The sequence below is a fragment of the Hemitrygon akajei genome, chromosome 6 (assembly GCF_048418815.1).
Source record: "Hemitrygon akajei chromosome 6, sHemAka1.3, whole genome shotgun sequence".
Classification (NCBI taxonomy): Eukaryota; Metazoa; Chordata; class Chondrichthyes; order Myliobatiformes; family Dasyatidae; genus Hemitrygon; species Hemitrygon akajei.
The window spans coordinates 67,064,386-67,183,555 of record NC_133129.1 but is presented as its reverse complement, the minus strand read 5'-3'; the positions used below and the strand labels follow the sequence as shown (position 1 = coordinate 67,183,555).

The window sequence follows — 119,170 nt, the reverse complement described above, 5'->3', positions numbered from 1 at the left end:
GGGAGTTGAGGTTAGTACCTCCGTTCGAGGAGACGGATGTTGATAGTTATTTCTTGCTTTTTGAAAAGGTGGCAGTGAATCAGAAGTGGCCCAAAGAGCAGTGGGTGGCGTTGTTACAAAGTGTGTTAAAAGGGAAGGCACAACGGGCATATGCGGCGTTGTCCATGGAGGAGGGAGAAGCGGAGAATTACGCCAAAGTAAAGGAGGCCATTCCCCGGACTTACGAATTGGTACCTGAAGCATATAGACAAAAGTTCAGAAATTTAAAGAAAGGGTGGGATCAGACGTATACCGAGTTTGCCTATGAGAAGGGTGTGCTCTTGGATCGTTGGTGTACAGCAGAAACAGTGGAAGAGGATTTTTGACGTCTCAGGGAGTTAATTCTGATTGAGGAATTTAAAGGTTGTGTATCGGAGGATATCCGGATGTATTTGAATGAGAAGCCAAATAAGTCCATCTCCGAATTTGCTAGGTTCGCAGATGAATATGCCCTAACCCACAAGACAAAGTTTTCCTCGAATAAAAGTTACCAGGGAGACTGTGGGAATGATAGAGAAAGCCCGCCGGCTGAGGCAGAGGTCCCGCCGGGAGCTAGTGGTAAGATTGAGGAGGAGAGTCAAGACGGCAAGGGATTTCCGGGCTTGACCTGTTTTAATTGTGGAAAGGGGGGACATATTGCATCTAGGTGCTTTGCTCCGAGGAAGGAGACAGGAAAATGGAAAGCAGCAGTCCCTATAGGATATGCCGTGGTGATCAGTAAATCGACAAGAGAGCCCCGGGTAGACAGAGTACGAGAAGGGTCTGAGACATGTATGTCAAACGGAACCGTGTCTGTGAGAGAGGGAGACCCACCAGTTCCAGAGCGGATCTGGAGAGACACGGGAGCTGAACTGTCATTGATTAGCAGTAAGGTACTGGATTTTGGTTGCAAGACGGGAATGGTAGTTGTGAAAGGAATAAGAAAAGGGACAGAAACTGTGCCCTTGCATAGGATCATTATGAATTTTGAGCTGGTATCTGGACCAGTTGAAATGGGGGTGCGATCAGAATTCCCAAGAACTGACACGGACGTCCTTCTGGGTAATGATTTAGCCGGTGGTAAGGTTTGGTCAGCAATGAAGCTGACGAGACAGCCGGTGGAGGCCCCGCCCCTAGATTCCAAGATCTATCCCGCATGCGCGATCACTCGCAGCATGTCGAGAAAGGCAGCTGAGAGCGAGAGCAGTTTAAATCCGGCCAGTATCGATTTGGCCGAGATGTTTATACCGACCCTGTACCACGAGGGTTTAGAGGGTGGTAAAACGAAGAGTAGTAAAGTGAAAGGGAGTAAGGGAGAGGAGGTAGACCTGCCCTTAGTGAGGAGAAAATTTATAGAGGCACGAAATAAAGATGAGAAACAGATAAAGCTGTTATAAGGTCCAGGGTTGGACATGGATGATCTGTCTGGTTTGGCAGAACTGTTTGAAGAAGTTGAAAATTCTAAAGACGTTCCCGATAATGAAATGAGGGCAGTCCTAGATGAAAAGGATGTCATTACCTTGAAGAAGTCTGCTGGGTTGGCAGATGAGGTTGTTTCAGCCCGTGGGGTTGAGTTTACTCCGGAAGGGAGTTGCCCAGAGAGTAGCTGGGAGGATCAGGGGAATTTAGAATTTGAACAGGGTACGGGTATGGAAAGCCTGGAAGAGGCAAATGTCCCATTTGAGTGTGTCCGAGATGTGGATGCACGTGGTACTGAATCTAATACTGGAGCTCAGAAAAAGTCTGAGGTATTTGATTCAGTTGAAAAGGAATGCAGTCCTTGTGGGTCAGATGGACTTGGTTCAGTGAAGAAAGGGTTAACCTTGGTAATAGTGGGAAGTGAGAGTTCCCAGGTGTTTGTGCTCGAAGGTGTATTAAAAGTTAGTGAGGAGATTAACAGGTGGTGAGGTGAATATTATTATTGAAGGAAAAGGGAAAAGTGTAGTTTCCAAATTGAATGAAGAAAATTTAAAGTCTGGATTGATGTCAGATGCAGCAACCAGGCTACAGAGACAATGGCTTGGTACCGCGGTGCCTGTGAATCAATTACAGGTTGAGTTGGAAGGTAAAGGTGCCCCACACGCTATTGTTATTCCAGAGTGTGGTGTGAAACCGCAGAATTCGAAATGCTGTTTGAACAAAGAGGGATCGCTGGCATTGAGAACTTATAGCCTGAAGGGTCCCGAAGAGAAAACTAGCAACTTGCTTAAAATTAAAGAATTGTGTGGAAATTCGGAAAATGGTCTAAGTTTGGAACACATTGTTGATAAAATAACTCCTATGAAAGGAGCGGGCAAAAGCCTATTTCGCCAGGGTGCACAAGCTCACCACGTGGGAATTAACTGGAAAAGAGGCGAGGGTTAATGGGACGCCATTTTTAAATAGCAGAAGCCGGTTTTAAGGGATTTCGACAAAGCATGTGAATAATAAAGACAACCCCCATGGAAGATTGACTGTTAAGTTTGAAAGTAACATAAAGATTAGTATTTTGCATGAACTTTTGTAGTATACATGTAAGCTAAGGTCACAACTCTTTAATTTTTGTTTGCTGAAGGAAAGAAAATAAAAAAAAAAAGGTGGTTATTAAATTGGAGTCTGATGCTACAAGACTTTAATAAGGTACAAGATGTTAAGATATTAAAGGAAGTGACAATGTAATCGGTAACTGTTTAGATGCTGAATTGAATGTATAACTGTATTACTCTGTAGTGAAAAAAAAACTTTTGTATTGTGTTAGATTCTAAAATCCTGTAAGACTCTGTATTACTTCGTTTTTACCGATGGTAAAAACGCGTTGAAGAAAGGGGGTGTTACGACTGTGCCCCAACTCTGAGGGGCCGAAGGGCCCTCCTTTTTGAGAATCGCAAGATCGCTATTAATGCGGGTCTGGGACCCAGGAAATGAGAGAGAGACACACAGAATCCACAAGGGGTTGGGAATGTCCTGGCCCCTCAGCGATACAAAGCCACGGGAAATGGCCATTGTCTCTTGGAGACGGAATTGTGTATTGAGTACTGTACTATTTATTTGAAGCCCTCAGGGAATGACCAAAAGTGGGCTGGTTGAGGGGTGGCATCATTCCAACCTGATTGACATCTGAGACCCCAAGAGTAAGGATAAAAGAAGGTCTGGGGAACAACCCATTCAGACGCACCAGGAGAAACGCTAGAAATCCCGTGACAGCGTTTAATAGCGACAGCCGGTGGAGGGCCCACGTGTGTCCTTTCCCGTTGCCCGGGATTGAGGCCTTACCACGGAAGACGGCTTAGCTAAAGAAGAGATCACCACCGACGACATTTTGAAGGATCGACATCATAGAAAGGAAAACGGGCAAGTTCTAAAAATCTGTCTCTCTCTCCAACTAAAGGCTGCAGCCTGCATGAACTTGAGTGACTTTTATATTTCCATCGGACAATACATTATCCCCTAGACAATGATAGAGCTATTTCTTATTGATTATTATTATACCCGCGCTTTTAGATTTAGTATTGACGACGTACATTATCTGTATGTTTGCATTGATATTATTTTTGTGTATTTTTATCAATAAATACCGGAAAAATAGTACCATCAGACTTCAACGGACCTCTCTATCTTTGCTGGTAAGTGACCCAGTTACGGGGTACGTAACACTAGGTAGAAAACAATCAACTGTAACATCCCATAAAATCAGAGTCAATTTTAGCAAAATTCCAGCTATGAAGAGGGGAATAATCTGCAGGTCAAAGCATTCTGCTTTTACACATCCACGGTAAACAAAACAGCTCATTTTAAGAGCTGGAGATGCAAGAGATTGTTAGTGCTGGAATCTGGAGCAACAGCAAAAAAAAAACTGCTGGAGGAACGGATGTCCCAATGCAGGGTTTCAACTGAAATACTGACTGTTCCTTTTGCTCTACGGATGCTGCTTGACCTGCTGAACTCTTCTAGCAAATAACAAGCAGGATAGACTAAGGAGATACAGTTGATGTTGTGTACTTGGATTTTCAGAAGTCCTTTGACAAGGTGCCACACGTGAGGCTACATAGCATGCTATGAGTCCATGGTATTACAGGAAAAAGCAGTGGCTGATTGGCAGGAAGCAAAGGATGGGATTAAAGGGAGCCTTTTCTGGCTGGCTGCCAGTGGCTAGCCGTGATCCACAGGCGTTTGTGTTGGGACAGGTTCTTTTTATGTAATATGTCAATGATTTGCATGATGGAATTGATGGCTTTGTTGCAAAGTTTGCGGACAATACGAAGATAGGTGGAGTGGCAGGTAGTTTTGATGAAATAGGCTACAGAAGGACTTGGATTAGGAGAACGGGTGAAGAAGTGGCAGATGGAATAGAGTGTCGGGAAATGTATGGTCATTAACTTTGTTAGAAGAAATGAAAGGGTTGACTATTTTCTAACTGGAGAGAAAATACAAAAACCTGAGGCATAAAGGGATTTGGGAGTCCTTGTGTGGGACCCCTTAAAGGTTAATTTGTAGGTTAAGTCAGTGGTGAGGAAGGCAAATGCAATGCTAGCATTCATTTCAAGATGACTAGAATAAAAAAGCAAGGATGTAATGTTGAGACTTTATAAAGCACCTACATCTTTTGGATTTATATACTCCTCACTTGGAGCATTGTGAGCAGTTTTGGGCCCCTTTCTTAGAAAGGATGTGCTGAAACCGCAGAGGAGGTTCACAAAACTGATTCCAGGATTGAATGGCTTGTCGAATGAAAAACATCTGATGGCTCTGGGCCTGTATTCACTGGAATTCAGAAGAATGAAGGGTGACCTCATTGAAACCTATAGAATGATGAAAGGCTTTGATAGAGTGGATGTGGAAAGGATGTTTCCTATGGTGGGAGAGTCTAAGAGCAAAGACACAGCCTCAGGATAGAGGTTGTCAGTTTGGGATGGTAGTGAGGAGGAATTTCTTTATCCAGACAGTGCTGAATCTGTGGAATTCTTTGCCACAGGCAGCTGTGGAGACCGTCTTTATATTTAAGGCAGAGGTTGATAGATTCTTGATTGGTCAAGGTGTGAATGGATATGGGGGGAAGGCAGGAGATTGGGGCTGAGAGGAAACATGGATCAGCAGTCAGCAATCAGAAATGTGTGGGCGACGGAGTAGTGGGAGACAGAGTAGGAAGGCTTTGGCTCAACGGGGCTTCGGCGATAAAGGGTTGAGGTGAGGTAGGTTATCTGTTTAGAATACAGACAGGAAGTATGTGTGTGAGACTGGCTTTCTGTGCTCGGTGTCAGATGTGGGAGGTCCTGGAGACTCCCAGCCTCCCAGGTGGCCACATCTGCACCAGGTGCGTTGAGCTGCAGCTCCTTAGGGACCAGGTTAGGGAACTGGAGATGCAGCTCGATGATCTTCATCTGGTCAGGGAGAGTGAGGAGGTGATAGAGAGGAACTATAGGCAGGTAGTCACTCTGGGACCTGGGGAGACAGATAAGTGGGTAACAGTCCAGAGGGGGAAGGGCAAGAAGCAGGTGCTAGAGAGTACCCCAGTAGCTGTGCCCTTTAACAATAAGTACTCCTGTTTGAGTGCAGTGATCGGGGACTCTATAGTTAGGGGGTCAAACATTGAGATAAGGGAAAGGATGGTAGGATTCAAGAACTGTGGTGTACAAAGGCTGTTGTAAATCTAGTCAAGAAAAAAAGAGCTTATGAAAGGTTCAAAAAACTAGGTAATGATAGAAATCTAGTAGATTATAAGGCTAGCAGGAAGGAGCTTAAGAATTAAATTAGAGGAGCCACAAAGGGCCATGAGAAGGCCTAGATGGACAGGATTAACGAAAACCCCAAGGCATTCTACAAGTATGTGAAGAGCAAGAGGATAAGATGTGAGAGAATAGGACCAATCAAGTGTGACAGTGGAAAAGTGTGTATGGAACCGGAGGAGATGGCGGAGGTACCTAATGAATACTTTGCTTCAGTATTCAACACGGAAAAGGAGCTTGGCGATTGTAGGGATGACTTGCAGTGCACTGAAAAGCTTGAGTATGTAGATATTAAGGACGAGGATGTGCTGGAGCTTTTGAAAAGCATCAAGTTGGATAAGTCACTGGGACCAGACGGGATGTACCCCAGGCTACTATGGGAAGCGAGGGATGAGATTGCTGAGCCTCTGGCTATGATCTTTGCATCATCAATGAGGACGGGAGAGTTTCCAGAGGGATGGAGTGTTGCAGATGTTGTTCCCTTATTCAAGAAAGGGAGTAGAGATAGCCCAGGAAATTATTGACCAGAGAGTCTTACTTCAGTGGTTGGTAAGTTGATGGAGAAGATCCTGAGAGGCAGGATTTATGAACATTTGGAGAGGCATAATATGATTAGGAATAGACAGCATGGCTTTGTCAAAGACAGGTTGTGCCTTACGAGCCTGATTGAATATTTTGAGGATGTGACAACACATTGATGAGGGTAGAGCCGTAGATGTAGTGTATATGGATTTTAGTAGGGCATTTGATAAGATACCCCATGCAAGGCTTACTGAGAAAGTAAGGAGGCATGGGATTGCTTTGTGGATCCAGAACTTGCTTGCCCTCAGAAGGCAAAGAGTGGTTGTAGACGGGTCATATTCTGCATGGAGCTCAGTGACCAGTGGTGTGCCTCAGGGATCTGTTCTGAGACCCCTACTCTTTGTGATTTTTATAAATGACTTGATGAGGAAGTGGAAAGATAGGTTAGTAAATTTGCTAACACAAAGGTTGGGGGTGTTTTTGATAGTGTGGAGGGCTGTCAGAGGTTACAGCGGGACATTGATAGGATGCAATACTGGGCTGAGAAATGACAGATGAAGTTCAACCCAGATAAGTGTGAGGTGGTTCATTTTGGTGGGTCAAATATGATGGCACAATATAGCATTAATGGCAAGACTCAGCAGTGTGGAGGATCAGAAGGATCTTGGGGTCCAAGTGCACAGGACACTCAAAGCTGCTACGCAGGTTGACTCTGTGGTTAAGAAGGCAAATGGAGCATCGACCTTCATCAATCATGGGATTGAGTTTAAGAGCCGAGAGGTAATGTTACAGCTGTATAGGACCCTGGTCAGACCCCACTTGGAGTACTGTGCTCATTTCTGGTCACCTCACTACAGGAAGGATGTGGAAACCATAGAAAGGCTGCAGAGGAGATTTACAAGGATGTTGCCTGGATTGGCAGCATGCCTTATGAGAATAGGTTGAACGCACTTGGCCTTTTCTCCTTGGAGTGACGGAGGATGAGAGGTGACCTGATAGAGGTGTACAAGGTAATGAGAGACATTGATCGTTGATCATTGAGGCATGGATAGTCAGAGGCTTTTTCCCAGGGCTGAAGTGGCTCACACGAGAGGGCATAGTTTTAAGGTGCTTGGAAGCAGGTACAGAGGAGATGTCAGGGGTAAGTTTTTTTACGCAGAGAGTGGTGAGTGCATGAAATGGGCTGCTGGTAGCGGTGGTGAAGTCGGAAACGATAGGGTCTTTTAAGAGACTCCTGGGTGGATACATGGAGCTTAGAAAAATAGAGGGCTGTGGGTAAGCCTAGGTAGTCCTAAGGTAAGGACATGTTCGGCACAGCTTTGTGGGCTGAAGGGCCTGTAGTTTTCTATGTTTCTAATGATGAAATGGTGGAGCAGACTCGATGGGCCAAATAGCCTAATCTGCTCCTCTATCTTATGGTCTTATACACAGCTTACTGAAGAGCTGAATCAATCAATTTGAATAAAAAGTACTGAACTGCATCGTAGTGTACGAAAATATGGTGCTAACCAGAAAACTCAACACTACAATATAAACTAATACTGTAAGGGAAAGGGAATAGGCAGACTTTGTATATGACCCCTGTGGCTGTTCTCCTCGACAATAAGTATACTACTTTGAATACCATTGGGAGGGAGGAACCCACCAAGGGAAAGTCACAGCAAATAGGTCTTTGCAATGAGTCTGGTTCTGTGGTTCGAAAGGAAAGGAGAGAGCAGTGGTGATAGGGCAGGGGTTCTCAACCTTTTTTATGCCATGGGTCACAAGTTGGTAACTTGTGAGTTAGGGGAAGAGTCAGGAGTTTCTGGGGGTGTAAAAGAGACTCTGAGATGGTATGTTACCTCCCAGATCGAGGGTCAGGGATGACTTAGGGGGATGGGAAGCGGAGAGATAGTTGCTAAGAGGAAGGTTGAGCAGGCAGAAAAATCTGTTACAACAACATAGGCTGGAGAAGGGATGAGGTCCTGAAGAGAGCAATATAGGCAGGAAGGTGAAAAGCAGGACCTTGGGTGGTAATCTCTGGATTGTTGCCTGTGCCATGCACCAGTGAGACTAAGAATAGGAGGATTTGGCGGACAACACTGCGGCAAAGAAACTGGTGTAGGAAATCGGGTTTCAGATTTGTGGATCATTGGGATCTCTTCTGGGAAAGGTATAACCTGTTCAGAAGGGATAGGTTACACCTCAACTTGCGAGAGATTAATATCCTTGAGGGCAGGTTTGCTAAAGCAGTTGGGGAGGGTTTAAACTAGATTGGCAGGAGGGTGGGAACCAGAGAGGTAGTTCTGAGGATGGGCAGTTGGTGTAAAGGTAAATATAGGATGGAGAAAGACTGAGGAAGGATAGGCAGTGGAAAGGGCATAACTGCAGTCCATTGGATGGGTTCAAACATGTCTATTTTAAGGTGAGAAGTAATAGGAACAAGGGCAATGAACTTAGAGCAAGGTACAGTACATGGAACTGCAACGTTGTGACCATTGCAGAGACACGACTGTCACAAGGGCAGGTAATGGTTACTAGATGTTCTGGGATTTTGGTGTTTTAAAAGGGACAAGGGTTGGGTGGAGGAGTGGCATTGGTAATCAGGGATATTATCACTGCTGCAGAAAGGGAAGGCATCATACAGGAATTGTCTCTTGAGTCAGTCAGAAACAGGAAGGGAGCAATCACTCTATTGTGAGTATTCTATAGACCCCCTAATAGCAGCAGAATCACTAAAGTGCAGATCAGGAGGCAGATTTTGAAAACATGCAAAATTAACAGGGTTGTTGTCATGGGTGACTTCAACTTCCCTAATATCGATTATCAGCTTCTTAGTGCAAAGGGGATTGGACAGAATTTGTTAGGTGTGTCCAGAAAGGACTCCTGAAGCAGTATGAAGACAGGCAGACTATAGGAGAGGTCATACTGGATCTGGATCTAGGTAATGAACCTAGTCAGATATGACAGATTTCCTCTCGGTGGGTGAGCATTTCAGAGATAACTCCTTAACATTTATTATAGCCTTGAACAGGGATAGGAACATTATGGGAAAGTATTGGTGGAGGAGATTATGAAGCTATTAGGCAGGACCTTAGGAATGTAAATTGGGAGAAGATGTTCTCAGGGAAATGCACAACAGAAATGGGGGAACAATTGGGGAAGTCCAGAACGAGGGGTCACAGTTTAAGGATAAAGGGGAAGCCTTTTAGGACCGAGATGAGGAAAAACTTCTTCACACAGAGAGTGGTGAATCTGTGGAATTCTCTGCCACAGGAAACAGTTGAGGCCGGTTCATTGGCTATATTTAAGAGGAAGTTAGATATGGCCCTTGTGGCTAAAGGGATCGGGGGTATGGAGAGAAAGCAGGTACAGCGTTCTGAGTTGGATGATCAGCCATGATCATACTGAATGGCAGTGCAGGCTCGAAGGGCCGAATGGCCTACTCCTGCACCTATTTTCTATGTTTCTATGTTTAAAATTTTCATGGGGTTCTGAACAAGTTTGTCCCTTTAAGGCAGGGGAAGGATGATAGAGTGAAGGACCCATGGTTGACAAGTGATGTGGAACATCTAGTCAAGAGAAAGAAAGAAGCTTACTTAAGATTTAGAAAGCAAGGATCAGACAGGGTTCTTGAGAGTTACAAGGAGCTTAAGTATGTACTTAGGAGAGCCAAAGTTCTAGAAGGGGACCTTGGTGAGTAGGGTTAAGAAAAATCCCAAGTAATCCCAAGTACATATGTGAAGAACAGCTAGATGGCTAGAGTGAGGGTATGATATCAGAATAGGACAGGCTAATATGCTAGAACACATCGAAGTTAATATGGGAATTTGCTGGAACTTTTGGAAAACAAAAATTAGGATAGGTAAGTCCTGGGGCCAGTTGGGTGCGGCTCAGGTTACTACAGGAAGCGAAGGAAGAGAATGTTCTGCCTTTGGCAATGATCCTTGCATCCTTTCTGGCCATAGGAGTAGTTCCAGAGGATTGGGGAATGGCAAAGGTTATTCCTTTGTTCAAGAATGGCGGTGGGGTTAATCGTGGGAAATATCGATCAGTGAATAAGGAAACAATTAAGGAGGATTTTTAGAGAGAGGATTTATGACCATTTGGAGAAGCATAGTGCGATTAGGGATTGTCAGTATGGCTTTGTGAGTGGCAGGACATGCCTCACGAGTTTGATTGAATCCTTTGACAAAATGATAAAACAAATTGAAGGCCAACCAGTGGATGTGGTTTATGGATTTTAGTAAGGCATTCAACAAGCTTCCCCATAGTAGGCCCATTCAGAAAGTTGGGAGACATGGGATCCAGGAGAACTTGGCTGCAAGGATTCAGAATTAGCTTGTCCACAGAAGACAGAGGGTGATAGTAGATGGAGCATATGCTGCTTGGAGGTCGATGACCAGTGATGTTCCACAGAGACATGATCTGAGACATGGCTCTTTGTGATTTCCATAAATGACTTTGATGAGGAAGTGGAAGGGTGGGTTAATAAGTTTGTAGATGACGTGAAGGCTGGTGGTGTTGTAGATAGAGTAGAAGGTTATAAGTAGAGGGATGGGGGATTTTAGGGTTCACGTCCATAGATTCCTCAAAATCAACACACACGTTGATAGAGTGGTTAGCCTTCATTAGTTGCGGCAGGGAATTGCGTTTATGAGCTGTAATGTTGCAATTCTATAAAGCTCTGGTTAGACAGAGTATTGTGTTCAGTTTTGGTTGTCTCATTATAGGATGGATGTGGAAGCTTTAGAGAAAATGCAGGGGTGTTTTACCAGGATGCTGTCTGGATTAGAAGACACGTCTTATGAGAATACAGTAGATTGAGTGAACAAGGGGTTTTCTCTTTGGAGGAAGGGATGAGAGGTGACTTGATAGAAGTGTATAATATGATAAGAAGCATACATAGATTGGACAGCCAGAGACTTTTTCCAAGGGTGGAAGAGGCTAATATGAGGGGTTATAACTCGAAGGTGTTTGGAGTAAAGTATGGGAAGATGTCAGAGGTAGATTTTTTTTACACAGAGAATGGTAGGTGCATCGAATATGCTATCAGGGTTGGTAGTAGAGGCAGATACCTAAAGAACCTTTAAGAGACTTAGGCACATGGATGAATAAGAAATGGAGGTGCTATGTGGGATTGATCTTGAATAGGTTAAAGTGGGCACAGTGTCATGGGCCAAAGGGCCAGTACTGTGGTGTACTGTTCTATTTTTGTGATAATGTTTTTATAAATAAACTATATACCTGGATATCAGCTGCCTTTCATTAGTTGAGCATTGTGAAGGATGTACAGCCACACTCTCCACACCTTATATACCTGGTCAGCTTCTCTGGCTACACAGAAGACACAAGAGATATACATGCTGGAATCTGCAGCAAAAAACAATCTGCTAGAAGAATCCAGCAGGTTGAGCAGCACTGAGACGGTGGGAAGCTGCCACTGTTCTGGGTTACCCCGCATCAGATCTTTAAACTTTGACAATCCCCCCCACCCCACCCCTAAGATGCTGCTCAACTTGTTGGATTCATCCAGCAATTTGTTGCTCCAGCTGCCGTGGTACTGCACTCTCTAACTGTACTGCCTGGTCTCTGGTTAGACCTAAAAGGGTAAGGTTTGTCTTGCCCTGAATTCTGAATGCACCCTGGCTCAGCCCTCTACCCAAACACAGCAGACTTAACTATCACGTAAAATACATTCGCTTAACGAACCTTAATTATACGGAAAGGTTTTGTTTAATCAAATTCTTCGCTTACCTCGCCAACAAAGGGCGGAAAACACATTTCACTTATCGTAACATGAATCAACTGCCACTTAGCACACCACCAGACCACCTTGAGAAATTATGGTCACAAGTATAATGCTGTCGGGCAGTAAAGACACAGGTGGGGGAGGAGGGAGGCTCCATCTCTGATTGAGAAAGTGGCTGACTGTGGTGTATCACTAAACCGAAGCTCATCCAAAAACTATCCGGCGATCGCAAGTCATTGAACTGGATCTCCAATGAAAATACATTGGCGAGCGTGGTCAGTGAACCACCTTACCCCTACCACCCTCAGAGCATTGCTACTAAGACAGGCTAGAGACACACAAGAGATTGCAAACGTTGGAATCTGGATCAAACAACAAACAGCTGGAGGAGCTCAGTCTCTCGGCCAGTGAGGTGAAAGCATGCTTATGTTTCAGGTTGAGACCCTGCAGTGAATATGAATGATTTTTTTAATGCAAAAAAGAAATAAAAGACTCAATAGTAACTTTCCACTGGATGAATAGAGAGTAAATCATTTTATGGAAATGTGCAAGGGAAAGGAACTAATTGGATATCTGTACCAAGGAGCTACATGAGGCACAAAGAGCAGCAACCTCTTCATGCTGTGTCATTGGGCTTAACCTAAGCTCAACAGGACACGATTAAGCATTCATGTTCAAGTTTAATTGTCATTCAACCACATGAGTATCATGAAAACAGCCAACAAAAGAACGTTTAAACTAAATTTGCAGGGGGTGGGGATCCAGAATGTGAGAGAGGATAGCGAGAGGATGAATAAAGGACAGGTGGGGACTACACGGTTCCGGAATATTAAGTGTGTAATAGGGGAAGGTGGGGCGGAACAAGTGATAAGGAGGACTCGTGTACAGAGGGATGGTCTGACGGAACATGGAGTTAAATGTGTTGCAGAATAAGTAAATGTAGGAAGGACAACAAAATTCTAGGGGCGTATAGCCTGATGGGAGTTCGGGGAGCTGGGTTAAGCACAATAGGCAGCGATTCAAACAGAGAGAGAAGAAATGGGTTAAAAATTCTATATCTGAATGCACGAAATGTCAGGAATAAGGCGGATGAGCTTGAAGCCCAGGTGTGAATGGGTAACTATGATGTTGTTGGGATAACGGAGACATGGCTGCAGGGAGATCAGACCTGGGAAATGAATGTACAAGGGTATACGTGCTATTGTAGGGACAGAAATGTGGGCAGAGAGGGTGGGGTGGCCCTGTTGGTGAGGAATGAGATTCAGTCCTTTGCAAGGGGGGACATAGGGTCAGAAGAAGTAGAGTCTGTGTGGATAGAACTGAGGAACAGTAAGGGCAAAAGGACCCAAATGGGTGTTGTCTACAGGCCACCAAACAGTAGCATGGATATTGGGTGCAAGTTGAATAGGGAGTTAACATTGGCATGTGGCAAAGGTAATGTCGCAGTGGTTATGGGGGATTTCAACATGCAGGTGAACTGGGAGAATCAGGTTGGTGCTGGACCACAGGATAGGGAGTTTGTAGAGTGCCTACGGGATGCAGTCTTGGAACAGCTTGTACGAGAGCTGACCAGGGACAAGACTATTCTGGATTTAGTGTTATGTAATGAACAGGATTTGATAAGCGATCTCGCAGTAAAGGAGCCATTAGGAGGTAGTGATCACAATATGATAAGCTTTTATCGGCAATTTGAGAAGGATAAGGGCAGCTCAGAGGTGTCAGTGTTGCAGATGAACAGGGGAAACTATGGAGCCGTGAGGGAGGAGCTGGCCAAAGTTGACTGGACGGATAGCCTAGCAGAAAAGACAGTGGAACAGCAATGGCAGGTATTCTTGGGAATAATGCACAAGGTGCAAAATCAGTTCATCCCCCAGAGAAGGAAGGATTCAAAGGGGGGAAAGGGGCCTCAGTGGTTGACAAAGGAAATCAGAGATTGCATAGCATTAAAAAAAAAAGGAAATATGACAGAGCTAAGGTGAGTGGGAGGACAGATGATTGGTAAGTTTTTAAGGAACAACGGAACTTAACTAAAAAGACAATACGGGGAGAAAAAAATGAAGTACGAACGCAAGCTAGCCAGGAATATAAAGGAAGATAGCAAAAGCTTTTTTAGGTATGTGAAGAGAAAGAAGATAGTTAAGAACAATGTTGGGCCCTTGAAGAATGAATTGGGTGAAATTGTTATGGGAAACAGAGAAATGGCAGAAGAATTTAATGAGTACTTTAGATCTGTTTTCACTAAGGAAGACACAAGCAATCTCCTAGATGTATGGATGGGCCAAGGACATAGGGTAACAGAGGAAATGAAACAGATTGACATTCGGAAGGAAACGGTGATGAGAAGACTGATGGGACTGAAGGCTGACAAATCCCCAGGTCCAGATGGTCTGCACCCTAGGGTACTAAAGGAGGTGGCTCTGGAAATTGCGGATGCATTGGTAATCATTTTCCAATGTTCCTTAGATTCAGGATCAGTTCCTGAGGATTGGAGAATGGCTAATGTTATCCCACTTTTTAAGAAAGGAGGGAGGGAGAAAACAGAGAACTATCGACCTGTCAGCCTGACAACGGTGGAGGGAAAGATGCTAGAGTCCATTATTAAGGATGAAATAGTGGCATATCTAGATAGCAGTGATAGGATTGGGCTGAGCCAGCATGGATTTACCAAAGGGTAAATCATGCTTGACTAATCTGTTGGAGTTTTTCGCGGATGTAACCAGGAAGTTAGACGGGGGAGATCCAGTGGATGTAGTGTACCTCGATTTTCAGAAGGCATTTGATAAGGTCCCACATAGAAGATTGGTGGGTAAAATCAAAGCTCAGGGCATCGGGGGGAAGGCATTGACATGGATAGAAAACTGGTTGGCAGATAGAAAGCAAAGGGTAGCGGTGAATGGGTGTTTCTCGGAATGGCAGGTGGTGACTAGTGGGGTGCCACAGGGCTCGGTATTGCGACCACAGCTGTTTACCATTTACGTTAACGATTTGGATGAAGGCATAGAAAATAACATCAGCAAATTTGCTGATGATACTAAGCTGGGTGGCAGTGTGACATGTGATGAGGATGTTAGGAGAATTCAGGGTGACTTGGATAGGCTGGGTGAGTGGGCAGATACTTGGCAGATGGCGTTTAATGTGAATAAGTGTGAGGTTATCCACTTTGGAAGTAAGAACAGGAAGGCAGATTATTATCTGAACGGTGTAGAGTTGGGTAAGGGAGTAATACAAAGAGATCTCGGAGTCCTTGTTTATCAGTCACTGAAGGTGAATGAGCAAGTGCAGCAGGCAGTGAAGAAGGCTAATGGAATGTTGGCCTTTATTACAAAGGGAATTGAGTACAAGAGCAAGGAAATCCTTTTGCATTTGTACAGAGCCCTGGTGAGACCACACCTGGAGTATTGTGTATAGTTTTGGTCTCCAGGGTTAAGGAAGGACATCCTGGCTGTAGAGGAAGTGCAGCGTAGATTCACGAGGTTAATTCCTGGGATGTCTGGACTGTCTTACGCAGAGAGGTTAGAGAGACTGGGCTTGTACACGCTGGAATTAAGGAGATTGAGAGGGGATCTGATTGAAACATATAAGATTATTAAGGGATTGGACAAGATAGAAGCAGGAAATATGTTCCAGATGCTGGGAGAGTCCAGTACCAGAGGGCATGGTTTGAGAATAAGGAGTAGGTCATTTAGGACAGAGTTAAGGAAAAACTTCCTCTCCCAGAGAGTTGTGGGGGTCTGGAATGCACTGCCTCGGAAGGTAGTGGAGGCCAATTCTCTGGATGCTTTCAAGAAGGAGCTAGATAGGTATCTTATGGATAGGGGAATCAAGGGATATGGGGACAAGGCAGGAACCGGGTATTGATAAGGAATTGATCAGCCATGATCTCAAAATGGTAGTGCAGGCTCGAAGGGCCGAATGGTCTACTTCTGCACCTATTGTCTATTGTTATCTGGGGAAGGTGCAAAATACAGTACCAATAGTCACATACAGCACAAGCCATATATATCATTAAAATATTGGCTAAAAGATGACCTGAGCATACACTCTAGAGCTTTTAGCTGGAGCTGAGTTGGAACATGCCACATTGGCATAGCTCAGTGTTTTATCCAGATTAGGATGATTATCTTTATTCTGCTAATAAGGTTAAGTGTATTATGTTTAATTATTTAATGTAATAATTGGAGCACACCAGGTCTGGAATAAACTAATGGTGTGGCTGAGGTGTGTGCAGATCAGCTATGTTGAATGAGGTAATGGTTTTATATCTAAGCAGATCTTAGAGTTGAAGGTGCTGCTTTCAGACCCAGGGCTCTTTGAAAATCTCAAAGAAATATTCTAAAGTAGGAACTGGAAAATTCTCTCCTGTTTCCTGGTCGATATTTCAGCATGACTTAAAAAAACACATGCTGAATATGGGACCTTGATGTGCACAAATACCAAAAGTTGTGTAATATTTTCAAAATTATATGCCACAGATAGAAATTACTCAGTTCATTAAGTTTCTTCCACCATAATCTGATCCCACTTCTCCAGCAAACAAAATATTTTGTGATAAGCCCAGCCAACCTTAGACAAAACCCTTTGTTGCAGAAATAAGAATTTGTATACATAAGGACTTTTAACAGAGCAAAATGCCTCAGGTTGCTTCACAGGCACAATCCTCAAACAAAATTTGATGCAAGGAAACATAAGACACCAAAATCTTGATCAAAGATATGTTCTAATGAATTAGAGGTTGTGAGAAGGAAATCTTGGGGTAGGAATTAATCAGCATTAACAATTGTAAAGGTGAAAAGACAACATTTAATCATAAAATTTGTAGAAATGCAGGGGTTTTGCCAGGATGATCATGAATTTCTGGCATTAGCAACCTCAAATGTTTTCATTCCATTTGCTGCACTTCTCCTATGACCTCGCTCCTAGAACCACAGTAGGGAGACCTTCACCTTCAATCCATAATAGTTTTCATATTCAACTGATCACCATTTACTGTTTTTCACTGCAGTCTTTCCCTCCCAAATGGACTATTCCCTCTGCCATTCGAATTCATAATTCAGTCATTCAAAACCCCACCACTTTTCACAACCACTGCCCTTGTACTTCCTCCATTCTCAGCTTTCAAATAGGGTACAGTGTTCTTTCCAGATACAGCAGCATTTCAGCTTTCAGTTTAGTGCACTAAATTCTCAGCTGAAATTACAGACCCTCTGCCAGGGCTGGGGGAGGATGTTGGCAAACAACAATAGAATGAGTGGCTACTTTGTGGAAAAACCTACAACAGCCCGTCATTTTAATTTACTGCCCCTCTCTCAATTCACTCTCCTTGTCCTTTTTCTATACTATACTAACTTATAAACAGCACCTCATTTTCTAACTATGCTTCTTATAGTCTTTGCACTGTTACAAACCCCGTAACTGGGTCACTTACCAGCAAAGATAGAGAGGTCCGTTGAAGTCTGATGGTACTATCTTTAACAGTATTTATTGGTAAAAATACACAAAAATAATATCAATGCAAACATACAGATAATATACGTTGTCAATACTAACTCTAAAAGTGCAGGTATAATAATAATCAATAAGAAATAAGCTCTATCGTTGTCTGGGGATAATGTATTGTCCGATGGAAATATAAAAGTCACTCAGTTCATTCAGGCTGCAGCTTTTTGGTTGGAGAGAGATTTTTAGAACTTGCCGGCTTTTCCTTTTATGATTTCGATCCTTCCAGAGTTCCGTTGGTGTTGGTTTCTCCTTTAGCTAAAGCCGTTCTTCCGTGGTAAGGCCCCAATCCCGGCAAAGGGAAAGGACGCACGTGAGCCCCCCACTGTCTGTCGCTATTAAACGCTGTCATGGGATTTCTAGCGTCTCTCCTGGTGCGTCTGAAGGGGTTGTTCCCCAGACCCTCTTTTATCCTTACTCACGGGGTCTCAGATGTCAATCAGGTTGGGATGATGCAATCCCTCAACCAGCCCACTCTGGTCATTCCCTGAGGGCTTCAATGAATAGTACAGTACTCAATACACAATTCCGTCTCCAAGAGACAATGGCTGTTATCAATGGTTCCGCCTTTCTGGGGCCAGGTCACACATTCCAAAACCTGTGCATTCTGGACGTCTCTCTCTCTCATTTCCTGGGTCCCAGACCCGAATTAATAGCGATCTTGCGATTCTCGAAAAGGAGGGGGCTACTTTGTACCCTTTGGCCCCTCAGAGTTGTGGCACATTCGTAACAGCACCCAACAATTAAACAATTTAATTGAATCATTCTACCATTCCCACTCCAGTTCCCTAGTCTCATCTTTTGGCCCTTTTCTCAGTCCAATACTGTTCTATTTCCATTTTATTATTTAATCGTTGCATTCTACCACCCTACCCAAGAGCCTTCCCCTCCTCTCTTAGAGCTTGTTTCATTTTTATCTTGTTTCAGATCTGCCTTTCCCTTCAATTGACAACTTCTCTCCATGGATGAAGCCAGACTGATTGTCCAGTCAGCTGCTTGGTAAATAAAACCCCCAGCAAAAGGTGTAGTGCAGAGCTGCAATGCACTCTTCCTGCACCAGTAACTTCCAGAACATCTACTTTCCACAACCATCAGGTTCTTGAATTGAATTGCACAGTCTCAAGCCTGCTTCACGACAACCACCTCTTCTTTCACTGCAATGGACATGTCTTGGACTGTGTTTTTTGTACTAAGGTCTTGTTAGTAATCTATTTCTTCTCTCTCTCACTCTCTGCACTGATTTGTATAATTTATATTGTGTGATGTCTCTACCTACACAGTGTATCTGTGATGCTGCTACAAGTAAGTTTTAAACGACAATAAACTTGACCTGCAGGTGGCTTCACCTTGCACAGAGCTTTGCTATCTCTGATGAGGATGGCTATAGAGCCCTACACTTCTTGACAACCAGTGTCATGCAAAGTAGGTCCAACACTACTACAGCATATAATTTATAACTTCATCATTGACTTTCCCCCTTCAACGTTACATATGACATATTAAAGTGATTAGATAATTCACTTTTTCTAGTGCAAGTAGTAATCGTGAAAAGGGAGTGTTTGAGAAAAAGAAGCTGAAGGTAGAAGGAAGGAGTCTAAGGATAGGAACCAGACAGAAATACACCTTTCTAGTTCTGTCACTCATTACCACTTCACGTCTCAATCTGGCACAAATTTGTACATGAGCAGAGGTTTGAGGAGGACAGATTTGTAGTGAGGGGGATTACGGACGTCATCGGAGATTGAGTCGTCACTGAAAGAGCAGGTTGAGATGACCCGGCAATGGCATGTGACCCGTCTCCTTGGAGACGCCGGTTAAACCCTACAACAGGACTGAGGTGAACCCAGGGGAAACACATTTAGTGTCTCGCCCTTTGTATACTGCAGTACGTTGAGATATAAGAGGATGGTGACCAAACCAGCAGAGCGCACGCCCACGAAGGCGGGCACACCGCCGCCAGCCCCCGGAGCCCAGAAATTGACCCCCAGGCTGTCCAAGAACGTCAAGTCGATGGAAGTGAAGCCTGGGAGGGTGCTGAAGGAGATCACGTCGGTGGTGATTGACCTGGGCACGGGCTACTGTAAGGCGGGCTACGCCGGGCAGCCCCGACCCTCGGTGGTGCTCTCTTCGGTGGTGGGCAGACCGGTGCAGATGAGCGCAAAGACGGGCGATAACCGCCAGGAGAACTTTGTAGGCGAAGAGTTGACCACGTCAGTGCCCAAGCTGAAGGTAGTAAATCCCGTGAAGCGCGGTATCGTGGTGGACTGGGACGGGGTGGAGGCCATCTGGGCGTACATCTTCCACAAAGCTATGAAGATCCCGCCCGAGGATCACGCCGTAATGGTGGTCGACACTCCCCTCAGCCCCGCCACCAACAGGGAGAAGATGGCCGAGATCCTCTTCGAGACCTTCAGCATCCCGGCCATGCACGTCGCCTACCAGTCAGTCCTCTCCCTGTACTCCTATGGCCGTACCACCGGCCTGGTGGTGGAGTGCGGCCACGGTGTCACCCACGCGGTGCCCGTCCACGAAGGCTACAACATGCCGTATGAAACGCGTAGGGCTGAGTACGGCGGCGCCGACCTTAACGACTACCTGCTCAGACTGCTTAACGAGGCGGGCACCAGGTTCACCGAGAAGGAGTTGCACATTGTGGAGGACATCAAGAAGAAATGTTGCCGCACTGCCGTCAACTTCGAGGAGGAATTAAACCAGGAAGCCAACGAGAACGTACTGGAGTACGAGCTCCCAGACGGCCACGTTATCACCGTCGGCAAGGAGAGATCCCGGTGCCCTGAGGCCCTCTTCAACCCTTCGATAATGGGCTCCAAGGAGCCCGGCATTCACGCCCTGGCCATGCACAGCTTAGACATGTGCGACAGCAAACTCCAGTGCGACATGTACAGCAACATCTTCCTGTGCGGCGGCTCCACGATGTTCGAGGGCTTCGCCGACCGCCTGCAGAAGGAGATGAGCAAAATGGAGAAAGGCGTGAACCCCACCGTGCATCGCCACCCCGATAGGAAGTACTCGGTCTGGCTTGGAGGCTCCATTATGTCTTCCCTCAAGAGCTTCCAGCAGCTCTGGGTGCGCAAGAGAGAATATGAAGAGAGGGGTCCATTCGCCATTTACCGCAAATGCTTCTGAACCTATCTGCTGAAAACTTTACTGCATATTTAGTACTTGGCTAATATTCAAGCCCATTGTCTCATTTATCACGATTTCCACTGAATCTCAACGCTACTTGTTTTATTGTGTCTTAACATAATAAAAGTATTTCTCAGGATGTGTTTTGCCCGTTTAATGCCAGTCGGTCAAGAGGCATTCATTATACTGAAGACGCAAGTGATCTAGGAGCAACAAATAATCTGCTGGAATTTAGCGGGATGAGTAGCACCTATGGAGGAAAAGGAAACCCTGCATCACAGGCCGGTTCAGCAGATAATCTGTTGCTCTTTATTACACGGAATCATGTCCAGGTCTTTCCATATGGTGTAGCACTTGTCCTTCTTACAGGGGTAAGTGCCTGGAGGAAGATGAGTTTGGGGTGGGGTGGTGTCGAGTGGACAAGGGAGCAATCCGTGCGGAAAGCGGGGGGAGATGAGTTTAGTGGTAGGATACAGTTGATTTTATCTCAAGACGAGCGCTTAAGGCTCTCCAGATGGTGGAGGGGTGTATGGGGACTCAACATCCATACAGGGACTGAAAATGAGGCGATCAAGCCCAGGGAACTGAGAGTTTTTGAAGAGATCAAGAACAAGTGAAGTGTCAGGGATAAAGGTGGGAAGGGAGTGAACCAAGGGGTCAAAATGGAGTTGAGGTAAGCGCACCTGGCCCAGGTCAGTGAGGCTTACTGATCTTGGGAGAGTTGGGTTGGTGATGGTGCAGGAGACAATGGCCTGATGCTCCTTAGTGAGGTCCTTTTCGAGGGCTATGTAAGATGAGGTGTCTGAGAGTTGTCACTTGGCCTCAGTAAGTAGAGGCCAGTCTGCCAGACTACACAGCAAGCCCCTTGGTTGCCGTCTTGATGGAGAGGTTGGGATTAGTGCAGAGTGGAGGGCAGTGCATCCAGAGGTTATTAGGTTTGAATAGAAAACAGAAGTTCTTAATTAACCTACCCAATGCCTAATAATAGGGCAAATTTAGAACTGACATCTAGAAGACCTTCGCACAGAACCCTGCTATATAGAGTAATAATAAAAAAAAGGCTTAGTTCCAGAATTACCCCAAGGACTATTTCTATTCAAATTTTATTTAAAGATAATTTGATTAATAGAAATAGGATTTGGGGTAATTCTGGATCTAAGCAGATATTTTGTAAACTGCTACCATGCCACACTGGTATCAAAAATGTTAATGTCCAAAAATAGTAGATTAGTCTCAAGTTTGGCCTTTTCATTGAGGTTTTACACTAATTGAACCTGGAAAGAGCATTCATGAGCCACTTGTGTTGAACTATAATATCAATTAGAATCAATCACTGTGCTTCAATAAATAAAGTGCTAAAAAGAAAAGCAGTAAAAATTTTGAGTAAATATACATGCCATGTACAGAATGCTAAACATGTCAGAGAAAGCTTGGTGTTAATTTGTAGGTTTTGAACTTTCTGAAGTTTAATTATGCCCCATGTGATCTAGAGTAAACCATGCCCATATTGATTTCATATGCCAGTGATGCAATGTATTTAAATATCTGAAATATTAATTGCTCTGATATACAACCATGTAAAAAGGCATTAAACTTTATAAATATGGATACATTTTGCACCATTCTGTTGCACTGCTAAGATATATGGACCTTACTTTTTAAATACATAAAAATTATCTGAAGGATTTTCCTTGGGGTAGCTGGCTCTAGTTTTATAAATTGGAGAGCACTTGTGGCCTCCTAATATATACCCAACCAAAAGGCACATAAAACCTATGAAGGCAGAAGCAGCAGGTGGGATAAACTACTGAGAACATAACATGGTGGTACTGCAAAGATTCCAGAGTATGCAGCATCAGCATCAGACAGCAGTTAACATTTCAGTTTGCTGAAGCTTTGCGGTGTGTACTTTGTAGACAGTACACAGTGCGGTCATGGGGCGCTACTGATGAAGGGTCAAGGTACTGAAGAGGTGTCCGTTTTGTCCACGATATTGAACTTCTTGAGTTTTGGCGAGCCTGCACCAATCCAGCCAAATGGAAAATGCTGTAATACACTTCTGTCATGCCTTGAGATGGTAGAAAGTGTTTGGGGTATTATGAACATTTTGATGCGAAATAATGAATCTTAACCACATTTGTTAAAGCAGCAGTAGTTTATATGTTCTATTGCCAATACCTTTGCAATTTATTGTGTAGGTACTTTGCTTACTCAATTTTTTGCAACCAAACTAGCACCATACTATGTATAAACAGAATAAAATATAAATTGACAACTATCATACAGACTCATCAACTGACATCTGAATTTCTGCTGTAGACTTAAAAATTTTCAAAGCACCTATAAATAAAACCATATACTGTACAAGAGTTTTTCCCCCACTTGCAAGAAGTCTTGATCTTAATTCAGCTCTTACAGCCGACCTCACTGGTACCTCTCAGCTATTTTTGGTTTTGTCACTGATGGTTTTCCTATCACAGCAAGCATCGAACATCTAACATTTGTAGATTCTGCACTCATTTGGGGATCTGTTCCTGCTGCCCAAGTGCTTCTGTGATAAATGGCTTTTTCTTCACCCATTCTTATGTTGTACCACAATGATTTTGATAGCGATGGAACCATTTGTAAAAGAAAATAAAATACAGATTTTTATTTTACAAGGATATAACAGTCGACCAAGATTTTGAACTGATGGTTAATATTACTGTGATTATGATTGTCATAATGTCATGGTCATCTTTCGTATCTGCAGAAAGCATCCATATCCCTGTTGTGCATCCACCAATGTTAATCATTTTCACAAGCCAGTTATGTAATGCTGACTGAATCATACACAGACCAAAGATGGTGATATGGTTGACTGGAGTTAATTTATAGAATATTCAGCTTCCACTTCATGTTCTTACTGAGCTTGGGTGGGACAAAGATCTCTTCATCTGAAAAAATGAAATACATTTGATCAGGCAATACCAATTGATCTAAATTCAGGGTATGCTGATTACATTATGAATAAAACAGTATTAATCCAAAGACATCGCTTTCAATCTCATCTTGACTTGGAACAACAAACTTGTATCACTAAGAATGACCCTGAACTTCAAACTCAGATGCACCCCCAATATCTTTTAGGGAAGGAAATCTGTTCTAGCCGAGGTTCGGATGTGGTTCCATATACACTGGACTTGACTTTCTTTGCCTTGAGGAGGCAGCTAGCACATGTTAGTTGTTCAGAAAGTGGCTCATTCTCAATTCGTCAGCATTGTTAGGCATGGATAATAAATGTTGATTTTCTCAGCCAAGTTCCATTTACCATAGATGAAACATACCTGTACAATTCACAACTGAAACAATTGTTTTTGTAAACAAGTTCACAATTGTCCTCCCCAATAAAATGAACTGTTTCAAGTTTTTAAACCCACTTCAGTCAGTTGTGGTAACTTACTACATGTGGCCCTATTTTGATTAATTCCCTTAATTTTTGTACACTGATGGATGGTATGTTGATAGTTTACTGCAACTTATCAGAGTGGAGTTGTTTCATTGCTAAATTAACAATAGTAAAGGAGCCACCTTTAACTCTCAATAATTGTATCATTTTAACACTGCATTCCATTGCTAAATTAACAATAGCCAGGTTCATTAGCTCTGCCAACCTGCTTCTTCATTGTAGTTAGCACCCAGTACTTCAATAATAATAAACACTTTAGCTTTTGCAAGACAGAACATTTTCTATTCACATCTATATAAAACCACTTCCTAAATGCTCTGAAATTTAAATCTAGGTCGCACTTTGGTTTATTATTTTTTAGCTGTCTTATCTTCATCACCTGCCTTCTACATATTACTGAGTTTTCTGCTTGACTGAAAGCTCTAGACCTACTCTCCCACAGTAGAAGCGAGGGGGTGTACTTTGGCGAAGACAGCTGGGAAGTTTTCTCCCTTATCCTGGTCACTGCTTATCCATCAAAGACCCAGTTGGTATTTTAATGTAGAGCTCACTTGCATAAAATCAGCAACAGTTACTACATTTCAAAATTATGTAATTTATTGTAGAGTGGTTGGAGGTGTCCTGTATTTGTCATTCTTTTTCTTACAATAAAGCAATCTCAAAGTGTGTGCATCCTGACTTTAAGTAAAAATCACTGCTGTTTTAAAGGTTATGCTACTCATCTCTGAATGGCTGTACACGAAAATTTAACTGAGCTTTGCTCTAACAAGTAACCGTGTGCAAGGGAATACTTTGGATCTAGTGATCATAATTCCGTTAGTTCCTTCTCCATAATTATCTTTAAACTAATGAAATTGTGATCACTAAATCCAAACTATTCCCTTACACACGCTTCTTCAGGTTGAGATTCTGAATTGGACAGAGGCCAATGTTGATAGCCTCAGAAGAGATCTCGTAGGGGTGGATTGGGATAGGATACAAGGGATCCATTACAAGGATGCTGTCAGGACTTGTGAACCCAAGTTACAGTGAAAGGTGAATAGGACTTTATTACCTGAAGTGTGGGAGAATGAGGGTAGGCTTGATGGAGGTATATAAAATTAAGAGTATAGATAGGCTAAGTGTAAGCTGGCCTTTTATTTACTTATTTGTTTATTTAATATTTATTTATTCATTCATTCAGATACTGTGCAGAACAAGCCTTTCTGGTCCAGTGAGCCACACCACACAGCAATCCACCTATTTAATGCTAGCCTGATAACAGGAAGAGTTACATTTTTCCACTAAGGGTGAGTGGGCAGTCACAGAGACCAAGCAGAATAACAGATCTGCACATACTAGATGGCCTGAAGGGCCTGTTTCTGCACGGTACTTCTGACTACCATCGCTTGCACGACTGACCTTGGTGAGCTGTTGTTCCACTTCTTGGCCATTGGAGGGAGCTGGTAATACTATTCACAGTAGAATCTGGGCCAAGAACCTAAAATAAGCAGAAAAAAATTGATACAAGTGGCAAATATTAATACTTACTCAAACTTGAACTTCAATTTTCAATGTCCCAAATATACAAAATGCCACATCTGAATAAAATGAAATAACAGGTTTGAATATATTTTCTTTCTCTTTTCATTTTTGACAAGCAAGGAACACAGCAGCCTATTCATCTGCTTAACCCAATTCTGTCATTCATTTGGCTCATGATTGCTATCCTTTGACTAATCTGTGAAATCTGAGGATCTTTTAATCTTTGTAATCATCATCGGGGAATTCTCCAGCACTAGGTGGGAATAATCACTTGAGTGCCCTTCTGGATCAAAGAGCATAAGAGATCTTCCCTTAACTGACATATCTGCAGCTTCCCCTCCTTGTTGCACTTCAGTCTGACTTGGAAATCTACTGATATCCTTTTATCATAGCTGGGTTTGAATTCTGGATAGACCTGACCTAACTGTACCATGAAAGCAAAGCAAAGTGCTGAAAATGAAAACAGACCAGAAGCATTAACCCTTTCTTCTCTTTCAAAAGATACTAAGTATTCCCAGCATTTGCAGCTTTTTTCCAATTTCCAGTACTGTGGAAGGACTGTAGCAGTTCAAAGTGATTGCTCATCACCATTTTCTCATGGGCAGTGACTGCTGGCCTTGCCAGTGACATCCAAATCCTAAAAGATATTGGTTTAGTGAGATCTGTTGTTTATCCATAATTTAATTTCAAACGACAAGGAGTTAAACTAAAGAATTCCACTGAATTAGAACTTTGGTTGAGGAGATGATCTAATTTTGGTATTTCAGTTGATTGAAGATATCAGTGGAACGAATGGATAACACCAGGATTAACGTTCAAGCTATAGTCTACAAGTGATGCAGAAGCACTTCTTCACATAGAGGGCTATAGGAAATCCTGAACTATTCCCCAACAAGTCATGAGGCTGGGATCAAATGAAAGTTTCAAACCCAAGATTGAGAATTTTGTTTGAAATATGAAGAGTTAAAGAACCAACAGGCTGATATACAGATCCCATCATCTAATTTAATGCTGGAATAGCATTAAGGGGCTGTATTGACTCCTCTTTTTCTTAACGGATGTTAGAACATAGAATAGTACAGCGCATTACAAGCCCTTCGGCCCACAATGTTGTGCCGACCCTCAAACCCATATTTGTTTGTGACAGAAATTCAGTACTTCAATCTTAGTAGCACAGCTTCCTCTGGCTTTGCATTTTTTTAGATTTGTTCTATCTTTCTCATGATAACAAGGAAATTTAATGGTGCAGATAACTGATCCTTGCATCTAACCACATTTCATACCCGGTAATCTGCAGTGCATGGTGTCTGACAACTGCAAAACCAATGTGCTTTACAGTAAAGTTGCACAGAAGGATCATCAAAGCCCTTGTATGTCATTCAATTGCTTAATTTTAGCAACACCATTGCCATTTATGGCAGCATGTGTTCTACCTCCAAACTCTGGTGCAATCCAGGCAAAAAGCAAGATCCTGGATTTATTGTGATCATACAAGAGATCATGGGGGAGGGGGGAGGAGAGAAAATTCTCAAATTGTGTCCGAAAACAGACTTTGCTTTTCAAACGAACTGCTAGAAGAACTCAGTGGGCCATGCAGCATCTGTGGAGGCAAGAAGGTAGTTGAAAGTTTGTGCCAGATCCAGGGTCAACCTGAAGCGTTGCCTCCACATGTGCTGCTCCACCTAATGAATTGCTCCAGCAGTTTGCTTTTTCTGCTCCAAGTCCCAGCACTTACATTCTCCATGCCTTAATGCTTCTCCCAGGGTTTCAGGTGTAGCATGTGCTCAACTGAAATACTCCTAAACATATGATTTCAAATTGTGTGGCACTGACAGATCAACCAGAGGCAATTCTGTGTCTTGTCATTGTTCATTAGGATAAACAATAATTCTCGATCAGGCTTGGAGATACAATTAACTGAAAATGCAGAATGTCACTGACTGATGTGATCACACTTACTTAATTAAAAATAATGACAGAAAATGTTTGCAGGCCTGAAAGTAGCCGCCATGAATTCCCCGTCTGTAGTCAAGATGTGCTGTTCCCTTCACTGATTTTACAAAGCATGCAGGAAACAACCTGACCTTAGTTAAGTCATTATGGTTATTTGCTAAAGAAGAGTTGTTGACTTCTGGTACGTGAAATGGTATTTTATGTGAGATGGTAAATGGCAGATGTTACTCCTGATCATGAGTAAGAAGTGCATCATTGCATCATTTACTGGTATCATTATCGCTTCACCTACTGGACAGAGAGTGGATTTCTTCACATCAGAGTGCCAGATGTCTGCAATTGACTTTTCCATTAGCTGTAGGATGCCTTCAAGAACTTTTTGCAGCTCTGAAGCCTGATCATCAAAGCCAAAAAGGACCAAAACTTTCAATAAGCTGTGAACTTCACCTGGACAAAAAAACCCACAGAAAACAGACTTAATATTTAAGATTCATGTAAATAAATTTTAAAAAATCATAAGCAACAAAATAAGCTGAAAATAAGGAATTCAGACATGAATTAGCTAAGCTTCGAATATTAGATTTGTAAAAGTTAATGTTAAATTAAAAAATTGTTAAATACAAAAATCAGGAAACAACAGGATGAGCTCAGTTATTACTTGCTTTCGCCTTTGAACTAGATGCTACATTTCAAGTTCCATGTCAGAAAGCAGAATACAAGCCCAAAGCTGTTACTCTCTCTAATACAGTAACTGAGTGGAATTACACTGTCCAAGGTGCTAGCTTTCCATGGAAGTCAGTTGCCTCTCTGATACTAGTAAGCTATCCTATGGAACTTTATAGTGCCCTGCCAGCATCCATCTATCATCAAAATCATTAAATAACAAATGTTTATTTTAATACTGTATCTCAATACTGCTTTGCATGCTTGGAGAGCACAAATTGCCTGCCATGTTTTCTACATTACAGTAGTACATACATCCAAAGCATTTCATTGACGGTAAAGTTATGGAAGAAGCCAAAGAAAGCCAAATTTACACTTTGCCTCTTAAATTAATAATTCAAGTTGAGTTTGTAACAGGTGAGAGAACACTGTTTACCCCTTTAACCAATAAAGGGAAATTAACAACAAAGTTCCTCCAAGAGCACCACAACCTTGCTGTAGTTTGGAGGCTTGCGTGCCTCAGTGACCCAGAGAGCTGTGCTGGCTGGAGTCAGGGCTTTATATGCTTTGGCTCTTGGGAGGGTCATCCATAGTAAATAGGTCAAAGGCTAGAGGCCAGGCTAAGACTGGTTCAGGGGTTCAGCTCAGGGCTAACAACTCTGACTGGTTAAACAAAACAGTTATGGAAACAGCAATGAATAATCCTTCTGCATCTGTGTGCGACAGTATTCCCAAACCTCCACCCAGGACCTGTATGACTGATAGTAAACTGAGAGGAGCTACTGACATGACGAAGGAAGCACCAGAGGTGGAAGAGATTCAATTTTTCCCTAAACACATTGGGCAAAAGTAAGAAACAACAAAGCTAATAATCAAAGCTAAAAAATCCAAACCACCCCTTCCAGAGAATTCTAATCACTTTGTCCTAAAGCCTGAGAAACTCCCAAGCTGATAATAAATCCATTGTTGGATTGGGTGAGTGTTAAAGTGGGGGACTGAGGCTTTTCTTTCCTTTCTCCTTTTCTTATTACACAGTCAGAGCAGTGAGAATGCCAGATATGACAGTGAAAGGCTTCTCTTATGAGATGTGGAAAGGCAGGGAGACTTTCAAAATCCATGACAACTATATCTGCGAGAAGTGCATCCAGCTGCAACTTCTTACAAACCTGCAGCAATTTGGTTTGTAAGAACTCTGGATCATTTGGGAGGTTGAGGGGTTGACAGACAGGCAATACAGGGAGATAGCTACACCTAAGGTGCAAGACACACAGGTAACCGGGTGACTGTAAAGAGGGATGAAAAGGGGTTAGGCAGCCAATGCAGGGTACTCCTCTGGCCGTTTCCCTCAACAACAGATACACTGTTTTAGATACCACTGGCAGGATGACATAGCAGAGAAAAGTCACAGTGGTCAGGGCTCTGTGCTTCAGAAGGGAAGGAGGGGAAAAGAGGTGAGCTGTACTGATTGGAGATCCAATAGTTAGGGGAACAGACAGGAGGTTATGTGGACAAGAATGAGATTCCCAGATAGTACGTTGCCTCCAGGTGCCAGAGTCAGGGACAACTCGGATCAAGTCCATAGCATTGTGAAGTGGGACAGTGAGCAGCAGAGGCTGTAGTCCACATTGGTACAAATGGTATGTGTAGGAGATCCTGCGAAGTGAGTTCAAGGAGTTAGGTGCTAAGTTAAAGGACAGGACCTCCACAGCAGTGATCTGAGGATTGCAGCCACACTGCATGCTAGTGAGGCCACAAATAGGAAGATCATATAGTTTAACATGTGGCTACGGAAATGGTGCATGAGGGAGGGCTTCAAATTTTTGGATCATTGGGCTCTTTTCCATGGGAAAGTGGGATCTGGACAGGTGGAACGGTTTGCACATGAACTGGAGGGGGACTAATATCCTTGCGGGAAGGTTTGCTGGTGTCGCACTGGGCGGGGGAGGGTGTTGTGGGAGATTAGTTCCCCTGCAATTCAGGTCCCATATATCCAGGTGCTACCTTCCCTGGAGGGCAGCCCAATAATCAGCAAATTTGTGGATGACCACAAACCTGGGGAAGTAGTGGACAGTGAGGAAGAAGGAAGATTACCAAAGCTTGCAGATGGATCTATAACAGCTAGCAAATGGGCTGAAAAAAAGCATATGGAATTTAATGCAGACAAGTGTGAATTATTGTCCATTGGGAGGACAAACCAGGGTTAGACTTTACACAGTGAGTGGTAGGGCAATGAGAAGCACGGCAGAACAGAAGGATCTTGGAATACAGATCCATAATTCATTGAAAGTGGCATCATAATTAGATAGGGTCATAGAGAGCGCTTTTGGCAAATCGGCCTTCATAAATCAAAGCAGTTGGGATGTTGTAGAAGACTCTGGCAAGGTCTAATTTGAAGTGTTGTGTGGGTTCTGGTCACCTACCTGCAGGACCGGTGTTACAGTGGGGAGAGTGTGGGAGATTTGATAAAGGTATAAAAAATTATGAGGGGTATAGACAGGTTAAATGCAAGCAGGCTTTTTCCATTGAGGTTGGGCGAGACTAGAACTAGGTTAAGGGTGAAGGGTGATATTTTAAAGGGATATTAGGGGAAGTTACTCACTTAGAGGTTAGTGAGAGTGTGGAATGAGCTGCCAGTGGATGTAATTTCAATATTTAAAAGAAATTTAGATAGCTACATGAATCAAAGGGAGATGGATGGCTATGGTCTGGATGCAGGTCAATGGGACTTGACAGCATAACTTGGCATAGAGTAGATGGCCAAAGGGCCTGCTTTTGTGTTGTACTGAGAAGGCATTTGATAAGGTGCCTCTTCAAAGGATATTGTGAACATAAAGCTCACAGTGGCTGGTAACATAATGTCATTAAATGAAGACTGGCTGGCTGACGGTGGAAGGTAACATAATGGCATTAAAAAAAGATTGGCTGGGTGATGGAAACAGAGCATAGGCATTTCAGTCTTTTGCTGACTGGAATGTATTGACTGACAAATCACGTGGATCAGTGCTGGAGCCTGAACATGTTACAATTAACTGATTGATGATAGCATAGAATGTATTTGCTGATGGCTGGTTAACTTGTTTCTGTTGGAGGTTAGAAGAACCAGGCTCAAGTTGACTGAACCCTATAAGATCCTGAAATGTCTTGAGAGGGTGGCTCCTCTTCTGGGAGAGTCTATACAAAAGGTCCTGTTTACAACTAGGAAGTTTTAAACAGAGGAATTAGAATGCTCTTTTTATTGTCACAAGCACTGAAGTAAAAAGCTGGTCCTACATACTGTTCATACAGATCAAATCATTACACAATGCAATTGAGTTGGTACAAGGTAAAACAATAATAGAATGCAGAATAATGTGTAACAGCAGGCAGACAATAAGATGCACAACCATAACAAGGTAGAATGAGGTCAAGAGCCCTCTGTATCCTTCTAGGGAAACATTCAATAGTCTTATAACAGTAGGATAGAAGCTATCCTTGAGCCCTGTGGTATGTGCTTTCAGGCTTCTGCTTCTACCACCCAATGTGAGAGGGGAGAAGAATGTGGGGTCTTTGATTACATTGGCTGCTTTACTGAATCAGCAGGAAATATAGGCAGAGTCAATAGACAATAGGTGCAGGAGTAGACGATTCAGCCCTTCGAGCCTGCACCGCCATTTTGAGATCATGGCTGATCATCTACTATCAATACCCGGTTCCTGCCCTGTCCCCATATCCCTTGATTCCCCTATCCATAAGATACCTATCTAGCTCCTTCTTGAAAGCATCCAGAGAATTGGCCTCCACTGCCTTCTGAGGCAGTGCATTCCAGACCCCCACAACTCTCTGGGAGAAGTTTTTCCTTAGTCCATGGACGGAAGGCTGGTTTTTGAGATGTGTTAAGCTTTCTGAAGTTTCTTGCAGTCACAGGCAAAGCAGTTGCCATACCAAACCCTGCAGCATTTAAATAGGATGCTTTCTGTGGTGCATTGATAAAATTGCTAAGAATCAATGGGGACATGCAAATGTTTTAGTCTCCTGAGGAAAAAGAGGCATTAATGAGCTTTCCTGGCTGCTGTGTCTAGTTGGATCAGGACAGGCAACGTTCACCCCTACAAACATCAATATCTCAACCCTCTCAATTTCAGCACCATTACTGTAGACAGGAACATGTACATTGCTCCCCTTCCTGAAGTCAATGATCAGCTCTTTTGTTGTTTTGCTGACACTGATAGAAAGGTTGTTGCCATTTGCTTTTTGTACTCCAATTCATTGTTATTTGAGCTATGTTCCACTACAGTCATATCATCTGCAAAGTTGTGGGTGGAATTAGAGCAGAATCTGGCCACACAGTTAAGATTCAGCATTCAAGATTGTTTAATGTTACTTCTAGCACACCAGTGTAAAGGAGACTGAAATAATTGATACTCTGGACCCAATGCAACACATAACACACTAAGATAAAGAACACAATAATAAAAAATATTACAAAAAATATAAATACATAAGATAACTTATACACATGTGTAGATTGATTGTATATCTATAAAATGATGCTAGGCACAGGAGTGACTGTATATAAGGTGACTCTGACAGGAAATGAGGAGTGGTGGTTGGAGGCATGGAGGGGTGGATTAGTGGGTGGAGGAGTTGATCAGCCTGACGGCTTGAGGGGAGTAAATGTCTGAGTCTGGTGGTTCTGACATGGATGGTAAGTAGCCTCCTCTCTGTTGGGAGTGGGACAAACTGTCCATGAGCAGGGTGGTTGAGTAGTCATCACGGCACAGGGAGTAGAGGAGGGGGCTGAGCACCAGTGTTTGGAATAATCATGGCAGAGATGGTGCAGCATATCCTACTAGTTGCAGTCTGTTGGTCAGGAAGTTGTGGATCCATTTGCAGAAGGATGGGTTGATTCCCAGGTTTAGGAGTTCAGTGCTCAGAATTATAGTACTGAAGGCAGGATTGTAATATGTAAAAAAAAAATCAAATGCCTTTACTGTCCAGATGCTCCAGAGTTAAGCATAGGGCCATGGAGCTTGTGTCTACCTGTTTCAGTGGTAGGAAAATCGCAGTGGGTTGAGGGTGTCTCAGAGGCTGGAGTTAATGCACACCATGACCAGCCTTTTGAAGCACTTCATGATCGTGGATGTCAGAGCTACTGGATGGCAGTCATTAAGGCATTACCTTGTTTTTCTTAGGTACAGGGATGATGGGAACACAATTCTTTGGAACTTTCTTCCTTGAAAGTTGGTGTAGAAGTGTCTTTGAACATTAAGGCAAGGGTGCACATACAAAGGGATAAAAGATAACCATGGCTACACGGCAAAACAGGGTTGAGGTTATGCACTAGAAACCACTGCGCTCAGATCTGCTATCATCGAGGGAGCAAGTGGATTACTCCAGCTCCTAATTCCTATGTGTCATTAAAAGCCTTTGGTTTTCGAGAATATACACATTACTTTTGATTAAAATGTTCCATCAGTTTTAAGGAACAAGAAGAAACTACAGTCTTTTTTTTTTAAAAAACAAAAAATAAGTTAAGAGCTAGGAAATACCTGTCAGTTTGTCCACTGTACATATTATTTCTTTCAATGCTTCCAGCAGTGCTATGTCTTCCATAGCACTCCCCTCCTTCAAGCTGTGCTTCTTTCGTTCTGCTTTACGACGGTTTTTTGAACTCCGCCTACAAAATTCACAGGTTTAAAGTGGTTTTATAGTGACATAGATTATTATTGTGGAGTTAGTACTGGGTTAGAGATTCACAAGCTTAAATAAAGGCTTTAAGATAATGGCAAAACACCAACAGATATGCCCATGTGGCTTTCACTGTTGTCAGACCCTGAAGCTTTAGCACAACAGATTTTAGTAAACTGTCAAGTGGACACTATTCTACTGGGCGCGTTGACTTTAAAAGGAGTTTAGGCTAGACTGATCTACTTTCTCAAATGGATGTAAATAATACTGTGGCACTTTCCCAAGGAGGATTAGATTATGAGCCGCAGTACTCACATTTATCACTGACCTAACATCATTCAATAAACTATGTTTCTTGTTATGATCACACCACTGTTCGTGGGAGCAGTGCTCAAACTGGCTGTTATTATCGCTACAATAATGACAACGCTTCACAACACTGTCATTGGCCCTTGGAACATCCAGAGCTTGTGAAAAGTGCCAGTTAATTGCAAGTCTTTGGTTTTCTAAACCACATCCTTCAAATCATGCTCAATTACCAGACTATCTGACAGGTTTGCAAACTGCTGCTGATACACTTAATGGCTTGTATTACACATCTCAAGTCTGTGTACTAACCAAGCAAACCCCTTTTTCATTTTCACAGGCCTTTAAAAGCTGCAATTAAATTACCAAATGCAGCTATCTATAAACATTCCACTTAAAGCTATGTCAAACCCACCAGCTCAGTCATCACTATGCCGTGGTTAAGAATTTGATTAAATTTGTAATGCAGACATACAAGAACTGTTGATGTGGTATTGTTACTTCGCAGTCTTGAACTTCGAATGTGCGCTATCTTTAGTCACCAAAAAGACCCCAAATACAAGCAGATACTTGACAATACATCTTCTACAGAAGGCAACTGCAACTGAGAATTTACAATACAGGAAACATTTCGTTCAGCGTGCATGATTTTCTAAAAATTACTCAATGTCATTCAACAGAGACACAAGAAACCACCGATGTTGGAATCTGCAGCAACAAACAGGATGCTGGAGGAACTTACTGGGTCAGGCAGCATCAGTGGAGGGAAAAGGAGGGTTGATATTTCAGGTGTTCAACACACCTGGTGTAATTTCGTACTTCTTCCCCACATCCTTACCTCCACACCAAGGTGTCCATCATGGACTCCTGCCTCTGATCAGAATGTGACAAATTCAATTCCCACCTCCAAGAAGGCATTTTGAGATTCAGACTAACTCTTTCAGTGCAGTACTTGAAGAGTGCCATTCTTCAGAGGTACCTTCATACACAAGTGTCATTAGTTGAAGGGAGTGGGAGTTTTCTTCAGTGGCCAATGCTTATCCCCAAATACCAGATTACTGGTCATTACAGTTTATGGGATTATTGCTTGAAAAATGATCAATGCTTTTCCTTGAATCAATACTGCCTAATTTGACAGCCTTGAGGCTGCAAAGTAGTTTGAATGCCCAGTGAAATGCAAGGTCATAATCACGAGTCTCTGACAGATCACCACTTTGCAGATACCCAACATCTCTTTTCACTTAGTACGTTAGGCTACAGACAATGTGAGGTTTGTCACAAAACTAATTTGTTTTAAATTCCAGAACCCCAACTTGTGCAGTTTTAGCTGTGTACAGGTTGGGACAAACGGGTACAGGAATGGAATCTTATGGGAATGTTAACTAATAACTTACGCTGATATCCTGGAGTTACTGTGTGAATATTTGGAGCTCATTCCACCTGCTGACCACAAACTGCTTCTTTCTGAATACAGATCAGAATCTGGGCCATCAGCCATTTCCTCATCTAAGGAAATTTAAGAGAAATTTCTTTTACATCATTCTGCAACATCACTCTTGAAAATTACAAACCTGAGATGGATTGTGCAAATTTACCTAACAATCCTTCTTGTGCTTTCAGTTTCATTTCCCGTACAATTTTAAGGCGAGATTTATGACGAATAAATAATGTTTTTTGAGAATCAAGGAATGCCACCTGGTTGTTATAGGCTGGATTGAGAATAAAAAACAGAGTAACATTCATTATTTGTACTGTGAGGCTCCTTATTTCAATTAGATGCTATCTTACAACACAACTGGTACAGTTGGAATTTTGTTTTGGTTTTAACTGACAAAATGTGAAAAAGCATCCTTAATGCCTTGCTAGATTATATTCCTGTCACCCCACCATCTATGTAGTAACTTCAAACACTAGATGAAGATCCGAACTTCAGTCCAAGCACAAAAATCATAGTCTATTAAGCAGCCTTGTCTTCTTATATGTGTCTGACCCTTGTCTACCTACTGTTGGGTCCTCAAGACACTGGAGAAATACTGCATATGCTATCTCTGCAAGTCCTCCAAATTCACTGGAAGGTTAAGCAAACCAAAATCAGTATTCTCTCTCAAGATTTACGACTGCCAGGAACACTTGTGGCATTAAAATCTGCTTCCCCACAGACTGCAAGCTAGTCTCACTCCAATTCCCATGCATGTGCAAACAAAGCGCCTAGGAGTCCTGGGGCTGACTGAAATTTTAATTTAATAGCCAAAATAAATTACTTTTACTGAACACTAATAAAAACTGAAAATATAGCCCCCAAACCAAACCATAACATTAAAAGCAAAAAATACCTTAAATATAATCTTGATTTATCTTATAAATATAAATACATAAATTCAGCAACATCTTGGTCATCAACAGAGAGACGTGGTACCCGTGAGGAATGATATTTGAAAACGATAATGTTAGTCTGAACCAGAAAACATCACCAGTGAAACATTCAGCAAAGGATGGAAAATATATCACCTACCTTCCAATATGGAAGGTTTCAGGTTTGTTTCCAAAATATCACTCCTGTTGTACTTATAAATCTAGGAAAATTGGAGAAATTTGTTTTGTTATATATTTTAATGGTAGTGGTAGTATTTGTTGCTCAGTCAACATCATTAAAAACTTCATAACTTTGCTTTTTGTGGGAGTTTGCTGTGCATAGATTTATGGTCATTTCCTACAGTATAAAAGCACCTGCTCTTCAAAAAATACCTCATAGCCTTGGGATTTCCCAAGGCTGCAAAAGGCGTTATTTAAACATTAGTTTTTATATACAACACTGAAGCAAAAGTACAAAATTAGAGCAAAATATTTGCATACAGATGTTAACAATTAGAGACTGCATTCAGCTTGTAAAATTTGCAAAGACCATGGTTATTGAGGGGCTGTGAAATAATAAGTTTATTCCAGAAGAATTATAAAAGCTTTGGCTGACTAACCAAATAACAAACAAGGTGGAATGGGAATAGGGTGCAGCTATATTCCAACACATGGGGGTGATTCGGGGAACACAAAATGGGAACAACGTTTTATAAGTAATATATCCTTATTCTATAAGTTGATACAACAAATTAATCAAGGAATGTGTGAATGAATGAATAAATGAATGAATGAATGATCTTTATTGTCATTATACATAGATACAATGAAACTCTGTTTGGCTTCCTCTCAAAAATATAAATTTGTGAGCTCTACTTGAATGAATTGACATTATTTAAAAATAGTACCAGTCTTAATGACTCTTCCCAGGCACATCCTTCTAAAAATGATGTAATGGCTTCTTCACAGTCCTGCAGTGAGAAATATCATAAGTTCTCATGAATATCTAAATAGACACAAAGTTCTACAGGTTGCAATGAGCGTGTGAGGCCGTGGACATGGTCATCCTTTGGGAAAGAACAGTGAAAAGTTAGCGCAGATCAGAAATATTTTCTAAATGTGAGTTATTTATATTTTAAACAGCTACAAAAAAAACTTGTCTAAAACAAACAAATGAACTCTATGGTTTTCCTCATTCTCCATTCACTACTGACATGCCACTAGTTTAATAACCAATGTTTAAATAACTTTGGAAACCAACTGAGAAAACTCTTTAGGACAACACACACAAAATGCTGGTGGAACGCAGCAGGCCAGGTAGCATCTATAAGGAGAAGCACTGTCGACGTTTCGGGCCGAGACCCTTCGTCAGGACTCTTCAGGATCTGGATTTGACTCATTCCAAGGGTGAAAGTCAGCATGAAATCATTGAAGTAATTCTTCAACAATCAGAGGTAACAAACTGGGTCAGGTCACAGATCTGTCAGTGAGTGAGCATCTGGGGGACAGTGATCACCGCCCCCTGACCTTTAGCATTATCTTGGAAAAGGATAGAATCAGAGAGGACAGGAAAAGTTTTAATTGGGGAAGGGTAAATTATGAGGCTATGAGGCTAGAACTTGCGGGTGTGAATTGGGATGATGTTTTTGCAGGGAAATGTACTATGGACATGTGGTCAATGTTTAGGGATCTCTTGCAGGATGTTAGGGATAAATTTGTCCCGGTGAGGAAGATAAAGAATGGTAGGGTGAAGGAACTTTGGGTGACAAGTGAAATGGAAAATCTAGTCAGGTGGAAGAAGGCAGCATACATGAGGTTTAGGAAGCAAGGATCAGATGGGTCTATTGAGTAATATAGGGTAGCAAGAAAGGAGCTTAAGAACGGGCTGAGAAGAGCAAGAAAGGGGCATGAGGAGGCCTTGGCGAGTAGGGTAAAGGAAAACCCCAGGGCATTCTTCAATTATGTGAAGAACAAAAGGATGACAGGAATGAAGGTAGGACCGATTAGAGATAAAAGTGGGAAGATGTGCCTGGAGGCTGTGGAAGTGAGCAAGGTCCTCAATGAATACTTCTCTTCGGTATTCACCACTGAGAGGGAACTTGATGACGGTGAGGACAATATGAGTGAGGTTGATGTTCTGGAGCATGTTAATATTAAGGGAGAGGAGGTGTTAGAGTTGTTAAAATACATTAGGACGGATAAGTCCCCGGGGCCTAACGGAATATTCCCCAGGCTGCTCCACGAGGCAAGGGAAGAGATTGCTGAACCTCTGGCTAGGATCTTTATGCCCTCATTGTCCACGGGAATGGTACCTGAGGATTGGAGGGAGGCGAATGCTGTCCCCTTGTTCAAAAAAGGTAGTAGGGATAGTCCAGGAAATTATAGACCAGTGAGCCTTACGTCTGTGGTGGGAAAGCTGTTGGAAAAGATTCTTAGAGATAGGATCTATGGGCATTTAGAAAATCATGGTCTGATCAGGGACAGTCAGCATGGCTTTGTGAAGGGCAGATCGTGCCTAACAAGCCTGATAGAGTTCTTTGAGGAAGTGACCAGGCATATAGATGAGGGTAGTGCAGTGGATGTGATCTACATGGATTTTAGTAAGGCAATTGACAGGGTTCCACATGGTAGGCTTATTCAGAAAGTCAGAAGGCATGGGATCCAGGGAAGTTTGGCCAGGTGGATTCAGAATTGGCTTGCCTGCAGAAAGCAGAGGGTTGTGGTGGAGGGAGTACATTCAAATTGGAGAGTTGTGACTAGTGGTGTCCCACAAGGATCTGTTCTGGGACTTCTACTTTTTGTGATTTTTATTAACGACCTGGATGTGGGGGTAGAAGGGAAGGTTGGCAAGTTTGCAGATGACACAAAGGTTGGTGGTGTTGTAGATAGTGTAGAGGATTGTCGAAGATTGCAGAGAGACATTGATAGGATGCAGAAGTGGGCTGAGAAGTGGCAGATGGAGTTCAACCCGGAGAAGTGTGAGGTGGTACACTTTGGAAGGACAAACTCCAAGGCAGAGTACAAAGTAAATGGCAGGATACTTGGTAGTGTGCAGGAGCAGAGGGATCTGGGGGAACACGTCCACAGATCTCTGAAAGTTGCCTCACAGGTAGATAGGGTAGTTAAGAAAGCTTATGGGGTGTTAGCTTTCATAAGTCGAGGGATAGAGTTTAAGAGTCGCAATGTAATGATGCAGCTCTATAAAACTCTAGTTAGGCCACACTTGGAGTACTGTGTCCAGTTCTGGTAGCCTCACTATAGGAAGGATGTGGAAGCATTGGAAAGGGTACAGAGGAGATTTACCAGGATGCTGCCTGGTTTAGAGAGTAGGGATTATGATCAGAGATTAAGGGAGCTAGGGCTTTACTCTTTGGAGAGAAGGAGAATGAGAGGAGACATGATAGAGGTGTACAAGATATTAAGAGGAATAGACAGAGTGGACAGCCAGCGCCTCTTCCTCAGGGCACCACTGCTCAGTACAAGAGGACATGGCTTTAAGATAAGGGGAAGGAAGTTCAAGAGGGATATTAGAGGAAGGTTTTTCACTCAGAGAGTGGTTCGTGCGTGGAATGCACTGCCTGAGTCAGTGGTGGAGGCAGATACACTAGTGAAGTTTAAGAGACTACTGGACAGGTATATGGAGGAATTTAAGGTGGGGGGTTATATGGGAGGCAGGGTTTGAGGGTCGGCACAACATTGTGGGCCGAAGGGCCTGTAATGTGCTGTACTATTCTATGTTCTAAAGAGACAACCAGTTGGAATTGAATGGTCTTGAAGTACAGAATGAGCCCAGTTGCCTTACTGGGCCCTTAGCTGAGTTGCGCAGTTAGGCCTGCTCCTCTTGTTCTTTCTCCACATCCTCTTTCTGCAAGTGTTTGTCTAATTGTCTGGTAGTTACAAAAGTATCTACTTCTATCAAACTTTCAAAGGGACAGTGTAACTAACAACAATTTGCTGAAATGTTATCACTCACCACTGCAATATCTTGCTTCTTGTTCTTTTGCAACTTACTTTAAGTTTGAGGCCAAGTTTATCTCTGGTTATTGGAAACAGACATTTTTTTTATTTTACTGAGACACAGCACCGAATAGGCCCCTCCAGCTGTGCTGCCCAGCTGTTCCGATTTAATCCTAGCCTAATCAAGGGACAATTTACAAGGACCCAATCTAACCACTGGTGTACGTCTTTAGCCTGTAGGAGGAAACTGGAGCACCTGCGGGAGAAACCCACGCAGTCATCAGGGTAGCGGCTACAATTGAAGCTGGGTCGCTGGCACTGTAAAGCATTGTGCTCATCACTACCCCACCATACCGCCCAAAGTAGCCCATCAAAGCTCTTCATAATGTTATCATTCCTCTTCTCCAAGTAAAATAAATCTCACTGTACAAACAATGTCTTTCACCAGGTACCATTCAAGTAAATCACCTCTGTATCCTTTCTAAGGCCTGACAGGCTCCCTAGGGCGGTGCCTAGAAATGCCAACAATGTTTTAAAGCTGCGGTCTAATTGCTGTTCTATAAAGATGTTCTACTAAACTCCTAGCATAGTGGATGATCATCAGCTTTGTAAATGAAACCCAAAACACTATCTCTCTTTATTTTAGCTACTGTCCAAGCACGCTGGTGTGAGCAAGACAAACTTGCCCATGCCTCTGCCTGCTTTTGCTCTGTTACAGCAGAAAGCTGTGGTAAGAGTATTGCAAACACTGATCAGGAAAAGATCACAATAAGCTTCAGCAGTCAGCTGTGCTGGATTGCTCTTTCCTACATAGTCACAGTAATTAGTTCAGAGGCAAGTAGAAAAACACAAGAAGTCCCAGTCACAAATCCATGTCTACTACCAGTTTGAGCACAGCTTAAATGAGCATATGATTTCAGATGAAATCCTGGTCAGTTATGTGCCTGCATCGTAGACCATTCGTCAATCAAAAATTTCCAAAATATAAATAAAGCTAACCTGTCCTCCATCTCCCTTCTAAATTTAGGAGAACTTGACTGAGTCTGCACAATTTCAAAGAAATTTCACCCCTTACATTTTTCATTTTCAGTATTTTCACTTAATACATGTGGCATCACATAGGTTAGGCTTATTTTGGCCAGGTGTTTCTGTTTAGCTGTCTTTTACTTCCAATACAATTGATCATACACTGGCCAAAGAGCAGCAACTGATCACAGATCGTCAAGCAGCAATTCTCTCCTATTTAAGTACAGATTTTACAATCGTGCATCAATTTAGAAAATATCATTCCTAGAAATAGACAAGTAACTAACTCACCATGAGTAACATTTCAGGTGGATCTCTTGGGACAAGAATATAATTAAGCAAAATAATTTTAATTTATTTTGAAAATTAATATTAACACAATTACAATACAAAGTTCTGCTTGGCATCTTAATGTTATTTACTGCCATGTTATATCAGGTTAATCACAGACATGATTCAGATAACTTGCCAAAACATGGCTATTTTATGATAAACATACTATTAACTGTTTTAATCAAACTATATTAGCTTATCACTCTTAAAGTGAATTAAAGAATCCTTTCTCAAGCACATAAACTTTTAAAATATCTGCAATCTCTGGCTTTTGAAAAATTTTTATTACAGCAAAAAGTCAATTAAATTTGAGTAGAAATGAAAGCTAAAAATAGTGGCTCTTGAAACAAGCAGATGTGTGTTACAATGTTACATATACTGGGAAAATGCAATATATGTAAAATACAATTCAAATAATATCTAGTTATAAAAAAAGTGCAAAGCCTGCCTAATATAATGCAGAAGGTAAACTATTAAGCTTACTGAAAATGTCAATCAATTGCATACATGCAGAGGTGCACCTACCTCTCTCTGGTATCTGTGACCTCATACTTAAAGACTTACAATAACATACCGTAGGTTATAGCTTTCAAACCAAAACTCTTGCATAGTATGCCTGATCATTTTCTTTCCATATTTATTTGGGAAACATTACCTGGATAAAATGGGAATAATTGAACAGTATTTTCTAAATTGATGTACAATTATAAAATCTGTACTTCAGAATAGCTGAAGGATGTCCAATAGTAAGTTTAACATTTAAGTCATCAGTTCTGCAGTCGGGTAACATTTAAACAGACTGGGGGCTGCTGAAATTGACTACTATGCTTTGCACTTGCTTGAGAATCAGAGGTACATTTACCTGAGCATACTGTTCCAGGATTAAGGCTGCCTCAGAATATCTCCGCTGTTCCTTCAATCGCCCTGGAAAACACCAGATTTTTTCTCTCTAACTTTCGACTTTTCAGAGTGAGGAATGTCAGTAATATTTGATGAAACATTTCTCCACACTTTAAAGTAGCTGGTAGCAATTTTATTTAGTCAGTTGCAGAATAGAAGCCTCTCAGTGGAGAATAATGGGCTTCAATTCAGTCTCAGAACTGCACTGGTGTAACAGAGACACATTTCAACACAACAGCTAGTTCGGCAGCAAGGTGCAGACAAGCTTCTGTTGGAAGTGGCTGAAACTTAGGAACCAAGTCATTCAGGAGTGATGCCCAAAAGCAGATTCAGACTGAGAATAGTTTATGTCATATACACCAGAGTGCAATGAAATTCCTTGCCTGTATGATACAGAGTAAATAGTATACAGGATAAAAATAAGTACAGCAACAAGTGGCTGCATACCATCTGGAAATATGAAGCTCTCTCCCTAAACGTACCGCCAATGCTGCTGCTGGACTGCTGAAAATTTAATAAATTATGTTGTGTCAATCTTTGTTGGGCAAAACATACGAATGCAAGGTTAAACTAGTGGAACAGCTCAAAAGCAAACCTGTCTTATCAATATGATCTTCATGGAAGATTTTCCTGTCCTTACCTGCTAAGGTGCGTGCTATGTTAATCATTTTGTCATCAGTATAGTGGAGCTGAGCAGCCATGCAAAGGGCCTGCTGCCAATTGCAGCACTGCAGGAAAGCATTCAGTGCCTTTTCACATTCCCCAGATCGTGTGAAGATCAGCCCTGCCTGCTCAAAGTATTGCTTCTCGATGAGGTACTCGCCAAATGCAACATTAATGTCCTGAAATAAAAAGGTAACAAAAACCAGCATCAGGAATAACATTATGGATTACTGCCCGCTTACTAAAATTCATTTCCAATGTGTTCCTTACAATAAACAGCACAAAGCAAGCCAATTACTGTTGTCTTTAAACTTTAATAAGATTTTAACAAACACTTTCAAAATCTAAACAATTTATTTTCAATTTCTCTAGGTTAAACATTAGTGAATAGACCAAAAAATAACTAGGCTCTGCAGTACGTTTTAGCTATTTGTTTTGCCTGCTTAACCCCTACACTGCTTTCATTTGTGTTTTCTGTGTTATTGATGCATTTGATTATTAATTTTTTCAGAATGGTGTTTATGCTTCACACAATTCTCCTTTCTCTATCCACCTCAGTTCAGCCTTTTAGGATGTCTTTTCTATGTTTTTCCTCTCTCAATTCATTTTCTTTTTATAGCTATTTGTGTGGTGGCAAGCTCAGGACCACTGTGAATAAAGATGTTCCTCCTGATTTCTTCACTGCAATTATTAGTAACTGCTTTGCATTTATAGCTCTTTGGTTTGAATTTTCCTATTTGAGGGACTCACTCCTTCTGCATCAATCAGTTCAACAGGTTCAACTTGTTTTAATCTTCAGGTCCTATTCCTAAAAGAATAAAAGGCCTTGTTCAATCCAAACTGAGAGATAAAACATTCTTTGATATTTCTCGGACTGGTTTTGGAAGGCACGTTGTGAAAAAAGCATAATCTATTCCCTATGCTTAATTGGTATTTATTCTTATATTTGTTATCTGCACTCTCACCATTATCTACAAAATAAACCTTTTAGACACAATTAACATAAATTTAAAAAATGCTTTTCATGATAGAGCCACTGCTCATGTGCCATCTGTAAATCTGCTGATAGAATATCAGATGGTAACAGAGAGGCATGCAGGAGAGAGATAGATCAGGTGGTTGAGAGGTGTTGTAACAACCACCTTGCACTGATGTCAGTAAGACCAAGGAATTAATTGTGGACTTGAGGAAGGGGAGGTCACGCACGCACACACACACACACACACACACGAGGACCCTCAAGTTCCTGCTGTCAGCATATCTGAGGATCTATCCTGGCCCAACATATAGATGAAATTATGAAAAAAAGGCATGCCAGCAGCTAGATTTCTTTAGGAGACTGAGGAAATTTGGTATGATACCAAAGACTCTAGCAAATTTCTACAGATGTAACACGTCAGTACTCCAACTGGTTGAATCGCTGTCTGATATGGAGGTGCCAAAGCACATTATTGAAAATACTGCAGAGGGTTGTAAACTCGGCCAGCTCCATCATGGGCACTAGCCTCCCCATCATCAAGGACATCTTCAAATGGCGATGCATCAAGAAGGTGGCATCCGTCACAAAGGACCCTCGCCACCCAGGACATAGACTCTTCATATTACTACCATTAAGGAGGAGGTACAGGAGCTTGAAGGCATACTTAATATTTTAGGTAAAGTATCTTCCCCTCTACTGTCAAATTTCTAAACAGTCCATGAACCCATAAACACTGTCTCACTCTTCCGCACTATTTAGTTAAAAATATTTCTTATTGTAACTTATAGTAATTTTTAGGTATTACATTGCACTGCTGCCACAAAGAACAAATTTCATAACATTGGTCAGTGATAATAAACCAGATTCTAATTCTGAATTCTGATTTGGTTGATTAGTGCAAATAGGCACCAGCTTAAACATACCTTGTATTCTTGGCTGTTTGCCGGGAATAATTTTAAGGCATCACTGTACATCTTTTGGTCCTTTACCAAGTTTAGAAGCTCAGTGAAATGCTGACGACCTGAAAGAAACTGACATCAGACTGATGGTGCAATACAGTGCTACACCCACATCACATCAAAGCATACTTTGAGAATTAAAATGTAGTTACGTTACTGATGGTATCCCTTCCATATGTAATAATTCAAAGGCACAAGAAGTGTTCCCGTGAGGATGACAGATAAACAAATGCATCTCCCTTGCCAAATCCAACAGCACACAAGTTCCACCAACTTCAGCCCCCACTCATTCAAAGTAAACATACTTTTATCTAGAATTCCCAAATAAATGCACAGTATAGCGACAGTAATTGTTCTGCCATAAATTTACATTAAATGTATGTTATGGTATTAGGTTTTACTCATTGCTTCCACTTTCAGTCCTGTTAAAGTCCGGTCCAAAGGGAACCAGTAACCAAAACATTTCCCCTCTAAACGCTGTCATAACCCAGATCCAAATATTAAAATGGAGAGTGATAAACATGTAAATTTCAAGTCTGATTTCAGTATTCCAGATACTAAAAAAACTGTTGGTACTTGATTCAAATGAAAATAATCTCATATTACTCCCATCTCCATCAAACTGACCATTACACATAATAAAAAGCATTCTTTTTTACATCCTCAAAAGCAAGCATCTTTCATCTCCATATTGTCTGAATAAAACAGATTTTTATCTAACCACACAATGTCCCTGCTGGTAAACAACAGTTCTCCAGCCTAATCCTACCTTTTAGCAAAACAGTAGGTCCACAACCCTGCAGGTCACTGCTCTTTTTGTACACATTTAAGTATAGCTTGAATGTGCTCAGGGTTTCTACCTGTACAACATTTTCAAGGAATGAGCTCCACAATTGGGGTGAAAAAAGTGTTCCTTATCTTTTTACTAAACTTCTATGTTGTTTGCTTTTTCCCCCTCTTAAACCACTCTGCTATGGAAAATTTGTCTTTTCTGTTTACTTTACCTAGGCTGTTACATTTAAGTGAATAGTAGAATTGAGGTAATGTAGATGAGAATGTGGGATTGATGGAAGATCAGTGTAAATTATTTGATTTGAGGCTAAAGGGCCTGTTCTCGCTGTGACTATTTATGCACCTCAGTATCCACCTTGCCTCCTCTGTTCCAAAAAAAACATCAGTCAATTCAACTCTTCCTTGTAGCTACGATCTACAAATTAATCCACAATTACATCTTTTAAATAACATGGTGACCAACTTGTACACGTATTCAGTTTGTATGCAATATTAGCTTAACTTCTGTTGTCACATTCTGTACCTCAACTAATAAAGGAGAGTATTTAGTAGGCCTTTTCAACAGCATTATTAATAACATGCTTTAAAAAGCCCACTGAATACTAATTCCATTTTGGAATCCCTCCAATAGGTTTCTGTTCCCGTTAGAGCACCACAACAGATCTAAACATTCTACGTGATTGCCAGAAAACCAAAATACCCTATCCACCCCTTCAACTAGTTTGCAGCCATTGTTATGACACCATCTACACCATTAATTTCATCATCTAGATCCTTCCATTCCGATCTAGTCAACACTAACAGTCAGGGATCTATCCTTCTTTCCCTTCTATTTAGCATTTATATTCTCCTCAGGGACAGCACACAGAAACGGCAGATTTTCCATGTGCCCTGGCAAAACCTGGTTCTACCCCACTTTCATCTCTGCTGACTATCTCTGTCCACCACCTCTAATTTCCTGTACAAAAGTATGGCAAGAGCAGAAATCTTTTCCAACATATATTGAGAAAATAAAATGAATCTTCAGGGTTCACTGCACAAACTTTCTTTTCTAGTTGTTAAAACATCCTTCACACTAGGCACTGTCTGATGCTCAACCAGGCCATTTCTAAACATGACATCCTGGATGAAACCGAGCAGTGTCTGATCCCATATTTTCCCAACCAAAAGAACACTAATTTCCAGCTTGGTAGTGTTGCTCACTGTCCCCCCCCCCCCCCCAACCCCAATGCTCTCACTTCATCTCTTTTTACCTCCACACTTGACTACATCTTTGCTCAGTTGGCCAGCCTCCCCAACCTCCATAAACCTGAAATTATCCAAAACCCTTTAGGCTGCATCATAATGGACACCAATTCTACAAACAATGCCCCCGGGCTCACTGAACTACATACAGCACTGTTTGCCAATTCTAAAATTCTTATCCTTATTTCAAAGTTTAAGGTTCAAAGAAAATTTATTATCAAAAAACATACATGTCATCCTGAGATTCATTGTGTTTCTTGGATTTACTGTGTATGCTGGCAAGAAAACTAAAGATTGCAACCAACAGGACAGACAAACAACCAATGTGCAAAGGACAATAAACTTCAAATACAAAAGAGAAAAAAAAACAATAAATATTGAGGACATGAGACATAGATTCCTTGAAAGTGAGTCCATAGGTTGTGGGAAGAATTCGGTGATGGGTCGAATAAAGTTAGCTCCTCTGGTTCAAGAGCCTGATGGCTGAGGAGAATTTTTTCCTGAACCTGATGGTGTGGATACTGAGGCTTCTGTATTTTCTTCCAAAGTCAAAATAATTTCTCCATATCTGTGACCACCTGGCTCAAAAACCTGCCAAGGCCTGTGCTGCTCCCTCAGACTTCTTGCTCATCTCAAACTTAAATCACTCCATCACTTAAAACCTCCTCAACCATGAAGGACTGGAACTAGAGATCCACCACCCCCCCCCCCATGTCTCAGTCAATTTATAACTTATGATGCTCGTTAAAACTATGATTTCATGACACTCATTAAAACTTACTCTGACCATATCCTAATATCCTCTTGCATGGCTTGGAATAAACATACACAACTTTTTGGGACATTCCACCCATTAAAAGGGGACATTAAATGCAAATTACCATTACTGAACAATAAAGAACGTAGGTCAGTGCCGGTTATCAAGATAACTGCACACAATACATCAACTGGCCTGACAGTGATTCATAATATTGCAAACATGCAACCTTGTGCCTTATTGAAATTAAGAAAATGGTTACAATATTTTGGTGACCAAAAAGCAAGCTATGACTTGTTAAGAATGATTTTGTCTTAGCTCTTAAAGAGATCCAACATGTCAGAACTGGAAGAGTGCTGAGATCACATTTCCAAAGGAGGAACTATCAGTCTCTAAAAAAAGTTTTTAAAAATTCCCATGAAACAGAAAATCTGGAAGTTTTGTGAATCAGTCATCTCTTCCACCTACTTTACATGCATAAGCATGGACAGAAGCACAAATAATACATATTGATAAATTCCTTGCACACAAGCCTGTATAACATGCACCTTTTGTCCTTTGGATGTATAATTTCTGGAATGAATGGCCTTCCCCTCAAATCTCAAAGCACTCTGGAACCAAACTTACCACATTTACTTAGGTGCTTGACAGCTTTTTTGTAACGCTTCAAACATTTATCAATGGTATATCGCTGGTAATTAGCCTCCATTTTCTTTAATTTGTTTAAAAATGGTAGATATTCCTTTGGATCCTAAAACAATAAAGTAACAAGTGCACTATGATGAACTAAAACACGTAAAGTCAATTTCAAAATCCAATCCAATTTAATGTTAATGTAACATTTTTTTTTAAATCAGCCATCTTATAGCCCACTTTCTCCTAGTCACCTCATTTCTTTATTTCTCCTCTTGACTTTCCCCAAGCTGCCACATTCCTTTATCCATCCAACCACTCTCTTCATCGAGCCACTAGGTTCACTTATCCATTAATAATAATGCTGAATTTGCTACTGCCCAGTCTTCAGCAAAGTCAGGAAAATAAATGAGCCATTCCTTCAGTGGTACTCTCTCTTTGTTTTAACTTAAGGAATCAGCTGACATCAATGATTCTCCACTTTCAGGAAGCAGAGAAACAACCATGTCTGCAAAATTCCACTGAGGAACTGGGTCTTTATCAAAAACCATTCAACTACTTGACTCTAGTGAATCTTGTTATGGATATCAACCATTCTTCCCACTTCACAATAAAACCTCCAAATTACAAGTTTTCCAATTTTAGCTTTATTTAAAAATATTATTTAATTCAGTTTCATTGATCATGGTTGTACTTTGCTCTATAGCAACTGGCAAAGGATGATAAAGCTTACTTAAAAAATTAAATTCTGTACAAAAATGGGAGAAAACTGCAAACCTTTTGTGATTTTTCTGCTACCATCATCACCAGTTCGAAGTCATATGTACCCAGTGCATGATCGTACAGTTCATTAACATCTACTAGAAAGAGGAGATATTTCAGGGCTTCCTCAGTACTGACTGCCTCAGGGTCACTTGGAGGATTCACTGTAATTTATAAAAAATAAAAACAATGCTTACAGCAAGAACAAAAGAGCGTCTTCATTTTAATTTAACAGTGAATTCTCTTTTATGTATCCTGCTATTTGTCAAGAAACGCTGTGCACTTATTGAAGAATGATATGGCTTTTGTTCTGGTATTAATAGTAATAGCATGAGAGAACGTCCCCTGCAACAAAGAGAAAGTGGAATGTTTGCGATGTTATCGTAGCATCAACTGGCTACCAATATAATATGGAATTAACAAACCAACGGGACTGCAGGGAAAACATTTTTACCCAAAGAATAGTCATTATGTGAAACTCTGTAACACTGTTCAGCTGATTAACGGGTACATTTAGGGGAAAGTTGGATTAGTATAAGGGTTGAAGGAAGTGGGAAATTCTGACTGAGTATGAGGGGGAAGATCCTGCAACAGCAGACTATAAACAGCAGCATGACACATTCAAGTGGAATAGACAGCTCTAAACATCTGTTTTTATTGTGGAAATTAAGAATAACAAGTGTTATATTGTAATAATAACATTATTTTGTTACCAAATCAGAGACACTTTCTGCTAGGGTAACTTCCAGTTTTGGCTTATTATTTGGGAAGAACAAGTTATGTTATCAGCACAGGTTTGGAGGTTACAGTGTGTTTTCTGAATGAGGGAGAGTGCAATTGATTGATGAACTGGTTTAGTTTACTGACATTGACAGTATGCCCTTAACTAATTATGTAACTATCCTTCACTAACTACATTTCTCTGAATATATTTATCCAGATTTTACTCTAAGAATTCTTGTGCTGCAGCTCGGGTCATATTATACTCCTTCACACTTCAAAGGCAAGTTCTCTACAAAGTAACAAAAGTTGAGAAGAAAGAGAAAAGGCCCTTTAGAACACAGGAAGCAAGTCAGTCAGCCCCTTGACCCTATTTCTATGTGAAAAAACAATGGTCCTTCTGTTGTAATTGACATCTTCCAACACAGTGATATTATCAACATATATTACCCCTGAGCTCATGGACTTTCTGGAGAGCAGTTTCCAGTTCTGGAACACTCTTTCGTACATGGCAGGTCAGTATAGGCAAACAGTACCTGTACAAAATAATAGAAAGTGAAGTAAATTTAGATAGGAATTCTTTTTGAAGAAGAGGTGACTCTGAAATATGTAAGAACATGGAAATGTGGATAACCTGTGGAAATTCAAATGTATCAACTAATTAAGATTCCAATGTCTGCTGCAGCTCAACAGACAAATCTTAAAGAAAAACAGATGCTAAAATCTAATACAAAAACAGAAAATGGTGTAAATACTTAGCAGGTCAAGCAGCATCAAAACTGGCTGTGTTAATGGAGGGTTAGCTGTTTCTCTTTTTGAGAGTGCTGCCTGACCTGCTGAATATACCAATGGTTCATAGGTGGAAGTTTCCACTCAGGAGTAAGGTCATAGATTTACGAGACAAACACATACGTAGACTGTTGCTTCACCACTTTGTTGAAGACTCACTGCTGAGTATTCTAGAAAGCGGTGAGTCTTCAGTTAATCAAGGTTCACTCCCTGAATAACCCAGTTCTTATCCTGTGCATGCTACCTCCTTCAGAAATGCACATGATAGCAGCAAAGTTCTTCAATATGTCTAGGCCAAATCTAATCCCTCAATCAAAATAGTAAGAAAAAAGGAATTGGTTGGATTTTGTTGTACTCAGATTAACTGTTACATTACCATGGCACAAATACTTCAGGAATTTCATTCATCCCAAGTGCTTTATTTATTTATTGAGATACAGTGTGGAATAAGCCCATCTGGCCCTTCAAGCCATGCCGCCCAGCAATCTCCCAACTTAATCCTAGACTAATCATGGGACAATTTACAATGACCAATTCACCTATCAACCAGTAGACCTTTCAACAGTGGGAGGAGCATGTCCAGCGATTTGAAAAGATGCCACAAACTGCTTGCTTACTTGTGAGGGTTTATTCTCTCCATTGTAGTTCGCAATGCATCACAGATTGTGTCCACTTTACTCCCAATCTCAGGTGCAGAAGTAGATGAGTTTGAGACACATGGGTACATCGTTTTTGTGACATCCTCCTCTCTGGAAAAGAGCACATACATCAACAAACCATCAGATTTAAAGATAACCTGAGTTTAATTTAGATGTTGAAAAAAAGTTAATATTAGTTTACACTTAAACAATTTACAGTCAGGAACAAATAAAATCATTAAGAAAGAGATCTACTTGAAGTGTGTCCTTTTGTGAGATCAGGGAATGCTTGACATCTCAGGACACATTTTGTCCTAGGGAAAACGTGCTTTGGCTGGGCAGAGCAGTCAAGGTCGGAATATAAGGGGATAGGATCAGGGAGATAAAGAGTCACAGTATCACAGCACTACAGCTCAGACACAGCCCATTCGGTCAATCTAGTCCATGCCGAACTATTATTCTTTCTAGTCTCATCGACCTGCACTTGTACTATAGCTCTCCATACCCCTCCCATTCATGTAGCGAAACAAACTTCTCTTAAATGCTGAAATCAAACCCGCAGCTACCACTTCCGCTGGCAGTTCATTCCACACTCTCAGTATCATCTGAGTGAAGATCCCCTCATGTTCCGCTTAAAAATTTCACCTTTCACCCTTCACCCATGACCTCTAATTCTAGTCTCACCGAACCACAGTGGAAAAAGCCTGCTTGCGTTTACCTTGTTTATACCACTTATAATTTTATATACCTCTATCAAATCTCAACTCATTCTCCCATGCTCCAAAGAATAAAGTCCTAACCCACTCAACCTTTCCCTATAACTGAGGTCCTCAAGTCACAGCAACATCCTTATAAATTTCTGAGGAAAGAGAAGACATTAAAGGTGTTGGGTGGAGAGGCAGGGCTGGAGTACAATGCAATCAGTGGTCAACAAAAGCCCACGTTGTCAGACAAGTTTTACAAATACCTTTCATTAAGCTCTGCACATGTTCCAAGTCTGAAATTTAGGAGAGTAATACTTCTGACAACATTATTTGACTGCAGAGGTATTGTACATAATACCCAAGCATAAAATCTGTGTTGCTATTCCTCGAACTGTGAGAGGAGGGAGGGAAGAAATCTCAGTGAGCCTGTTCAGCAGCAAAGGGGAATTAGTGAAGACAACCATAAGTTAAATAAGGCAATGAACTATCTATTGTAGATTTTCAAAGGAGATCACAGTTTTCTCCACTGTTCTAGACCAATGCTTTTTCTGCAATATCACTAACAAAATTAATTTGATTGTTCACATTTCCAGAATCTTTTGTGTTTATCAAAATTCTTCTTTGTATGGATATTACATTGCCTACGTGATTATGTTTCAAATACACTGAAAGTTGTCAAATTTCAATACCAAGGAAGATTCTTTATTTGTTTTTACCACGAAAACCACTTACTTCAGTTCAGTCAGGAACAAGTTGATGTAACTTATGGAAGTGATCTGTTGCAAGAAGTTCTCCATATTTTCTAAAAAGACCTGAAATAAACAGATTTATTTGTAAAATTATACTTGGGCAACAAATAGATGAAATCCTAACCTAATTCTCAAACAATGTACACTATTTGCAACATTCCATCTTTAGCTTTATGTAAATCAGTTCTAGGTCAGACACTTAAACCAGACCTTGGATCAGTTGAATTTTTCTCAACTATGAACTGACATACAGTCACCTGGAATCCATTTTCACATCAAAATGGTTTATTGTGGCTGACAACACCAGGTCTTCAACCAATCACTGATCAACTGCAACAGTTATGTGAATAACATTGTCATCTTCACATTTATCTAAATGTTGGAAATGCTTGAAATACAAAATTTAAAAATGTTTAGAGTTCTTAGGTTTAGTAATAGAATAGTACAGCACAGTACAGGCCCTTCGGCCAACAATGTTGTGCCGACCCTTAAACCCTGCCTCCCATATAACGTCCCACCTTAATATTTGTAGAGAGAGAACACTGAAGTTAAGAGTTACAGAATATGGGATAGGATCAGGGTGATACTTAGTATAAGTAGGATATCTTAGCAAGTTGTTAGATGGAGGAGAGCAGGACTGGAGTATAGTGTAATTAATGGCCAAGGTCAGAGGTAGGTCAGAGTATGGTAAGTGTGTGGAGCACACTGATAGGGGAGGTGGCAGAGGTAGATACACTAGGGACATTTAAGAGACTCTTACAAAGGCACATAGATGAAAGAAAAATGGAGGGCTATGTGGGAGGGAAGGATTAATCTTGGAGTAGGTTAAAAGGGGCCTATACTATGCTGTTCTATGTCTTGAATTGCTGACCTTCCATCAGTTCTGATGTAGTTGCACCATAAAAGACTTTCCCTTCAAAGGGTTCTGAAGTTTGGTCCGTTGTCAATTAATTGACACAATTTATCTGCAATCACAGCTAATCAAAACGAGTATGTATCAACACACAGCAAAATATGGACAACTCTCAGGTATGGGCTACGAAGCAGCAGAAAAGACCACCAGCAGTAAGAAAAAAACACTAACCACTTCTTCACATTTAATAGAGTCATCATCTCTGAATTGCCGACCATCTGTATCCTTAGATCAAGCACAAATAATGCAAGCTATATATTCTGCAGAAAAACATTCTCCATCTCAAACCTTTTACACCATCCAGAAATCACGTCAGGCATGTGTTGGAATATTTTCCACTACTTGAAATAACAGAGCTCCAATAATATCCAAGAGCCTTGTCCAGGACAAAGCAGCCCACTTGAATAAGATTCCATCGTTATTACTAATTTGAGATCTATGTCCCTAGGTTCGTGACTTGTCAGCAAATGCAGCTATTTTTTATTATTTAGAAGAATAAAAGCATGAATAAGCTATAGCTCTACAGATCAGCAGGACCATGGCAGAACTTCAACTTCACAATGTTCTCCCAAACTCGTCACATCCCTTGACACCCGAAATATCCAAAGAAATTTTCTATTTTCTCTTTGTGTATATACACAGCAACTTAGCCTCCAAAACCTTGTGTGAAGAATACTGAAGATTCACTACCCTGAGTGAAGAAATTTACTTTCGTATTATAGCTGAATCCAGTTCAGTGTATAACAGTTGAGATTGTGACCATGGTTCTAAACAACTCAGATGGGGAAACTTCATCCCCTATGTCAAGCCATATAAGAAAATGTTTCAACGTGATCAGATGTCATTCTTCTAAACTCAAAGTGCAGCACAGTCAGCATAACGTCTCGTCAGAGGTCAATTTGACCCCTGCCCCCCAATTCCAACCCTACAGATCAAACTGGATGATGCCTTGACAAACCTGAACTCTATCAGCTCTACTGCCATTCAGTTCTAAACTTCAATCACCATCCATTTTGTTTGGTGATAACAAAGTAGCTTTTGTTTTGTATGTATCCCCCAGTATCCTCTTTCCATATGTCAATTTCAATGAAGAGTCACCACGCTAGAGCATTTATTCAGATTAATTTTCATGAGACAAATTGCCAAGAAATTGAATAAAGTAGTGAACTTCAATTTTAACCAGTACTTTGTAAAAACCACTATGTTGACAGTAGAAGACATAGTGGTTAATACAAACAAGATGGATAGTTTGATCTTGATAAATGATCAGTGGAAGATATGAGATAAACGTAAACAGGATAGAAATTCAGATATTTATAAAGATCTGTCAGAAGTTCTCACCTTTGGATTGTGATCGTAGATAAGATTAAGATTTATTCTCAGCTTTCTCATACATTCAAAGGCCTCCTTGAACTTTAGCCTAAACAGGAATGAGAAGATTGACAATGGAATCACTGGTCCAAGAAAATCTCTATTGTTTGTCCTGCATAAATATAGTGAAACCTATATAGTCCAAAAGCCAAGTCACCTGCAAAGAACAAATATATTGAAATATGCAAATGGTAATGGAATACAGGATGCATTCAATTTCTGGACAATTCCAAGATACAAACTATGGACCACTTTCAACAACCAAAGTTCTTTTAGCATTTAGAACAGCAAGCAGCAAAGGCAAGGATATTTTGAACTTTAGTTAGTCAGGATAACTGGCTATTCTTGGAAACTGGTACATTTCCATCCCAAACTTCAAGGATAGTGCATGCCAATTAATGAAGATAGGAATGGGCTTTGTAGAGAAGAAAAACTTCATCAATAGGGACCTCGTTACTCACAAGCCTCTTTTCAGTCTCTTCCTAATCCTATAGCAAGTTTATCTGAATTTATGAATGCTGGATAAGAACACAAAGCTTTTTTTTCTACAGTGCAAAAGACAAATACTTTTAAAATAAGAACACCTCCAAAAATAAAACTATCTGTTGACATCAGTGTCTAGTATCTGCAATTTACATGTTTCACTATCTTAGCTGCTTAATTTCCCATTCAATGTGTTACAGAGACCCTATCTCCATGAGATTATTCCAGGTTGCTTGTTACTGGCATTCAGTTCAGGAGAAGATGCGTTCAGCAACTCTTGCTCTCTCTCTAGTTTTTTAAACTTTTGTAATACAGTAATAGATTGAGAAAATATTGCAAATCTTAGGATTTTTAAATACTTTCTGGTATTTTCAGCTATCTTACAAATGATTCCACAATGAAGACCCTCAAAACTCAGCAATGACCCTTTACTTGATCACTTGTTATTGTGATCATAGATCAATACAAGCCTATCCAGTCATCATGCCTGTACCACTTGTGAAAGTGCCTTCAACTCTACTGCTCTTTCTGCATAGCTCTGTAAATTTTCCTGTTCAGATAAAGATCAACTCTTTGCAAAGTAGTTATCTGCTTCTTCTACCCCTCATTCATTCCAGATCACAAAAATCTCATCTGTTAGTATCCTCAGTCAATTATCTTAAATTCATATTCAAAGTTCAATGTAAAATTTATGTCACCATATACAACCCTGAGATTCATTTTTTGCAGGCATACTCAAATCTATAACAGAACAGATGAATTACCACGCCAGCCGGGCATTGAACCGGTGGACAAAAGACAACAAACTGTGCAGATACAAAAGAAAGAAATAATAATAATAAATAAGTAAGCAATAAGTATCGAGAACGTGAGATGAAGAGTGCTTTAAAGTGAGCCCTTTGATCGTGGGAACATTTCAGTGATGGGGCAAGTGAAGTTAGTCCCTTTGGTTTAAGAGCCTGATGGTTGAGAAGTAATAACTGTTCCTGATCCTGGTGGTGTGAGTACATTCATCCTGATGGCAGCAGCGAGGAGAGAGCATGAGGGGGTCTTTGATGATGGATGCTGCTTCGTGTAGATGTGCTCAATGGTGCAGAGGGCTTTATCTGTGATGAACTGTGCCATATTCACTACTTTTTGTGGGATTTTCTGTTGAAGGTATTGGTATTTCCATAGCAGGCTGTGATGCAGATGGTCAATATATTCTCCACTACACACCTATAGAAGTTTGTCAAAGTTTTAGATGTCATGCCAAATCTTTGCAAACTCCCAAGGAAGCAGTGGTGCTGCCGTGCTTTCTTTGTAATTGCACTTAGGTGCTGGGCCCAGGATGGGTCCTCTGAAATAATAACGCGAAGGAATTTAAAGTTGCTGACCCCTTCCGCCTCTGATCCTCCAATGAGGATCCGCTCATGGATCTCTGATTTCTTCCTCCTGCAATAAATAATCAGCTCCTTAGTCTTGCTAACGTGTCATCAGCAAACTTGAATATGGCATTTGAGAATGCTAAGCCACACAGTCATAAGTATAAGGCGAGTAGAGCAGGGGACTGAGCACACAGTCTTGTGGAGCACCTGTGCTGACGGAGATTGTGGAGGTGATGCTAAGGTCTGCAAGTGAGGAAATCGAGGATCCAATTGCACAGGGAGGTATTAAGGCCAAGTATTGAAGCTTATTGATTAGTTTTAAGGGGACAATGGTATTGAATACTGAGCTATGGTTGATAAAGAGCATTCTGATGTATGTATCTTTGCTGTCCACACATTCCAGGGTTGAGTGAAGAGCCAATGAGATGGCATCTGCTGTGGACCTCTTGCACTGATCGGCAAACAAGAGGAGATCCAAGTAGTTTCTCAGGTAGGAGTTGATATGTTTCATCACAAACTTCTCAAAAACACTTCACCACTGTGGATGTAAGTGTTACTAGCCGACAGTCAATGAGGGAAGTTACTAAGTTCCTCTTAGACACCAGCATAATTGAAGCCTGCTTGAAGCAAGTGGGTAACTCGGACTGCCAAAGTGAGAGGTTAAAGATCTCAGTGAACAAGCACTCCAGCCAACTGATCAGCACAGGTCTTTAGTACTTGGCCAGGTATCCTGTCTAGGCTGGATGCTTTTCGTGGGATCACCCTCCTGAAGGCTGCTCATACATTGGCCTCAGAGACTGAAATCACAGGGTCTTCAGGGGCTGTGGGAGTTTGTAATGGTATCTCCATTTTTTGACGGTCAAAGCGGGTATAGAAGGCATTGGGTTCATTTGGAAGTGGAGCCCTGATGTTGCCTATGTCACTTGATTTTACTAATAGCATTCAAGCCCTGCCACAACTGTCGAACATCTTTCATTGATTCAAGTTTAGTCCAGAATTGCCACTTTGTCTGTATTGTCTTGGACAACACCTTTCTGCAGTGCAAACATCCTAATTTGCTCTATCAAATGCTTCAAAGTGTTGACCAGCTCTATTAAAACTCTTAAACTCCTGGACTCTAAATGGGATAATTTCAGCTTCTGAGAAAGATCTATAAATAGCTGTATTAGCATACAAAAAATGGTTTCAAATCTGTAATGAGTTTTGTTAGTGCACAAACCTGTCCAGGTATTTTCTGAGCTGGGCAAGAATTAACGCTCTGTGATGAATAACTTCCAGATTTCCTCGTGGCATCTGCAGTGAATGGAAAACACACAATTCATTCCAAACAATGCTACAAGATCTCTGCACTTTCAATTCTAACCCCTTAACAATTTTTATTTTACTACTAATGGTATTTTTCCTTCTGCAGACTGGGCTTATAGGTTCTGCAGATCCCTTACTTCTCATTTTAGTAATCCCACTGCTAACCTGTAAAATGAGTTTGGCATCGTGAAGTACCACAGTCACTATACGAGATCCCCTTTCCACTCTGCGAACTGTCTCATCATTTGGCTGGGAATCACTGCTTGAAAGATGCAGCAAAGCTGTTTATGAAGGAAATAAAGTCAATCAGTAGATTGTATGACAGTTGAACCACAATTAAATAAACCATACAACAGAAATCCACAAATTCATGGTTAAGAATAACGGCTGCTTAGCACTTGTGTTGGATAAGGTGCTTGTTCATTTTTTTCTCATGCATTTTTAAATATAATTATGGTCAAGAAGTGCATGACTATTCTACAACCACTGTTTTTGTGTACAATGAAATGACTGCATCCACTCATTCTTCATAAACCACAAAACCATAAGACATAGGAGCAGAGTTAGGCCACTTGGCCCATCGAGTCTGTTCTGCCATTCAGTCATGGCAGATCCTTATCCTCACCTCCTCAACCCCATTTCTCAGCCTTCTCCCCGGAACCTTTGAAGCTATATCCCATCAAGAATCTATCAACCTCTGCCTTAATAACACCCAATGACCTGGCCTCCACAGCTGCCTGTGGTCACAAATTCACCACCCTCTGTCTGAAGAAATTTCTCAGCATCTCCATTTTAAACCTTACCACATCATTCCTTGCTACTGTCTCTGAATCATATGGCTCACTAGATTACATTTGACAATAGCTCTACCCCAATATAGTGAACATCTACTTTGAAATGTAGAGATCACATATTTTCACTTCTTCCTCAGTTCATTAGCTGATTAAATCCTTCAATGTTCCCTGTCATTTCTAACCTCAACACTGTTGGATAGGCACAAAAGCTTCAGTACTGGTAAAGCTCAGTTCCAATCATGTACTACACCCTGTACTCATATTTATTATCACTCACTTATATTGGCTCCTGGTCTCCCAAGACTTCATTTTCATTGTCTATCTGATTTTAAAATCATGCATCACCCTCCCAGATTGCTCCTTTTTATTTCATCTTTTGTGGGTTTTCTTTTAAAAGTATGAATGATTCCTTTTTTAGGAGTTGATGCAATCACGAAAAAGCCACACTACTGGCTATATTTAATTAGGAGTTTGTGGAAACTTGGTACGTCACCAAAGACAAACAAATTTCTCTAGATATACGGTGAAGAGCACTCTGTCCGGTTGTGTCTCAACCTGGTATGCAGGCTCCAATGTGAAGGACTGAAAGAGGCCGCAGAGGGTTGCAGACTTAGCCAGCTCCAACAGGAACACAACCCTCCCGACCATTGAAGATTTCTTCACAAGGTGATGCCTCATGGTGGCGGCATTCATCATTAACATACATCCATCTGCAACATACCCTTTCCCATTACTACCATTGAGGAGGTTTAGGAGACTGAAGACCCACAATTAATGTTTTAGGAACAGCTTCTTCCCGCTGAAAGGACCATGAATACTACCTTGCTATTTCTCTTTTATACCTTTTTTTGTTGCTTATAGCAATTTCTGCAACTTGCACTGTACTGCTGCTGCGCTAAACTAATTTTATGCTAATTAGTGATAATAAACCTGATTCTGATTCTATACTTATTTCGAGTTTTAACTTTTTAAAACTCTTTCAGCTCTATACCTCTTGAAAACGGACCTAGTACCTTGCACACTCTCTACCTAATGGAGGTCATTATACGCTGTTTAAACCTTAGCATATCCTTCTCCTTTAAGAATCTCCTCAAAACTCACCCCATGGATCAATGTTGGTTCAATCTGATACTCAATTGTGAGTTTTCTTTTCCTCAACTATTCAATTTGTTTCCCCCAAAAGGCATCATAAACAAGAGAAAATCTGCAGATGCTGGAAATCCAAGCAGCGCACGCACGCACACGCACACACACAAACAAACAAAATGCAGGCCTGTTGAGTTCCTCCAGCATTGTGTGTGTGTTGCCCAAAAGGCATCACATAAACTCAAGTACTCTTTGTGTAGATCTGCCAAATCCAAAGAAAGGTCTCAGAATAAACTTTGGGAGAGGAAGAATTAGTTGAGTTTCTTTCATTTTTCCTTCTTGTATCAAACACCATAGTTTCAAGGACTATGACTAAAAATATTGAACTTTGAATATCCAAATCCAGGTCACACAAGTTATAGTATACAGTTTATAAACTCACCTTTTAATGAAGCAGTCCTAAGATTGAGACAGCGACAAGTGTGAGAATGGGTTGTGAATAGCAGGAACTCATCGTGTACTATAAATGAATTAACATTGGAAGCTATCTGTACAGAATAGAAACAGCCCACAATAAAATTAACAACATCCACTGATTTCAACGTGTCAAAAAAAAATTACCTTCAAATATAATGGAATTCTTACCTCTGACACATTAACAAAAAAACGAGATTTTTCTGTCAGACCCAATACCACTTCCTGGAGGAAACAGAAAGTGTGAACATTTTTAAATGATCAAACTGATCCACCCAATGCCTCCACTGGTTAATAAAATCAGAAGGTAGTTATAAAAACAAAGTTTGTTGACTCATTCCTTGATGAACGGTAGCAAGTGGAGCACTCCACCTGGGCAGAAGAATGGAGTTTCCATATGATCAAGTAGGTTTCCTCTGGGTGCTCTGGTTCACTCTACATGCCAAAGTTACGTGGGTTGGAAGGTTAAATGGTCACTGAAAATTGTCCCTATTGTGTTGGTGAGTGGTGAAATCTGGGTGGATTGGTTGGCACAGACTGGGAAGCTGAAGAGCCTGTTTCCATACTGTATGATTCTTCTAGTCTGAAAGCAATGTAATCTGCCCAATGTTCAACTCTATCAAAGTTGTTCAATAGTCCTGACTAAAGAGATCAGACTTGACTCTCAGTACCCAGGCATAATGAATGACTTTCAGCACAAGGCTACACCTTGTATCTAGTGCTAATGAAATGTACTCCCAGAGAGAGATACTGTTTGAAGGAGGATGGGAAGAGAAAAATGGAGGAAGAGGATCAATTTACTCACCTCGCCTTCAATTTTACATAGAGCTGTCTGTACACAAGGCTGAGAAAATCGTACCAGACATCCATCAGCTGACCTCCATGGTTTGACACATGGCTCAGAGGACTCAGTATCTGAAACAGGAATACTGGAATTTTATTAAACAACTAAAACCTGCATTTTTCTAGCACCTTTAACTAATAAAGCGTCCCAAATTATGCAATCAAATGTTAAGAAAGTAACTAAAAACATCCTGGTTTAAAAAAAGCAAATTTTAAAAGACATCTTAAATAGAAAAGAGAAGGGAGAAAAATCTATGCCTTGGGGCAAAGTTGCCATTGGTGATACACAGCAACCCTCCTTTTCACTCACTACATAGATGTAGACTTTTAGCATCATTTACTTTCCTCCTAAACCTTCAGTTCTGCAATTCATGAAAAAGCATGTAACATGAATTGCTCATTACTTCAACAACTAATTAATATAGTTACTGGATATCCTTATTTTAACACATTTACCACTTAGGTTAACGCTTCTTTTATGTCCAAACACTCATCGGCAAAATTCTCTAAACCCCTCCCCCATCGTATACTTATTTAGCCTTTCCTTTCAAACCTCTATATTATGTAACTCAACCCCACACTGCTTTCCACATTCTCACCACTCAACTTCTGAATTTCTTGGCAATTCTTTTAGATTGATAGGCTGTGTACTCTAACAAACCCTCCTTGTTTAAAGGTCTACAACAAAAATCATCTTCAGGCCTTCTCTTTTCATGACAAAAGAGCCCCAAGGTCCTCAGTATTTCCTCACACGCTAACTCTTGAAATTTCTCTACTAATGGCGGACTGTCTCACCCTGTAGAAACCCACATTAGGAAATTTGTGGTTGATCTCTACTTGAGAAATTTTAACTAGTAAAACCATAGTGGAAACTGACATGGAGCAAAGCCACAACTTCCTCACATATACTCCTCAGAGGAGATGGATCTCTGCCAGAACACCAAGTTCTAAAGAATTTGCTGCAGAACAATAAAGCACTAGCAAAGTTCCATTCGAATACTTGAATAGAAATATACTAACCCCACATGTATCTTAGGATCTGTCCATTAGAGAGTTCCAAGGCCACAGTCTGTGTCTTATGGTTGTGGCAGAGGTTGATAATCTGCCCATCAACAGATATGGGCCTCCTGAAATAATTAAGAACCCCAGAATAGTGAAGAATAGCATAATACAAAGGTATCAGCAAGCTCAAGATTAGAAACTAGAAATCTGCACAATATAACCCTGCAAAAACATAGAACACATGCTTGTTAATGCAAGTGTAGATATAAGGAAGGGAGATTTGTCAGCCATAATTAACACATTATAGATTTAAAGTATATTGACTTACTAGGAAAAGATCTATGTAGAAAATCAGCAGAACCATGGAGTCCAAACAATTATAATGCTCCTATATCTATAATAATAATACTTATAAAAATATTATAAAAACAAGATGCCTTGTGCAGGAAGGCACAGAGTCGACTGTACTTCCTAAGAAGGTTGGCGTCATTCAATGTCTGTAGTGAGATGCTGAAGATGTTCTATAGGTCAGTTGTGGAGAGCGCCCTCTTCTTTGTGGTGGCGTGTTGGGGAGGAAGCATTAAGAAGAGGAACGCCTCACGTCTTAATAAGCTGGTAAGGAAGGCGGGCTCTGTCGTGGGCAAAGTACTGGAGAGTTTAACATCGGTAGCTGAGCGAAGGGCGCTGAGTAGGCTACGGTCAATTATGGATAACTCTGAACATCCTCTACATAGCACCATCCAGAGACAGAGAAGCAGTTTCAGCGACAGGTTACTATCGATGCAATGCTCCTCAGACAGGATGAAGAGGTCAATACTCCCCAATGCCATTAGGCTTTACAATTCTACCGCCAGGACTTGAGCTTTTTAAAAGCTATTATTAATGCTTTTTGAGATAGTGATTTAGATGTATATCATATTTTTTACTGAGTTAAGTATTGTATGTAATTAGTTTTGCTACAACAAGTGTATGGGACATTGGAAAAAAGTTGAATTTCCCCATGGGGATGAATAAAGTATCTATCTATCTATCTATCTATTGTATCGCTCCAACCACCCTGAGACTGAAACTTCTACTAAAATATTTATCCTTCTCCATAATAAAATATCGGACACAAATGGCCGTTTTATTATTGTTTCTGGTAAACTATATAACACTAAAGTTGCACTAGCAAACCTGTATGCCCCCAACTTTGATGATGTTAACTTTTTTGAACGGTTTTTTTCCTCACTACCAGACTTAAACTCATACTCTCTTATATTGGGTGGTGACTTTAACTGTTGGTTGGATCCTAAACTGGACCGATCATCCTCTGTTACCAGATCACCTACCAAATCTGCCTTAGCTATTCAGTCGTTTCTCTCTAATTTTGGTATCTCTGATATATGGCGTTTCCTCCATCCTACGGAGAGAGATTATTCCTTTTTCTCACATGTTCACCATACCTTCACTAGAATTGACTATTTCCTACTCGATAACCAACTTATCCCATTTGCCCACACTTGTGACTATCAGAGTATACTGATTTCTGACCATGCCCCAATTACCCTCTCTCTGAACTTTCCCGGTCTCCCTCAGAGGAACAAACACTGGTGGTTCGATTCAACTTTATTACCGGATGATGATTTCGTAAAATTTATTAAAGACCAGATAACTTTCTATTTTAACACTAATACATCATCTGAAGTGCCATCCCAGATTGTCTGGGATGCCATGAAAGCATATTTGAGGGGTCAAATAATCTCTTACACAGCAAATCTCAATAGAAGATCCCGTGCAGATTGAGCAGACCTCATTAACCAGATTAAAGATGTGGATCAATTATATGCCCAAACTAAGAACCCTGAATTATACAAGAAGCGCGTTGAACTCCAAACTAAATTTAACCTTCTGTCCACTCAACCTGTCGAACGCCAACTTCTCGAAAGCAAGAGCCGCTTTTACATTCATGGGGATAAGTCTGGTAAATTCCTAGCCAATCAGCTGAGGCGTTCTAAAGCCAAACAACATATTACAAAGATCCGGAAGGAGAACGGAGACTTTACATCGGATCATTTAGAAATTAATGACGCATTTAAAATTTTTTATTCTCGGCTTTATTCCTCTGAATCCCTGAATGACAATATCTCTGTGGATCAATTTTTACAGAATCTGAATATCCCCTCACTTTCATCTGATTTCAAAGCCAAACTTAATGCGCCTATATCACTAGAAGAAATATCTTTTGCAATTTCTGCATTGTCCTCAGGGAAATCTCCTGGACCTGATGGGTTCCCTGTGGAATTTTATAAATCATTCTCCTCACTTCTTTCTCCTCAGTTACTTTCAGTATTATCTGACTCGTTTAACTACGGCAAATTGCCACCCTCTTTCAATGAGGCATCTATTATTCTTCTTTTAAAAAAGGGCAAAGACCCAACAGAGTGTTCCTCGTACAGGCCGATCTCTCTGCTCAATGTTGCTGTAAAGATCTTAGCTAAAGTGTTGGCTCATAGATTAGAAACCGTTATTCCCTCCATTATCTCTGATGACCAAACAGGCTTTATTAAAAACCGTCTCCCTTTTTTTAACATTCGGCGTCTATTTAATATTTTATACTCAGTTCCAACTGGGACTCCTGAATGTGTTATCTCCCTTGATGTGGAGAAAGCATTTGATCGTATAGAGTGGAACTACCTTTTTGCAGTCTTAGAAAAATTTGACCTCGGCCAAAGTTTCATCTCTTGGATCCAATTGCTGTACCTGTGTCGTACTGCTTCTGTTCTAACTAACTTTCAGAAATCCCAAGTATTCAATCTCAAACGTGGCACCCGTCAGGGATGCCCCTTAAGTCCCTTTCTCTTTGATTTGGCTATAGAACCTCTGGCGATAGCATTTCAAAAATGTCCTGAACTGACCGGGATTTGGAGAGGGGGTGCTGAGCATAAAGTCTCTCTCTATGCTGATGACTTACTACTCTTTCTCTCATATCCGTCTACATCCTTACCTCTAATGTTTTCACTTCTTGACCAGTTTAGCCAGATCTCTGGCTATAAACTCAACTTACATAAGAGTGAACTTTTCCCAATTAATAAAGAAGCACAAGAACTAATATTTCGTGATCTCCCTTTTAAAGTAGTCCATAATCAATTTACTTATCTTGGAATTACAGTCACAAGGAAGTTTAAAGATCTCTTTCGTGAAAACTTTGTCAATCTTTCATATGCTACAAAACAGAATCTGGTACAATGGTCACCTCTATCTATGTCCTTGGTAGGTCGTATCAATGTTGTCAAAATGTATGTTCTCCCCAAATTTTTATACTTATTTCAATCTATCCCAATTTTTATTCCTAAATCTTTTTTTGATTCCTTAGACTCTATTATTTTGTCATATCTGTGGCAGAATAAGCGCTCTAGAATTAATAAAATCCACCTCCAAAAATCTAAAAAAGAGGGTGGCATGGCTTTACCTAACTTTCGCTTATATTATTGGGCAGCTAATATACGTTGTGCTGCCTTCTGGTCTTTCTTCCACGGTCAACCTGAGTGCCCTAACTGGGTGGCAATGGAGTCGAGCTCCACTAAAGAATTATCTATATCTGCACTTCTTGGCTCTGCACTCCCTAGCAGCCTGCCCAGATCAATAGCTAATCCTCTGGTCAGACACACTTTGCGTATATGGGCTCAGTTCAGGAAATGCTATGGTTTCCAGGGGTTTTCCATTTCTAGCCCTGTCGCACATAATCACCTTTTTGTACCTACCACGTTCGATTCAGCATTCCATGTTTGGTACAGGAAGGGCATTAGACATTTTGAAGATCTCTTCATTGATAACCGCTTCGCTTCTTTTCAACAGCTCTCTGTTAAGTTCAACCTGCCTAACGCTCACTTTTTCAGATATCTCCAAATCCGACACTTTACTGCTCCTTTAATTCCTAACTTTCCTGAAATGCCTGCGTAAAATGCTATGGACCTATTTCTCTCCATTATTCCACTAGGTAAAGGTTTAATTTCAATTATCCAAGATAAACTAGCAGCCTTACGACGGGCCCCTGTGGATAAAATTAAAATGGCCTGGGAGCAGGATTTAAATATCTCCTTATCCGAGGAGAGCTGGGACTCAGTTCTCAAATCGGTTAACTCAACCTCTCTTTGTGCTTGCCATTGTCTCTTACAGTTTAAGATTGTTCATAGAGCCCATATGTCTAAATCTAACCTATCTCGATTCTACCCTGGCATTAGTCCGCTCTGTGATAAATGCAAGAGGGGCGTGGCCTCTCTCATCCATATGTACTGGTTCTGTCCTAGCTTGGAGAAATTCTGGAAAGATGTCTTCACTACACTATCGGGTATTCTGAATCAGCACCTAGAACCTAACCCCTTAATTGCTCTGTTCGGTTTTTGGGGCGAGACAGATTTATGTCTGGGTCCGACCAAATGCCGAATACTATCCTTTGCCTCTCTCCTGGTGAGACGCTTGATCCTCCTTAGATGGAGAGATGTTGCCCCACCCACTCATGCGCAATGGCTTATCGACATTATGGCCTGCTTGGACCTCGAAAAAATTCATTATTCAGTTCTCAATTCGGATTTAAAGTTCCATAAGATCTGGGGGCCTATTATCGAGTACTTTCATAACCTTCCTCTTGACTAGGGTTTTTTTTTCTTTTCGGTCCCTTGCTTTCAGCTCCCTTTTTTTTTTCTGGCAGTAGGCATTATTATCCTCTGTTGCTAAGTGTATTCACAGTCTGGGAGTTTGACTGTCCAGACTTATACTCTCTATATTGTGTGGTGGTTGGTCTGGAATTGTTGTTTTTTTCTTGTGTTGTGGGGTTTGGGGAGGACACTAAGCTCACTTGTCTTTAATTTAGGTGCTTTTTTGTTAAATTCTCTTCCTTTGTAGCATATTGTTATTGTATGCTTAACCTTGCTCTGTATTAATGCTCCTCATTGGGATTTGGGGTTTTTAATTTTGTAAAATGTTTTGAAAAACTAATAAAAAAAATTTAAAAAAAAAATAATTATCCTTTCCTTGAAATGTACTTTTTCAAGCTATATCTGACCATCATCTTTCAAAGGAGGTTTACATGGATGAATTAAAAAATGAGCTGTGCATAATATGCTGCAGAAGTAAGAGCTCTAAGCAAGGGTAATTCCAGTATAATTATGATGATGACTTGAAATTTCATTCTTTTTGTTTGGAGAGTTATGAGGTCTTACCTGATCCATAGTGTTCCCTCTTGATTATCGTCTGATGAAGTTACCAACTGACACACAACAGACTGGGACATGGTCAGACCTTGAAACACACTCAAAAACTTATTTTCGCTTATCCAGGTTATAAAACGTAACTTCAAAGGCTTCAGACAGTCACTATGTTCTTCTTCAAAATTAATTCTGACATTTCCAAAATAAAACAGAAAGAGCAAAGTTAAGACAAATATATGTTAATGTAATAATTTAACAAAACAATCAATATGAACTTAACATTTTGAGTTTGTAAAGCTCTTCAGAGTATGTGGAGCTCACTGGAGCATTTTGCAATTGTCGCAAGACAAATTTACTTTTGTACTCAAATCTTCAGGTAATAAAGGCCAACATGCAATTCACTTTCTCTTACTGTGGCATGTAGAAGGCCATGCAGATTCCTTCGAACAGCAATTCCTTTTAGCTTCTATTAAAAAAATACACTGTTTCCAGACCATGCAATTTTCAGTGCACGTTTGAATGTGACAAAAAAAAACTAAATCTTGCCTCTAGCTTGGATTGTGGGCCATCATAGGACAAATCAGTGGATATGTTGGTATTGTTAAGTAATTCCTTTGATTGTCCTAAGTATGTCAATTTCATTACTCCTCAATCACCAATATTCATTGGAATACAAGCCTCGATATGACTAAGCACAGCTCAAATTTACCGATCACACCACTATTCTTAGTAGTGGAGAAGGTGATAAGAAGTTGTATAGGATTGAGGTTGATCAGCTTGTTGAGTGGTATCTGTAAAACAACTTTGCTTTCAATGTCAGGAAGACCAAGGAACTGACTGTGGACCTTAGGAAGGGGAAGTCAGACGAACGTGCACCAGTCCTCATTGAAGGGCCAGCAGTGGAAAGAATGAGGAGCTCAAGTTCTTGAGTGTCATCATCTTGCAGAACCTATCCTGGGCCCAACACACACAGGTAACTACGAAGGTGTACTTTTTTAAAAAAGTTAAAGGAGATTCAGCAAGTCATTGAAGACTCTGACAAACTTCTACAGATGCACAGTGGAAAGTGTATTGCATCATAGCCTGCTGTGGAAACTTCACTTTACTGAAATCTTACAGGCAACAGACAATGGTGGGCTAAGCCAGTTTTTGCTACTGGTACAGTTCTCCTCACCAATAGGAACATCTCCAAGAGGCAATGCCTCAGGAAGGCAATATCCAACATCAGGGACTGCCACCATCTGGGTTATGATTTCTTTTTGATGCTGTAGCCAGACAGTATGTACAGGAGCCTGAAGTTCAAGAACAGCTTCTTCTTCAAAGCCATCAGGTTCTTGAACTGGTCTGAAAACTCGAACACTACTTCAGGCTATATTGCCTTTTCTCCCTCTCTCGAGGCAGGAGCGTAGTGGTTAGTGTAAATCCTTACAGTGCCAGTGTCAATTCCCACCACTGTCTGTAAGGAGTATGTACAGTACGTTCTCTCCACGACTGCATGGGTTTCCTCCGGGTGCTCCGGTTTCCTCCCACATTCCAATGACCAACTGGTTAAGATTTGTAAGCTGTGGGCAAGCTATGTTGGATCAAGAAACCTGGCAACACTTGCAGGCTGCCTCCAGCACATCCTCGGACTGTGTTAGTTGCTGACGCAAATGACGATTTTCACTATCTCAAAGTTTTGATGTACAACTGACAAGTAAAGCTTATTTTTAACCTTGCACTAGTGTCATTACGTTTATGTGATTTATTTCTGCACGTGTGAGTTATGCATAATTTATGTTAATTTGTTTTCTATTAATTTAAGTTTGTCTTCATACTGTGCTACTGCTGCTGCAAAAGGTAACTTTCATGGCATTTGTACCCTTTGGCTTGGGCCCATGTCCAATCGCAGTCTCAGCACTGTGGAGACAGCATGCATTAAGTATGATGTGAGGATTTCATAAAAGAGTAGGCAAATAAGCTAACCTGCATATTTTGACCAGTTTGGGATTTGTCAAGTGCTTTGTCATTCCTCTTCCTCCAATAGCTTCTGTATTAGTGGTGCAATCTTGATTCGCACCATCATCTGTCCAGGATGTGAAAATACATTTCCTATTAATCTCTCACAATTAAAGCAGCACAACTTCAGAATGTATCAAACCACTTTGAGCTAATGAGGTATTTCTGAATTCCATCACATGGAAACAGAGGAAGCCCAAAAAGGCGATTTATACACAGGAATATGAATAAGACCAGATGACTGATTTTACTGATGGTCAGAAGAACGATAACCAAGACAGACAGACGAATCTCCTTGCACTTCTTTGAGAAATGCCACGGAAATTTGTGATTTCTACATGAGCAGCAACACTTGGTCTTACATTTCAAATAGAAGGACACTACCACCAACAGTGCAGCAGGGTAGAACTGCTCACATTTCTGAAATGGGAGTATAGCTCAGACCATTTTGAGTATATACAGAGAGCATATTTAAAATTGTGAAGAAATTATGGATCAGTTCGATAGGACAGATGCGCAGATGAAGTTTCTCTTTTCAGTGGAAATTAAAACTAAGGTCTATAAGTATAAATCACTCAAAACTTACAGGAGGAATGTCATACCCAGAAAGCACTGAGAGTGGGAATTTGACATCACATGCAGTGGTTCATGAAAATATGTCAAAAATAGGAGAACTATTTCTCAGAATGTATCATGGTCCAAGATGAAGATGTACTCTATGTACATCACAGTACCTCAATGAGTAACAGATGTGCGTTCATACAACAATAGTATTTTAGCATAAAACCTCAACACGCTTTTCACTCTTAAAAAGTATTTTAATCAGGCATTAAATCACGAAGCACACACTCACCAGCCTGGTATATTGAAATCCAGTTATCAGCTGTTAAGACGGCTAAATCATTGCTCCTTTGTGGATCCGAGGAGAAGATAATCTGATTAACTGGGCAGGGTAATTGCAATTGATAAGCACACATTGGAGGCGGAATGACTGCCTGGCGGAAAGGTGTGACATCTACTTTATCTGTCATTGACAAAAACACAAATAGTACTCAAGTCAAAAATGTAATAAAAAGTACTGGATTTTAAAATTTTGTTGAACAGAAAATTTAACTTCAATTTGAACTGAAACCAAATCTGAAAACAGAAAATGCTGGAAATACTCAGGTCAAGTTGAATCTGTGGAGAGAAAAATCAGAACTGATGTCTCAGAAAATAATTTTTCAAACCAATAAAAAAAAGCTTTAAACTGCAGAGAGTATTTGGGTGGGGTTGCATAAAGACCAACATGAAAGTTCTGTGATAAGTGACTACAAATGACAAATGTGGCAGTGGAAATGGCTGGAGTGATGGTAAAAGGAAGTGAATATGGAGGAGGTATAAATCAAGCAAGAATAAAACAAATCTCAAATTACCAGAAGAGGTGGTAAAATTACTCTGCATTCTGAAAATGTGATCTTATATGAAACCATTGAATATATCTTGCCAACTCAAATGTAAAATGCATCCAATCAGAAAATGAGATGCTGTCCACTATGTACTAGATCACCAAAACATTATAGGGAACTGAAGACACAGCTGCTAGTGCAGAAGTGGAATGGAGAATTAAAGTGTCAGGCAACTGGAAACTTGGGGTCACCTCATCAGAACTCTCTGACGTTCTGCAAACAGATTACATAGCCTTTGCTTGATCTTCCTACATGGAGGAAACCACATTTTGAGAATTATGTGAAATACAATACATTTTAAGAAGTTCAAGTAAATTTCTGCCTGATCTTAAACAGTGTTCAGAGGCTTGGTCAGCAGGAAAAGAAGGAAGTAGAGCAGGTCATTTCAGAATTCAGAACATAGAAGCTGGAGAAGGATGGTGTGGATAACATTCTCAGCAGAACATGAAGCCTACCACATGCTGTTTGCATAACATTTGCTGCATTAATTGGTGTAACTTTAGCTTTGCTTGAGAATCAGCTTGTGTTTGTTCTGACAATTTGTAAGTGCAATATATTGCGCCTGTGATGCTCCAGACAAATTTCATCTTTGTTGTAAACTTTTACTGGTGACCAAAGAGAAGGTGGAAACATGCCCAGATTTCATTTTTCCAGGAGACAAGTAGTAACTGGAGAGGAAAAAACTGCAGATGCTGTAAATCGTTAACAAAAACCAAAAAAGCTGGAAGCAGTCAGCAAGTCCAGCAGCACCAGTGCTGAGATACACCGTCACACTTCTGAATACCAACTCTTCATCAGAATTGGAGTATGTGTTAAACTACAGAGAAAGGAAGGGTAGAGATTAAAGGGAATATATGTGATAAGGTGCAGAACAAAACCATCAAGGCAATAATAATTTATAAACCAGCAGAGAAATAGAAACTCTGTGTATCTGTGCACAGAGAGGTGGGACTGTTACCCGAAATTGTTAAATTAAGCCTTGAGGACTACATCACATCTAGATGTATGAAGAGATGCTGCCCTGAGCTAACATTGGGACTGCTGGCGAAATGTTGGAGCAGAAGACAGGGAACTAAAGGGACAGATGACTAGCAGCTCAGGGTTGCCTTGTTCTACAAAGTGATTGCCCAATCTGTATTTGTTTTCCCCAATACATTGACTGCAACATCAAGAGCATCAATATAATATGTGAAATTGAAAGATGTTTCACATATGAAAGGTGTAGAACTGAATCGCTGTTTCACCGACAGGAAGCTGTTGATTAAGGTAGTCACAGAAAGAATCATCCCTTCAGAATGCTGAAAGGAGGAAGATATGACTAGCAGTGGAATCTCACTGAAAGTGGCAGGAATTGCTGTGGGTGATTTGTTAAATGGAGATTCCCTCACACTAGGTGGAGGTCAGGCCAATGCAAACGCTACCCTGGTTGGGAGGAGAACGATTGAGAGCACCATTAAATGAGGTACAGGGGAAGCCTTCTTAAAGGAAGTAAGACATTTTAAAGAAATCAGCATCTCCCTCTATGCTTTCTGTAATCACTCCATTCATCAGCCCAGTTTCTGTCTCTGTCATATCAAGCCTGAAGTTAAGACTTTCTAGCATTTTCTGTTTTTCAGTGCAGGCAAATGATGCTTTTACACAGATCAGAACTCATTCAGTGACACGGAAGAATAAACCTGGATTCTCATTAAAGAATCATTTCTGGAAACCAGCTAGTAGTAATGAAAAATAGTTTATGCAGTAACACTTTTATCATCTATAACATAAGGCCTTAAAGTGGGAAACAAAATAATGTTGCACAAGAGCAATTGGATGAACAATTGTGGTCCTTCAAGGAAAGTGGGACTAACTGAAGAGCTCTTACAAAAAGGCACAGTGGGTTGGAAACTGCATCACAAGTAGACAAGGTGGTGAAAAAACATTCAGCATGCTGGTCTTCATCAGTCAGGGCACCGAATAAGTGTTTAGGACATTATACTGCAGTTGCATAAGACTGTACTAGGGAGTATTACGTACTGTTTTGGTTACCATGTTATAAGAAAGAGTGCATAAAAGATTTACAATGATTTTAGGATTTGCCAGGACTAGAGGGTCTGAGTTAAAGGGAAAGGTTGGCCAGGTGAGGTCTTTATTCGCTGGAATGTAGGAGAATGAAGGGTACCCTTATTGAAATGTTTAAAATTATGGAGGCATAGATATGGTGGACTGTAAGAGTTCCCCCCCCACCCACCCAGGGTATGGAAGTTCAAAACCCAGGGACTTAGATTTAGAGTGAGGGGGAAAAAATTTAAAAGAGACCTGAGGGGCAACTTTTTCATGCAGATGGTGTTAAGTATTCATTGGGCTAAAGGGCCTGTGTCTGTATTGTATTTCTCTATGACTCTATAAAACATGAAAAAAACTAATAGAAATGAAACAATGTAAACCATCATGACATGATATGCAAGCCTCAAATACAAAATATTTTACCTCCATTAATCACAGCTATATTAGCAAAATCATTGCTGTCACCGCCTTTACTTCTATCTGTCGTCCAATGCCAGTTATAGGAGTAGTAACACCATCCGCTGCAGAGAACATGGAGCTGATAAGGGCTCTCAGGATTCCACATTAGGGACACAATGCATTCATAACCAAAATGCAGACTCTGCTTCAGGTACCAGTGGTAGTTTTCTACAGTCCACAACTGAACTATAAGATAAAAAAAAACCAGAAAATATTTTTAACTGCTGTGATCATGGCGATAAGTATAGTCATTTCTATTCAGAAAGTGTGACACCTGTCTCAAGTACTTCAGTGATGCCTCAGCAACACAGTACTTTAAAGGCAGGGAGCTGAAAAGAATACAGTGATATTGTATCAAATGGACAGCAAATACAGTCTCACAAGTCAGGTGGAGTAAACAACAGGGATAACTAGAGTACATATTTCAACAGTACTTAGAGAAGAGTTTGGTTTTTAAATGCAGCAATTTTTTGTGATCCAGGATGGACTGCCTAAAAGGGTAATAGAAGCAGAATTGCTTCAGGGAAGGAGGCCATTTGGTCAATTGAAAACATACCAGCTCTATGTACATAAGTGGGAGTCAAAGTACACTCTAGTGCAGGGGTGTCAAACTCAAATACGCAGTGGGCCAAAATTAAAAAATCGGTACAAGTCGAGGGCCGGACTGGTTCAGAGTTTATTGCAAAACTTATTGAAATGAATTTATTACACATATTAACCTGGAACTAACAAAGCTTAGGTTATTGCCTACAAAAACAACATTGAACATTAAATAAATAAAAAATCAGTTGCATTTATTTCTCCTTATGGCTTTATCTGCAGCTTTTCCGGAGTAATTTCTAATGAAAACATTTTTCCACAGGCCAACACTCTGTGATTCACACTAGTCTAAGCCAGATACTTGGCATCTCATCTTGGATGCAAGTTCATCAATGTTTGGAGTCAGGCTCTGAGCTGAGGAAATCCTCAGAATTGAGTGAAGGTGTTCATCAGAAAGACGACTCCTGTGTGATGTTTCGTTTATCTTCATCAAAGAGAACAGTTGTTCACACAGATATGTGCTGCCAAACATAGAGAGCATTTGAGCAGCTTGGGTACGCAGCTGGGGCATTGTGTCGGGAATGAAACGTAGAAACTGTGCAGCGCCCACCGAGTCATACTTTGCCTTGAGTGTGTCACTACATTGGAGTTCAATCAGCTCCATTTGTATGTTGGTTGGTGCGCTTTCCACGTCAGCTGCAAATGGATTACTGAGCAGTTCAATCCCGCTTTTTTGGGCTTCAAAGTCGGCAAATCGCCGTGTGAAGTCGGCACCAAGTATGCTAAGTTTTTCAGCAAACTTTGCATGTGGGAACACTGCGGTAGAAACCTGCTCTTTCATAGTTTGGCAACACGGAAAATGGCTCAAGTTTTCTTGCTGCATCTGCGTCTCCCACAGGTGCAGCTTGGTTTTAAAAGCCCTCACTGCAGCGTACATGTCTGTGATCACACGACCCCGCCCCTGAAGCTGCAGGTTGAGCGCATTGAGATGGCTCGTGATGTCACACAGAAATGCCATTTCACAAAGCAACTTTTTATCCCGGAGCTCTGTTGTGTCTTTCCCTTTTATTATTCATTTATGATATTATTATTCATTTATGATATTATTATTCATTTATGATATTATTATTCATAATGATATTCAGGAAATAAACCAGGAAAACCGAATAAACACTAAAAACCCTGAAAACCTGGTACCTGAATAAACTCAGCATTAGCCATATCATATGCCATAGGCGCTTCGCTTACTGGGGCCAGCTTTAATAGTAATTAGATATTATCTCGAGGGCCAAAGATAATTCCACCGCGGGCCGGATTTGGCCCGCGGGCCTTGAGTTTGACATATATACTCTAGGGTCATTGAATTTGATATATTCATGGCTGACATGACTGCATCATCAGTTCTGCATGCCCTGCTATTATCAGTAAACTTTCACCCCTTTGCCCCTTTAGATCTGTTCTTAAAAAAGTATTCAGACTGTACTTCCAATATGCCTTGAGAAAAAGCTTTCCAAAGACTCATGATGCTTCAATATTATTTTTTTTGCTTAATTTAAGTCTTAAAGCATGAACAGATGTTTTACTTAGTGTTCCTGGTTCTAGATTTTCCACGAGTCATTTTCTCCATGTGCGTTTTTATTCAAAACCCACAATTATTCTTCCAATCTCCAGTGATAAAATTTTAACCTGTCCAACCTTTCCTTATGATCAACCTATCAATTCTAGGTGGTCTACTAGACCTTGTCTGAAGACTGCTAACACATCAACCTCCTTTTATTAAATACTGTACACAACAATAAAGGTGAATGCTCACTGAAGTCTGATATAACTGAAGCATAACCTCTTTACCAATAAATGATAAAGTTCTGTTAACACTCTAAATCATTTGCTGTACCTACAGATTAGCCTCCTGCAAATCATCTGCATCTCAGAGCTCTGCAATTGATCTAAGTGCTGGGTTAAAGTTTTTTGCAACCTAGCCAATCACAAATTGATTATACCACAGCCCTTATCAATTTCTTTCTGGAAGGTTGTATACCATATTAACCAGATTCCTGGGAAACATTGCCTGTTACTTCAGCTAAAAACTAGTTTAATGAGACAGTCAGAAGATTATAGCCAGGGCCTATATAATTTCCTCCCACACTTTCCTCAGCGCTCTGGGTTACATCACATCAGGAGTAGGAAATTTATCCAAAAAGTACAGCTAGCCTCTCTAGTACATTATCCATTTTAACCCATTAAGCATCTCAACTACATCCTCCTTTACTGAGACTAAAGCCAACATCATTTTTTGGTAAAGAATGACTTATAATACTCAATTAGTTCCTCAGCTATGCCCTCTGCAGAGATTCCTTTTTGATCTATGAACAATACAGACTCTTTTCCCCTTTTGTTTGCTACCAGCCCTTTCTCATGTTCCCACTTTCTCTTTCTTATTTCACTCTTTACATCCTTTCTTGGAAACAGACCTAACAGTTACATTCAAGGGAAGAAAGTAATTATGTGGGGCTATAGAGAAAGCAAGTGGGGGGTGGGGGTGTTGACATTATTTAGATATACCTTACAAAATGCAAATTGAATGATCTCTTCCCACATAATGAGATTCTAAACCACATTTCTATTTTATGCTCTACAGTCTGAGCAATCAAAAATTACAGATGCTGAGAAATGAAACAAAAGCAGAAAATGCTGAACACTTGGCAGATCAGCAGAATCGGTTGAAACAGTTAATATCTTGAGTCGAAAACCCTTCACTTTACTAACTGGTTGAAACTCAATATTGTTTATCAGTGCAATAAAAACATTAAAGTTGGGGTAGTTTTTTTGGCCACATGATTTTCATAACTTGGGAAGAAAACAAACAAAAAGCAATGATATAGAGATAATTTATTACCATATGTATTACTTCGGCCTTCATTTTTTCCTTCATCTGATTTTAAATCCTCCAGCCAAACTGCCAGCACAGTAGACTCACTGTTCCAGAGCAGCTCATTTACCTATAATCAACACTCACAGTTAACAAAGTACTCTATACTATAGACAACACACATTAAACATAATGCATGAAGCTTTCAGCTTGCAAAGACCTATACTTCCAATACATTGCTAAGTACATTGTTCAATCCTGTTGGAAACAAAAGACAGGCTGGATAAATATGCCAACTGATAGCAAAACAATCTTTCATTCAAAGATCATTCTACATGCTGTTTCTTCTTTGTGCAATCACCTCCATAGATAAGCTATGATTAAGATAGATCAAATATTTCAAATAAAATATCCAAACATTTCTTTTTAAGATTATGTGGCTGAACATTATATAGAATCTGCAGCACAGCAACAGACCCATTATATTTTCAATGAACCCTCTTTATTTTCTTTGTTTCACACCAGCTTCCATTGTTTTCTTCCTGAAGTATCAGCTTCCCTTTAAACATATCTCAGGAAGTAGTTGAGCCAGATAGGTTTCACAATCTCACCAGCTGCTGACTAGTATTGATGCCTAGTACGAAGTTATGATACTTAATTCTGATGTTGCTTGCAAAAGGAAATGTCTTTACTATGTCAAGAAACTAAATGCTGAAATATAGTGGAAATCTGAAATAAGAGCAGAAAATGCTGGAAAGAGTCAATATTTCACGGCAATAGCTTTCAATGAGAATCACAAAGCAATTTTTAAAAATTTTACTAAATCCTGATGACAGGGTGCCAACCTCAAAAGTTAACTCTGCTCCTCTCTCCAAAGAAGCCTGCTGAGTATTCCCAATAATTTTGTTTTTATTCTTACCACATTTCAAATCCCTTCATTACTTTAAAGAGTTCCTCTCTCGGTTCACACCTCTCCAGAGAAAAGAGCACAATTTGCCCCAGTCTCCCCTGATAATTCTGCAAGAATCTTACAAATCTTTTTGTATGTTTTTCAGGGCTGCTAAAATCCCCCTTACAATGTGGAAATGAGAATTGTGCACAGAACAATATGTTGCCTAACTATAGTTCTACATAGATCAAAAATAATCTTACTTTTTCCGAGTTCTAGAAATGAACGGGACTGCTTTATATTCACTGTAGATTAGTTAACTGGCGTATTTTTAATGATTATTGCAGTTTGTTTCCTTAGATCTGTTCTAAAAATCTTGAGTGAATCATTATCCAACTGGATAGTCTCTATTAAGATTCTGCTGTAGCTTGTCTACCCAGGATATATCTCATGTCCACTTTTCAGCCTCCTGATTTCCTTCTTAAGTGTACTATGTCCTTCTCACTTAAGGGATTTGCTTTATCTCAGCTGCCTATACCAGAGCCTCAAAATTCCTCAGCAGGCAGGCTTTCCCTATTCTTTCTAATCTTGCCCTTCACGCAAACAGGAACATGTTACACCTGATAGCTTCTTATCTCACCAATGGAAATCCTCTTCTTCCAATCAACCTTTGCAAGTTCCTCTTAATGCCATAAAAATTAGCCTTGTCCAATTTCGAATTTTAACTTGAACCTGTCCTAATTTTTCTACTACTATTTCAAAATAATCAAATTGTGGTCACTGGTCCCGAAGTGCTCCCTCACTGACACCTCAGCCTCATTTTTCCCAAGGTTAGGCATAGCCTCCTTTCTAGTAGGTCAATCTACATAACATATTGCTTGAGAAAACTTTTCTGAAAACACTTAAATTCTGCCCATCTAATCCCTTAGCACTGTATCTCTCACGTGAAAAACATAAACTACATACCAACTGCAATTGTGTAAATGAAAAACAATTGAAAATTAAAGCTATATTTTATTTTCAAAATCCTTTTTCTCAAAGAACTTTAAAAACTATCACAAATAATGTATCAAACAGAACAATAATTTGAAGTTTGTTCAAATAGGCCTGAGAATTAATTAACCATTGACGATTTGGTGTCTCAAATCTTTGAATGTTATAAATCAAATAGAATATCTGAAGTGCTCTGAATTCAAAGCAGTTCAAAACACAGGCAAGGGCCTGTGTACAATTCCACTGTGTGGTGACATGTTCAGTTTTTACCTATGCTTGGTTAGCTGCATGTTCAGTTCTTGTCCAGAGCAGATTGGATAACCCTCCAGTCAATTATCCTCGTGATTTCACTGCTGTAAATTGCAGGGATTTATTTTATATAGATCAATTTAATTGTTCACCACTCATTTTGATAAAGAAACACTACTTTTAGTAGGAAATGCTGCTATAGCTCTGACTAGTTATATTTGCTATAACTTGTGGAGACATTTTTTGTTAAAGAAGTTCGACCCCACACTCTATTTGTGGTGGTCCATTGTATATGTTGAATTTCCCCATGGGGATGAATAAAGTATCTATCTATCTATCTATCTAAATAAGATTCTGTTTGATGCAAGTCCTGGTTGCCTCCTGCACGTTAAATGGTGCAGTGATTATCAGCAAACATCTTATAGTTAATTAGCTAACCTGAATAAATAAACAATGGGATTAGTGTCTCTGGATTAAAGAATGAAACACTGAATAGTATTCACTTAATAGTACTCACTCTCACTATGCAGGCAAATACAGCTTTCACCTCACTCATGCAGTCAGGGGTCAAATATAAAGAACAAGAATGTGGTCTTGTAACTGGAAGCAGAAGTGGGGGTTGGTAGGAAGAGAATGAAATACCATCCAGTACTTGCCTTAACTTGGTCTTTGTCAAAAGGAAGTGAAAATTCCCCATGCAGTAAACCATTCTGTTCGAAGAATACAACATTATGTTTGTTAGGCTTTCGCTGTGTAGATGCAATTAAACTGCCCGATGGTCTAGGGAAGGAGCATAATACAAAAAAGATTACAATGGTACCTCACATATTCTGTTTTAATATCATAACCATGAAAAGGTCATATAGGTCACATAGACAAAACCTATGTGATTTGGGTCAACAGCTAAATGATGACAAGAAACTAATGCTTATAATACCACACCAGAAGCATCTGACTGCCACAAGTCAGCCAGAGTCATATCTGTAAGTGAGAATGGCAAAACTTTTGCAGTCAGTTTATTACAACTCCACAGGAATGCACACCTCGCAAACCTCTCATGGTCCCAGAAGACATCTTACTCAATCAAGAGAAAGCTCACCAATGCCTCCACTTTCTAAGGAGGCTGAAGAGAGCAAGACTATCGCATCAATACTCATGGACTTCTACAGGTGCGCAGTAGCAAGCATCCTAACATGCTGCATCACTGCACGGTATGGAAACTGCAATGTGGCAGACAGGAAGGTTTATCAAAGGGTAACCAAAACTGCCCTACAGATCACCATTATCAGCCTAGCCATCACCAAGGACATACATAAAGTATCAGAAATCGGCCAGCAAGATAATGAAGGATCCCACTCACTTTGTTCATGGACGGTCTATCCCACTCCTGTCAGGGAGGAGACTACCAGGGCCAACAGTCTCAAAAACGGTTACTTTCCCCAAACAGTAAGGCTGATTAACACTTCTCCCCAGTAACCCACCCCACCACAACTACTTTATCATTTCCAGGCAGAGTCACTTTATGAAGAGACACTCCTACACCTAGCGTCACTTTATGTAATGCAATTATATCTAAGCTATCTTACGTATTAATGTTTTTCTCATTATTGTGTTTTTATTATTATTTGCGATTTTTGTATGCTGCATCAGATCTTGAGTAACAGTTACTTTGTCTTCCTTTATACTTGGGTGCTGAAAATGACATTAAACAATCTTGAGGGTTGGGATGGTGGTAACACAGCTGGTACTGCTACCTCACAGCTGCAGGGATCCAGGTTCAATCCTGACCTCAGGTTCTGTACAAATTTGCACATTTCTCTGTGCCAACGTGAATCTCTTCAAGAATGCTCTAGTTTCTTCCCCCATCCTAAAGATTTGCTGCTTGGTTTATTATAGTATATTAACTCTAATGGCAAAATAGAGTCAAAGAGGGGTTGACTGGCATGCACGAGAAAGAATTAAGTTGCAGAATTACAGGAAAATGAATAGGGAGGAATGGGATTGATTAGATTACTCTCCTTGGAATTGGTATGAATCCAAATGGCTGAATGGTGTGTTAAATGCTGTGTTGCCTGAACCTAGGTACCTGTGATGCTGCTGCAAGCAATATTTTCACTTTAACAACTTCTCATTTTCTTGATTTTGATTAACAACCAAATTGAAGTTATTGTTATGTGCATATGTTTGATAAAGTAATATACCTCTTTGTACTTATGCACGTAATAATAAACTTGATTTGAGTTGACTTAAGTGTAAGGCTATCTTTGCTAAAGGCTAGTTGCATTCCTCATGTGCCACTTTTCTTAACCCCAGCATGGTAAGTGCTTTACCACCAATGAAGTATTTTTAGAACTAGGAAACAGGCACTGCTAAGTTTCACTATATCATGGTCTCATAAACCATGAAGGGATAATGATCAGATTACCTGCTTTAATGACTTTGATTGAGGACTAACTATTAAACAGCATAATGGGGAGAACTACTTTTCCAAAACAGTAGTCATTTTCTACATCAGAATGAAGAAAACATCTCATACACAAGCTCAACCGACAAAGCAGAACTTCTTCTGTGCTAAACTCGAAGCATTGGCCTTGATTTTTGTGGTTCAGTTTTTATCATTACAACCAATTTGATTTATAAAACTGAAAGATTTGAAATGACTTATCCCTGATGGTTATTTTAATTCACAGGCCTTTCAAATTGTAATTCTCTTTAATATTTCATTGAGATAATCTTTTTTAAGTTCTTTGAGAAATCAAGTTTCAGCAAATAAAATTTGGCTTCAATTTAACATACAACTACTTCTCATTTACAAAATTACAGTTGTATATAATTAATGTTACACATGGGGCCACCATATTACTTGAACTGTAGTTGACAATAAAGTATCAGGTGAGTATGCATGTTTAACCTGATTTTGGGATGATGGTGAATGGGAAACAATGGGAGAAGAGGGGGGAGAAAAGGGAAGTCAAATGACTCAAGATTTTATTTTGCACATTCTCTATCTGCTTGTTACCAAAACATTCCCAAATCAGGAAAATAGTTAATGACACCAAATGACAACAGGAGTAAAAATATGGAAACATATACAGTACCTCTTACAGCACACATACAATTGTGAACATTGACAACGTGTGTTAATTTAAAACCAGCAGCACCATATGAAAAGAGAAGAACCTGCTCTAAAATGTCAATTTTGATGGTATATTACCCACTCAACTACTACACAAACTTCCAAAAAAAACAGAAGGACATGATTTAATTTATATTACTCACTTCCAGCACAGGGCAGACTCAAGGCCATTAACAAGTTCACTGGTTGATTGGAGCACACATTCTCTATTCCATATCCTCAGCTTTCTGGATCCTGTATAAAGGGTAGAGACACAAGAGACTACAGATGCTGAAAAACTGCAGCAACACATAAAGGAACTGGAGGAACTCAGCAGGTCAGACATTAGCTATGAAGCAAAATTGAAAGGTGATGTTTTGGGTTAAGACCTTCATTAATGCTGCTTAGTGGTGGTTGGGGAATCCTTGTCAAAGCAGTCCTGATGAATGATCTCAATCCAAAACACTGACTGTTCATTTCTCTCAATAGATACTGCCTGACCCAGAGTTCCGTGCTGCTCTTGTGTAATGAGATTTACTTTAAATTGGACAAAACTATGTTTAAATTCCACAGACCAATGGATGACAAAATTATTAAAAGTTGAAAAATGTCCAACGCAAATAGCTTTTCTGTCAGTATCCAGAAGGACAATGGACAATTAATAATGTATTTATAGAGTATGTTTCATGCAAATGATGTAGTTCGAAGTGCTTTTCAATAGGATAAAGAACAAACATGAAAATAAACGACAAAAAGATTTAGTTAAAAGCCAGATTAATTAAGTAGGTTTTCAGCAGGCATTTAAAAGTATCAATCAATCTTCATCCCTTATAGTTTTAGGCACTGAGTTTCAGAGTGAAACACGGCACAATAAAAGCTTAAACAGGTTCATTTAAAATTAATTTCCCCTATCTCCTTATAAAAACAACATAAATAAGTTAGTTCAGTTTCACTGCAATTATTTCTTCAAAGTGACTCTAAGATCTTCGGGGGTAATTACTACTAAAAAAGAGCACTGAATTGCAAGGTGCAAATTAGCTACTCTGTTATAGAAACCACTTTCAAATGTTAAATTTTGTTTGAGGAGAATGCCCTGTCTACACAGAATCAATCATGGAAACAATCTGGAAGATGTGTAGCTCAGGTGGTTGATGGTTGGGTTGAGTTGCTCTCCAATCTTGGCAATTTACTTGCAAATGTTTCGACACCATGCAAGGAAACATCATCAGTACGCTGTTGATTGTGGGGTGTCCTCTGAATGCTTGTGGCATACAAAATCCAGTGCAGGGACAGCAGCAAATATTACAACAGCCAAATGGGAGAAAACTATCCACAAGGATTGATGACCATCAACTGGCTGTAAAGCCACATGACCAACTCTCTAGTCTCTACCCATGAAGATTGAGGGGGGCACAAAATCGACTGGGCATCAGTGGAAGTCATGGTGCAAGTGAACACACAACATGCAAAAGAATTCCTAGAAGCATGGTTTTCCGTGAACAATTCTGTAAACAAACACGTAGACCTTGATCCTACTTATGATTTTGCGGGCCAAATTCTAGACCACAATGCACAAAGTTTGTCACACAAGCAATAAGCGACGAGATTTCCTTCCCACATCACAAATGAATTTCCAAATGATGTTCAATAAAGGCCAAGCATGCAGAGGACACACCACAATTCACAGCGCATTGATGATTGTCTCGTGTGGTGACGAAACACTTTCAAGTAAATTGCCAAGATCAGAGAATAACTCAACCAAAGAAATCAATCATGCCGATCAATTTAAATTGTTTACTGCAAGCTTTCCACTTAGCCATTACTGAATCTGTACTCTTTCCCATTTTCAAAATGCTTTAACATGGGTTGGCTAAGATATTATACACATTTCTTGTAACATTTAACCCAATGAGTACATCTTGGCTCACAGAGTATTCCCATCAATCCTATTCCCTCACTTATTTCACTGTACACTACTTGCCCATGGTCTTCAACTTCTGCTTCTCCTACCATTCACATACACTTATTTATAGAAGCCACTTGACCTACCAGTATGTCTGTGGGTGGAAACTGGATCACTGTGTGCTTACAGGAAGAAAGTGCAAGCTTCACACCAACAGCATGCAAGGACAGGATCAAACAAAGCATTTCTGGAGTTGTATGGTGGTAGCTCGAGCTGTTTGCCATTGAACTACCTTTACCCATTCTCTAGTGGGTGAAGAAGTGTTTAAACAAATTAGCTCACAGCTGAATTAAGAGCATTGCATCCAATATAGTTTGTACTGAAGAATAATCTGGATCCGCAAGGAGCAAAATTCCAGCTGTCAGTAACAGACTGAACACTCTAACTTCCATTAGAAAGTTAGGCCAGCCAGCAAATTATGAAAAGCATTGCCCACTTTCCTGCATCAGTGTTTGGATCAACACATCTGCTGCATTGCGTTGATTTTATTCCAAAATTCCAACATCAATTGCAGATTCTTGCATCCAATTCATCAAAGGCAGGATAGGCAAAAGTGTGCCCCCATTGAAGGTTTGAGACCACACAAAATGAATAGCAGTTATCAGAAGTTTCTCATCTGTGAAAGTCTCTGTTAAATGCATGCATGCTGTCACAACACAGCACTACATCCCACTGTATGATGGTTTTATTTCAGATGCACAATAGCAACAAATTTGGGAATATCTGTCAAATGTTTAGATTACACTAGTCAATAGATATCCATAAAAACACAAAATGCTGGCAGAACTCATCAGGCCAGACAGCATCTATGGGAGGAGGTAGTGACGACGTTTCGGGCCGAAACCCTTCATCAGGAGGGTTCCCCCCCCCCATAGATGCTGTCTGGCCTGCTGAGTTCTGCCAGCATTTTGTGTTTTTATTTATTTCCAGCATTTGCAGATTCACTCGTGTTGTCAATAGATATCCATGTGGGTGTCAGTTTCATTATTTACAGATGAATTCTTTCAGCACGGTAGGAAGGTCTACAATGGAATACTGCATGATAACAGGATTTCTGATGTTTTGGATATTCCAGTTCATTGCCATGGACCGGCTCATTAATGTATTAATTCAGTTTCCCATGAAAGGGATTTTGATAGAAACACACCCACTTTAGGCCCCCCAGGGAACTCTACCTGCAGTCACTGCCCCTTTCAGTAACTGAATCCGATCCATTAGTTGTTCATTTATCACCTTAACTAGTTACTCCTTTTTCCAACACTCTTAAACCAACTGTAAATATCCACCATAGGAACTTCTTAAAGTTTCTTCAATTCACCTGCCAACCCATAACCTCTGCCACACAGGACATGAGCAGCAAGAGCACATTAACACCACCACACTCCAATCAGCTTTACAGTACATCTTGTTGACTTGTTGCCATTTTATTCATGTTTCATCTAAATCCTGGAACTCCATCTAACAGCACAGTGGGACCTCCTTCACTACACATGTTCGAGGTGGTAACATGCCATTACCTTCTCAAGGATAACTGGGGATAGATAATTATACTGCATGCCAACACTGTCTACATACCATGAACTGATTAAAATAATCTACCTCAGAGTTGATCCTGAATCTCACAAAATCCCTGGAAAATAGCTCATCTACTGCAGAAAATCAACATTATTATGATAAAGAAGGCTATCAGACCTATTGGATTTATGGAAGTTCTCAACAGAGAAATCCCATCAGTTGATTCCCCTATCTTCACTTCCCTCTCATATGTCCATCAATAGATCCCTGCCTTTCACTCCTTTGATTTTATTGCCACTTACCTACACTAAGAGGTAAAGTAAGTGGCTGATTGTCCATCTTTGGGCCAGAGAACAAAATCAGAGCTAGCACAAATTGTCACTGGAACAATTTGTAATCTCAACACAACCAGCACCTGAGGTCAAGATTGAATAATGGAACTGATAAACGGTTGCACCAATTACTGCTCCATAAACAAGTAACAGAAAGAGATGTATCCAAGTGCTACACTATTAGTATGCAAAACTGATTTTTAGCCATAAAAATTTAGGCAAAACTAGCCTTTAGAAAAATATTTATCTATTAAAGTAGATGCCAGATACATACCTGTCAATGGACAAATGGCACTAACTGCAAACAGCTGTCCATCACCTCGCCAGGTCACACGGAACTTATGATCATCCCACGGAAGGGCTGGCTCAACTTCCTATCGTACCAATTAAGAAATGTGTTAGATCAGACAACCTGGCTGCACTTTCCTTCTTTTGATCATGATAAGTGCCTCACAGACCTCATTTACATTTTCACCCTCTCATCTTACACTTGCACTCTCTAGATTTTGCAATTTCCACTCTGGGGAAAAAGACAATGAATATCTACCCAAACTCTGAGTCTCATAATTTTATATTCTGATGTCAGATCTTCTCTCAGTATTTGATGCTCCAGAGAAACAATCCAAGTTTGCTGAATCTCTCATGGCTAATGTTCTCTAATCCAGGCAATATCCTGGTGAACCTCTTCTGCACCTTCCAATAACACCAAAACCTCAACATTCTTCCTATAATGTGATGACCAGAACTAAACACACTGCACCAAACGTGGCCTAACAAAGTATTCCAATTTTTATGCACACTGCTCCGACCAATTAAGGCAAGCATGCTCTACCGCTTCTTTACCACTCTATTTGTGTTGCCAATTTCAGGGAGCTGTGGACTTGCACTCCAAAATCACTCTGTACATTAATGCTCCCCAGGCTCTAGCTATCTACTGTAAAATATGTGGTGGGGAAAACATTTGATCCTTATATTTAATAAAAATGAGCAGATTAGTTGGACAGCATCATATCAACAGGTTCCTTCAGAAAAGATAATGGCTTGTAACGAAGTTGGCAGATGTGTTGGTGTTGATAGGTAGGCCAAATTTAGTTGATATAATATTCAGAAATATTTTGACAAGGCAGAATACAGGAAAAAGGTGAAATATTAAGGGGTACAGAATTAAATTAGTAAAATGGGAACACAGACAAGGAGTTCAGTACAGTTTCTCATCATTATGGTTAGGAATTTGTGTCCCACAGAACTCAGACTGGGTCAATAACATTGGCATGTCTGCCGACTGAAGAACTATCTAGTCAGCTTTGCTACTTATACAATGGATTCAGTTTAGTTGGGACACATCGGGATTAGTTCATTTTGGCCCAGTTAAGCAGCTGCCAATAGTTATTAATGGAAGAATTCATCCAGTGTACCCTGCCGTGTTCTTTTGACTGACTGTAAATGAACAAAATAAGCACAGACACCTACTGCAGATAACAGACTGCCTGCATACAAAGTTTTCAATCATTATGTCCTCCAAATCCTCATTTTCATTGTATCACTCAAGATGATTATCAATTTTTCATGGTTCCTAACTTGTTGCAGTAGTGAAATTATTTCATTTTCACTTCAAAAACATGCTATTTAAAACCTGCTTGCTGTAAGCATGGCATAGTATCTAAAGGCCACGAAAGTGCACGCCACTGACACTAGTTAGAAGCTGTTCGACAACAGTCCCTTGTCCCAAGTAAATGGCACAGTGTCCAAATAACTGAAGGGAATCCCAGCTATTTTCTCAATTATTCTTTGTTGTTTAACAGTTGTCCCAAATAAATGGCTGCCCTAATTAACCAGTGGCCCAATTAACCGGAATTCACTGTATTGCCAAAAGCAACTAAATGATATTGAATTAACTTTTATCCTAAAAAGTTTTGATCCTTTTTGAGTAATTACTAAGTTAAGCTCTCAAACACATTCTCAGTTTATTTCACATAAGATGTAAAAACTAAGTTTCACTGGATTCAAACATGGGTCTTAAAAATGGAAGGATTACCTTACATATCATGTATAACAAAGAAAAAGACCATTTAGCCCAATGATTTGTGGCAGTGTTAAGCCACTTTTCTTCTACTTCATCCAACCAAATCTGTATATCATTGTTCTTGCATTTAATCAGCAGTAAAGTGAACTGAGACATCATTAAAAATGCCAATGAAACACCAAGCTTTTTAGTTTTAATATTGTCCTATTCCTTTCTCTTTCATTTACTAATTTAGCTGCTCCAGAAAAGGTTTCCATGACTCCAGTCAGAATCACTTTAGGTGCAGCAAGTGCCACCATATTCCCACTTTCTAAATGAAGTCTCTCCTGAATTCAGCTTTAGATCACAAGGGTATGCTTCTCCATATCCACTTCAAGGTTCAAAGTAAATTTATTATGTTACCATATACTACCCTGAGATTCATTTTCTTGCAGACATTTACAGTAGAAGGCAATAGGATCAATGAAAAAGTACACACAAAAACCGACAAGCAACCAATATGCAAAAGACAAACAGTGCAAACACAAAAATAAAACCCAAATCATAAATAAATAAATGTATAAATAATACTGAGAACAAGAGCTGTAGAGTCTTTGAAAGTGAGCCTATTGGTTGTGTTCAGTGATAAATTTGGTGTTGAGGTGAGAGAAGTTATTTGAGGTGACTGAAGTTATTTACCCTGATTCAGAAGCCTAGTGGTTGAAGGGAAGTAACTGTTCCTGAACTTGGTGATATGGGACCTAAAGCTCCTCAACCTCCTTCCCAATGACAGAAGAGAGCATGGCCCGGATGGTGGAGGACCTTGATGATGGATGCTGCTTTCTTGTGGCAGTGTTCCTTGTAGATGTGCTCAATGGTTCCTTTCCAAAACCACCAGAGTTTCATTGTAATTTTAACCCAAATCTTTAAATCATCACTGTAGATCTCTACCTGCAATTTATGCAACTCAAAAAACAACATACTGAACTCACGTCAATATTTATAGTGTTTGTGGTATGGAAACATAACCAAACCCCACACACACACACATACATACATACACCACCACCACCAAGCCTTGCTCATGTTGAACTACGGCATTTACATAGCAGAATTCAGAGCAAAAGCCAAGGAATGAAAACTGTGTTATATTCTGAATTACTAAATCATATGCAAATCTCTACATCTCCCAGCCTTGATATTTGTTACAGTTAAAATAGAAAACGCAGCAAGTAGAGTACAATAAATAATGGTTCCAGTTTAAAAATGAGTGCAATTAGGTGTTAAAAGTTTAGAAATTGTTTCATAAAAGGTACTTGAGAATAGATCTATTGTTGATTTTATATAGGAGATTAAGAGATTTTATTAGGCCAATTTATTAAGGGACATAGAAAAATGGCCAATATTTGGAACCAATCTGACTCTCAAAGACCAGAAGCACAAATTAGGTTCTCTACAGAACTTATCCATACAGTGAAACCAATTTAGATCTAGACAATGTAAAAGAAATAGCTCACATCCTGAGGAACTTAGGAGGATTAATGGTGCCTAACAACGACTCCTTTGCCTGCACCTTTGAAAACAGGTGTATTTCCATCTTTAATATCTCCATTTTTCCCTTTCAGTGTTCTTTTGAAGACCATGACCTGGAGTTACATGCTGACTACAGTTTCTTGCGGGAATGGGATCTGCTCTCAGGGTTTCACGAATGGCCGTTATTCGTCATGCCAAGGGCACGGCTTAAGAGCTCAGCTCGTCTTTGGAGGGCCAAGATGTCATGGCTCTGGAGACAGGTGGATCGAAGGTCGGTGCTCGGGTGGATCAGTGTATCGTGGGAGATGAAAGACTAAGGCTGTGTGCCCAGAGACCTGAGATCTTTGGGCACAGAGCTCAGAAAAAGTGTCGCAATGGACCTTTAACATCTTAAACCAGCAAGTTGTTTGTTATGTCTCCCCTCTCGCTGTGAAACAGAGAAATCTCTTTCTTCCTTATTAGGGAGAGAGAGCCTGTGGTATGTCCAATACTGGGTGAACAAGTAGTCTGGAGTACTGCAAGTCTGTGACTTTGCTGGTGCTTTGCTCATGCTTGAGTGCTCGGTGGTGGGTGCCCATACTTTTTTTTTGCTGGTAGGGGGAGGGGGGAACGTTGCTTGCTGCCGCTTACACGCGGGAGGGAGGGGATCTGGGGGGGGACTTTAGGGTTCTAACATTTAACTATCATTCATTCTTTTGAGACACTCCTCTGTTTTTCGTGGATGTTTGCAAAGAAAAAGCATTTCAGGATGTATATTGTATACATTTCTCTGACATTAAATGTACCTTTGAGACATCATCAATGAACAAGCAACAGAAGGATAAACAATGGTGAATTATGTCATAATACTCACCACTAGCTTACGAAGAGCTGCTTCTTTACCTTCAGTTCCATGGAATTGGGTCTCCTTTCTCCCCCAACCAACAGTGATGAACTTTCCTGAAGCAAGTAAGGAAGTGACAAGTGTACAACACAACAAACAGCTTGCTGCAAATAAATAACTTTATTCTACCTTTTGCAAGATATATTTACAAAGTAATTAAAACTCTCAGTTTATTATCTTCTTTTGGCATCTTTGTGCCAGGGAGCATATTTTGTAGAAGGGAGAGTACGGAATGACATTACCAAGTGCCACACATAGTTTTGACAATGTTTGGGAGGTTTTTGTCTGTGGAAGAGATATGAAGAAGTGGAACAGGGGGATTTCCAGACACAAGTTCACTGAAATATCATAGAAACAGAAAAGAAAATGACCATTCAGATCATCATGTTCATACTGTCAACACTAACAAGTTACAAGTGCTCTCCAGTTGATTTGATGGAGTATCAGACTTAAAGGATGTGCAGCATTTCTGTAAAATTAAGGACATTTAGAAAACACAAATAGATAAATTGTTTTTAAGTATTAGGGTCAAGAAGAATTGGGACTGTATGTATAACACAGAGAAATCTATGAGGTAAGGGAGGAAGAGCTAAAGAATTGGTACGAGGATGGGTCCACTAAGTAGTGATACGTGGGCTGCTGTTATTGTTCTGATAACATTTGTCCACTCAGAGTATATAACAGGGAGATTAGGAACTCAATATAGAGAAAATTTTATAATACCATTGTGTATGCATGCAACTCCAAATTAATGATGTGAGAATATTGTATAATTTACAGTAGGTTTCTGATAGAAAATAAATATATTCTGGACAAGTTGGTTGAAACCATCTTCTAACAAAATAGTTTTATATTACAGGTGTCTCCCCCCCCCCCCACTTTACAAAGGTTGAGTGTTCCTATGAAACATTTCTTAAGCTGAAATGGCGTAAAGCGAAGAACCATTAATTTATATGAGAAAAACTTCTGTAAAAGCGAAAATCCTCTTTGTAATGCGAAAACAGGTTACTAATGTAGGACTTTGTAAAAGCGAAGTGGCATAAAGCGAACATTTGTAAAGCGGGGGGCACCTGTATTCTGAAAGAACTATGCTATGGTTCACTCTTTAATAAAGGTTACACAGTATTCACAACCAGCTGATAGTCTATACAAGGACAGTGAAAAAAGTGTTATTCAAATTTATTTTTAAAAATCAGCACTACACTTACCTTCACCAAACTCATCCTGGTGAATTTTGACTTCAGTGACTGGCTCAAAGTCCTTAGTCATCATTATAATTGTCTCTTGTCCTACAAAGCAATATTTTTCATCATTCAGTATGCCTTTTAGTAAAAGAAGATAGTACAATAGTTAAAGTGCTGATCCGGTTTCACTAAAAACTGAAAATACTGGCAGTTTCCAAAAGGTCTGAGCAGCCCTAAAAAACTACTGAAATTTCAAATTGATAACCTAAATTTTAATCAGCATGTTGCTCTCAAATGCAAACTGGTTTGTTGTTTCATAGCAAAAATATACAATCAATTACATCTAAGGTTAAGTTTTAGCTTTGAACAAATTCTGCCAAATGCTCTTGGAATGTCTACCACCACTGAATTCATGGTAGAACACATTATGACCACCATCACAATACATATAGTAGTACTTCAACTGAAAAGCACTACTAATTACATAAAAAGCATTTCCTCCACAATCTCTATCAGCAGAGAAGCACCACAGGGGTATGTACTTCGCCCCCTGTTCTACTTGCTTTACACCTATGACTGTGTGGGTAAGTACAGCTCCAACACCAAATACATGTTTGTTGATAACACCACTGTTATGGGCAGCATCAACGATGATGATGAATCAGCATACAGAAGGGAGATTGGAAATTTGGCTGAGTGAGGTAATAACAACCACCTCTCACTCAATGTCAATACAACCAATGACTGAGTTTAGACTTCAGAAGAGGGAAACCAGAGGTCCATGACCCAGTAATCAGAGGATCAAAGGTGGAGAGGGTCAGAAGCTTCACATTCCTGGGTGTCACTATCGCAGAAGACCTGTCCTTTTCTTGCTGCTGCCATCAGGTAGAAGGTACAAGAGCCTCAGCTTCAAGATCAGTTACTACCTGTCAACCATCCGGCCCTTGAACAAAATGAGATAACTACACTTATTTAAGGGCTCTTTTATCTTGTTATTTCATGCTTGTTACTCATTGCTATTTATATCAGCATTTGCACAGACTGTTATCCATTGATTCTGTTTACAGTTACTGTTCTATGGATTTGCTAAGTATGCCTGAGGGTCGAATGTGGTGCTAAGTATGTACTCTGATAATAAATTTTACTTTCAACTTTTGAACTTAAAAGTATTGATAATTATAGTGCCAAATGATGCTTTGCTCTGCTGAGTTAGTATAAAAGCTGAATACTGTAGAATCTGTAATAAATAAAAATCACTATCCAGAGGGTAGTGAATCTGTGGAATTCATCGCCACATTCTGTGGAGACCAAGCCACTGAGTATACTTAAGTGGAGATTGACAAGTTCTTCATTAGTAAGGATGTCAAAGGTTATGGGGAGAAGGCAGTAGAATGGGGTTGAGAGGGATAATAAATTAACCATGATGTGGAGTAGACTCGATCAGCCGAATGGCCTAATTCTGCACCTTTGTCTTATGGTCTAAAATGCTAGAATGCCTAGCAAGTCAGTGTAACCCAAAAGAGAGAAACAATCTTAATATTTCATTTGCAAACACGAGGAAATCTGCAGATGCTGGAAATTCAAACAACAACACACACAAAATGCTGGTGGAACACAGCAGGCCAGGCAGCATCTATAGGTAGAAGCACTGTCGACGTTTCGGGCCGAGACCCTTCATCATGACTAACTGAAAGGAAAGATAGTAAGAGATTTGAAAGTAGTGGGGGGAGGGGGAAATGCAAAATGATAGGAGAAGACCGGAGGGGGTGGGATGAAGCTAAGAGCTGGAAAGGTGATTGGCGAAAGTGATACAGAGCTGGAGAAGGGAAAGGATCATGGGACAGGAGGCCTCAGGAGAAAGAAAGGAGGGGGGGAGCACCAGAGGGAGATGGAGAACAGGCAAACAACTAAATATGTCAGGGATGGGGTAAAAAGGGGAGGAGGGGCATTAACGGAAGTTAGAGAAGTCAATGTTCATGCCATCAGGTTGGAGGCTACCCAGCCGGTATATAAGGTGTTGTTCCTCTAACCTGAGTTTGGATTCATTTTGACAATAGAGGAGGCCATGGATAGACATATCAGAATGGGAATGGGAAGTGGAATTAAAATGTGTGGCCACTGGGAGATCCTGCTTTTTCTGGCGGACCGAGCGAAGGTGTTCAGCGAAATGGTCTCCCAGTCTGCGTCGGGTCTCACCAATATATAAAAGGCCACACCGGGAGCACCGGATGCAGTATACCACACCAGACAACTCACAGGTGAAGTGTCGCCTCACCTGGAAGGACTGTCTGGGGCCCTGAATGGTGGTGAGGGAGGAAGTGTAAGGACAGGTGTAGCACTTGTTCCGTTTACAAGGATAAGTGCCAGGAGGGAGATCGGTGGGAAGGGATGGGGGGGAAGAGTGGACAAGGGAGTTGCGTAGGGAGCGATCCCTGCGAAAAGCAGAGAGGGGGGAGGGAAAAATGTGTTTGGTAGTGGGATCCCGTTGGAGGTGGCGGAAGTTACGTTGGACCTGGAGGCTGGTGGGGTGGTAGGTAAGGACAAGGGGAACCCTATCCCGAGTGGGGTGGCGGGTGGATGGGGTGAGGGCAGATGTGCGGGAAATGGGAGAGATGCGTTTGAGAGCAGAGTTGATGGTGGACGAAGGGAAGCCCCTTTGTTTAAAAAAGGAAGATATCTCCTTCGTCCTGGAATGAAAAGCCTCATCCTGAGAGCAGATGCGGCGGAGACGGAGGAATTGTGAGAAGGGGATAGCCTTTTTGCAAGAGACAGGGTGGGAAGAGGAATAGTCCAGGTAGCTGTGAGAGTCTGTAGGCTTATAGTAGATATCAGTAGATAGGTCATCTCCAGAGATAGAGACAGAAAGATCAAGAAAGGGGAGGGAGGTGTCAGAAATGTTTCATTTGTATTGTATTTTCTGTTACTTAAAAAAAATTAGCATCTATATATCAAATAAGATTCATCCTCATTATTCTCTCCTTCCTGTGCTCTCCATGCAGGAGTAAGATTCCAATTCCTGTTCCTTTGGCAACCTCATTGTTGTAGAGCATACAGTTAAATGTGGTAGTATCATACTGATTAAAAGTTCAAAAACTATTTATCTTTCCACAGAGGGTGGGAGGCACGTAACCAACACCAATTGTTTCTTTGGTCAATGTGCTCACTCTCAATTCCAGATGAAAGATCATGGGACTGATTAACATCCCTGGAATGGTGTTAATCCTGGCCCTAAATAGGATAAAGTCATTGACTGTAGATAGTGCATCTGCTGCTCTGCTACGTGTAATCCAAACACTGGGAATGAGCACAAGGTCGGTTGCACTAGTTCAGATTCAGATTTCTGTATCAGATGTATATCAAAACAAGCATTATTTGTATTAACACCAACACAAGCTGAGAACGTGCTGGGCGCAGCGTGCAAGTGTTGCCTCATGTTCTGGCGCACACAGAGCATACCCACAATGTTCAGCAGAACAGTTCAGAATCATTCCTTACTGAATGTCAGTGGTGGGTAAAATATTGGAGTGCATTCTAAGAGACAGGCTTTATGAACACTTGGAGCAGTCTATTTAGAGGTAGCCTGTATGGCTTGTGAGTCGCAGCTACGAGCCTGAATGATGTTTGCAAGAAGTGATAAAACAAATTGATGAAGGTATACACATGATAAATCTGGATTTTAGTAAGGCATTTGACAAGGATCCCCATTGCATGCTGATCCAGAAAGTCAGGAAGCATGGGATCCAGGAAACTTGGCTGCATGGTTTGCTCACAGAAGGCAGTGGATGGGAGCACATTCTACCTGGAGGCCCATAACTAGGTGTGTTCCGCATGGATCTGCTCTTGGGGCCCTGCTCTGTGCGATATTTATGTGACTTAGATGAGGAAGTGAAAGGGTGGATTACTAAATGACACGAAGGTCGGTAGTATTGTGAAGAGAGTAGAAGTTTGTCCTAATTTGATAGGATGCAGAACTGGGCTGAGAAGTGACAGATCTAGTTCAATCTGGAAAAATGTGAAGTGAAAAACTTCGGAAAATCAAACTTGTTGGCAGAATACAAAGGATTCTCAAAAGTGTAGAAGAACTGGAATCTTGGGGTACAAGTCATTAGATTCATCATAATTTAGACACAAATTGACAGGATTGTTAGGAAGGTGTGTGAAGTGTTGACCTTCATTAGTCAGGGGATTCAGTTCATTAGCAGTGAGGTATTGCTGCAGCTCTACAAAATTCTGGTTAGATCACACTTGGAATATTGTGTTCAGTTCTGGTTGCCTCGTTATAAGAAGGACGTGGAGGCTTTCAAGTGAGTGCAGAGAATGCTGCCTGGATTATACAGTATATGAGGTTAGGATGAGTGATCTAAGGCTTTACACTTTGGAGCGAAAGAGAAGAAGAGACTTGATAGAGGTGCATAAGATGATAAGAAGTATAAACAGTGAACAGCCAGCACCTTTTAACCAAGGCAACAAAGGCTAATACATTTAAGGTAACGGGATGAAAATATAGGGGGGAGGATGTGACAGGTCTTTTTTTTTAAACCACAAAGAGTAGTAAGAGCTTGGAATGCACTGCCAGGTACGGTGATAGAGTCAGATATATTAGGAATGTTAAGTGACTCTAAGATATGCACATGTTGAAAAAAGATGGAGGACAATGTGGAGGAAAGGGTTAGATCAGTGGTTCCCAAAGTGGAAGACACTGCTGGCTGGGGGCAGTGGGAGTTTTGGGGGTTGGGGGGCGGGGGAGGGAGGCAATAAAGATAAAGAGGGCAGTGGGGTCACTAGGTAACAAGGGAAGCAGCTGATGGATTACAGGTTTAATTACTTATTCAAAGCATTTGATCCTCAGTGCCACATAATTTATTATAATGATCATGTAATCATCTCATCCCTTGCTAACCCACCCTTCTCTTAGATTTTGCTCTAAGTGCTTTATAGTTATTGAAAAGCAATATGGCTCTTCTGCGTTTGGCATATCATGAAGAATCTGGATTGAAGAAATTATGTTATATCCAGGCCCTGCCCACGCATTATTGCCATTCACAGTAGTACAATGTTAGGTAATACAATTCCCATACTCTAATCACACAGTGATGTGACTCCTGTAAATTAGGATAGGGCATTAAATGTGGTAAGGTTCACAGCCTACCCTTTCAAATGGTCTTGACTGCATTTATCAACTGCACAGCTCAATCAAAATATCACTGTCCCACTTTATGCACCTTCAGGCAGAGAATCAGGTTTTGGCTAAGCAATGCTGACATCATAACTCTCATCAAAAGGTGAAAAAGCAATGAAGTAATGGATAAACTCTTCTCGGGCTTCCAGCCCGAACTGGACGAACTGGGTATTCCCTAACCAGAAACGTTGGATGAATTATGAGGTCCAGTCCCTTTTGAAGGATAGAGCTGTGGCTTTTAGGTCCAGGGATACCAGTCGCTACACGGAATCCAGGCGTGAACTCCGGAAAGCCAGTGAGCGTGCCAAGAGGCAATATCGCACCAAGTTGGAAGCCCAGGCTAACCAGAGGGATGCCAGTAGACTATGGCAGGGTCTAAATGAGATCACTGGGCACAAAGAAAAGGCTGGGAATATCAATAACTGTAGTGCTTCTCTTCCTGACAAACTTAACGTATTCTACGCAATATTCAAACAGAAGAGGAGCATCCCACCTCCTCCGGATGAACTGGACCTGGTGGCATCGAGATTCATTGTCACCGAGGAGGATGTTAGAAGGGCCTTCCTGAAGATAAATCCAAGGAACACGACGGGCCCAGATGGCATCCCCGGACAGGTTCTCCAGCCCTTTGCAAGCGAGCTAGCTGGAGTGTTTGCTGACATCTTTAAATGCTCCCTGCTTCAGTCTAAGATCCCTTCGTGATTTAAGAAGGCAATGATAATCCTGGTACCGAAGAAGAGTAAGATGGCATGCCTGAATGACTATCGACCTGTGGCTCTGACATCAATTGCTATGAAGTGCTTCGAGCGATTGGTTATGGCACACATCCACCATAGCCTACCGGTCAACCTCGACGCTTTGCAATTTGCCTACCGGAACAACAGGTCAACAGATGCCATCTCTCTGGCACTCCATTCCTCCTTAGAACACCTGGAGAATAAAGACGCATATGTAAGGCTCCTTTTCATTGACTACAGCTCTGCCTTTAATACCATCATTCCAAATAAACTGATTCCTAAGCTCCGGAACCTGGGTCTTAGCACTCAGATCTGCAGCTGGATCTTCAACTTCCTCACAGACAGGACCCAGGCTGTAAAGATCGGGGACAAGCTCTCCTCTACAATCACTCTGAATACCGGTGCCCCACAAGGCTGTGTACTCAGCCCCCTGCTGTACACACTGTACACCCATAATTGTGTAGCCAAGTTTCCATCAAACTCAATATACAAGTTTGCTGATGACACCACAATTGTAGGCCGTATCTTGGGTAATGATGAGTCTGAGTACAGAGAGGAATTCGAGAACCTGGTGGCATGGTGCGAAGAAAATAAACTATCCCTCAACGTCAGCAAGACAAAAGAATTAGTTGTTGACTTCAGAAGGAGTAGTGGACCGCACGACCCCATCTACATCGGTGGTGCGCAGATGGAACAGGTCAAAAGCTTTAAGTTCCTCAGGGTCAATATCACAAATGACCTGACTTGGTTTAACCAAGCACAGTCCACTGCCAAGAAGGACCATCAGTGCCTTTACTTCCTGAGAAAGCTGAATAAAATTTGGCCTGTCCTCTAAAACTGTCACTAATTTTTATAGATGCACCGTAGAAAGCATTCTTCTAGGGTCCATCACAACCTGGTATGGAAGTTGTCCTGTCCAAGATCAGAAGAAGCTGCAGAAGATCGTGAACACAGCCCAGCACATCACACAAACCAATCTTCTGTCCTTGGACTCACTTAACACTGCATGCTGTCGGAGCAGTGCTGCCAGGATAACTAACGACACGACCCACCCAGCCAACACACCTTTTGTCCCTCTTCCCTCTGAGAGAAGGTTCAGGAGCTTGAAGACTCATACGGCCAAATTTGGGAACAGCTTCTTTCCAACTGTGATAAGACTGCTGAACGGATCCTGACCCGGATCTGAGCCGTACCTTCCAAACATCTGGACCTGTCTCTCGGTTTTTTGCACTACCTTACTCTCCCTTTTCTATTTATGATTTATAATTTAAATTTTTATTATATTTACTATCGATTTGTACTCCAGGGAGCATGAAGCGCAGAATCAAATATTGCTGTGATGATTGTATGCTCTAGTACCAATTGTTTGGTGACAATAAAGTAATAAAGTATAAAATATCTCGCATGCTGGCCCCTCCTCCAAGTCATTAAAATAGTAAATAACTAACTACCAAGGACTGATCTTGTGACAAGTGTCGCTCCAGATTGAAACTGTTCAACTTATTCTGATTCTGCATGTCCTATCTCAAAGTTATCCATCAACTTTGTTAAAATACCAGACTAACTTGGTTTGCTTGCATTAAGCTTTTCTCAATGACTAGCTCTTTCTTGATTGTAGAACCCAGCATTTTCTCAATAACAGATGTCAAGGTAACACATAAAATGCTGGAGGAACTCAGTAGTTCAGGCAGCACCTATGGAAAGAAATAAACAGTTAATGTTTTGAGCTAAGACCCTTTATCGGGACTGGAAAGAAGACAGAACGGTGGCGGAAGAGTAGGAAAACAAAGAAATTAGAAGGTGATAGGTGAATGGAAAGGTAGGTGGGTGGGGTGGAGGGATGAAGTGAGAAGCAAGGAGGTAATAGGTGGAAAAGGTAAAGGGCAGAAGTAGTAATTTGATAGGAGAGTGGACCATGGGAGAAAAGAGGAGGAGGGGTGATTGGCAGGTGAGGGGAAGAGGCAAGAAGGAAGCCAGAATGGGGAAAGGAAGAGGAGGGAATATGGGAGAATTAACTACAGTTAGAGAAATCGATGTTCATGACATCAGGCTAGAGGCTACCCAGATGGAATATGAGTTTCTAATGAAGGGTCTCGGCCTGAAACGTCAACTGTACTCTTTTCCATAGATATTGTCTGGCCTGCCGAGTTCCTCCAGCCTTTTGTGTGTGTTGCTTAGATTCCTAGCACCTGCAGATTTTCTCTTGTTTTCAATACAAGGTGTTGCTCCTCCAACCTGAGAATGTCATCATCGTGGCAGAAGAGAAGGCCATGGACCAACAGGTCAGAACAGAAATGGGGATAGGAATTAAAATAATTGGCCTTCAGGAAATAGTGCATGTTGCAGACAGAGCTAAGGTGCTCACAAAGCAGTTCCCCAGTCTCCATCAGGTCTCACAGAGGTTGAGGAGGCCACATCAGGAGCACCGGATACAGTAGATGACCTCAACAGACTTGCAGGTCAAGTGTTGCCTCACCGCGAAGGAGCCCTGAATGGAGGTGAGGGAGGAGGTGAACCGGCAGGTGTAACACTTGTTCCACTTCCAGGGCAAGTGCCAGGGAGGAGATGAGTGGGGAGGGATAAACAGAATCATAGGGACAGTGATCCCTGCAGAAAAAGGTGAGTTGTGGGGTAGTAATGAGCTTGGTAGTAGGAACCCATTAAAGATGGTGGAAGTTGTGGAGATGTTAAGATAACTGCCTGCAGTTTCTCACTTTTTTACTCCCTCCTGTCTTGAATAAGGGCTTCATGCTTGTCATTTTCCAATCTATTGGAACTTTCCTGCAATTTGGTGAGCTCCGAAAACTTCAACCAATTATGTTTGATTTGCTTATAGATACAACTCTATAACAGGCTCTTCTGGGTGAACAAACCATGTTGCTCAATTACACTCAGGTGACCAAATAGCCATATGTCTTTGGAACGCTGAAGGAAGCTGGAGCCCTTGGAGGAAACACACGTGGTCATGGAGAGAACATACAAACTCCTTATAGAAAGTGGTGGAATCAAACATGGGTCGCTGGCACTATAATAGAATTATGTGTTTATAATCACTGCAAGCACTTCCAATAAAAATGTTGAACATTGGCCACTGGGTTCTGGTTCCTGTCTTTAATTTCATTAGCTTATCCAATACATTGTTGTTTTTTTTAATAAAGATTGTTAACTACCAAAACAACTCATAAAAAATGAATTGGTATATTCTTTCATTTATGCATCTTCTTTGAGAAATTAGAATCTTCAAACTTTGCCACCACTCCGTGCCACTAAATCAGGACAGGTGAAGCCTTTTGTGTCTGTGTGTTCACTGCATATTTCTCATGGCACATGGCAGGAAGTATAGATACCTGAAGTCCCACACCATCAGATTTAAGAACAATTCCCTTCAACAATTTGATGCTTAAACAAATTGACATATTGCTAATTACTATAGTTTAGCAGCACTATGACCATTATACCCCAATTTTTTTTTGTTCTAATTGTGTTTTCTGGTGAAAACTAATGGTAAATTTATATGTTGTTTATGAAAGATGCATATATGATGCTACATGCTTGTAAAGCTGTTGCAAGTAGTTTTCTTTGACTCTTTGCATACATATACTTGTGAATTTAACAATAAATTTGACTGACTTTGATCCTGTCACCATTCCTTTCACAGCCTTGCAATGTCTAAGGTACCAATACTGTTCCAGTGGTGGTCTCTCACTCATTTCTAATTCTCAGTACTCTACCATCACCGCTAAAAGCTATTGCTTTGACTAAGCTTTGGGATGCATGCCCTAATAGAAAACATAATTGGGAATCAAATTCTGCTTAATTATCTCTTGTTGTTTAATAGAACATTTTGCTATATTCTACAAAGTTATTGCATTGTTCAGGTTCTACAAACGGGCTTAGGAAGACATATATTGACCCAGTACGATAGCAAGGGAGATTGCCTGCTCTTTATTAAACATTAAATTTTTTTAAATTGACCTGCACATACGTGTGGTAAGTACAACCAATTCCTGGTCTGGACTCCAGCTCATCCCACTTAGTCCGCTGTCGACACTGCCAACGCATTCCAGCTAGAAAAATTTACAGAAACTCAACATTAAGGAAAAACAGTTTTGTTAATATGTGCAAGCAACATCTGTATTCCTTATGTTTCTCCTCTTTAAGATCCACACTAATCCAAAATCAGGAGGATCACAAGCTAACTTCTTGTTACTGGACTCTTTGATTATGAGCTCAAAGCTTGTCATTCTCTTCCAATTTCCTGAAGTTCACAGACTTTCATTATCATCTTGTGTGCTACTCTCATCTTAGAATACACCCACACTTGCCTGTTCCCATATTTCTAATCTCCTCAAACCTATTATCTTCTGGTATGTTTATATCTGCTAATTCTGACTTTGCACGCATCTTACATTTTCATCCACTAATGCGATATCCACTCCTTAATATTGAAACTATTTCACTCATCATCAATTCTTTTCACTCTTCTCTCCTCCTTTGGGGTGCTATTTAAAACCATTAAGCATCCCAATTCTCCCTTACTAATCTTACTTTGGCTCATTGTCAAATTTTGTCTGGTACTGCTTGGCTGAAGCAAGTTGTACACTGAAAACACGTATGAAATGCAAGGAAATGTCCTGTGTTAGTTGTTTCCTGCTGAGGAAGCAGTTTTTGCCCCCCAATTACAATAAAATACCTCAGAGGATGTAATCGACTAATGAGAATATCTAAGTGTATGCAAAAAATGCATTTAGTAAGTACAGTATATGCCAAAGGAACATTATTACCCCCTGCACTTAAAACAAGAATATCATACTTCAGGTTTTACCTGATTTGTGCTTGGATTATAAAGTATAACATCTCCAGATGCAGTGGCAACACACACCAATTCCTGATCTGGCAGATCCTCAATACCAACAATACACCCAGAGCCATCTTCAGGGAGATACGCTTCTTCAACCAAAGACACCTTGTTGACCACCTGAAGAAGAACAAACAAGAATCGGTGAATAACCTTATCAAAGATAAACTGGATTAAAATGGTTCAGTTACTGGGAGCCAAACTTCCAGTGTCCCTGACGACTATTTGTGCAGGAAGTGTGTCCAACTGCAGCTTCTGGCAGACCGCATTGAGCGTCTGGAGCTGTGATTGGATTCATACTGGAGCATCCGCGATGCTGAGAAAGTCGTGAATAGCACATTCAGTGAGTTGGCCACACCGCAGGTAAAGGCTACACAGGCGGAAAGGGAAGAGGTGGCCACTAGACAGCGTAGCAGTAGGCAGGTGGTGCAGGAGTCCCCTGGGGTCATCTCCCTCCTAAATAGATATACTGTTTTGGATACTGTTGGGGGAGATGTCTCATCGGGGAAGGCAGCAGCAGCCGAGTTCATTGCACCATGGGTGGCTCTGCGGCACAGGAGGGAAGGAAAAGGAGTGGGAGAGCTATAGTGATAGGGGATTCAATTGTAAGGGGAATAGATAGGCGTTTCTGCGGCCGCAAACGAGACTCCAGGATGGTATGTTGCCTCCCTGGTGCAAGGGTCAAGGATGTCTCTGAGCGGCTGCAGGACATTCTGGAATGGGAGGGTGAACAGCCAGTGGTCGTGGTGCACATAGGTACCAACGATATAGGTAAAAAACGGGTTGAGGTCCTACAAGGTGAATTTAGGGAGTTAGGAGATAAACTAAAAAGTAGGACCACAAAGGTAATAATCTCTGGATTACTACCAGTGCCACATGCTAGTCAGAGTAGAAATAGGAGGATATTTCAGATGAATACGTGGCTTGAAAAATGGTGCAAGGGGGAGGGATTCAAATTTCTGGGGCATTGGAACCAGTTCTGGGGGAGGTGGGACCGGTATAAACAGGACGGTCTGCACCTGGGCTGGACTGGAACCAATGTCCTAGGGGAAGCGTTTGTTACTGTTGTTCAGGAGGCTATAAACTAATGTGGCAGGGGGATGGGAACAAGTGCAGAGAGACAAGAGGGGTGTAAAATGAGGATAGAAGCAAAAAGTAGTAAGGTGAAAAGTAAAAGTGGCAGGCAGGCAAATCCAGGGCAAAAAGCGAAAAGAGCCACTTTTTAACATAATTGTATAAGGGCTAAGAGTGTTGTAAAAACAAGCCTGAAGGCTTTGTGTGTCAATGCCAGGAGCATTCGTAACAAGGTGAATGAACTGAATGTGCAGATAGTTATTAATGAATATGATATAGTTGGGATCACAGAGACATGGCTCCAGGGTGACCAAGGATGGGAGCTCAACATCCAGGGATATTCAATATTCAGGAGGGATAGACAGGAAAGAAAAGGAGGTGGGGTAGCATTGCTGGTTAGAGGAGATTAACACAATAGAAAAGAAGGACATTAGCCTGGAGGATGTGGAATAGATATGGGTAGAGCTGCATAACACTAAGGAGCAGAAAACGCTGGTGGGAGTTGTGTACAGGCCACCTAACAGAAGTAGTAAGGTTGGGGATGGCATTAAACAGGAAATTAGAAATGCGTGCAATAAAGGAACAGTAGTTATAATGGGTGACTTCAATCTACATATATATTGGGTGAACCAAATTGGTAAGGGTGCTTAGGAGGAGGATTTCTTGGAATGTATGCGGGATGGTTTTCTGAACCAACATGTCGAGGAACCAACTAGAGAGCAGGCCATTCTAGATTGGGTATTGAGCAATGAGGAAGGGTTAGTTAGCAATCTTGTCGTGCGAGGTCCCTTGGGTAAGAGTGACCATAATATGGTGGAATTCTTCATTAAGTTGGAGAGTGACATAGTTAATTCAGAAACAAAGGTTCTGAATTTAAAGAAGGGTAACTTTGAAGGTATGAGACATGAATTAGCTAAGACAGACTGGCAAATGATACTTAAAGGGTTGACGGTGGATATGCAATGGCAAGCATTTAAAGATCGCATGGATGAACTACAACAATTGTTCATCCCAGTTTGGCAAAAGAATAAACCAGGGAAGGTAGTGCACCCGTGGCTGACAAGGGAAATTAGGGATAGTATCAAGTCCAAAGAAGAAACATATAAATTAGCAAAAAAAAAGCAGCACACCTGAGGACTGGGAGAAATTCAGAGATCAGCAGAGGAGAACAAAGGGCTTAATTAGGAAAGGGAAAAAAGATTATGAGAGAAAGCTGGCAGGGAACATAAAAACTGACTGTAAAAGCTTTTATAGATAAGTGAAAAGAAAAAGATTGGTCAAGATAAATGTAGGTCCTTTACAGTCAGAAACAGGTGAATTGATCATAGGGAACAAAGACATGGCAGACCAATTGAATAACTACTTTGGTTCTGTCTTCACTAAGGAGGACATAAATAATCTTCCGGAAATAGTAAGGGACCGAGGGTCTAGTGAGATGGAGGAACTGAGGGAAATACATGTTAGTAGGGAAGTGGTGTTAGGTAAATTGAAGGGATTAAAGGCAGATAAATCCCCAGGGCCAGATGGTCTGCATCCCAGAGTGCTTAAGGAAGTAGCCCAAGAAATAGTGGATGCATTAGTGATAATTTTTCAAAACTCCTTAGATTCTGGATTAGTTCCTGAGGATTGGAGGGTGGCTAATGTAACCCCACTTTTTTAAAATGGAGGGAGAGAGAAACCAGGGAATTATAGACCGGTTAGTCTGACATCGGTGGTGGGGAAAATGCTAGAGTCGGTTATCAAAGATGTGATAACAGCACATTCGGAAAGAGGTGAAATCATCGGACAAAGTCAGCATGGATTTGTGAAAGGAAAATCATGTCTGACGAATCTTATAGAATTTTTTGAAGATGTAACTAGTAGAGTGGATAGGGGAGAGCCAGTGGATGTGGTATATTTAGATTTTCAAAAGGCTTTTGACAAGGTCCCACACAGGAGATTAGTGTGCAAACTTAAAGCACATGGTATTGGGGGTCATGGTATTAATGTGAATAGAGAATTGGTTGGCAGACAGGAAGCAAAGAGTGGGAGTAAATGGGACCTTTTCAGAATGGCAGGCAGTGACTAGTGGGGTACCGCAAGGCTCAGTGCTGGGACCCCAGTTGTTTACAATACCGTATATATTAATGATTTAGACGAGGGAATTAAATGCAGCATCTCCACGTTTGCGGATGACACGAAGCTGGGCAGCGGTGTTAGCTGTGAGGAGGATGCTAAGAGGATGCAGGGTGACTTGGATAGGTTAGGTGAGTGGGCAAATTCACGGCGGATGCAATTTAATGTGGATAAATGTGAGGTTGTCCACTTTGGTTGCAAGAACAGGAAAAAAGATTATTATCTGAACGGTGGCCGATTAGGAAAAGGGGAGATGCAACGAGACCTAGGTGTCATTGTACACCAGTCATTGAAGGTGGGCATGCAGGTACAGCAGGTGGTGAAAAAGGCAAATGGTATGTTGGTATTCATAGCAAAAGGATTTGAGTACAGGAGCAGGGAGGTTCTACTGCAGTTGTGCAAGGCCTTGGTGAGACTGCACCTAGAGTATTGTGTGCAGTTTTGGTCCCCTAATCTGAGGAAAGACATTCTTGCCATAGAGGGAGTACAAAGAAGGTTCACCAGATTGATTTCTGGGATGGCAGGACTTTCATATGAAGAAAGACTGGATCAACTAGGCTTATACTCACTGGAATTTAGAAGATTGAGGGGGGATCTTATTGAAACGTATAAAATTCTAAAAGGATTGGACAGGCTAGATGCAGGAAGATTGTTTCCGATGTTGGGGAAGTCCGGAACGAGGGGTCACAGTTTAAGGATAAAGGGGAAGCCTTTTAGGACCGAGATGAGGAAAAACTTCTTCACACAGAGAGTGGTGAATCTGTGGAATTCTCAGCCACAGGAAACAGTTGAGGCCAGTTCATTGGCTATATTTAAGAGGGAGTTAGATATGGCCCTTGTGGCTAATGGGATCAGGGGGTATGGAGAGAAAGCAGGTAGAGGGTTCCGAGTTGGATGATCAGCCACGATCATACTGAGTGGCGGTGTAGGCTCGAAGGGCTGAATGGTCTACTCCTGCACCTATTTTCTGTTTCTATGTTTAAGCACCATGCTGTGAAATCTATAAACTAGACACAAGGGCAGCAGATGTTCCTCTTTTGCAGGAGTCCTTATTAATCAAAATGGAGTGCTATGTATGATTTAATATAAAATAAATCAGAATAGGAAGCTCCATGCCCACAGCAGAGAAACCCCTTTAGTTTCATAAGTGAGAAATTCTAATATTCATTTTCTAGAGATTGTGTACCTGCCAGCATGTGTAATGGCCAAATATAATCACCCTTCCATTCAGTATTGTCACATTACCCCAAACGATTAAAAACTGACGTCACTATAATTTGGAGACCAAAAAAAAAAACATGCGGCGAGGAAGAAGTACCAATAAACATAACGCAAAGTCCAAAAACTAAACATTTGCAACAGGCTGCACCTCAAAAGCTTAGTGCGTTAAAGGCTATTGGTTTTACGTACATAATTTGCCAATATCCATAATGGATATCTCAATAAATGCCGACTGTTTTCCAGTTTAAGCAAAATGGTCTTCTTTTCTGCAGTATTATTTATGCCACAACTAAAAGCAATAGAATATAGCACAAGAACAGGTCCTTTGGCACACAATGTTGTGCCTAATTCATTAAACTAGTAACTAAACACCTAATTAAACTATAAACATGAGAAAGTCGGCAGATGCTGGAAATCCAAAACAATACGTCCAAAATGCTGGAGGAACTCACAGCATCTATGGAAATGAATAAACAGTCGATGTTTCAGGTCGATACCATTCTTCAGGACTAATTAAACTAGTTCCTTCCCTCTATACAATCTCCATATCTCTCCACTTTCTGCACATTCATTGGCCTACTTACGAGCCTCCTAAATGCCTCTATCATATTTGCTTCTTCCACTGCCACCCCCAGCAATGCAATCCAGGCATCTACCACCCTCACTGTAAAAATCTAGCCCTGTGCATCCTATTTGAACTTATCCCTCAGTGCCCTCTACTATGACATTTCAACTCTGAGAGAAAGATAATGGCTGTCTGCTCTATCTATGCCTCTCATAACCTTACAAGTCTCTAACCTTTCAGTCTCCGCCAGTTCAGAGAAATCAACCTACTTTTTCCAACTTCTCCTCTACCCACCAGGTTCAGGAACAGTTATTACCCCTCAACCATCAGGCTGTTGAATCAAAGGGTTCACTCAACTCAACTCCACTTACCCCATCACTGAATTGTTCCACAATCAATGGACTCACTTTATGGATTCTTTATCTCACGTTCTCGATATTTATTGCTTATTTATCTACTATTTTGTTTTGTTTTGCATTTGCACAGTTTGTTGTCTTTTGCACATTGGTTATTTGTCCATTGTGTTGGATGCGGTCTTTCATTGACTATCGTATGATTCTTGGATTTACTGAGTATGCCTGCAAGAAAATGAATCTAAGAGTTGTACTTTGATAATAAATTTACTGTGAACTTTGAACTAATTCAGGCAGCATCTTGATAAACCTCTTCTGCTCTCTCTCTGCATCCTTCTGATAATTTAGCAACAATAATTGAATGCAATATTCCAGATGAGGTTGAACTAGAGTTTTTTAAAGCTGCAACATTAACTTACAGATTCTTGAACTCAATACCTGGACTAATAACAACAAGCATGTCAGACATCTTCTTTACAACTGCATCAATCTGTGCAGCCACTTTCAGGGAGCTATGCACTTGGACCTTAAGATCCCTCTATGCATCAACAATGTTGAGGGTCTTGCCATTAACAATGTACTATCCTTTTACGTTTGATCTCCCAATGTACATCTCACATTTGGCCACATTCAACTCCACATGCCATTTTTCTGCGCACATTACACTTTATTAATACAGTGGATTCTGGTTAATTGGGACACATGGGTACCAGATACATTCTGGCCCAATTAAGCAGCTGTCCCAATTAGAGAAAGTCATGGAAATAGTTAAAAAGGCATTTTAAAAAAAGACAAACTGAGTAACAAATTATGTATTTAAATGAAATACAGAATAAATTAGAACCCTATCAATCCTATTACTATACTATAAAAATGTGTATTACTTCCTAATAATCATCAATGGAGGATTATGCTCCTCCGTTTGATTAGCTGTAACTGAACAAAATCAACAGACGCTAGAGCTGATAACTCATGCCTGTTTCATGATGCAGCCTCATATAATCCATTTGACGATTTCATCCTACAAATCTCCATTTTCACTGTAACATTCAAGATGACTGTTGATAACTCTGCATTCTTCAGTTAACTTGAAGTAGTGAAATAATTTCTTTTTCAATCGCAACCTAAATGCTTGAAACTGCAGTGAGAACAGTTCTGACTTGTCTTGCTGCTTATTTCTTGCCAACTATCAGTGACAAAGATCACTCGTTTTTAACACAAACACATGCAACTAATGCTATTTAAACACTGTTCACTCCAAGCAGTGTGCAGTGTCTAATGACCACAAAGTTCATGTGTCTGATGTCAGCCAACACCCTGTCTCTGAATGTGAACAAAAGAGATGGTTGTTGTCTTCAGAAGGGCACGGAGCAACCACTCCCTGCTGAACATCAACAGCTCCATAGTAGAGATCGTTAAGAGCACCAAATTTCTCGGTGTTCGCCTGGCGGAGAATCTCACCTGGTCCCTCAACACCAGCTCCATCGCAAAGAAAGCCCAGCAGCGTCTCTACTTTCTGTGAAGGCTGAGGAAAGTCCATCTACCAACCCCCATCCTTATCACATTCTACAGGGGTTGTACTGAGAGCATCCTGAGCAGCTGCATCACTGCCTGTTTCAGAAATTGTACCATCTCGGATCACAAGACCCTGCAGCGGATAGTGAGATCAGCTGAGAAGATCATTGGGGTCTCTCCTCCCACCAATACGGACATTTACACTACACACTGCATCCTCAAAGCAAACAGCATTATGAAGGACCCCATGCACCCCTCATACAATCTCTTCTCCCTCTTGCCGTCTAGGAAAAGGCACCGAAGCATTCGGGATCTCACGACCAGACTATGTAACAGATTTTCCCCCAAGCCATCAGACTCCTCAATACTCAGAGCCTGGACTGACACCAATTTACTGCCCTCTACTGCGCTTATTGTCTTGTTTATTATTTATTTAATGCCTGCACTTTATGCAGTCCTGGGTAGGTCTGTAGTCTAGTGTAGCTTTTCTCTGTGTTGTTTTTACGTAGTTGTCTAGTTTTTGTACTGTTTCATGTAGCACCATGGTCCTAAAAAACGTTCTCATTTTTACTGTGTACTGTACCAGCAGTTATGGTCAAAATGACAATTAAAAAGTGACTTGACTTGACTTGTTAGTTAGAGACCGCTTGGCAACACTCTCCTGCCCTAATTGAGTGTCAAAGAGTCCCAAATAAATGAAGGGAATCCTGGCTATTTTCTCAATTAGTTTTTGTTCTTTAAGATTTGGCCCAAATAAGCAGCTGCCTCGATTAACTGTTAGGCCGATTAACCAGAATCCACTGTACTTATAAACTGTACTATCGGAAGCATCATAATCAATCAGTACTGATCAAGATTCCACAATAAGCAATGTGATAAGTGCTAGATTTTTTTTTACAGTGCTAATGAGGGATAAATATTCTCAAGACATCAGGGAGAACTCCTTCAAAGTAGTGCTAAGAAATCATAACGCAGTTTATTTCTTTACTATTGGAAACTTCATATTTAGCAAAACTTAAGCTAGGTTAGGAAAGCAGGAAAAACATCTTATTAAAATTAAATTTCACATGAATGTGGCACCTCCAATACTTTATTATTAGATTATCAACCGAGATTGTGGGAGAGATGGTCATTAAGCTCTAAAATAGGACTGGAACCTGAAATTCATTGATTCATGTAAGAGTACAACCACTGAGCCACAGCTGAGACAGTTGTCTTTTTTTGGATGCGTCCAATAATAAGAAAACATCTTTTAAGTTCATTCGGATCTGGTTCAGAAGTAACACCTTATATTGGTGGGGGGGGGGGGGGGTGTTTGATTCCCATTTCAAACCTTAACATTTAATCCAATTCTGTACCAATGGAATGTTGCATTGTTGGAACTAATATTTTAGACGAAACATTAAACCAAAGCCCTGCACATCCTCTCAGACCAGTGCTAAAGATTATTGCACTCTTTAAAGAGTGACTCATTGTGACCAAAATTTATCATGTAAACATCACTGGAAAACAAGACAATCTAGTTCTATAACTTGCAGCTGTTTGGGAGAGATTATTGTGGAAGCTGGCTATTGTACAACCCATGATAAAACAGTGACTATAGTTCAGCCATAATCATGGGTTAAAAAGTCCTGAGGTTATGAAATGCAGTTTATAAATGCAAGACCATAAAAAGCAGGTTTCAGATTTCCTTATTATTGTCAACATTGCTTATTATTAACTTGTTGGACTATAAATAACTAAATTAACATCATTATAAATAACTAAATTAACTTGTACCTATTGAAGATATGTCTGGATCTGAGAAACAGGTGTACAGCATCCTCAATGCCTTTTTCCATTAAGAATGGGTATTAAAAGAGTGAATTGCTGAACTAGAATCTATAAGCATTAAAACTAACTTATACCTGCTCCGTATGTGGATCAAGTTCAGTGATTCCCACGTTCGATCCCACCAGCACTATTCCAGTATCCGTACGAATGGTCAGACACTGAGGGACTCCCAAGCCCTGCCATTTGCTGCAGTGCAGGCTTTGCAGTAATTTCAGATTACGCATAGCAGATGCTATGAAGGTGTCACAAAACAAACAAGGAAAAATGTTAATTGATCAATGCAATCACTATCCAGTGATCAAACAAACCAGAATCATATCTAAGCAAGCAGCACAACTATTAAAGAGGCAGCACAGGCATTATAGAACAAATGGCCAACTTTGGCTGAATTTTTTTAAATAAAGAATTCAGAAGCACAGGGGCCATTTGTGTGTTTTCTGTCCAAAACTGACCAAAGTGTATCCCATTTTCCCACAGCACAGCAAACTTTCTCTTCAAGCATTTATCCAATTTCTGAATGAAAATTTCCCAATGAATCTGATTCAACTTTCATGGACTGTAGTTTAGGATCTTGCCACGGCCAATTCATGGGCCTGTGCTTGTCATAAGGAATATATACTTGGTAGATAAAACACATTAAGGAAGAGGAACACCTCCTTCTTGCTGCAGGTGTGGTCTCATATCTCACTGATGTAAACATCATACGGGCCACTTGATAACCTACATGCCTGCTGAAACTTTTGAACGGACTCCAGCAATATCAGGGACACGGAAGGCAACACCTTGGGCAGGTGAGAGGGAAATGAAATACGCAGGCCGACTCAAGAGCTTAAGTTTGTGCAAGATGACTTGGCGCTGCTTCTATAGCTGTCCTAAATCAGCAGCTCAATTTTAAACTGCCCCTCCAGCCTCCCTGAACGAACTGTCTCCGGGTTGGCTGAGTATCAGGGAATGATGCTGATGCAGCTTGTTGCCGGAGGAGAGGGAGGACGATGATTATATTTGGGGGGGGGGGGCGCTCAAGTGACTGGAACGGCGCTTTGGTACTTGGATGAACAGAACCGCGACAAGGACGACAGCCAGTGCTGCAGAAGTAGGCTGATTGGATGGAGGAACATAAATAGTTATACGGAGGGCGAGTAAAACTGTATGGAACTACAGGGTGAGGGGGTATTTAGGGCTAGAAAGTGGGGGAGGGGAGAGTGGAGGAGATCCACGGCCGGAAGGGAGGGGAAGGACCAGGGACATAGGGGCAATCCAGGGCCAGAGGAGGAGATCCAGGACCGGAGAGGGGTGGAGGTCTGCTGTCCACCCACCGCGCACCATTCCAGGCCCAGAAACCAGACGGCACCGACATGCACAGATCGACAGCTCTCCCCTCAGCCATCCCACCTCATCCCTCCCGTCCTCCCGCTGCCAACAACAGCCATCTACGCACACCTCGTCCGATCCGCCACCGGCCCTCCGCCACACGTGAGTCGCCTGACCTCTGACCTCTGAGCGGCCGTCCAGCGCCCCCTGGCGCCCGGAGGACTCGCTGGTCATTCCTCAGGGTTCGAGCTCGGTCTGCTTCACGCTCTGACCCGTTTTCTGAAGCCAATGCTCTGCTGCAGGTGGGGCAGCGGTTGCTTGAGATGCGTTGTTTAATAATTGGTTTAATATTGTCACATATACCGAGATACTGTGAAATGCCATCCATACAGCAATACATAGTCATAGTGAAGTGCTGTACAGCACAGAAACAAGTCCTTTGGCCCTTCTAGTCCATGGCGAACATGGGGGTAGAACAAAGGAGAAATAGTAACAGAGAGAATTGCAGAGAGAATTCTGTGTAGGTAGACAAATTATGTGCAAGAGCAATGACTAGGTAGATTGGGAGATCACGAGTTTGTCTTTATAAAATAAGAGGTCCATTCAAGAGAATTATAACAGGATGAAACTGGTGGTAGTTCACAGCCTCCACTCAACACCACTTTGTCATTCTGTCCTCATACCTCATGACTTCTAAGTCAAATATCTGACAGTCTTCACCTTAAATTTATTAAACGATTCCACCTTTGAAGAGTCAGATCCTTTTTCTTGGAGAAAGTCTTCTGACCTTTATCGTAATGAACAACCCCTTATTCTGAAGCTGTGCCAACCAGTGGAAACATCATAGTTATTGAGTAATACAACGTGTTGCCATTAGGAAGAAGGTACAAGAGCCTTAGGACTCGCCCCACCAGGTTTAGGAAAAGTTACCACCCCTCAACCATCAGGGTCTTGGACAAAGGGGAAAACTTCATTTAACTTCCATTGCCCCATCATTGAAATGTTCCCACAAACAATGGACTCACTTTCAAAGACTCCTCATTTCATGTTCTCGATATTTATTGCTTAATTATTTATATTATTGTCTCTTCTTTTTACATTTGCACAATTTGTTGTCTTCTGCACTTTGGTTGAAGGCCCTAGTTGGGTGGGCATTCATTTATTCTGTTATAGTTACTATTCTATAGAATTGTTGAGTATTCCCACAAGAAAATGAATCTCAGGGTTGTATATGGTGACATATATGGACTTTGGTAATAAAATTTACTTTGAACTTTGATAGACCCTTCAGCCCATAAAATCTGTACTGAGAACCAAGTACACATTTCTACTAATCCAGCCTTAATCCTATTGACCCCACCTTCTCTACAGATTTTTCTGCTCATCCACATGCTTGTAGAAATTTGCAGCAGCCACTTGGCTTACCAGCCAACATGTCTTAGGGATGTGGGAGGAAATTGGAGCATCTGAAGGAAACCCTCGCAGTTACAGGGATAACACATGAACTCCACACAGAGAGCACCCAAGGTTAGACTTACTGCAGCTGTGAGAAAGCAGTTCTACCAACAGTACACTCTTCCTTTTGCCATCCACCTCATCCATCCTCTGCAGAATCGTGTATGTTTCAATAATACCACCTCTCACATTTATGTAAATTCCACTAAGTGGAAGAACGAACGCATAATATTTCTTCATACATCAAATCTTTCACCACAGAGATCAAGCCTGTGAACCTTCTTTGCACTGCCTGCAATCCAAGTACTGTATATTCTTCCTTAAATAGTCTAAAACAGTATACTGCAACTGTACCTCTGCCTCCAAAGATGGTGGAGGCAGATCATTTAAGGTGGATATAGATAAATATTTTAAAGATTGAGGATTTGATAGCTATGAGCAACGAGCACAGAAGAGGATTTGAGGAGAGCACTGATCAGCCTTAATCATGTTGAATGGCTTAAAAGCCCAGGTTGCTTGCTCTTGCGTCTTTTTCCTTATGTTCCTGTGTGTCTTTTCTCCATAGTAGCAGGATATAGTTGCGTTTCTTTTTAACAGTAAAGCACAGCATTATTATTATGGTGCCTGAAGCTTCTATGTTAGAAACTGTTGATGTTTTTCCTGTTCCACTTTCAGTTTGTGCATAGCCGACTACATGCTAAATTAAAACTGCTGGGGATTAAGAACAGCAGGAAGACAATACAGCGGAAATGCAGAGCAGCACACACAAAAAGCTGGAGGAGCTCAGCAGGTCAGGTAGCATGTATAGAAAGGGATAAACAGCCAACGTTTCAGGCCGAGACCCTCCCTTCTTCGGGACTAGGAAGGAATGGGGATGACACCAGAATAATAAGATGGGGATGGGAGAAGGTGGCTGGCTGGAAGGTGATAGATGAAGCCACATGGATGGATTCCATTTAATTGATCAGTCAGGGCAGCCAAAAGCTAATTGAGAAAATTGCCAGGATTCCCTTCATTTATTTGGGACTCTATGTTACTTAATTGGACCAGGAGACTTGCCCAACAATTTCTAACTAGCATCAGTCACTGCACTTGTGTGGCCGTTAGACAAGTGGCCCTGCTTAGAGCGAACAGTTTTAAATAGCAATATTTGTGTGCACATATGTTCAAAAAGCAGTTATTTTGTCAATGATAGTTGATGAGAAATAAGTAGTAAGACAATTCAGAACTGTTTAGCTCACCGCAGTTCCAAACATTCGAGCTTTGAGATGCCAGAAACAGCTGAAATTCAAAGTGAAATGATTTCACTTCTTCACCAAGTTAGGAACCATGAAGAATCTGAAGATATTGACAATCATCTTGACTGTCAGAATGTAAATGATGATTTGGAAGACGCGATTGTCTACAGCATTTATGAAGGCAGTTCATTATCTGCACCCATGTCTGCATCGATTTTGTTCATTGCATACACTGGATGAATTCCTTATTGATAACTATTAGGAACTAATACACAGTTTTATAGTACTATACTTTTGAAAGTGTTCTAATTTGTTCTGTATTTCATTTAAATACATAAATACTTACTCAGTTTGTCTTTTTAATACCTTTTTAACTATTTCCATGGGTCCTCAGCTAATTAGGTCAGTTGCTTAATTGGAACCAAAATGTGCTGGTCCCTATGTGTCCCAGTTAATGGTAATCCACTGTATTTATAAACAGGGTGGATTTTCAAGGCAATTCTGAAAGAGCAGTCTGTTGTTCTCGACCTGCTTGGGTCTGAGCTAAAGAAAAGGAGCTATGTTGCTCAATTTAGGAATGTTTTGTCAGCCAATGAGGATAGTGGAAGGGTCGAGAGAGCGCGGGACAAAGAGGTTTTAGGTGACGGAGGCTGGTGTGGGTCGAGGTCTTTGTATATGGGAGTTGGGAGAAGGCAGGAGGGAAGGTGGCTGAGGATGCTGTCCCTGTTGCACAAGGTGCTTTGTGCAAATGAATGGCTTGGAGGAGGATGGACCAGTACTCCTGTGGGGGAGCCGTTTGTTCGAGATGGGTTTCGAACCACCTTCGGAAGGTGGTGTGTGCTTTCACGCAGACCGTGAGTCCATCGCGTGAGTTAAAGACAGCTTCAAGACGAGCTCCAACTTATGTGCGCATTTGGACTGGGTTAACTGTATAATGGGTCCTTTCCCCCCCCCCCCTTTTCTTTTTCCTACTAACGGTTCGATAAAGCCGACTTTTGTAAATATACTTTCTTCATAATTGTATGCAGTATGTCTGTTATTTCTTGCTATCAGGTACTTGCATGGGGGTAGTAAGTGACACAGTATTCACACAGATCGGGGTTTGAGTAGGCGAGACATCGCACCTCTAGCGTTTGGTGGGACACAAGTCATATCGACCCTAGACGTACCGAGTTTGAGAAAGGTGAATTTCTCACCGCTGAGTCCAGTGGCTGTTGGCGAGCGACTAACAAGCCGCATCTCTAGAGACGCTCAGTAAAAAGGGGTTTCATTGCTTTAAAAAAAAGTAGAAGAGCATTTCCTATGCTGGTTGAATAGTGTTTCCTTAAATTAACATTTAGCGGTTTGTTGTGCCTTAAATCTCATTAAAATAAATTACACTGTTCATGCAAACTGCAATCCCATTTGGTCAATTGTACTTTGCACAAACTATTTTTGTCTTACATCTCATGCAAACTCTACAACTACACCATCAAAAGACTTTGTAGTTCTGCATCTCCTTTCTAAGTACCTTAAGTTAATGAACCGCTTTTGAAATTACTGCTGTAGGAAATGTGGCAGTTAATTTGAGCGTAGCGAGATCCCGCAAATAGAAATATAAAAATAATTCTGATTTCTGCACCTTAGTTTTACTAAGTGGTAAATGTTCAACAGGTGATCAGGAAAAATTCCACTGATCTCCTTTGAAATAGTGTCAAGGGATCATTTAAAACAGAGCAACACACACAAAATGCTGGAGAAACTCAATGGGTCAGGCAGCATTTACGGAAATGAGGTTGAGATGCTTCATCAGGACTGGGGGGGGGAGATGCCAGAATAAAATTGTGGGGGGGGGGAGTGGGAGAGGAAGGAGGACAAGCTAGAAGGTGATTGTTGAAGCCAGGTGTGTGGGAGAGGGGAGTGAAGTAGGAAGCTGGAGGTGATAAGTGGAAGAAGCAAAAGCTGGAGAAGAAGGAATCTCATAGTAGAGGAGGGTGCACCATGAGAAAGGGTAGTGGGAGAGGGTACAGGGGGAGGTGATAGGCAGGTGAAGAGAAGAGGTAAGAGGCCAGAGTGGGGGAGTTGAAGTAAAGGGGGGAGGGGCGAGGAGAAAATTACTGTAATTGCAGAAATCGATGTTCATGCCATCAGGTTGGAGGCTTCTTAGACAAAATGAGAGGTGTTGCTCCTCCAGACTGAGAGTGGCATCCTCCTGGCAGAAGAGGAGGCCAGGGACTGATACGCCAGAACAGGAATGGGGATGGAAATTACTTGGCTGGCCACCGGGAAATTATGATTTTAGGGATGGAGTGATGGTGCTCCCCCGATCAATGCTCCAGATACAGCCGACTACCCCAACAGATTTGCAGATGAGGTGTTGCCTCATCCAGAAGAAATGTTTGGGGCTCTGAGTGGAGGTAAATGGGCTGGTGTAGCACTTCTGCCACTTGCACTTGCATGGATAAGGCCAGGAGGGACAAGTGGACAAGGGAATCGTGGAGGAAGCGATCCCTGCACGAAGTGGAGAGTTGTGGGGGGGGGGGAGATAAAGATGTGTTTGGTGATAGGAACCTATTGAATATGGTGGAGGTTGTGGGGAATTATGTGTTGGATGCAGAGGCTCAGGGCTGGTAGGTGTGGACAAGAGGATCTCTATCCCTTTTAAGGTGGCGGGAAGATGGGGTGAGCATGGAGGAAAGAGGAAGGGAATCCCTGTTCTTTGAAGAAGGAGGATACCGCTGAAGTATTGACAAGGAAAGACGCAACTTGGGAACAGATGTGGCAGAGACGAAGGAACTGAGAAAAGGAAATGACATTTTTACTGGAGACAGAGTGGGAAAGGTATTGTCTAGGTCGCCGTGGGAATTGGTGGATTTCAACGATATCGAAGTTGTAAGTAAATTTATTATCAAAGTACATACTGTATATATCGCCATATATAAACCTGAAATTCATTTTCTCGTGAGTAATCACAATAAATACAGGAAATACAATAGAATCAATGAAAGACCACACCCAACAGAATGGGCAACAACCAATATGCCAAAAAAAAAACAACAAACTGTGCAAATACAAAAAGAAAGAGGAAAAAAGAAATAATCCTAATAATAAATGTGCATTAAATATGGAGAACATGAGATGAAGAGTCCTTGAAAGTGAATTCATAGATGGTGGGAACATTTCAGTGATGGGATGAGTGAAGTTATCCTCTCTGGTTCAGGAGCCTGATGATTGAAGGATGAACCTGCTGGTGCAGGTTTTAAAGCTCCTGTACCTTCTTACTGATGTTAACAGTGAGAAGGGAGCACAACCTGGATGGTAAGGATCCTGAATGAGAGATGCAGTTTTCCCTTGACAGCTGTAGATGTGTTCAATGTGGGGAGGGCTTTACCCGTGATGGATTGAGCACTTTTTGTAGGCTTTTTGCTCCCTCTCCTCTGTTCCCCTCCAGCCGTCCTCTCTCCTAAGATCCAACTATCTCATTTCCCAAACTTCCAATGGAATCATTCTCCAAGGTCTCCCGCGGCTTGTAGGAGAGAGAACCATACCATAAGTATCTGGCGTCATCCTTTTGGTCCATCTATCCCCTTTGTGGATACACTGCAGTTTCTATCCCAAGTGCACAGACCTTAATGAAAACGACTGGATTGTGTTTCCAACATTGTTAGATTCTGACATCATACGCACACGGAATAAAGATACCGAAGCAACAACCGCACAAAATGCTGAAGGGACATTTTGTGGGTGTTGCTTTGGA

General features: G+C 40.9%; 2 protein-coding genes across 3 annotated transcripts; one reads left to right on the top strand and one right to left on the bottom strand.

The window, feature by feature from the left end:
* The first annotated feature begins 19,302 nt into the window (after positions 1 to 19,302).
* Positions 19,303 to 21,690, top strand: LOC140729126 (actin-like protein 7B). The gene has a single exon (XM_073048557.1). The coding sequence runs from the start codon at positions 19,375 to 19,377 to the stop codon at positions 20,614 to 20,616; it is 1,242 nt and encodes a 413-aa protein (XP_072904658.1). The 5' UTR covers positions 19,303 to 19,374; the 3' UTR covers positions 20,617 to 21,690.
* Positions 21,691 to 23,237: 1,547 nt separating this feature from the next.
* Positions 23,238 to 112,941, bottom strand: elp1 (elongator acetyltransferase complex subunit 1). Of its 2 annotated transcripts, XM_073048555.1 has the most exons (37): positions 112,871 to 112,941; positions 111,505 to 111,662; positions 102,722 to 102,874; positions 101,882 to 101,963; positions 92,005 to 92,085; positions 90,767 to 90,852; positions 86,653 to 86,752; positions 82,733 to 82,823; positions 80,110 to 80,233; positions 77,350 to 77,452; positions 73,878 to 74,099; positions 70,814 to 70,984; positions 69,928 to 70,027; positions 67,975 to 68,151; positions 62,792 to 62,898; positions 61,734 to 61,843; positions 61,100 to 61,153; positions 60,897 to 61,002; positions 58,740 to 58,855; positions 58,489 to 58,562; positions 55,390 to 55,468; positions 53,119 to 53,198; positions 51,662 to 51,793; positions 50,706 to 50,791; positions 49,551 to 49,699; positions 48,768 to 48,891; positions 45,311 to 45,408; positions 43,386 to 43,587; positions 42,708 to 42,769; positions 37,438 to 37,500; positions 36,690 to 36,750; positions 35,773 to 35,886; positions 35,572 to 35,683; positions 33,733 to 33,860; positions 27,834 to 27,988; positions 25,466 to 25,544; positions 23,238 to 23,552 (listed from the first exon to the last, which is right to left on the bottom strand). In XM_073048555.1, the coding sequence occupies exons 2-37, from the start codon at positions 111,652 to 111,654 to the stop codon at positions 23,488 to 23,490; spliced, it is 3,996 nt and encodes a 1,331-aa protein (XP_072904656.1). In that variant the 5' UTR covers positions 111,655 to 111,662; positions 112,871 to 112,941; the 3' UTR covers positions 23,238 to 23,487. The 2 variants fall into 2 exon arrangements, with proteins under 2 accessions (XP_072904656.1, XP_072904657.1); XM_073048556.1 differs by lacking the exons at positions 102,722 to 102,874; positions 111,505 to 111,662; positions 112,871 to 112,941 and having other exon boundaries at positions 101,872 to 101,949.
* Positions 112,942 to 119,170: the final 6,229 nt, after the last annotated feature.

Coding starts and splice junctions, on each gene's coding strand:
- LOC140729126 (XM_073048557.1), top strand. CDS start 19,375: ATGGTGACCAAACCAGCAGAGCGCACGCCCACGAAGGCGGGCACACCG.
- elp1 (XM_073048555.1), bottom strand. CDS start 111,654: ATGCGTAATCTGAAATTACTGCAAAGCCTGCACTGCAGCAAATGGCAG. Junction 42,770..43,385: donor CATAGCACGCACCTTAGCAG/GTAAGGACAGGA, acceptor GGTGTTTTCCAG/GGCGATTGAAGGAACAGCGG. Junction 37,501..42,707: donor TCCTGGAACAGTATGCTCAG/GTAAATGTACCT, acceptor TTCTCACTGCAG/GACTGTGAAGAAGCCATTAC.